This window comes from Macaca nemestrina, chromosome 20 (assembly GCF_043159975.1).
Source record: "Macaca nemestrina isolate mMacNem1 chromosome 20, mMacNem.hap1, whole genome shotgun sequence".
Lineage (NCBI taxonomy): Eukaryota > Metazoa > Chordata > Mammalia > Primates > Cercopithecidae > Macaca > Macaca nemestrina.
This window is the reverse complement of record NC_092144.1, coordinates 46,829,358-46,973,536: the sequence shown is the minus strand read 5'-3', so window position 1 is coordinate 46,973,536 and position 144,179 is coordinate 46,829,358. Positions and strand designations below refer to the sequence as shown.

Genomic DNA, 144,179 nt, shown 5'->3' with positions numbered 1-144,179 from the left:
ATAAACCAGTCCATTCCCAACAGCATCAAAAGTAAGTACATTTCCCAATGTATATTAATACAGCCATTATGGAAAATAATATGGCGATTCATCAGAAACTAAAAATAGAATTACTCTATGTTCCAGCAATCCCACCTGTGGGTGTATAGCTAAAGGAATTGAAATCAGCATGCTGAAGAGAGAACTGCACTACCATATTCACTGCAGCATTATTCTGCATTGGATATGGACGCAACCTAGGTGTCCAGCATGTTATAAATGGATGAAGAGAATGTTACATATTATATATATAATGTCATATACATATATATGTATATATAAAGGAATACTATTCACTTTTTAAAAAGAGGAAAATTGGCCGGGCACAGTGGCTCACACCTGTAAACACAGCACTTTGAGAGGCCAAGGTGAGTGGATCACCTGAGGTCAGGAGTTCGAGACCAGCCAGATCAACATGGTGAAACCCTGTCTCTACTGAAAATACAAAAATTAGCCGATGTAGGGGCGCATGCCTATAATCCCAGATACTTGGGAGGCTGAGACACAAGAATTGCTTGGACTGGGCAGGCAGAGGTTGCAGTGAGCTGAGACTGTGCCACTGCATTCCAGCCCAGGCGACAAGAGTGAAACTCCGTCTCAAGATGGAGTTTTTAAAAAACAAATAAAAGATAGATTTTTAGAAAATAAATGAAAAATAAAAATAAAACGAGGAAAATTCTGTCATCTGTGACAACATGGATAAACCAAGAGGACATTATGCTAAGTGAGAGAAGCCAGGAACAGAAAGACAAATACAAATATCACATAAGTGGTATTTGTGGAATCTAAAAAAGTCTAACTCTTTAGAGGCAGAGAATAGTGTTTACCAGAGACTGAAAAATGGGGGAAGGGAGATATTAATTAAAGGAGTACAAAATTTCAGTTAGTTAGCAGGAACAAACTTTAGTAATCTATTGCACAGAATAGCAACTACATAAATAATGTGTTGTATGTTTCAAAATTGCTCAAAGAGTAGATTTTAAATGTTTTCACCACAAAAAAGTGAGGTGACAGATTTAATTAGCTTGACTTAATCATTTCACATTGTAAACATAGATCAAAACAGCATATTGTACTCTATCAGTATATAAAACATACAATTAATATTTGTCCATTCTTTAAAAGTTACTTTTCTCATACCTTATAACAAGGCTGGACCTCCTCAGGGGACACAGAGCAGAGTCCCCGCCCTCGGGAGCTCATACCCGATCCCCCACGCTCGCCCTCGCGGCCACACCTTGAACCCCCTCCCCGACCGGCTCTACACTCAACCAGCCCGAGGCTTCCGGCAGCTCCGAGTTCGGATTCCCCTTCTCAGCCTTCTGTGGTCACTGAAACCCTCAGGACTCCGAGGACAAGTCGAACATGGCTTCGCCTCAGCTATCTTCGCCAGCGCAGTAAGTCTCTGTGTCTGCGCACTCCGGGTAGAGGGAAGATTAAACCCTCCGGGAGCCAGCGTCCGGCGGTGCCTGCAATCTAACCGGGATTTGGGGTTCCGAGACACTTTTCCCACAAGCCACCGCCGTCATGGATCTTTAGGCTTAAACTACATTTCCCAGAGGGCAACGGGAACACCCAATCTATGGCTTCCCTTCCGTTTTCGCGTGGTTCTTTTGCAAGGTGAGTTGAACTCATTTCAGGATGGGCACAGGGTACTCGCAGGCAGAGCTCTGGGCAATCAAGTTACACTGGAGCCCAACCTAAACCGGCCGGGGTGGTGGAGGAAGCGCTTAAACCGTGGAAGCCTGTAGTTGGATGACCAGTTGTTATCGGAATCTCAGGCCCGTGGGTGCATGAACAGCAGAGGAGGGTATTTGAGTGCGCACGTGAGAGAATGTTGTATATGTCAGATGGAGAATGTTTGAGAGTGTGTGAGAGAGAAACTGTGCGTGTGAGAGGCTGTGATGTGCCTCCTTGACGGTGGGTGCGGTTGTGAGGCTGTGACAGGTGAGTGAGTGGCTGTGCTTGCGTGACGGGGATGTGAGGTGCTTGTCCTTTTCATGTACGTTGATTGCGGTGGCACTGCGGTGTCACTTTGAGTCGTGGCTGTAGGTTCCTGGATGCGTCTTCTCCCCTCTCTCCTCACAGCTGCTTGCGGCTGACACACACACAAAAAATGTCTGCAAGAGGGAAATTGGATACTGAACTCTAAATGAAGTTTTCCAGCAAGAAGGCATTGACTTGCTGTGAGATTGGAAACGCCTGGGAGGTTATTTCTTTGTGAACTCTGAGAGCGAGCTACTTGTCTCAGAACCTCGTCTTTCCCAGAGCTCTGACCCCAGGAACCTGCTGTGAACTCATACCCAGATTCCAGCCTCCCTCCTACCTCCATGTGTTAAAGTGTGTGAACAGGGAATGTGTGGAGGGTATTGTGTTACGAGGCATTCGGTGCTTCAAGGAAGGACCTGGTAACTCATGATTCTTTTCCCCCTCCTTGGTCCTGCTATTACTCAAAAGGACTCTGATGAGGAGGAAAAAAATTCTTTCACGTCTAAAAATCAATGTTTAGGCTAGTTGGCTTTTTTCTTTCCTAAGATTACTGGTTTTAGGGCATGCTTCCCTTTGTCTGAAATGTGTCTGAATGTCCTAATACCAATCTGCTTTTTTCCCAGTAGATTTTGGGAGCCATTGAGCTGAATCTCATTAACGTTCTTATATTCTGCCGAGTGTGGTGGCTCATGCCTGTAATCGCAGCATTTTGGGAGGCCAAGGCGGGCGGATCACTTGAGGTCAGGAATTCGAGACCAGGCTGGCCAACATGACGAAACCCCATCACTACTAAAAATACAAAAATTAGTCTGGCATGATGGTGCACGGTTGTAATCCCAGCTACTCGGGAGGCTGAGGAAGGAGAGCCCAGGAGGCGGAGGTTGCAGTGAGCCGACATCTTGCCACTGCACTCCAGCCTGGGCTACAGAGCAAGACTCTCAAAAAAAAAAAAAAAAAAAATCTCATATTCATTTGGCATATCATTCAGATTCTTCCATGTATTCTCATATGGTAAAGAGAACCTAAAAATTCAGTTTAGCATCAAGGACAGCAATCTTCCTCTCTTTACGATTATTGTTGCTGTTACTGATGTAGTTTGAGACAAAGGGGTAACTTATTCTTTTAAGGTTGTAAGAGTATAATGCTTTTCATTTAGCATATTTATATTGTTGAGGCCTAACTTTCTAACATGCGGTTTCACTGTCAGCCAAGATTTTCTCATTGATAGTCTGAGTAAGAAAAGGAAATGATTAAGAAAATAGAATGGAGCTGGGTGTGGTGGCCACTCCTGTAATCCCAGCACTTTGGGAGGCAGAGGAGGGCAGATCACTTGAGGTCAAGAGTTGGAAACCAGCCTGACCAACATGGTAAACCCCGTCTCTACTAAAAATACAAAAATTAGCCAGGCATGGTGGAGGTGCATGCCTGTAATCCCAGCTACTCAGCAGGCTGAGGCAGGAGAATCACTTGAACCTGGGAGGTGGAGGTTGCAGTGAGCCGAGACTGAACCACTGCACTCCTCGTTCTGGTGACAGAGTGAGATTCCATCTCAATTGAAAAGAAAAAAAAAAAGAAAAGAAACGAAATAGAATGGGAGCTGGGTGCCATGGCTCATACCTGGAATCCCAGCATTTTGGGAGGCTACGGTAGGAGTATCACTTGATTCAGGAATTTGAGACCAGCCTAGGCAACTAAGTAAAACCCTGTCTCTACAAAAACATCAAAAAATTAGCTGGGAGTGATGGTGCACACCTGTAGTCCCAACCACGTGGCAGGCTGAGGCAAGAGGATCCCGTGATCACGCCCAGGAGATTGAGACTGTAGTGAGCTGTGATTGTACCACTGCACTGTAGCCTGGGTGACAGAGCAAGACTCTGTCTCAACCAAGAAAGAAAGAAAGAGAGAAAGAGAGAGAGAGAGAGAGAGAAAGAAAGAAGGAAAGAAAGAAAGGAAAGAAAGAAGGAAGAAGAGAAAGAGAGGGGAAAGAAAGAAAGAAAAGAAAAAGAAAAGAGAAAGGGAGAGAAGGAGAGAGAGAAAGAAAAAAGAAAGAGAAAGAAAGGAGAAACAAAGAGGAAGAAAGGAAGGGAGAGAAAGAAAGGGGAAGAAAGAGGAAGAAAGAAAGAAGAAGGAAGGAAGGAAGAAAATAAATCGAATAGGAATGCTGGGCAGTGTTAATGTCCTGCTTCTGGTTTGTGACTATTTTAATATTAGTCTAATCTGCATATATATCTCTTTGTTTTTTATAGCAACAGGTTCTCTGTTGCACAGGCTGGAGTGAGGTGGCACATCATGGCTCACACATTTTTCTTTGACTATACCAGTTGCATAAGATCAAGCATAGAGTAAAAAAGAGTTAGATTTACCTAAGGTTGTGATACAATGAGCCCTTTGTTTCTGTGGGTTCCACATCTATGGATTCAACCAACCACAGACTGAAAGTGTAATTAGGCTTACCTATGATGGTTGTGTCTGTTCTGAACATGTACAGACTTTTTTCCTTGTCATTATTCCCTAAACACAGGATAACAACTACTTATATACCATTTATATTTTTTAAGGTATTATAGGTAGTCTAGAGATTATTTAAAGTACAGATACTCCTCAACTTCTGCTGGGGTTGCATCCAGATAAACTCCTAACTCCATTGGAAATCCAGGAACATACTGCATGAGTATAACTTTAACACCGTCCTAAAGTCTAAAAATTGTAAGTTAAACCATTGTAAGTCTGGGACCATCTGTATACAGGAAGATGCATGTAGGTTATATGCAAATACTATACTTTTTTTTTTTTGAAACAGAGTCTCGCTCTCGCTGTGTCACTCAGGCTGGAGTGCAGTGGCACAGTCTTGGCTCACTGCAACCTCTGCCTCCCAGGTTCAAGCAATTCTCCTGCCTCAGCCTCCTGAGTAGCTGGGATTACAGATGCGCGCCACCACACCCAGCTAATTTTTGTGTTTTCAGTAGAGACAGGGTTTCACCATGTTGGTCAGGCTGGTCTCAAACTCCTGACCTCAAGTGATCAGCCTGCCTCGGCCTCCCAAAGTGCTGGGATTACAGTCATGAGCCACCACACCCGGTGAATACTATACCATTTTATATAAGGGACTTTTGTATCCATGGATTTTTGGTATCCATGGGAGTCCTGGAACCAGTCCCCCTCAGATACTGAGAGACAACTGTATTTCAGCAAAAATGAAGCAGAGAAGTTCATGGAGGTGAGGATGTAAGCAAAAGAGTGGTTATAATGTGGGATTATGCTGTATAGGCGTATGTTGGTGATATTGTGGGTTTGGTTCCAGACCACAGAGGTAAAGGCAAGTATCAAAATAAAACTTTGGGAGGCTGAAGCGGGCGGATCACGAGGTCAAGAGATCGATACCATCCTGGCCAACATGGTGAAACCCCGTGTCTACTAAAAATACAAAAATTAGCTGGACGTGGTGGTGGGCGCCTGTAGTCCCAGCTACTTGGGAGGCTGAGGCAGGAGAATAGCTTGAACCTGGGTGGTGGAGGTTGCAGTGAGCTGAGATCATGCCACTGCACTCCAGCCTGGTGACAAAGCGAGACTCGTCTCAAAAAAAACATAAAAAAAAAAAAAAAAAAAAGATGAGCCTGTTTGGTCTTGCAGTGCATATAAAAGTTATGTTTAAAGTAGTCAATTAAGTGGGCAACGACATTATATCTAAAAAATCTACATACCTACGTTGGGAGGCCGAGGCAGACAGATCACCTGAGGCTAGGAGTTCAAGACCATCCTGGCTAACATGGTGAAACCCCGTCTCTACTAAAAATACAAAAATTACCCAGGCATGGTGGTACATGCCTATAATCCCAACTACTCGGGAGGCTGAGACTGAGCCATGAAAATTGCTTGAACCTGGGAGGTGGAGGCTCCGGTGAGCTGAGATCGCACCACTGTACTCCAGCCTGGGCAACAGAGTGAGAGCTTGTCTCAAAAAAAAAAAAAAAAAGTGCAACAATGAAGTTTCCTGCATGGATTGACTCTTCCTTTCACAAAATATTTTTCTGTAGCATGCAATGTTGTTTGGTAGCATTTTACCCACAGTAGAACATCTTTCAAAGTTGGAGGCAATCTTCTCAAACCCTGTCGCTGCTTTATCAACTAAGTTAATGTAATATCCAAAATCTTTTGTTGTCATTTCAACAATGTTCAAAGAATCTCCACCGTGAGTAGATTACCATCTCCAGAAACCACTTTTCTTTGCTCAACTATAAGAAGCAACTCCTCATCAGTTCACATATGCTCACCCTCAGGCTCCACTTCTAATTCTCTTGCTATTTCCACCCCATCTGGAGTTCCTTCCTCTGTTGCAGTTTTGAAGCCCTCAAAGTCTTCAAAAAAAAAAGTGAGGGTTGGAATCAACTTCTTCTAAACTCCTGTTAATGTTGACATTTTGACCTCCTCCCATGAATCGCAAATAGTCTTAATGGCATGTAGAGTGGTGAGTTCTTTCCACAAGGTTTTCTATGTACTTTGCCTACATCCATCAGAGGAATCATGATGTATGGCAGCTATAGCCTTATGAAGTGGATTTCTTAAATAATAGACTGAAAATCAAACTTACTGCTTGATCCATGGGCTGCAGAATGGTGGTTGTATTAATAGGCATGAAAAGAACATCAGTGTCCTTGTATATCTCCATCACAGCTCTTGGATGACTTGTGCATTGTCAATGACCAATAATATTAAAAAAGGTATCTTTTTTTCTGAGTAGTAGTAGTGACATGGAAGAAGATGCCATCTGGGACTTTTCATAGCTAGAGAGGAGAAGTCATGGCCATTAAAGAAGGCTGTTTTATTTACATTGAAAAATCTGTTTAGTGTAGCTACCTTTGTCAGTTATGTTAGCTAGATCTTCTGGATGACTTAGAACAGCTGCTACATCAGCTCTTGTTGCTTCACCTTGCACTTTTTTTTTTTTGAGACAGAGTCTCGCTCTGTTGCCCAGGCTGCTGGAGTACAATGACGCGATCTGGGCTCACTGCAACCTTCGCCTCCTGGGTTTAAGCAATTCTCCTGCTTCAGCCTCCCGAGTAGTTGGGATTGCATGTACCTGCCACCACACCAGACTAATTTTTGTATTTTTAGTAGAGATGGGGTTTCACCATGTTGGCCAGACTGGACCTTGGACTTTTATGTTATGGAGATGCCGTCTTTCCTTAAACCTCATGAACCATCCTCCACTAGTCTCAAACTTCTCTTCCACAGTGTCCTCACCTCTCTCAGACTTCACAGAATTGAAGAGAGCTTAGGGCCTTTCTCTGGATTTGGCTTTGGCTTAAGGGAATGATGTGGCTGGTTTGATATTCTATCCAGACCATAACATGTTTTTCATATCAGCAATAAGGCTATTTTATTTTCTTATTCATGTATTCAGTGGAGTAGCACTTTTAATTTGCTTTAAGAACTTTTCCTTTGCATTCACAACTTGGCTACCTGTTTAATTCTAGAGGCCTAGCTTTTGGCCTGTGTTGGCTTTGGACAGAGGACTGATTTAATTTTTTTAAAAATCCAATCATTTAATCAGCAATTTCCATCATCAGCCTTCCCCGAGGGCCAGTGCACCTACCCTACCTCTCCCTACACACAGGCCAGAAACACCAGTCCTTAGCTGACTGTGGGCCTGCACAGTACATTGCCAGCAGGAAATCTCTGAAGTCTTCCAAAAGCCAGTCATTGGAGAGTGGATTGAAAATGCAATGGGAGCAGTTTGAATGTGGGGCTTCCACTGCCACAAAGTTTTCTCTTGAAGACCACATTTTTCAGAGGCTACTGGGGCTAAAATAATCTTGATGTCTCGGGTTTTCCTATGTCCGCATGGTTATTGGGGGCCACATAGTAAGATAGTCATGTCAAAGGGAGAAACCAACACAAGGTAATTTTGGACCTAGATCGATGCCAGACATGAACCTGCAGGGAGAGCAGAGGTTGGGATTTCAGAGCTGCACTAGAGAAGGCCCAGGGCATAGACAGGGTGTTGGTCTTGGCCTCTCATCTGTGCGAGCCTGAGAGGAGAGGGATTGTGTGACTGAGGGTGACCGAGGGTGGAAGTGAGTGTGCAGTATGCATGTCAGTGAGCACGTGTAGTAGGGTAGGGTAGGTGTCCACAACAACCTATGCGGTTGTGACACTGGGAGTGGTGTGTGAATGTGCTCCTGTGACTAGAAAGCCTGGCTTTTATGTGAGTGTGGGTTGTTGGGCTCTGTGTGTGTCACTGAGTTGGTTACCTGCTGGTTCCTCTACCCTCTTAACTTACAGCCATTTGTAGCTTAAAGAAATGGCCCTATCAAAGTCAGATAAAATATTAAGAGAAATCTCTAAAATAAAACATTTTATTTGGGAAAAACAGGATTGCAATTTGGGTGTAAACCTCTGAAGGTTTGCTGCAAGTCAGCTGACAAAAGGCAGATTAATAGGAGAAAAGAAAGACAAATTTATTAACGTGCATGTTAATAACATGCATGACATTCTGGAGGCCCAGACTTGGAACCAGTGTCTGAAGGGTGAGCCAGTCTTGTGGGACTAAGCCCTCAACCTGAGGGATCTGATCCTATCTCCAGGTAGATAGTGTCTGAATTGTATTGGAGGACACCCAGCTGGTTGTCCATTACAGAATTGATTGCTAGCTTGGTGTGTGTGGAAAAACCTCCACGTTTGCTTACGGAAGTCTTCTGTGTTGAGTGTTGTGTAATTGCAGAGGAAAAATCATTTGTGTTTTTTTTCCCACTCAGAGGGCTTTATTAGAAAGAGAAATGTTACCTATTGTTTTGACACAAAACTCATTGGCACTAGTGAAGTTTCGGGGAGCTGGCAATTTCTGGTGAGGAGGGCGGTAGGTAAAACTAGTCTTAGCATTAGGGCAATTATTTGAGCAGCTACTAGGTAAAACTGGTCTTAAGGTTCTAGCAGTCATTTTAATAGCTGATTTGCACGATAATCCCTGGGCAGGTGCTTGCACTATGAATGCTGTGCTTTTCTTCTCCCTAGACTCTGAACTGTGATTTAATTGGGTATGACAATTAAATGACTGTGATTAAATTGGGTATGACAATCCAGTTCATATCATCAATTCTCACAGCCCCAAGAGAGAAGTCACATTTTGAGCTCTAGCATGAAGGTTCCCAGAAATAAAGTACTCATATGAGCTTGGGACGGAAATTTTTAGAGCTGCAGGTACCTCTTAAGCCAAGTTCCTGGGAAGACATCATGGGAAGGCTCCTGGAGTTACACACCCTGGTGGAAGCTCCTCCCTTGGGGCTGTGCAGGGGCAGTATAAGTCTCAGAACCACACCATTCCTACAGCTTTGACCCCAGGAACTGTGAACTCTGTTACAGATTTCAGCCCTCCTCCTATATCCTGTTTTTTTATGTGTTTGTTTGTTTTTGATATAAAATCTCACTCTGTCACCCAGGGTGTAGTACAGTAGTGCAGTCATGGCCCACTGCAGCCTCAACTTCATCAACTTCATGAACTCAGGTATTCCTCCTATCTCAGCCTCCCAAGTAGCTGGGACTATAGGTGTGCCACCACACCCAGCTAATTTTTGTGTTTTTTGTAGAGAACGGGTCTTGTTATATTGCCTAGGCTGGTCTTGAACTCCTGGGCTCAAGTGATCCTCCTGCCTTGACCTCCTGAAGTGCTGGGATTACAAGCATGAGTCACCACACCTGGCCTATATCTTGGTTTTGTATGTGACCAACGTTTGGTTGTGATCCAGTTTTCCTCTGCTCCTGCCATTCTCCAAAAGAAACCCAAGAAGGAGGAAAGAACTGTTGCACTACAAAAATAATGAAGGTTAAGAAATATTGTTGATGGCTAAAAAGCAATATTCATGTTGGTTTCTTTCCTTTTGGTTCACAAAAATTTTTATTTTGATGTAAGAACGTTGGATTTTCTTTGCCTGAAGTGAACTAGGTAGAGAGTATCTTAGGCCTTCCTTCCCCAGGTGATGACAGAGTTCACTGAGACAACTACACAATGGTTCTTAGGTTCTGTCTCTTCTCTAAGTAATATTCACTTATTCAATTGGCAGATCATTCAAACCATGCAGTTGGGCTGTATTTCAGAAGGAGATTAGTGGGTTTATAGGGAATCATACACCAGAGATCTTAGCTATTCTTTCTCCAGAGGACTAAGAGTCAACAATTGCAGAGTCATCTGCTTGGTGGTATTTTTGGAAGCAGAACTATAATTTGGTATTTGAGGATACAGGTCTGTGTCTACAAGTGGAGAATATGTTCAGATGATCTCTAAGAAATAATTGTTAGTACTGGTCAGGGATATTTGTGGGCTGGCAGCCTGAGTTTTTCAGACACATTGTTGTGTGGATTTTGAGAGACAGTGTGGTATGATATTGAAGAGAATGGGCTCTGGGTATCCCAGATTTAGTTTGAATCTCAGCTCTGCCACTTCCTATCCGTATGAGCATAGGCAGTGTGTTCACTCAGGCTCCGAGTTCTACAGCTCTCAGACACATATTATAATAGTACCTACTTCATAGGAGTGTAATGAGAATAAAAATGTAAATCCCATGACAACAGACCCTGGAACATAAGCTAAACAAATATTAAGTCAGGCCAACAGATTGCCTGAACTCAGGAGTTTGAGATCAGCTTGACCAACATGGTGAAACCCTGTCTCTACTAAAAATACAAAAAAGTAGCCAGGCATGGTGGTGTGTGCCTGTAGTCCCAGTTACTTGGGAAGCTGAGATAGGAGGATCACTTGAGTTCGCAAGGTCAAGGCTGCAGTGAGATGTGAGCACCCCACTGCACTGCAGCCTGGATGATGGAAGTGAGACCCCGACTCAAAAAAACAATTTTATTAGGTTCAATCAGACATTTGGCAAGGATTGTATCCAAAATGATATTTGGATTGTATGTTTTGTGAAGGAGATGTCTACATTCACATTTGAGAATCTACTATGTGCAAAACTCTTTTCTGTTTTTTATAATAAAATATAATAAAATAATGCTAATTTCATTTATCTGAATTATGTTCATTCACAGAAAAAAATTTGAATTACACTGATGATACAACTAAAGGCTATCCAAGAAATGGTAGGTGTTACTTATTTCAATCATATTGTTTTTCTATTTCAGGACTAAAGTTCACAGTTTCCTCAATGAGTAGAAAGATTCTCCTTTATAATTTCATTTTAATAAATATCTTAGGTATTATTGGTGCTATGTTTCTAGATAAGAAGTATATCAGCTTTGTGGCAGAAGAATCCAGTAACCTAAAGAATGAAGTAATGAGAAAGTTAAAATTACCCATGCCCTTTCTCCTCCTCCACTTCTACCAGGGTGAATTACTAATTATATTTTGGGGTAGGTTTTTCCAATTTTTATCTGTAAGCATATGTTTTTGGTTTTGTTTTTGCAAAATAAAATCACCTTACTTGATCATATGATTTCCAACCTTAGTTTGAAAAGGAATCCATGGGTTTCATTATCCCTGTGTGCATGTAAGAAGGAGAAGGAGGGCCCGTGGTAACTTATTTTGGCACCTTTGTTGAAAATCAGGTGGATATAAGTGTATGCATTTATTTCTGTGTTCTTTATTCTGCCTTGTCTATGTGTCTGTTTTTGTTCTAGTAACATGCTGTTTTGGTTATTATAGCTTTGCAGTGTATTTTGAAGTCAGATAATATGATGTCACTACCTTTGTTCTTTTTGTTCAAAATGTCTTTGGCTATTCAGGGTCTTTTGTGGTCTCGTATGAATTTTAGAATTGTTTTTTCTATTTCTGTGAAGAATGTCATTGGTAATTTGATAGGGATTGCATTCAATCTGTAGATCACTTTGGGTATCATGGACATTTTAACAATATTAATTCCTCCAATTCCTGAAAATGTGATCTCTTTCCATTTTTTTGTGGCCTCTTCAATTTCTTTCATCAAAGCTTTATAGATTTTATTGTACTGATCTTTCACCTCCTTTGTTATTCCAGGGCATCTTAAAAAAAAACAAAAACAAAAACTTGTGTAACAATTGTGAATGGGATTGCTTTTCTGATTTCTTTTTCAGGTAGTTTATTAATGGCATATAGAAATGATACTGATTTTTTATTATTATTATTTTTTTTTGGTGAGATTTTTGAGACAGAGTTTTGCTTTTGTTGCCCAGGCAAGAGTGCGATGGCACGATCTCAGCTCACTGCAACCTCCACCTCCTGGGTTCTCAGCCTCCTGAGTAACTGGGACGACAGGCACACACCACCATGCCCGGCTAATTTTGTATTTTTAGTAGAGATGGGGTTTCACAATGTTGACCAGGCTGGTCTCAAACTCCTGACCTCAGGTGATCCACCCGCCTCGGCCTCCCAAAGTGTTGGGATTACAGGCATGAGCCACCACGCCTGGCCATGCTACTGATTTTTATATGTTGATTTTGTATCCTGCAGCTTTAGTGTGTTTGTTAGCTGTAACAGTTTTTGGTGGAGTCTTTATGACTTTCTATATGTAAGTTCATGTTGTCTGCAGACAGGGACAGGGACAGTTTGACTTCCTCCATTGCAATTTGGATTTTCTTTCTTTCTTTTTTTTTTTTTTGAGATGGAGTCTCGCTCTGTCGCCCAGGCTGGAGTGCAGTGGCGCGATCTCGGCTCACTGCAAGCTCTGCCTCCCAGGTTCATACCATTCTCCTGCCTCAGCCTCCTGAGTAGCTGGGACTACAGGCGTCCGCCACCATGCCCGGCTAATTTTTTGTAGTTTTTTAGTAGAGATGGGGTTTCACTGTGTTAGCCAGGATGGTCTCCATCTCCTGACCTCGTGATCTGCCCACCTCGGCCTCCCAAAGTGCTGGGACTGCAGGCCCGAGCCACCACGCCCAGCCGTCTTTTATTTCTTTCTCTTGCCTAATTGCTCTGCCTGGGACTTCCAGTACTATGCTGAATAAAAGTGGTGAAAATGGGCATTCTTGTCTTGTTCCAGATCTTAGAGAAAAGCCTTCAGCTTTTTCCCATTCAGTATGATGTTAGCTGTGAGTTTGTCATATATGGATTTTTGTCATATACATGTGTTGAGGTATGTTCTTTCTATATGTAGTTTGTTGAAAAGGGCCCATAATCGTCTCACTTGAAAAACCTAAATATTTTTACCTTTTAGAATCATAGATTTATCAGTTAAAATTAATTACCAGGAAAAGAAATGATCAACTAAAATAGCATTTTGGGATTCAATGTTTAAAAAGAGTTCAGCTGAATATCCCTGATGAACATCGATGCAAAAATCCTCAATAAAATACTGGCAAACCGGATTCAGCAGCACATCAAAAAGCTTATCCACCACGATCAAGTGGGCTTCATCCCTGGGATGCAAGGCTGGTTCAACATTCGCAAATCAATAAACATAATCCAGCATATAAACAGAACCAAAGACAAGAACCACATGATTATCTCAATAGATGCAGAAAGGCTTTTGACCAAATTCAACAGCCCTTCATGCTAAAAACGCTCAATAAATTCGGTGTTGATGGAACGTACCTCAAAATAATAAGAGCTATTTATGACAAACCCACAGCCAATATCATACTGAATGAGCAAAAACTGGAAAAATTCCCTTTGAAAACTGGCACAAGACAGGGATGCCCTCTCTCACCACTCCTATTCAACATAGTGTTGGAAGTTCTGGCTAGGGCAATCAGGCAAGAGAAAGAAATCAAGGGTATTCAGTTAGGAAAAGAAGAAGTCAAATTGTCCCTCTTTGCAGATGACATGATTGTATATTTAGAAAACCCCATTGTCTCAGCCCAAAATCTCCTTAAGCTGATAAGAAACTTCAGCAAAGTCTCAGAATACAAAATTGATGTGCAAAAATCACAAGCATTCTTATACACCAGTAACAGACAAACAGAGAGCCAAATCATGAATGAACTTCCATTCACAATTGCTTCAAAGAGAATAAAATACCTAGGAATCCAACTTACAAGGGATGTAAAGGACCTCTTCAAGGAGAACTACAAACCACTGCTCAGTGAAATAAAAGAGGACACAAACAAATGGAAGAACATACCATGCTCATGGATAGGAAGAATCAATATCATGAAAATGGCCATACTGCCCAAGGTTATTTATAGATTCAATGCCATCCCCATCAAGCTACCAATGAGTTTCTTCACAGAATTGGACAAAACTGCTTTAAAGTTCATATGGAACCAAAAAAGAGCCCGCATCTCCAAGACAATCCTAAGTCAAAAGAACAAAGCTGGAGGCATCACGCTACCTGACTTCAAACTATACTACAAGGCTACAGTAACCAAAACAGCATAGTACTGGTACCAAAACAGAGATATAGACCAATGGAACAGAACAGAGTCCTCAGAAATAATACCACACATCTACAGCCATCTGATCTTTGACAAACCTGAGAGAAACAAGAAATGGGGAAAGGATTCCCTATTTAATAAATGGTGCTGGGAAAACTGGCTAGCCATAAGTAGAAAGCTGAAACTGGATCCTTTCCTTACTCCTTATACGAAAATTAATTCAAGATGGATTAGAGACTTAAATGTTAGACCTAATACCATAAAAACCCTAGAGGAAAACCTAGGTAGTACCATTCAGGACATAGGCATGGGCAAAGACTTCATGTCTAAAACACCAAAAGCAATGGCAGCAAAAGCCAAAATTGACAAATGGGATCTAATTAAACTAAAGAGCTTCTGCACAGCAAAAGAAACTACCATCAGAGTCAACAGGCAACCTACAGAATGGGAGAAAATTTTTGCAATCTACTCATCTGACAAAGGGCTAATATCCAGAACCTACAAATAACTCAAACAAATTTACAAGAAAAAAACAACTCCATCAAAAAGTGGGCAAAGGATATGAACAGACATTTCTCAAAAGAAGACATTCATACAGCCAACAGACACAAGAAAAAATGCTCATCATCACTGGCCATCAGAGAAATGCAAATCAAAACCACAATGAGATACCATCTCACACCAGTTAGAATGGCGATCATTAAAAAGTCAGGAAACAACAGGTGCTGGAGAGGATGTGGAGAAATAGGAACACTTTTACACTGTTGGTGGGATTGTAAACTAGTTCAACCATTATGGAAAACAGTATGGCGATTCCTCAAGGATCTAGAACTAGATGTACCATATGACCCAGCCATCCCATTACTGGGTATATACCCAAAGGATTATAAATCATGCTGCTATGAAGACACATGCACATGTATGTTTATTGCAGCACTGTTCACAATAGCAAAGACTTGGAATCAACCCAAATGTCCATCAGTGACAGACTGGATTAAGAAAATGTGGCACATATACACCATGGAATACTATGCAGCCATAAAAAAGGATGATTTTGTGTCCTTTGTAGGGACATGGATGCAGCTGGAAACCATCATTCTCAGCAAACTGTCACAAGAACAGAAAACCAAACACCGCATGTTCTCACTCATAGGTGGGAACTGAACAATGAGATCACTTGGACCCGGGAAGGGGAACATCACACACCGGGGCCTATCATGGGGAGGGGGAAGGGGGGAGGGATTGCACTGGGAGTTATACCTGATGTAAATGACGAGTTGATGGGTGCTGAAGAGTTGATGGGTGCAGCACACCAACATGGCACAAGTATACATATGTAACAAACCTGCATGTTTTGCACATGTACCCTAGAACTTAAAGTATAATAATAATTTAAAAAAAAAAAAAAAAAAGAGTTCAGCTGGGCTTACGCCTGTCATCTCAGCACTTTGGGAGGCTGAGGCGGGCAGATCACAAGGTCAGGAGTTTGAGACCAACCTGGCCAACATGGTGAAACCCTGTCTCTGCTAAAAATACAAAAAAAAAAAAAAAAAGAAAATTAACCAGGTGTGGTGGCAGGTGCCCGTAATCCCAGCTACTCAGGAGGCTGAGGCAGGAGAATCACTTGAACCAGGAAGGCGGAGGTTGTAGTGAGCTGAGACCACATCTCTGCACTCCAGCCTGGGCGACAGAGTGAGACTCAGTCTCAAAAATAAAATAAAATAAAATAAAAGTTAGATTCAGTTTCATTTCACAGAACAAAAAATAATCTCTGATGTCCAAGTGCCTCCAAGTACCTATTGTATGAAATTTAGATCTATTGTACCTAGTGTATTGGAAACATTGTCTACACAATAGATACTCGGAATAGATACTAGCCGAAACATGAGATAGATAGTAAAAGTTAGGAAGAGTCACAGAAATCACCATGTTGTACTGAAGAACAGAATTTAGGCTGCTGTTAAATTCTTAATTTGGCAGTTTATCAGATCACATTCTCTGAGCAGCTTTAGGTTACTGAAATGTTTTTTCTCTAGCTGCTGGGGGCAAAGGAAGGGCACATTTTCTCCTTAGGTATTTGAGAATCATTTTTGCTAATATTGTTTATTGAGGAGAATTGTATGCTTAAAGCCAGCCTTCAACATTTTTTAGTTAGCCACATAAGAATTCAGGCCAGAGAAACATTAATTTTTTTCACATGAGAAAATGGAATTAGTAGGCCGGGCACGGTGGCTCACGCCTGTAATCCCAACAATTTGGGAGGCCAAGGTGGGCGGATCATCTGAGGTTAGGAGTTCAAGTCTAGCCTAACCAATATGATGAAACCCCATCTCTACTAAAAATATAAAAATTAGCTGGGTGTGGTGGCATGCGCCTGTAATCCCAACTCTTTGGGGGGTTGAGACAGGAGAATTGCTTGAACCCGGAGGCAGAGATTGCAGTGAGCTGAGAGCTATACATCCAACAGAGGACTCCATTGCACTCCAGCCAGGGCAACAAGGCAAAACTCCGTCTCAAAAAAAAAAAAAAAAAAAAAAATGGAATTAGTAGAATTATGTTTCTTTGAAAGCAGTACATTTAGGAAATTTGTAAAGTTCTTCATCTCTGATAATAAAAGCCAACTTACATTAAGCAATTGTTTTATTAAATATTTTATGTGGATTATTCTACTTCATCTTCAGACTATTTTATATGCTAAATGACATTCTCTCCCAATTAACCAATGAGACTTTAAGAAACATTTTATTAAGTATCAGAGCTTAAATCTGAAAATCATATCCCAAAAGACTAACAAAAAGACTTGAAGTTTGTATTAGTTACTTCAAGAGACCATCTCTTAAATATTATTTATTTATTTATTTATTTTTTGAGACAGAAGCTTGCTCTATCGCCAGACTGGAGTGCAGTGGCACAGTCTGGCTCACTGCAACCTCTGCCTCCTGAGTTCAAGCGATTCTCCTCCCTCAGCCTCCTGAGGTCCATTATATCATTCTTATGTCTTTGCATCCTCATAGCTTAGCTCCCACTCATAAATGAGAACATGTAATGTTTGGTTTTCCATTCCTGAGTTACTTCACTTAGAATAATGGTCTCAACTCCATTCAGATTATATCCAATGCCATTATTTCATTCCTTTTTATGGCCAAGTAGTATTCCATAGTGTATATATATGTGTACACACACCACATTTTCTTTATCCACTTGTTGATAGACATTTAGGCTGGTTCCATATTTTTGCAATTGTGAATTGTGCTGCTGTAAACATGTGTGCAAATGTCTTTTTCATATAATTACTTCTGGCTGGGTACAGTGGCTCACACCTGTAATCCCAGCATTTTGGGAGGCTGAGGCCAGCAGATCACTTAAGGCCAGGAGTTTGAGACCAACCTGGCCAACATGGTGAGACCCCTATCTCTATCATTCAAAAAATAATAATAAAAGAATTTTATGTAATGTGTTCTTTTCCTCTGGATAGATACCCATTAGTGGAATTGCTGGATCAAATGGTAGTTCTACTTTTAGTTCTTTAAGGAATCTTCATACTGTTTTTCTTAGTGGTTGTACTAGTTTTTGTTCCCACCAGTGGTGTAGAAGTGTTCTCTCTTCACCACAAACATGGCAATGTCCATTATCTTTTGATTTTTTAAAATTATGGTCATTCTTAGAGGAGTAAGGTGGTATCACATTGTGATTTTTATTGGCATTTTCCTGATAACTGATAATGTTGAGCATTTTTTCATATGTTTGTTGGCCATTTGTATATCTTCTTTTGAGAACTGCCTATTCATGTCCTTAGCCTACTTTTTGATGGGATTATTTGTTTTTTTCTTGCTGATTTGTTTGAGTTCCTTGTAGATTCTGGATGTTAGTCCTCTGTCAGATGTATAGTTTGTGAATACTTTTTCCTACTCTGTGAGTTGTCTGTTTACTCTGCTGATTATTTCTTTTGCTGTGCAGAAGCTTTTTAGTTTAATTAAGTCCCATCTATTTATCTTTGCTTGTGTTGCATTTGGTTTTGGGTTCTTGGTCATGAACTCTTTGCCTAAGCCAATGTCTAGAAGAGTTTTTCCAATGTTATCTTCTAGAATTTTTATGGTTTCAGGTCTTAGATTTAAGTCTTTGATCCATCTTGAGTTGATTTTTGTCTAAGGTGAGAGATGAAGCTCCAGTTTCATTCTTCTATACGTGGCTTGCCAATTATCGCAGCACCATTTGTTGAATAGTGTGTCCTTTCCCCACTTTATGTTTTTGTTTACTTTGTCGAAGATCAGTTGGCTGTAAGTATTTGGCTTTCTTTCTGGGTTCTCTATTCTGTTCCATTGGTCTACATGCCTGTTTTTATACCGCTGCCATGCTGTTTTGGTAATGATTGCCTTGTAGTATAGTTTGAAGTCAGGGACTGTTAAGTCTCCAGATTTGTTCTTTTTGCTTAGTCTTGCTTTGACTATGCAGGCTCTTTTTTTTTGTTCCATATGCATTTTAGGATTGTTTTTTCTAGTTCTGTGAAGAATGATGATGGTATTTTGATGAGAATTGCATTGAATTTATGGATTGCTTTTGACAGTATGGTCATTTTCACAATACTGATTCTACCCATCCATGAGTGTGGGATGTGCTTCCATCTGTTTGTGTCATCTATGATTTCTTTTAGCAGTGTTTTGTAGTGTTCCTTGTAGAGATCTTTCACCTCCTTGATTAGGTATATTCCTAAGTTTTTTGTTTTCTGGATTTTTGTTTTTGCTTTTGTTTTGTTTTTGCAGCTGTTGTAAAAGAGGTTGGGTTCTTGATTTGATTCTCAGCTTAGTCGATGTTGGTATATAGCAATGCTACTGATTTGTGTACATTAATTTTGTATCTTGAAACTTTATGGAATTTATTTATCACATCTAGGGGCTTTTTGGATGAGTCTTTAGGGTTTTCTAGGTATATGATTATATCATCAGCAAACAGCAGGTTTGACTTCCTGTTTACCAATTTGGATGCCCTTTATTTCTTTCTCTTGTCTGATTGCTGTGGCTAGGACTAGTCACTACTTTAAAATGCCAATAATTCAGCAAGGACTATAAGTTGTAAATAGGAACGGGTAAATCAGTGTATAGTGAAGACCACTAGAGAGATTCAGGTGATGTGCCTTGGGAATTCATGTGGAGGTGGCATTGATTAGATTCTGGTCATCATTGTAACTAAGTCCATGGAATATATATGGAAGTTAGTGAATGTATTCTGTAAGCTTTTACTGTCTAATTTTTTCTTCAAGTGATGTTAGATAAAAAGTGAAAGTAGGCCAGGCGTGGTAGCTCATGCCTGTAATCCCAACAGTTTGGGAGGCCTAGGAGTGAGGATCTCTTGAGCCCAGGAGTTTGAGACCAGCCTAGGTAACATAGTAAGACCCTGTCTCTAAAAAAAATGTTTTTAATTAACTAGGCACGGTGGTACACACCTTTAGTCCCAACCAGTCAAGAGACTGAGGCAATAGGATTACTTGAACCCAGAAGCTTGAGTTTGCAGTGAGCTATGATCACACCACTGTACTCTAGCCTGGATGACAGAGCAAGACGCCTTGCCCCTTTAAAAAAAAAAAAAAAGAGAGAGAGAGAGAGTTTAACATTAGTCTGGATGACATTGTGGCTAAGTAACAAAACAAACCCAACTTTTATCACACACATTTGTGTGTGTGTGTGTACACATGTATTTTTTAAGTTAATGCATGAACAATGTTAAAATGATTATGAAATATATTCAAAAAAGAAAATCAAGATAGCAACTAAAAGAAAAGTAATGGTAACATACGATCATGTTGTAATGTAACAGAATAAATAAATTACCAGATTTCTCAATGTATTGATGTCCTATAGCCTGTGTCTCAATGCTTGTCTGTCTTTTTAATGATTCAGTGATATTGCACATTCTGTTTTTTCATCTTAATTTTCTTTTGACAGTATATCTGAAATTTTTTTATTTTATTAAATACATTACTTAACATCTGATAGCTTCTTGGTATTCTATTATGTGTATATTTTGTATTTAGCAAGGCAGTTTGTACTCAACACAGAACCAGGCCTAAGCATTTCCTTCTGTGCTGTGTTCTTTCTCATATTTTGACCAATTTCAACTGATTCTGATGCCCTAGAGGAGGTTCTAGTTTGAGGCCAGGCACGATGGCACATGCCTGTAATCTGATTACTTTGGGAGGCCAAGGCGGGTGAATCACCAAGACCAGCCCCACCAACATAGTGAAACCCTGTCTCTACTAAAAATACAAAAAAAATTAGCTAGGTGTGGTGGTGCGCACCTGTAGTCCCAGCTACTTGGGTGGCTGAGGCAGGAGAATCGCTTGAACCTGGGAGGCAGAGGTTGCAGTGAGCTGAGATCTCACCACTGCACTCCAGCCTGGGCAACAGAGCGAGCCTCCATCTCAGAAAAAAAAAAAAGCTTCTAGTTTGAATGGTGAGCCCTCTCTCAGCCTTGGAAGGTGGGAATGAAGGCAAGTGAATCTTCTCATGGAGAAACTGAGCAGCCAAATCTCAAGTCTAGATCAGCCTTCCCAAATTGGAGGCTTGTCCAGAAAACATCTTGTTATCTTGTCTGGTTCTGGCTTTAATGAGCCAGTGACTTACTCTAAAACTACCTTTGTGTAGCTAGGTTTCCTGGGGTGTGAAGGAGTGCTTAGATTCATTGTCTGTTTTTCCTTAAGTTATGTGTTCAGTTATGAGGGATTAATTTGGAAGGAGAAATAGAGGAGGTGAAAGATTTTATTAAATTAAGTCATATTGGGAACACTAACATCTCTTTTCTTCTCTCAGCTCTGGATTCTCTGGAATTTGAATGTTTCTGGTATTGGAACCCCACCGAGTAGGACTGATCAGGTCTTACAGTTCTAAAACCATGACCTGTGTAAGTTGATTAATTCTGTTTCCTTGCAATATCATGATCATAGGTTATGTGGATTTTTTCATTAACCTAAGGCTTCCTATTTAAGAAGGCCCCCTTCAGTTATCTGTCCCCACTTTCTTCTAATACAGTGCATAGTGATAGCAAATAACTCAGTTTTCTCCCTACAAGTGTTTTCTGTCCACTTTTCTATTTATTGTCAAATGTATTTAATACTCATGTGCTTATTCTTCAACCAAAGTCTATGATAGAGCAGTAAAGGAGTGAAGTCTCAACGGGGAACTATTTGAGCTTCCTTTATAGGTCCTTGGTTTGGTGAATTAGAGATGTTGGTCCTATTTGGGTACCATAGGTAGGTTTTGACATTCTCCACAGACCTGAGTTTTCTAGGCAGATAAGATGGGATTTGGTTATTAATTGGTCTGTCTTAGTATGCCATGAGATCTCATATTCTTTTTTTTTTTTTTTTTTTTTTTTTTTTTTTTTTTTTTGGAGACGGAGTCTCGCTCTGTCGCCCAGGCTGGAGTGCAGTGGCGCGATCTCGGCTCACTGCAAGCTCCGCCTCCCGGGTTCACGCCATTCTCCTGCCTCAGCCTCCCGAGTAGCTGGGACTACAGGCGCCCACAACCGCGCCCGGCTAATTTTTTGTATTTTTAGTAGAGACGGGGTTTCACTGTGTTAGCCAGGATGGTCTCGATCTCCTGACCTCGTGATCCGCCCGCCTCGGCCTCCCAAAGTGCTGGGATTACAGGCGTGAGCCACCGCGCCCGACCAGAGATCTCATATTCTTTAAGAATTTTAGAATTGTTGGAGATATACCATGGATCTTGCCAAGGAATGACTGAGAGACAAGTTTTTATTTTGTGGTTGAACGTGTGCTGCTGAACTTGGGTGACATCTTTTTGATTATGAGTCATCCTATATCAGTATCCATTCTGGAATAAGAAAAGTATTAAATGATGGAAAATGGCGATGAATGAGAATATTATCCTAAGGAGTAAATATGCTGATTTCCAGAACTGGGGAAGATCTTTGAAGTTTTGTCCAACAAAGTATATGAAGGTAGGCTAGCCACGTTGGTTCATACCTGTAATGCCAGCACTTTGGGAGGCCAAGGCGGGAGGCTCGCTTGAGGCCAGGAGTTTGAGACCCCTTGCAAAAAAAGTGAGACCCCCATCTCTACAAAAAAGTACAAAATCAGCTGGGCCTGTAGTCCCAGTTACTTGGGAGGCTATGGTAGGAGGATTGCTTGAGCTTGGGAGGTCAAGGCTGCAGTGAGCTGGGATTGTGTCACTGCACTCCAGCCTGGGCAACAGAGTGCGTCTGTCTCAAAAAAAAAAAAAAAAAAAAAAATTTTTTTTAAATGTACATGAAGGTAAAAGATGGATTAACAATGGAGTAAGTCTGAAATATTCATAATAAAATTGATTGTTGCACAGTCAATAAATGTATTTGTCAAAATAAAGAAAAATGCTTATTACGTGTTCTGACATAATGATGTAACTTGAGGCTTGTGGAAATGTCTAAATGTTCTGCAAAAGCTTTTTTTTTTTTTTTAAAAAAAAAAAAAGGAAATTGGCCAGGTGCAGTGGCTCATACCTGTAATCCCAGCACTTTGGGAGGCTGAGGCAGGCAGATTGCTTGAGCCCAGGAGTTTGAGACCAGCCTGGGCAACATGGTAAAACCAGTCTCTACAAAAAATACAAAAATTAACTGGGCAGGTCTTGCCCACCTGTAGTCCCAGCTACTAGAAAGGCTGAGATGGGAGAATCACCTGGGCCTGGGAGGTCAAGGATGCAATGAGCCTTGTTTGAGTCACTGCACTCCAGCCTAAGCAAGATTAAGACCCCGTCTCAAAAAAAATAAATAAATAGAACAAAACAATAAAATATGGAGATTATTAAATTTGACAAGGACATCTCATTTTTCTAACTTAAAGGAAAAATAGTTTAGAAACTCATGTTTATTGGGAATTTATGCATCACACAACTAGCGGACTATGTAGTTGTGTCTTTAATACTTAATTGAATTTTATTTTATCCATTCCTCAGCAGGTCTGAATTATTGTGGGAGCCTTCCACATGCAGAAAAGTTTGTCTGTGGCAATAGGATCCTTTAGGAATATGTAGACACATTGCTTTAGTCTGCTACCAGTCATTAGCCACATATGCTATATCACTCCTTTTCTCCAGTGTGCTGTTAATATCCTGTCTTTCCATCTTTAAAATGTTTTTAAAATTATGTAATGAATGGGTTTGCAGTTTCAGGAATTAGTGACATTCAGGGATGTGGCCATAGACTTCTCTCAGCAGGAGTGGGAATACCTGGACCCTAATCAGAGGGACTTATACAGGGATGTGATGTTGGAGAACTACAGAAACCTGGTCTCACTGGGTAAGTTTATTTGCCTCAAGTAATTTAAAATGTGATCTGTGATATGTTACCTTTCAATGCAGTGAATTTCAAGGCTGTATTTTATATAGTTGAAGTTCTTCCTGTTCTTAGAGGAAGATTTCAGCTCCGCCTGTTTGACAATGGCTGTGCCACCAAACACCATCATTTTCTTCATCCTTTAGAGATAGTCACATATTCTCCTGCCCCTTATGATTGCCTCCTTTCCTTAATATCCAAGGGGCTGTGTTAAAATTGTATATTATTATTATAAAATTATATATTATTAGTCCATGAATAACCATTGTCCAGGAATCCTGGTTTCCCATTGTGTGTATTTCCAGAATTCCTATAGATATGCTGTGTCATCATCTGATCCACCTGCAGAGACAACAGATGCAGATTCATGATTTACTCTGAGTATAAGAAGAACCCCTGTGACTTACATAGTGCTGGATTAGATGAACAATATTTGTTGAAAACTGAAGAGTCCACATTTCATTTCCTGTAGCCAATTTGTATGATTTATTGTTGAAAGTTATAATTCATGAACTTTGCATTGAGTTTGAATGAAGATTTTATATATCAGTCGGGATGCTTTTTTTTAATCTCATACAGAAATAATAAGATAATCATAATTGGTACAACTGTGGTCATTATGTCCCCAGCCACTCTTCAGAAGGGAGGGGAATATATATATATATAAAATAACTTAATCCTCATATAACTGTGTGTTAGTATTATTGTTATTATCTTATTTATTTATTTATTTACTTATTTATTTTGAGACTGGGTCTTGCTCTGTCGCCCAGGCTGGAGTGCAGTGGTGCAATCATAGCTCACTGTAGCCTTGACCTCCTGGGCTCAAGTGATCCTCCTGCCTCAGCCTCCTGAGTAGCTGGGACTATAGATGCACCACCCTGCCTGACTAATTTTTTGTAGAGATGAGGTCTCGCTGTGTTGCCCAGGTTGGTCTCAAACTCCTCGTCTCAGTGATCCTCCCACCTCAACCTTCCAAAATGCTGGGATTACAGGCATGAACCGCTGCGCCTAGCCAATAGTAGTAGTATTATGCCCAGTTTATTTGCCAAATTGGAATAATGAGTTGAAGTCACATGGCCAAAGTCACAAGGTTGGTAGATTTAAGAGGAATAATTTGTGCCCCAGCCTTCTGGCTCTAGAGAACTTCACAGCTATTTTGGGGTAGTAATATTTGGAAATAGACAATTTATAAGGTCACAGGTAAAACTTTCTCCTAAGAGACCAAGCGTGTATGAGTTTACATTAAAATAAGGTTTTACTGTACCTGCTTCATTTCTTTAATCATCTCTCCCCTCTTTTATTTGAAGTCCTTAGTTCATTGTAAATTTAACCAAAGCTCAAAGGTTTCTGTTACTTTTGTTTTTATTTTTATAACATGTGGCATTTCTTTTCTTATAAGGAGGACATTCCATTTCTAAACCAGTTGTGGTGGACTTACTGGAGCAAGGAAAAGAGCCCTGGATGATTTTGAGGGAAGAAACACAGTTCACAGGTAAGGAAGGCAGGGGACACCATCAGGGCCAGCCACAGCCCATGTGGTAAGAGAAAGGAGACACTTTTGTGTCACTTTGTTTGTGAAGCCCTCCTAGGCACCCAGACTTGTGGAGCAAAGGCCTACAACCTGGTGGGGAATAAAGATCGCAGCATAAGCTATAGAAGAAGCTTCAACTTTACCCCATTTACCAACCACCTTATTTCTTTTCTATTTCAAACCCGTTTTCAGTGATGGGTGCTTTCTTTTTTCTTTTCTTTTCTTTTTTTCCAAGACAGAGTCTTGCTCTGTCACCGAGGCCGGAGTACAGTGGCTTGATCTCCACTCACTGCAACCTCCGCCTCCTGGGTTCAAGCAATTCTCCCACCTCAGCCTCCCGAGTAGCTGGGATTACAGACATGTGCCACCACCCCCGGCTAATTTTTGTATTTTTAGTAGAGACAGGGTTTCACCATGTTGGCCAGGCTGGTCTCGAACTCCTGACCTCGTGATCCGCACGCCTCAGCCTCCCAAAGTGCTGGGATTACAGGTGTGAGCCACTACACCCAGCCTCTTTTCTTGAGTGCAATATTTTACCTGTGTTTTGGACTCAGCTGTTTTTCCGGCTCCACTTTTGCACCCACGCACACACACAACACACATATCAATGTAGTGATCATGAGCAAGACATGTAAGGTCCTTATCCTCATGGAAGTTTACATTGTACTAAAGAACACATAAAAATAAACAGGTAGGCCGGGCGCAGTGGCTCATACCTGTAATCCCAACACTTTGGGAGGCTGAGGCAGGTGGATCATGATGTGTCAGGAGTTCAAGACCAGCCTGACCGATCTTGAATGGTGAAACCCCGTCTCTACCAAAAATACAAAAATTAGCTGGGCATGGTGGCAGGTGCCTGTAATCCCAGCTACTCGGGAGGCTGAGGCAGGAGAATTGCTTGAACCCAGGCGGCAGAGGTTGCAGTGAGCCGAGATCACACCTTTGCACTGCAGCCTGGGTAACAGAGTGAGACTCTGTCTCAAAAATAAAATAAAATAAACAGGCAAACAAATACTGTTAGACAGTGGAATAAGCAATGGTAGAAAGTAAGCAGAGATTAGGCCGTTTTGGATGAGATTGCCTGGGACAGCTTCTTTGGGGCAGTAGTATTTGGAAAGAGACATGGTATAAGGTCACGGGCCATGTGTTTATCTGGGGAAGAATATTCCAAGCTGAATAATGAGCTTGGAAGGCTAAGGAGATGACTGGGGCAGTGAAGGGAAGGAATGTGGAGAGTCAAGGGAGGAGAATGGAGAGAGCTATGTGAGTTTGAGGAGCACCAAAGTAGACCAGAATAGAGATCCTAAGAGGAGAGTGACAAGAAATGAGGTCACACTGTTAGGAGGAGTCAGATCATATGAGGTATTGTTGAATTTGAATTGTTGGGAATACGAAGGATTAGAAACGATGTAATTGTTTTCAAGGCATTTTTGAAAACATCAGACAGATTCAGAGAACAACATATAACAAATGCATAGCTTACTGAGTCTTATAAGTTAAACAATTATGTCACCACAGCTGGGTCAGGAGTTAAAACTTTAAAACATTTTTTTATTTTAATATAATTTTAGAGTTACAGAAAGGTTATAATAATGGCATACAAGATTCTTTTATACACTCCAGGCAGTATTTCTAAACAAGGAGATAGTTTCTAGTTAATTCTGAAGTCCTCCACATGTCTCCAACCAGTCACAATCTTCTTCCTCCTGCTAAGTGTAACCACTGTTCTGATTTTAATGGTAATAAGTTCCTTCCTTTTATTCTTTCTCCAATTTCAAGTCTTTTTAAGTTTTCACAAGTCTCTAAGTTTTGTCTTCATCTTTCTTTGTGTTCCTAACCCCTTATTTGCTGAAGAAAACATCTTCCATTCTAGATTTTGCTGATGCCATCCCTGAGATTTGCTTAAATATGTTCTCTGACCCCTCTATATCCTCTAATTAAGTAGAGGGATCAAGAGGCTTATGTGTCTAGATTTTGCTGATGCCATCCCTGAGATTTGCTTAAATATGTTCTCTGACCCCTCTATATCCTCTAATTAAGTAGAGGGATCAAGAGGCTTATGTGTCTAGATTTTGCTGATGCCATCCCTGAGATTTGCTTAAATATGTTCTCTGACCCCTCTATATCCTCTAATTAAGTAGAGGGATCAAGAGGCTTATGTGTCTGAGTCCAGAGCTCACACTGCTCACTGCACAACAACCAGTAAGTCAAGAGACAAGGTGTTGGGGCGAGGAACTTTATACTTCAGAGAGCCAGCAAACGGAGAAGATGGCAGACTAATGTCCTAAAGAACCATCTTAAAAGGCATGAATCTCATGCCGTTTTTTATGTTGGGCAAAGGGGAACAAGGAGGAGGTTGAGGTCAGGAGGTGACTGGCGACTACAGATATCTTGGCATCAGCAGGGGTCCGAGAAGGCTGCACAACGTTGTCCTCGGTCAGGTCACAATGCTCCTGTAAATCTTTAACATAACGTTGTTACTTGTATGTACACCCTCCCTGTCTCCTTGGGAATTATTAATAGTTTTGGAAAGGGATTATTATCCTTGCTTTAAAGTTATACTATAAACTAAATCCTCCCATTGTTAACTTGGCCAGCGTGCAGGAATGAGCAAACGCTATTAGCTTGTGAGGTTAGAAGTAAGGTGGAGTCAGCTATGCCAGATTTATCTCACTGTTACACTTGGTCGATTTTGATTCAATTTATTTTATTTATTTTTTTGCAAGACAACTTCCTGGGCAGTATTGTATGCATCATATGTTGGCACTTTTCCTGCTCCCCTCACACCAGAGAGAACTGGGCTTACGGTTTACTGTGTTAAAGGAAAACACCACCTCTAAAGAGCTTTATTTAGTGTCTCGGGGGCGGGAGGGCAAGGATGGCTTTTACTGAGAATTAAAAGTGTGGTTTAAGGCTGATCTTCATGCGGGGACTTGATTAGGATTAGGTAAAGATGACAATACCACAGTGGAGAATTAGTGGAAACAGCTAGGTTAGAATTTTGAGGTTAGGAACTGAAAATTTTCTAGAGTACAAACTGTTGATGTTTGCCATTTAGGAGTTAATGGATTGCTGGGCTGGGCGCGGTGGCTCGCGCCTGTAATCCCAGCACTTTAGGAGGCCAAGGCAGGTGGATCACGAGGTCAGGAGATCGAGACCATCCTGGCGAACACTATGAAACCCCATCTCTACTAAAAACACAAAAAAATTAGCCGGGCATGGTGGTGGGCGCCTGTAGTCCCAGCTACTGGGAAAGCTGAGGCAGGAGAATGGTGTGAACCCGGGAGGCGAAGCGTGCAGTGAGGTGAGATCGCGCCACTGCACTCCAGCCTGGGCGACAGAGTGAGACTCCGTCTCACAAAAAAAAAAAAAAGAGTTGGTGGATCTTTCAGGAATTTCCAGTAATGAACAATGAACAATGAAGCCATTTGCCTATGCAAGAAACTTCCAGAACAGTATAATTGTGCTGAGGAAAACAGTGGGATAGTGACATCATGTTTATGTAGACAGTAAGCTACCTGTGGGGGGATTGGTAGGGCCACTTCTGTGTTTTAAGGCTGAGTGTGGGAGTGAATGGTTTAGGTTCTCAGCATAAACTTTCTGGTTGTCTCTCTTTCTGTGATTTTTAGCAAGCATTTATGCTCAGTGCCTGGATGTATTAATTCATCAGACATTCTAAAACAGCCATATTCTAATTCTAACATTTATTTTTTATTATGTACAAATATAAACAATTTCTTACATCACCTACTATTTGGTAACTACTGATACCATTTGTAAAATAAAGACTAGATCAATGTTTGGTCTTTCTCTTTTCTTTTGTTTTTTGTTTTGAGATGGAGTTTCGCTCTTGTTGCCCAGGCTGAAGTGCAATGGCACGATCTTGGCTCACTGCAACCCGCATCTCCTGGGTTCAAGCCATTCTCCTGCTTCAGGCTCCCAAGTAGCTGTGATCACAGGCACGTGCCACCATGCCCAGCTAATTTTTATATCTTTAGTAGAGACGGGGTTTCATCATGTTGTCCAGGCTGGTCTCAAACTCCTGACCTCAGATGATCCACCCGACTCGGCTTCCCAAAGTGTTAGGATTACAGGCATGTGCCACCATGCCTGGCCCCTAGGATCCTTCTTATGTGACTAGATAGTTTTCCTTTTAGTTTTAGGTTTTTTTTTTTTTTTTGAGACGGAGTTTTGCTCTTGTTGCCCAGGCTGGAGTGCAGTGGTGCAATCTCAGCTCACCGTGATCTCAGCCCACCGCAACCTCTGCCTCCCAGGTTCAGGCAATTCTCCTGCCTCAGCCTCCTGAGTAGCTGGGATTACAGGCATGCGCAACCACGCCTGGCTAATTTTGTTTTAGTAGAGACGGGGTTTTACCATGTTGGTCAGGCTGGTCTTGAACTCCCGACCTCAGGTGATCCGCTCACCTCAGCCTCCCAAAGTGCTGGGATCACAGGCATGAACCACTGCACCCAGCCTTAGACAGTTATTTTATTGCCAGTTTTTTCCCATCTGATATGACAAAGTGTTCCAGGCTTATCTTGTACATTTCCTGTACCAAGCTTTTAGCCATAAGTTTGTGAACTGTTGGGTTCTTTTACTGGGAAATGGTATTTCAAGGCCACAGTCTAGCCGCTAGAAGTGCCCATTTTTCTGGGTTGAAGATTGTTATAGGCTTTTTACTAGCTAAAGATAGAAAAATCCGTAAGTGACCGGGCGTGGTGGCTCATGCCTGTAATCCCAGCACTTTGGGAGACCTAGGTGGATGGATCACCGGAGGTCAGGAGTTCAAGACCAGCCTGGCCAACATGGTGAAAAGCCACCTCTACTAAAAATACAAAAATTAGCCAGGCATTGGGGCAGGTGCCTGTAATTCGAGCTACTGGGGAGGCTGAGGCAGGAATATCACTTGAATCTAGGAGGCAGAGGTTGCAGTGAGCAGAGATCATGCCACTGCACTCCAGCCTGGGCGACAAGAGCGAAACTCTGTCTCAAAAAAAAAAAAAAAAAAAAATCTGTAAGTATACATGTATGTGTTACATATTTACATAAAAATAAATTACCAATTACCTAATGAATTTATATGGCAACTTCCTGGCCAAACTTAGAACTAAATGGTGTTTAACTGAAATTTTCTGTCTTTGATCTGTATCTCTTTTGCTCAGTACCAATTCTCCAATACTCCAGTGATGATAAAATTAAAATACCATGCAAGTATTCATTTCCTTTATTCCTTTTTTTTTTTTTTTTTTTTTGAGACAGAGTTTCACTCTGGTTGCCTGGGCTGGAGTGCAGTGGTGCTATCTCGGCTTACTGCAACCTCCACCTCCCAGGTTCAAGCGATTCTCCTGCCTCAGCCTCCAAATAGCCGGGATTACAGGCATGCGCTGCCACACCCAGCTAATTTTGTATTTTTAGTAGAAACAGGGTTTCTCCATGTTGGTCAGGCTGGTCTCGAACTCCCGACTTCAGGTGATCCACCCACCTTGGCCTCCCAAAGTTCTGGGATTACAGGCATGAGCCACCATGCCCAGCCACTTCCTTTATCCTTTATGACATGTGAAACATTCTCAGAACATTAATAACAGCTTTACTACCAAAATGATTACTGAAAACAGTTATGTTTTTTAGTATGTCCAGTCTCCTCCCAATTTTTAGTTTTACTGTAATCATATTTTTAAATATATAGTCATTGCATCATATACTTCCTCTCTTATGACTGATATTTACTCTTTTTTTTGAGACAGTCTCGGCCGGGCGCGGTGGCTCAAGCCTGTAATCCCAGCACTTTGGGAGGCCAAGACGGGTGGATCACGAGGTCAGAAGATCAAGACCATCCTGGCTAACACGGTGAAACCCCGTCTCTACTAAAAAATACAAAAAACTAGCCGGGCGAGGTGGCGGGCGCCTGTAGTCCCAGCTACTCGGGAGGCTGAGGCAGGAGAATGGCGTGAACCCGGGAGGCGGGGCTTGCAGTGAGCTGAGATCTGGCCACTGCACTCCAGCCTGGGCGACAGAGCAAGACTCCGTCTCAAAAAAAAAAAAAAAAGAAAAGAGACAGTCTCACTCTATCGCCCAGGCTGGAGTGCATGGCCCGCTCTTGGCTCACTGCAACCTCCGCCTTCTAGTTTCAAGTGATCTTCCTGCCTCAGCCTCCCAAATAGCTGGGATTACAAGTGTGCGCCACCATGCCTGGCTAATTTTTGTATTTTACAAAATAAAAAGGCTGGTCTCGAACTCCTGACCTCAAGTGATCTGCCTGCCACAGCCTCCCAAAGTCCTCGGATTACAGTTGTGAGCCACAGTGCCTGGCCCTGATATTTACTCTTAACCTAAATACACATCTTTAAGTTTGTAGTTGTTGCTGTATTTAGTGCTCAGCACCGTGTGGTGTGGCTGCAGTGATTCATGCACGTGAGACTCAGCCTTCCAGGAGCTCTCTTTTCCACAGGTGCTAGAGCTCAAGTGCTAGGAGGTAAGATCCACACGGCAAGTGTGGGGCCTCCCCTGACTTAAGAAGACTGGCTTGGTCGGGCGCGGTGACTCACGCCTGTAATCCCAGCACTTTGGGAGGCTGAGGCGGGTGGATTGCTTGAGGTCAGGAGTTCAAGAGCAGCCTGGCCAACATGGTGAAACCCCATCTCTACCAAAAATATAAAAAATTAGCCGGGCCTGTAATCTCAGCTACTCGAGAGGCTGAGGCAGGAGAATCTCTTGAACTAGGGAGTCAGAGGTTGCAGTGAGCTGAGATCGCACCACTGCACTCCGGCCTGGGTGACAGAACGAGATTCTGTCTCAAAAAACAAAAAAAACCTGGCTCCATAGGTTGGTACAATATCTGGTGTGAGGATTCTCTAGGCATAGCTTCCAGGGTCTTTCAAGGACATGAACCCTTTTAAAAAGAAATGTTGTAGTCAAATAAACCCCATATATGGTGTTCTCTTTATCTAGCCCCTAGTCCACAATCTCAGGTGCAACTTGCCTATCAGGGTCATTGTTACCATAAATAATGAAACTTAATTAACATAGTCAACACATTCCGTTTTTAGGGAAGCAGAGTTAGAGAGTTAGCCTAAGAGTACATCCTCATGCAGAATGGGATTCCCATTTTGTTTAATGTTTAATAACAGAACATTAAAAAATGTTTTGTTAACCCTTTGCCCACATTACCCTAGTGATTTCACAATACTCTAAGAATATAATCAAATATACAGTCCACATCCAAATTTCTCCCAACTATCCCAATAATGTCCTTTTATAAATTTTAAAATCTAGGATCAACTCAAAGAACATCTGTCATACTTACTCACCAAATCTATTTATTATCCTTTAATTCAGAGCATCTTCCTTCATGAAATTGACATCTTTGCAAAGTCCAGTCCACTTGATTTCTTTTTAGAATGTCCTACAATCTGCAATGTTTTGTCACTTCCTTATGATTAAATTCAAGCCAAACATATTTTGAAAAATTGCCCCCAGGTGATGTTCTATTCCTCCCATTGTATCACATGAGGAGACTATGATAGTTTGTTCCACTGGCAATGCTAATATGATAATTTGGTGGAATAAGAATTTGTGCCTTAGGCAATGCTAATATGATATAACTTGTTTGAGATGCTTTCCATAATTGTATCTGTCCGGGCCAAGGAAAAACTTCTTTTTCACCCTCTGAAGTTTCACTGAAAATCACTGACAAAAGGCAGATTGAGGAGAAAAGGCATACAAATTAATCTAATCATACTTTTTCATGACACAGGAGCCTTTAGAAAGAAGATCCAAAGATTCAGGGGAAATTACCTATTTTTATGCTTAGATTTAACGAAGTATGGACTGCTATGTAGAAACAGGATTGGACAAAAAGGATGTGATCTAATGCTAATAGTCTGAGTAGGGAAACCCAGCAATGCCTGTTTGTCTAGATTCTTCTTGGCCTCTCAGAACACGTATTCCTTCCTTCTAGAACGGGTGACCCTCTCTGGAATGGGGGTCTTGTGACCAACAGTCAAACAAAGTAAGCCACGTAATTTTTTATGGCCAGTTTTTACCCAAAAAGGTGGGGGAAAGTTAGAGTAATATTTTTAGGTTTTATGAATAGCTTTGGGGACAAGGAGTTTTGGTTTCCATGACTTGCCTTGGAGAAGAGGCTATGGTTAGCCTCGGGAGAGAATGGGACTGAGAGACAGGAGGGCAAGAGAAGGTCCAAGAAAAAACTTTTGCTTCTGAGGATGCTTTTGCAGACTTCATTTTGTGGTATTATTTTGTGAGTCCCAGGAAAACAATATAGATATCCTATTTCTCCTCCAACTTTTACAGTCCCCCATCCCTGCCCCAGATTTTAGCTTCCAACAGTAGATTTTGCTTATACCAGTTCTTTTTTTTTTTTCGAGACAGAGTCTCACTTTGTCACCCAGGCTAGAGTGCAGGTGCAGTGGTGCTATCTTGGCTCACTGCCACCTCCGCCTCTCAGGCTCAGTCTGGGATTACAGGCGCTATAGCTAGGATTACAGGCGTATGCCACCACGTCTAGCTAATTTTTGTATTTTTAGTAGAGATGGGTTTTTACCATGTTGGCCAGGCTGGTCTTGAGCCCCTGACCTCAGGTCATCCACCCGCCTCAGCCTCCCAAAAGTGCTGGGATTACAGGTGTGAGCCACTGTACCCGGCCTGCTTGCACCCATCTTTAATGCAACATTTGCCTACTGATGATTTTGTGTTAACCTCCTACATTTATTAGCTGGAATCTTTTTTTTTTTTTGAGACAGAGTCTCGCTCTGTCGCCCAGGCTGGAGTGCAGTGGTGCGATCTCGGCTCACTGCAACCTCCGCCTCCCAGGCTGACGCCATTCTCCTGCCTCAGCCTCCCGAGCAGCTGGGACTACAGGCGCCCGCCACCACGCCCGGCTAATTTTTTTGTGTTTTTTCTCCTGACCTCGTGATCCGCCTGCCTCGGCCTCTCAAAGTGCTGGGATTACAGGCGTGAGCCACCGCGCCCGGCCTTTTTTTTTTTTTTTTTTTTTGAGATAGAGTCTCACTCTGTTGCCCAGGCTGGAGTGCAGTGGCACGATCTCGGCTCACTGCAACCTCTGCCTCCTGGGTTCAAGTGATTCTCCTGCCTCAGCCTCCTGAGTAGCTGGAATTGCAGGCATGCACCACCACGCCTGGCTAATTTTTGTATTTTTAGTAGAGATGGGGTTTCACCATGTTGGTCAGGCTGATTTCAAACTCCTGACCTCGTGATCTGCCCACCTCAACCTCCAAAAGTGCTGGGATTACAGGCGTGAGCCACCGTGCCTGGCCCATTAGCTGGAATTCTTCTGTAAGAAGGAATACTCCCTTATTCCTCTATTTATTCAATTATTTATATCAATATGGACTCATAGATATTTATTCCATGAGTTATAATCCAGTACTATCCTTAGTTATTTTTCTTCTGCTTTGGCCACTTGGAGCTCTTTCAAGTTGGCTCCTGTGCCTTTTCAACCTACCCCCATCCTTTGGTGAGGATTTCTTATTTTCTGGCACTACAAGCTGTTAATCTAGGATTATCTTATGTTTTATCTGCCATAGCCCTGGAATCAGCCACTTCTGTATGGAGCACCAGTTCCTTTTATTGGGAATGCCATTTAGAAATCCAGATCTAGGCTTAGGTATGCTAATTGCCCCTGGACCCTCTTAGTGCTAGGCCCTCTTAACTCAGAGAAACTGGTAGCTGTGTATGTATGTGTAGCAATGTGGCCAATCACTCTGGAGTATCTTCCTGTTCTTTCAAAGCTGCAACACCAGAACAAGCTTTATACGAATTTGAAAACTCCAAATCACATGTGTGAACAATGTCAGTCTTCATAGTTTGCATTTCTTATCAATGAAGCTGAGAAAAATAATTTTCTCCATTTCATCCTGTCCAAATTTTACATATACTAAAGGAATTGCCACGCTGGCAGTAATGTCTAATCATTTATCCAGTTGTAGTGAAAATGAACAAAGACCAGTGAAGGTTGATATGCCTTATTAAATTAGGATAAAGAAACCAGCAATGTAAGTTTTATATTCTAACTTAAACTATAATTTTTTAAAAGAAATTTGAAAGATGATAGTTTTTAAAAACCCTTAAAACTAAATCTATGATTATAGTTTATTAAGTTTTTCTAAACTTTTCAGTTACAGTTAAATTTCAGGTCAATTAAAATAGAGTTCTTTTACTTGTTGTAAAAGAAATTGTTCTCTGGTGTTGCTATAAATTTCTAATGGTGCTATGTTCTTGTCAGAGATTAAGAACTCGTATAACATATAATTCTATAATATGTAATTGTATACTTCTATATTGTGTGATTCATTATTTTGTTTGTTTGTTTATTAGTAATGGGGGTCTCACTAGTTTGCTCAGCTGGTCTCTAACTCCTGGGCTCAAGCAGTCCTCCTGCCTTGGCTTCCCAAAGAACTGAAAATATAGGTGTGAGCCACCTTGCTCAGCTTGTAATTAGTTATTATTGATATATTAGAAAGCAACTGATTTTTGTCTGAAAATATCAGCCTTCCTGATATATCTTTCATTATTCTGGTACTTTGTATTATTCTGAGTTGGACTTACTTGTTATATGTTTATGTTGTTTCAAAATATTTATTTTTCTACATTTAACAACATTTTTCATAAGTTATTTCCTAGGGTGTCTATATACTGTTGACTTCCAAGAATTACCAGACATTTCTGTTCATCTAGCAAAGCTAAACTTATTAGATTTATTGCAAAAAAGGGAGAACAACCTCTTGAAAGAGTAGCAGTAGTATCTTAAAATAAGAAACCAGGAAAGTTACTTATCAGGTTTTAGAACGAGACTGGGTAACTTTTTTTCCTTTTTTTTTTTTTTTTTTTTGAGACGGAGTCTTGCTCTGTTGCACAGGCTGGAGTGCAGTGGCCAGATCTCAGCTCACTGCAACCTCCGCCTCCCAGGTTCAAGCAATTCTCCTGCCACAGCCTCCCGAGTAGCTGGGATTACAGGCACCCACCACCACGCCTGGCTAATTTTTGTATTTTTAGTAGAGACGCGGTTTCACCACATTGGCCAGGCTGGTGTGGAACACCTTACCTCAGGTGATCCACCTGCCCCTGCCCCTGTCTCCCAAAGTGCTTGGATTATAGGCATGAGCCACCACGCCCAGCCTCTTTGTTTTTTTTTTAAAAACGTGCTCCACCGAAAAGTAGCCACTGGGTTTTTTATATATATATAAAATGTATATTATATTTTATATATATATATATATATATATGTATATTACCCAGCCTGCAACTGGGTAATTTTTAAGGCAGGTTTTGCAAAACAGAGCGAACTAGTTGGGATGGGGCTGAGTTTATGACATCGTAATTTTAGTGTAGGCCGGGCACGGTGGCTCACACCTGTAATCCCAGCACTTTGAGAGGCTGAAGCGGGCGGCTCATGAGGTCAGGAGATCAAGACCACCCTAGCTAACACGGTGAAACCCTGTCTCTACTAAAAATACAAAAAATTTGCCGGGTATGGTGGCCGGCACCTGTAGTCCCAGCTACTCAGGAGGCTGAGGCAGCAGAATGGCGTGAACCCAGGAGGTGGAGCTTGCAGTGAGCCGAGATGGCGCCACTGCATTCCAGCCTGGGCGACAGAGCTAGACTTCATCTCAAAAATAAATAAATAAATAAATAAATAAATAAATAAATAAATAAATAAAATAGATTTATTCCATTGATTCGAGACTGTCATTCTTTACCTCTAATTAGTTACTTTTTATTTTTAGAAATCTTTTCGTTCTTGTTTCAAGATCGATTTGATAGTAGGTGTTATGTTGTGTGGCTGTTCCTAACTTTTAAATTCATTGTTATTTCATTGTTTAATGTTATGGAATGCCATTTGGTCTGTTTTGTAATTTGTGCCCTTAATTCCAAAGTTTTTGATACCAAGATTAAGATACCTTTTTTTAACCTTTGCCTTCTACTCAGGAGGCTGAGATGGGAGGATGACTTGAGCCCTGAAGGTTGAGGCTGCAGTGAGCTATGATCATGCCACCGTACTCCAACCTAGGGAACAGAGCAAAATCCCCATCTCAGAAAAAAAGAGAAAAGAAACCTCATACACCTTGCCAGTCATTCCCTGTCCTCCCACTCTCAGCCTCTGGCAACCATTAATCTCCTCTGATATCTATAGATTTGCCTATTCTGCATATAAAAAAAGAATCAAGCAACATGTGGCCTTTTGTGAATGACTTTATTTCACTTAGCATGTTTTTGAGTTTCATCAATATAATAGGAGGTGTCAATACTCATTCTTTTTTTATGGCTGAATAATATTCTATTCCATTCTATTATTTCTTTTGTTGCTGTGCTTTTGATATTATTATCTAGGAAACTTTTGTAATCCAAGGTTATGATGATTTACTTCTATGTTATCTTCTATTTTAGTAGTTTTAGCTCTTACTTTTAAGTCTTTGATCTACATTGAGTTAATTTTCATATGTGATATAAAGGGTAGATGCCCAGCTTCATTCTTTTGCATGGGAATATCCAGTTGTGCTAGCACTATTGCTAAAGAGACTCCTTTGAATTTTGTTGGCACCCTTTTTGATAATGAATTAATCATAAATTTGAGATATATGTACCTGTGTGTATGTATATATATATATATATGCATATATACACACACTTTCTGTCAGTACTATATACTACTTGATTTACTGTAGCATTATAAAAAGTTTTGAAGTCACAAAGTATGAGTACTGATACTTGATTCTTTTTTTTTTTTTTTTTTTTTTTTTTGAGACGGAGTCTGGCTCTGTCGCCCGGGCTGGAGTGCAGTGGCCGGATCTCAGCTCACTGCAAGCTCCGCCCCCCGGGTTTACGCCATTCTCCTGCCTCAGCCTCTCGAGTAGCTGGGACTACAGGCGCCTGCCGCCTCGCCCGGCTAGTTTTTTGTATTTTTTAGTAGAGACGGGGTTTCACCGTGTTCGCCAGGATGGTCTCGATCTCCTGACCTAGTGATCCGCCCGTCTCGGCCTCCCAAAGTGCTGGGATTACAGGCTTGAGCCACCGCGCCCGGCCGATACTTGATTCTTGTCTTTCAAGATTGTTTTGGCTATTCTGAGTCTTCTGTATTCGCATATGAATTCAGCTTGTCATTTTCCACAAGAAAAAGGCCGTTGACTTTTTTTTTTTTTTGGAGACTGAGTCTTGCTCTGTCACCGGGGGTTGGAGTACAGTAGTGTGATCTTGGCTTACTGCTGTAATTCTCCTGTCTCAGAGTCCCAAAGTGCTGGGATTACAGGCATTAGCCACCGCGCCTGGCTAAGGTATGTTTTTTAAATATATATATAAATACTCTTTCATATGGAGGTGGTTTCCTTTTTTATACAAGTGCTAAAACTCTTCTTAGGAATCATTCTTTCTGCATTTATTGACATAATTCATACGATTTTTTTTCCTCCATTATTCTGTACTGTGTTGAATTCTATTACTCGACTAACCTTGCATGCTGTAATCCAATTTGGTCATCATGTGTTGATATTTTATTTCTTTTCAATTATATCTGAACTTTTAATGTTTTCTTTAGGTTTCATGAATGGGATTGGATTGTAATTTGTTTTTTTTTTTCATTGTCCTTCCTAACGCTGGAATGCTGGGCCCAGTGGCTCATGCCTGTAATCCCAGCACTTTGGGAGGCCGAGGCAGGTGGATCACTTGTGGTCAGAGTTTATGACCAGCCTGGCTAATGTGGAGAAACCCTGTCTCTACTAAAAGTACAAAAATGAGCGATGCATGGTGGCGTGCGCCTGCAACCTCAGCTACTCAGGAGGTTGAGGCAGGAGAACTGCTTGAACCCAGGAGGCAGAGGTTGCGGTGAGCCGAGATCGTACCGTTGCACCCCAGCCTGGGCAACAAAGGGAGACTCTATCTCAAAAAAATAAAAAATAAAAAAAAAATAATGTTGGATGTAAGTGTTTCATTAGCTTCATACATGTGTTGTGTTGAGGGAATGTACCCTTTTACCCCCTCTTAGAGTCCGAAGAAACACTCCAGAAAAAAACATCTGAACCTTCAGTTTCCATTGTGCTTTTTAAAAACTGATGCAAATTACGTAATGCTTATAGAATTGTCCAAGTGTTCTGTGTGTTGATTTTGCAGTGGCTGCTTTTTAGAGTTTTATGCATTTCAAGCAAGTTAGTAACATGTTTTTATCATAATGCCATGTTATTGTGTTTGTGCAGTGTGGAGAGCTATAGCTGAGGTACCTGATAGCACTCCTAGGTTGGATATTGTAGCATTTACTTTTTTCTTCATCAGTGTTGAAAGAATTGCATCAGTAACATTAGTTTGAAATAAAATATTTGCCATTGTGTCTCTTCTGTGGTATTTGTGAACTCTATTTTTTTTTTTAATTACTGGACTTTTGTCTTATTTTTGTTTATTTTATTGCACTTTTTCCAGCTTCTTGTGATGAATATATAGGTCATCAATTTTCAAGTTTTCTTCTTTTCTCATATGTATTTATATCTGCTTTATAAATTGTTTTTCTACTTCTTTCACTCTATCAAATATAAATGGATACAAACATGCTATTATTTAGTTCAAAATAATTTTATATGGGAATTTAGGTAATACCTCCTTAAATTCTGGGTTGCTTTTTCCTTCCTTTCCCCAGCTTTTTATTTTGAAAATCATCAAGCCAAGTGAGAATATTTTTAAAATATGTATTTGTGTATGTCTGTATGTGTATGTGTATAATATATAATATATATACAGTTAATTACCCTTCACGTAAATTCATCTTTGGTTATTAACATTTTGCCTTACTTTTTCTCTGTATATATGCACCTTTCTTCTTGGCTCACTTGATGGTAAGTAGCAGTTATCATTAAATTTCACCTCTTAACTATGTGCATCTTCTAAAAATAAAGACATTCTCCTTCAAAGTCACAATATTATTATAATAGTAATGTAGTCTTATCTACTATAGTCTATTACATTTGTTATACTGTTTCTAAAAATGTCATTTATAAAATCTTTCCAGGATCCATTGTGTATTCATACATTGCATTTAGGTCTTAGCCTTTTTTTTTTTTTTTTTTTTTTTGAGGCCGAGTCTCGCTCTGTTGCCCAGGCTGGAATGCAGTGGTGTGATCTCAGCTCACTGCAACCTCTGCTTCCTGGGTTCAAGTGATTCTCCTGCCTCAGCCTCCGAGTTAGCTGGTGGCACCCACCACCACACCTGGCTAATTTTTGTATTTTTAGTACAGATGGGGTTTCACCATATTGGCCAGGCTGCTCTTGAACTCCTGACCTTGTGATACGCCCGCCTTGGCCTCCCAAAGTGCTGGGATTAAGGCATGAGCCACCACGCCCAGCCAGATCTTAGGCTTTTTATCTTGGTGTTACCCTACTACATTTACCCCTTAGAGTTTGGTTTTTTTGAAGTGTCTACTCCAGTTTTCTTGTGGAATGTCAGGTTTATAGGTTTGATGGTTTCCCCTCATGACTAGAGTAAGGTTAAACATTTTTTGCCAAGAATATTAAAGAAGTAGTGTGTAATGATCATTTTTGTTTGTTCTTTTCTCCACCAACCAAGCAAAGACCACTGGTAATTATCTTTGTTTACAATAACTTTTTAATTGTAGAATAATTTTAGATTTACAAAATTAACAGATTTACAAAGATAATACAGAGATTTCCTGTATACACCTCTCCTACTTTCCACCACCGTTAACATCTTACATGAAGTACATTTGTCAAAACTAGGAAACTGACATGAGACTCTTTATTGGGATTTCCTTCAGTTTTTCCATATAGCTCATATTTCTGTTCCAAGATGCATCCAGTCAGGGGCACCACATTGTATATATTTGTCTTACCTTCCAGTCTCTTCTGTTCTGTGACAGTTTTTTCAGCTTTGCTTTTCATGACTTTGACTGTCTTGACAGACCATGCCAGTAGTGTATCTCCCAGTCCAAGTCTTATTTTTCTTGTAATTTGACTGTCTTGACAGACCATGCCAGTAGTGTATCTCCCAGTCCAAGTCTTATTTTTCTTGTAATTAGGCTGGAAGTAGTAATTTTTAGAAAGACTGTAACAGAGGTGAAGTATGCTTTTCATCACATTACATGGGGGTACATGACATCACTGGTGATATTAACCTTTATCATTTGGCTAAAGTAGTGTCTGCCAGCTTTTTTCACTCCAAATGTACTATTTTTTCCTTTTCCATTCTCTATTCTTTAGAAACAACTTGTTAAGTCTAGCCCACCCTGGGAGTAGGTACACAGGAGTAGAAATTAAGCTTTACATTCCATAGAGTTTAATCTCTAATATCTAGAATTCTTCTATAAGAAATATTTGTTTCTTCTCATTTATACTTCTCATTTATAGACTCATGTATATTTGTTTTATACTTCAAGATATAATCAAATATTACATTATTTCTTTTGCCACCCATACTGTTTCAGCTTCAGACATTGATAGCTCTTTTAGATTGGTACCTGTGTTCATTTAATACCCTGATCCTTCTGTTTTTTGAGGACTTCTTTCCTGGTACTACCTTCAAGTTCATTTTGTTTTCTCCCTCCTGTGGTCCTGGAATCAGCTGTTTCTCCCGGGAGTGTGGTTCCTTTTAGTGGAGAATGGGATTTAAAAACCGAGGTCAGCTGGGCATGGTGGCTCACGCCTGTAATCCCAGCACTTTGGGAGGCCAAGGCGGGCAGATCACGAGGTCAGGAGTTTAAGACGAGCCTGGCCAACATGGTGAAACCCCGTCTCAACTAAAAATACAAAAATTAGCTGGGCATGGAGGCACACGTCTGTAATGCCAGCTACTCAGGAGGCTGAGGCAGGAGAATTGCTTGAACTCGGAGGCAGAGGTTGCAATGAGCCGAGATCACACCACTGCACTCCAGCCTGGGTGACAGAGCAAGACTCCATCCTCCACCCTCCCAAAAAAAACCAACCAACCAACAAACAAACAAACAAAAAACAAGGTCTGGGTAACGGATATATATGCACATTCACCCATGTATGCTTACATATATTAGTAATTGTCTCTCTGTCTATCTGTTTGTATGCATCTGAAGCTAAACATGAGTTCATACTAATGTCTCTGACTCTCATCCAGTACCACAAAATGCATTCTAGTCTTCCTGCCTTGTTTATCTGTAACTTTTTTACCCTGATAGCAAGAAAACTGGCTCTCCCCATCCACCATTTATTTATGTACCTGTTCAACTCCAGTGTACATGTAACACATTTCTGAATTAACCAGTACCCCCATGAGCAACAAGTTTACTCACTTGAGTAGTGTTTGTATATACTTCCTTTAGTGTGTGGCCTTATAATTTTCAGTCAACACATCATTTTCCAAAGTTTGTTATTTTATCATATCACAGTGCACTGTTTGTTCAGTATATTGATTACCTACAAGCAGTATATAATTACCAAATATATGTTGTCTAGTTACCTTTGCAGTATTGATTTCTAGCATAACATTTTTTTGTGGTCAGACTACATACTCTATATGATCTTGATCCTTTGAAATACGTTGAAACTTGCTTTATAGCCCAGTATATGGTCAGTTTTTGGGAACAATCTGTGTGTGACTGGAAAGTAACTGAGCTCTGCAGTATTTGAATTGTATCTATGAAGTTCTGGATCTTTATTGATTAAATGTTCCACTCAGACTTTGGATTGTCTTTGCTTAATCAGACTTTGGATAATTTGCTTTCCTTATTTCATACCATGTTAATAGAGAAATACAGAATTATTTATAACCCTTATAAAGAAATAATTTTAACACTTATTAAGAAATCCTCTATGTATATTGTAGTTCGTTAGAAAATAGAGATGGTTAAAACTGCTTTTGAAACATTAAAATCTTGCCGAGTGTGGTGGCTCACGCCTGTAATCCCAGCACTTTGGGAGGCTGAGGTGGGCAGATCGTTTGAGGTCAGGAGTTCAAGACAAGCCTGTCCAACATGGTGAAACCCTGTCTCTACTAAAAATACAAAAATTAGCCAGGCATAGTGGCAAGTACCTATAATCCCAGCTACTCCAGAGGCTGAGGCAGTAGAATTGCTTGAACCTGGCAGGCGGAGGTTGCAGAGCCGAGATTGCGCCACTGCACTCCAGCCTGGGCCACAGAGCCAGATTCCATCCCACCACCCCCGCCCCCCCCCAAAAAAAATTAAAGTCTTGGCTGGATGCAGTGGCTCATGCCTGTAATCCTAACACTTTGGGAAGCTGAGGCAGACGGAGGCGAATCACTTAGCTCCGAGTTCCGAGACCAGCCTGGCCAACATGGAGAAACCTTATCTCAACTAAAAATACAAACAAATTAGGCAGGCATGGTGGTGGTCACCTGTGGCCCCAGCTACCTGGGAGGCTGAGACACAAGAATTGCTTGAACCCGAGAGGCAAAGGTTGCAGTGAGCCAAGATCACACCACTGCACTCCAGCCTGAGTGACAGAGTATTTTTTTTTCTTAAGGATTTCCTGGCCGGGTGCGGTGGCTCACGCCTGTAATCCCAGCACTTTGGGAGGCCAAGGCGGGCGGATCACGAGGTCAGGAGATCAAGACCATCCTGGCTAACAGGGTGAAACCCCATCTCTAGTAAAAATACAAAAAATTAGCTGGGCGTGGTGGTGGGTGCCTGCTGTCCCAGCCACTCGGGAGACTGAGGCAGGAGAATGGTGTGAACCCAGGAGGCGGAGCTTGCAGTGAGCCAAGATTGCACCACTGCACTCCAGCCTGAGAGACAGAGCGAGACTCCGTCTCAAAAAAAAAAAAAAAAAAAGTGTTTTCTTTTTTTTTTTTGAGACAGGGTCTTGCTCTGTTTCCCGGCCTGAAGTGCAGTGGCATGAACACAGCTCACTGCAGCTTTGGCCGCCTCGGCTCTAGCAATTCTCCCACCTTGCCCTCCCGAATATCTGGGACCACAGGTGCATGCTACCATGCCCAGTCAAGTTTTTAAATTTTTTTTTTTTGTAAAGAAGAGGTCTTATTGTGTTGCCCAGGCTGGTCTTGAACTCCTGGGCTTGAGCAATCCTCCTGCCTCGGCTTCCCAAAGTGCTGGGATTACAGGCATGAGCCGCCACTCCAGTCCCTGACTCTGTTTTTGATGTTTAACTGCTGACGATTCCTCTTTTTTTCCCCTTCTGTTTACTTCTGGGCCAGCTGATAGAAAACCTAGGTGCTCCCTCCTTTACATTCAAACCATGTGAACCCCATCCCATGAGCAGGAACACTCAGCCCAGCACCACGCCCTAACCACCATGCAAACTCCAAGCCAGCCTTTTCCTAATCTCTCAAGTTGTTTTATGACCTGTTTGGGAGCTGCTCTGCTCTCTAGAAAGCCTCATGATGAGAGTTATAAACGTTTTCCTACCTTCTTGGTATATGGGTGTGACATCATTAGTCTTTTTTTTTTTTTTTCCTAAAACAAAAAAATGGGATACATGTGCAGAACATGCACGTTTATTATATAGGTATACATGTGCCATGGTGGTTTGCTGCACCTTTTGACCTGTCCTCTAAGTTCCCTCCCCTCACCTCCCAGCACCCAACAGGCCCTGGTATATGTTATTCCCCTCTCTGTGTCCGTGTGTTCTCATTGTTCAGCTCCCACTTATGAGTGAGAACATGCGGTATTTGGTTTTCTGTTCCTGTGATAGTTTGCTGAGAATGATGGCCTCCAGCTTCATGCATGTCCCTGCAAAGGACATGATCTCATTTCTTTTTATGGCTGCATAGTATTCCATGGTGCATATGTACCACATTTTCTTTATCCAGTTTATCACGGATGGGCATTTGGGTTGGCTCCAAGTCTTTGCTATTGTAAATCCTGCTGCAGGAAACATACATGTACATGTGTCTTTATAGTAGAATAATTTATATTTCTTTGGGTATATACCCAGTAATGGGACTGCTGGGTCAAATGTATTTCTGGTTCTAGATCCTTGAGGAATCGCCATACTGCCTTCCACAGTGGTTGAACTAATTTACATTCCCACCAACAGTGTAAAAGTGTTCCTATTTCTCCACAGCCTCACCAGCATCTATTGTTTTTCCTGACTTTTTAATAATCACCATTCTAACTGGTGTGAGATGGTATCTCATTGTGGTTTTGATTTGCATTTCTCTGATGATCTCTGATAATGATGTTGAGCTTTTCTTCATATGTTTGTTGGCCTTATAAATGTCTTCTTTTTTTTTTTTTTTTTTTTTTTTGAGATGGATTCTCACTCTGTCACCCAGGCTGGAGTGCAGTGGCTTGATCTCGGCTCACTGCAACCTCCACCTCCCGGGTTAAAGTGATTCTCCTGCCTCAGCCTCCCGAGTAGCTGGGATTACAGGCACCTGCCACCATGCCTGGCTAATTTTTTTTGTATTTTTAGTAGAGACAGGGTTTCACCATGTTGGCCAGGCTGGTCTTGAACTCCTGACCTTGTGACCCACTCGCCTTGGCCTCCCAAAGTGCTAGGATTACAGGCGTGAGCCACCACACCCAACCAAATGTCTTCTTTTGAGAAGTGTCTGTTCATATCCCTTGCCCACTTTTTGATGTATTGTTTGGTTCTTGTAAATTTGTTCCATGTAATTTATGGATATTAGACCTTTGTCAGATGAGTAGGTTTCTCCCATTCTGTAGGTTGTCTGTTCACTCTGATGATAGTTTCTTTTCCTGTGCAGAAGCTCTTTAGTTTAATTAGATCCCATTTGTCAATTTTGGCTTTTGTTGCAATGGCTTTTGTCATTTTTGTCATCAAGTCTTTGCCCATGCCTATGTACTGAATGGTATTGCCTAGGTTTTCTTATAGGGTTTTTATGGTTTTGGGTTTTACAGTTAAGTCTTTAATCCATCTTGAGTTGATTGTTGTATAAGGTGTAAGGAAGGGGTCTAGTTTTAGTTTTCTGCATACGGCTACCCAGTTTTCCCAGCACCATTTACTGAATAGGATATCCTTTCTCCATTGCTTGTTTGTGGCAGGTTTGTCGAAGATCAGATGGTTGTAGATGCATGGTGTTATTTCTAAGGTCTCTTTTCTGCTCCATTGGTCTATATGTCTGTTTTGGTACCAGTACCATGCTGTTTTGGTTACTGTAGCCTTGTAGTGTAGTTTGAAGTCAGGTAGCATGATGTCTGCAGCTTTATTCTTTTTGCTTAGGATTGTCTTGGTTGTACGGTGTCTTCTTTGATTCCATATAAAATTTAAAATAGTTTTTTTCTAATTCTGTGCAGAATGTTAATGGTAATTTGATGGGAATAGCATTGAATCTATAATTTACTTTGGGTAGTATGGCCATTTTCACGATATTGATTCTTCCTATCTATGAGGATGGAATGTTTTTCCATTTGTTTGTGTCCTCTCTTATTTCCTTGAGCAGTGGTTTATAGTTCTCCTTGAAGAAGTCCTTCACATTCCTTGTTAATTGTGTTCCTAGGTATTTTATTCTCTTCGTAGCGATTGTGAATGGGAGTTCATTCATGATTTTGCTCTCTGCTTGTCTATTGTTGGTGTAAAGGAATGCTTGTGATTTTTTCACGTTGATTTTGTACCCTGAGACTTTGCTGAAGTTGCTTATCAGTTTAAGGAGTTTTTGGCCTGAGATGATGGGGATTTCCAAATATAAAATCATGTTATCTGCAAACAGAGACAACTTGACTTCCTCTCTTCCTATTTGTATACCTTTATTTATTTCTCTTGCCTGATTGCCCTGGCCAGAACTTCCAGTACTATGTTGAATAGGAGTGGTGAGAGAGGGCATCCTTGTCTTGTACTGGTTTTCAAAGGGAATGCTTCCAGCTTTCACCCATTCAATATGATATCGGCTGTGGGTTTGTCATAAATAGCTCTTATTAGCTCTTATTGTTTTGAGATGTGTTCCTTCAATACCTAGTTTATTGCCAGTTTTAAATTTTAACATGAAGGGATGTTGAATTTTATCAAAGGCCTTTTCTGTAGAGATATGTTCCATCAATACCTAGTTTATTGCCAGTTTTAAGTTTTAACATGAAGGGAAGTTAAATTTTATCAAAGGCCTTTTCTGTATCTATTGAGATAATCATGTGGTTTTTTTGTCTTTGGTTCGGTTTATGTGATGGATTACGTTTATTGATTTGTGTATGTTGAACCAGCCTCGCATCCCAGGGATGAAGCTGACTTGATCATGGTGGATAAGCAATATAGTGAGACCCTGTCTCTACACATAATTTTAAAATGAGCCAGGCGTAGTGTTGTGCATCTGTAGTCCTAATTACTTGAGAGGCTGACGTGGGAAGATCGCTTGAGCTGGAAGAGTACAAGGCTGCAGTGAATTATGATTGGGCTACTGTACTTCTGCCTGAGTGACAGAGCAAGACCCTGTCTTGATGATTGATTGATTGATAGCTAGATGGATGGATAGATAGATAGATAGATAGATAGATAGATAGATAGATAGATAAAGATAGAGAGACAGACAGAGTTAGCAGGTACTGCCTTTCTAAAGAAAGAACATTTACCCTGAAACATAAAGGATGAGAAGGATTCAGCCTGCGAAATGTCTAAGTCCAAGGACTCTTGAGCAGTTAAACAGTCTGTGGACAGCATTAAGTGTTGTGGCAAGTTGTATAGTTGGCCCTTTGTATCCATGACTTCTGCACTCATGGATTCAACCATCTTCAGATCAAACATATATTTTTAAATTGTGAGAGTACTGACCACATACAGACTTTTTTCTTGTCATTATTTTCTCAGTAATACAGTAGGACAGCTATTCACATAGCATTTACATTGTATTAGGTATTGTAAGTAATCCAGAGATGATTGAAAGTATACAGGAAGATGCGTATAGGTTATGTGCAAATACTATGCCATTTTATATCAGGGACTTGGGCATCTGTAGCTGGATTGGGTTTTGGTATCTGCAGGAGGTCCTGGAACTGATCCTCCACAGATACGAAGGGGCAATTGTACTATATTCTTGGTGTTGCAAAGAGGAACTATGATAGAGAATAGGAAGCAAAGAGTTAGTTGTTTTGACATGAGACCTCCTAGGTAAGCAGCAGTCCTTGGAAAGGGATTTGTATTTTATTCTAAGAACAATGAAAAATCACTTGAGGAACTTAAAGGATGTATTCTTAAACACTGACCTGCATCTAAATCAGTGATAGGTTCAAAATAAAGATGTCAAGGTTTTTCTCCTCTCAGTTTTAATTCACTTGGTCTTTGACAGTGCCAAGATGGCAGATTTGGAACAAGCTTGTCAAAAATTCTAGCCCCACCTAAATGTTACATATGTCCTCAATAAGTAATTTCACTATCTTACTTAAACTCGTATACATCTCTGAACTCTTCTTGGCCTTTTTCAAATTTCATAACCATATTTTTGAATTCTGTATGCCATTCACTTATTGTGAGGGTTGGTTTTTCTTTGTTTCATAAAGTTTCTTGTTCTCTGGTATAGAAACAAATTTTTTTTGTTGTCCTTTTTTGTTTCAGATTTGGATTTACAGTGTGAGATAATCAGCTACATAGAAGTACCCACTTATGAAACAGGTATATCCTCTGTACAACTTCAGAGCATATATAAGAGAGAGAAACTCTATGAATGTAAGAAGTGTCAGAAGAAATTCAGTAGTGGTTATCAACTTATTCTACATCACAAGTTTCATATTATTGAGAGACCCTATGAATGCAAAGAGTGTGGGGAGAACTTTCGTAGTGGTTATCAACTTACTCTCCATCAAAGATTTCATACTGGTGAGAAACCCTATGAATGTACAGAATGTGGGAAGGACTTTAAAAGTGGTTATCAGCTGACTGTGCATCAGAGATTTCATACTGGTGAGAAGACCTATGAATGTAGGCAATGTGGGAAGGCCTTTATATATGCCTCACACATTGCTCAACATGAGAGAATTCACACTGGTGGGAAGCCTTATGAATGTCAGGAGTGTGGGAAGGCCTTTAGTCAAGGTGGACACCTTAGAATTCATCAGAGAGTTCATACTGGCGAAAAACCATATAAATGTAAGGAATGTGGGAAGACTTTTAGTAGGCGCTCAAATCTTGTTGAACATGGGCAGATTCATACTGATGAGAAGCCATACGTATGTGAGAAATGTGGAAAAGCCTTTAGAAGATGTCACCAACTTACTGTACATCAGAGTGTTCACACTGGTAAAAAGCCATATGAGTGTAAAGAATGTGGGAAGGGCTATACGACTGCCTCATACTTTCTTCTACATCAGAGAATTCATAAAGGTGGAAAACCCTATGAATGTAAGGAGTGTAAGAAAACCTTTACTTTGTATAGAAATCTTACTCGGCATCAGAATATTCATACTGGTGAGAAACTTTTTGAATGCAAGCAATGTGGGAAGACCTATACTACTGGTTCAAAACTCTTTCAACATCAGAAAACTCATACTGGCGAGAAACCCTATGAATGCAAGGAATGTGGAAAGGCCTTTACCTTGTATGGCTACCTTAAACAACATCAGAAAATTCATACTGGCATGAAACACTTTGAATGTAAGGAGTGTAAGAAAACCTTTACTTTGTATAGAAATCTGACTCGACATCAGAATATTCACACTGGTAAGAAACTTTTTGAATGTCAGGAATGTGGGAAGGCCTATAGTACTGGCTCAAACCTTATTCAACATCAGAAAATTCATACTGGTGAGAAACCCTATGAATGTAAGGAATGTGGAAAGACCTTTAGCTTGCATGGATATCTTAATCAACATCAGAAAATTCATACTGGTGTGAAACCCTATGAATGTAAGGTATGTAGAAAAACCTTTACTTTCTATAGAAATCTTACTCTACATCAAAGTATTCATACTGATGAGAAACCTTTTGAATGTAAGGAATGTGGGAAGACCTTTAGACGTACTTCACACCTTACTGCACATCAGAGCATTCATGCTGATAAAAAACCCTATGAATGTAAAGAATGTGGAAAGGCCTTTAAAATGTATGGCTACCTTACACAACATCAGAAAATTCATACTGGTGGAAAACCTTATGAATGTAAAGAATGTGGGAAGGCCTTCAGTCGTGCTTCAAACCTTGTTCAACATGAGAGAATTCATACTGGTGAGAAACCCTATGTGTGTAAGCAGTGTGGGAAAACCTTCAGATATGGTTCAGCCCTTAAAGCCCATCAGGGAATTCATAGGAGCACAAAAGTCTAAGACTATAAAGAGTACGAGCTCGCCATTCATCATCAGACAGTCCACACTGGTGAGAAATGATGGAATGTTAGTCTTACAGGTATGGCTTTAGCAATTGAGAGAGTTCAAAATGCAGTTCTTGCCACATTAGAAAGCATTCGATGTTGATATTTTAATGGAACATCTGACTGTTCAATGGTAAATTAAGAAAAAAACAAAAACAAACAAAAAAAAAGGAATCCCAGTTTCTTCATGCCTACAACATCCATGGCATGGATTTTTTTATATAAACTTATTAATTAAAAGGATGACCAAAAGCCTTTCATACTAGATTTCAATGGCTGTATTACAAATTACTCCAAGCCTTAATGTCTTACCACAACAGTAAACATCACTCATAGGTTCTGAGGGTCAGAAATTCGGGAAGAGACTTAACTGAGTGCTTTTGGATTGGTTTTTCCTTGAGCTTGTGGTCTTCTGAGGACTTGTTGGGGCTGAAGGATCTGTTTTCCAGGTGACTCGCTCGCACTGGTGGGCTGGCTTAGAGAGTGAGAGTGCCAGGAGAAAGCTGTCCTCATCCACGGTGGGTTCAATTTACATGAGGAAATCCTAGCCTGAGCGTAGTTGATACTACAAATGAATGAGACTTTGGAGTTTTTTTCTTTTTTTTGAAACAGGGTCTTGCTGTGTCACCCAGGCTGGAGTGCAGAGGCATGATCATAGCTCACTGCACCTTTCAACTTCTGGGCTCAAGCAATTTGGGTGGCTTCTTGAGGATATTTTGCATGACGTAGAAATATAAGCAATTTGTATTCAGAGTGCCAGTCATGGTGTTTTAAAAATATGCCCTCAAATTATTTGAAACTCTACCCTTCAAACTTGAAGTCTGGCCGGCCATGGTGACTCATGCCTGTAATTCCAGCACTCTGGGAGACCGAGGCAGGCGAATCACTTGAGGTCAGGAGTTTGAGACAAGCCTGGCTAACATAGTGAAACCCCATCTCTACTAAAAATAAAAAACAAAAACTAGCCAGGCGTGATGGTACATGCCTGTAGTCCCAGCCACTAGGGAGACTGAGGCAGGAGAATCGCTTGAACTTGGGAGGCAGAGGCTGCAGTGGTGAGCTGAGATTGTGCCACTGCACTCCAGCCTGGGCAAAAGAGTGAGACTCCATCTCAAAAACAAAAACAAAAAACAAAAAAAACAGAAGTCCAGTTTGCCTCCCTTTGCATGTGAGGTGAACCTAGTCACTTGCTTCTAATGAACAGAATCTTCAGGATCGCCTTTCCCTAGTGCTCATGCTCACTTGTTCATTCACTCTCATGCAGATCCGGCCTCCTCTACGTTGGGCTTCTGCAGAGGCTGCTGACGGAACCTTTTATAGAAATTTCATTGAGTGATGATTCTCATAATTGTCACATTAGATATTTCTGGGGTCTTAACCAAGGGTTTTTAATAGTCATACTCTATTCTTTGGAGAACAGATAACCTGCTGTGAAGTGCCCCTTCTGCTCCCTCTCTGAAATAATCACTGTGTTAATGTTGAGGCCATGCTTCCCATGGGCTGCCCCCAGCCCCTTTTCTGTAACAGAAGTATTCATACTAGTCAATTCTTATGAAACCCAGACCCTTCAGCTGGGGAACTGTGAATCAGCTTCCCATCAGCCAGGCTTAAACTGTCTTCATAGCCCTGCGTTTTCATAGTTTTTCTACCAATCTTGCTTCATTCCTCTCCTTCAGAGTCATCCGTCTTGAACCGTGACCTGAAGGCTTTCACTGCCTTTCCTGGACCTCTTTTTCATTCATAGCCCCTTCCTTCCTTCTGATCTGACCTTGTTTTTTGCTTTTCAGAGGATCAGTATGAACACATACCCTAAGGTTACCTATATACTATGTTTCCCTAACAGTGCTCTGGATTTTGTCTTTGTCCAGAGACCATTTCTGAAGTTTAGCATCATTTGCTTTCTGGAGAGGTTGGGAGTTTCCAAAAGCAAGTCCTGGTTCACTTCTGTTTAACAATCTTTTTCTAGCTTATCTCACTTCTAGCACTTAAGCAACAAGAGCCAGAAGACACCGTCAGCATTCTGCTTGGAAGTCTCCTAAGCTAAATTACCCACTTTTTTTTGTTGCTGTTGTTTGTTTGTTTTTGTTTCTTAAAGACACAATCTTGCTTTGTCACCCAAGTTGGAGTGCAGTGGTATGATCATAGCTCACTACAACCTTGAACTCCTGGGCTCGAGTGATCCGCCCGTCTCAGCCTTATGAGTAGCTAGGACTACAGGTGTATGCACAACTACACCTAGTTAATTCTTTGTGGTTTTTTTTTTTTTTTTTTTTTTTTTTTTTTTTGGTAGAGATGAGGTCTCTCTATGTTGCCTGAGCTGGTCTCAAACTCTTGACCCTCCTACCTTGACCTCCCAAAGTGCTGGGATTATAGCGCGAGCCTGGCCCAGTTACACAGTTCTGTATGTATTATTTTATACTTTTCACAGTTACCACATGCAGCAATGTTGCTTTCTGCTGTTACATAACGAGAATCCCTTCCCCATAGTCTCCAGTAACATTTTTCAGTTTTCTTTAAAACCTCACTAGGAGCCTCTTCAAAAATATCCAGGTTTCTGCTAATAATATTTTCTAGGCCCTTCCAATTTCCACACAGTTTGTGGTCCCAATGCCCCTCTGACATTTATAGCTTTTTGTTTCAATAGCATCCCTTGTCTAGGTACCAGAATCTGTTATCTCATGCCACATTTCAGAGAACCCGAAGAATTACTGGCTTAAAATGCCAATAAATATGTATTTTTCTCACAGTTTTTGTGACTCAGAAATTTGGGAGCGGCTAAGCTGGGCAGTTCTTACTCCAAGTGTCTCAAGAGGTTGTGCTTATCTAAAGGCTTGACTATAGCTAGAAGATATGCTTTCAAAGGCTTGGTTCTGTGGCTAAGTTTATACTGGAAAGTCGTTTCTTCTCCCATGGGGCCTTGTCCATAAGCTGCTTGAGTGTGCTTGTGACGTGACAATTGGCTTTTCTCAGATGTGATCCTTTTTATAATCTCCCTTTGGAAGTTAGTTCTACCACATTCTATTTGTTACCAGCAAGTCATTAAGTCTGGCTTACATTCAATAAGAGTGGAATTAAGTTTCACTTTTTTTTTTTTTTTTTTTTTGGAGGCAGGATCTTTCACTGTCGCCCAGTGGAGTGCATATGGCTCACTTCAGCCTCAACCTCCTGGGCTTCAGTGATCCTCCTGCTTCAGCTTTCCGAGTAGCTGTGCACCAGGTGTGCGCCAGGTATGCGTCACCATGCCCAGCTAATTTTTAATTTTTTTGTAGAGATGGGGGTCTCACCAACTTGCCCAGGCTCGTCTCAAACTCTTGGGCTCAAGCAGTCCTCCCACAGTGTTCCCAAAGTGCTGAAATTATAGGCGTGAACCACCATGCCTAGCCCACTTTCACCTTTTAAAGAGAGAAATGTCAAAACATTTGCAGACATATTTTTATTTTAAAATCACCACACCTGACACCACTCAATCATTGTTGAGGTCTTGAAAATTAGTACTAATAAACTAACTTGTTAATGTCATGTATGCAGTAGTGCTTTTAGCCACAGCTCATGCCTTACCTGTCATCACTGCCACATAACTCCCTGTGTGTCATTGGCCAAGATATTTATCATCTATGGGAATTATTTGCAAAGTATAATCAAGAGCCTACATGAAACCCAGGCATGGCGGTGCACACATGTACTCTCAGCTACTCAGGAGACTGAGGCGGGAGGATCACTTGAGGCAAGAGTGTGAGGCTACAGTGCTGTATGATGGTGCCTGTGAATAGCCACTGCACACCAGCCTGGCTTTTTTAGGCCCCGTCTAAAAAGAAAAAAGGTACATAAGAGTCCTATTATGCAGATGTGGCCCAAATTATACTTGTCAAAATCTGGGAAGACTGTTTGGCATATAGCCTCATGCTCAATAAATATGAGCTATTGGCCGGGTACAGAGGCTTACGCCTGTAATCTCAGCACTTTGGGAGGCCGAGGTGGGTGGATCACATGTCAGGAGATTGAGACCATCCTGGCTAACATGGTAAAACCCCATCTCTACAAAAAAATACAAAAAATTAGCTGGGTGTGGTGACACCACCTGTAGTCCCAGCTACTCTGAAAGGCTGAGGCGGGAGAATCACTTGAACCTGGGAGGCGGAGGTTGCAGTGAGCCGAGATTGTGCCACTGCACTCCAGCCTGGGAGACAGAGCGAGACTCCATCTCAAAATAAATAAATAAATAAATATGAGCTATTATGGATATCATCATTATTTGTGTTGCTGATAATTAATTTTTATGAAAGATTCTAATAGCATAATTTATTTAGAACAGCTTAAAGCCACTCATCTATTAAATTTTATATAATTTTGGAAATTAAAAATACGATTTTTGTGTGTCTGAAGATTTTGGCCAGGTGCAGTGGCTCACACCTCTAATCCCAGCACTTTAGGAGGCCAAAGCTGGCAGATCACCTGAGGTCAGGAGTTCAAGACCAACCTGGGCAACATGGCAAAACCCCATCTCTCCTAAAAATACAAAAATTAGCTGGGCGTAATGGCACACACCTGTAATCCCAGCTACTCGGAAGGCTGAGACACGAGAATCACTTGAACCCGGGAGGCGGAGGTTGCAGTGAGCCGAGATCACACCACTACACTCCAGCTTGAGTGACAGAGCAAGACTCCGTCTCAAAAAAAAAAAGAGAGACTTTGCATATCTTGTTTTGTTTTGCTTTTGCTTTTTTCATTTTTTGTGGAAATGGGGTCTAACTATGTTGCCTAGGCTGGTCTCAAACCCCTGGCCTCAAGCAGTCCTCCTGCCTTGGCTTCCCAAATTACTGAGATTATAGGCATGAGCCACTGTGCCTGGCCAAGATTTTGATAATAGCCAACAATTCATATTCTCTGTTCACAATTTAAGATAAAATAGGAATTAATAATGGACTATCAAGAAGTAAATTGTTCTCTTTGAGGTTTTCCCTAAATTCGAAATGTACATTTTAATTTAACATACAGAAAAATTGAAATAATTGTTTAGTAACCCACCATATATGTTTACATTCATGTTACTTGCTTTATCTTATTTCAGCTCTTTTTATCTGCTTATGTATGGGTTATTTCTGTATCATTTGAGAGTAAGTTGTAGATATCATGGCACTTTGCCTTTAAATATTTGCAAATTTCCTGGATAACTGTGATACTATAATCATACTGGAAAAACTTAATAATTTCTATAGTGTCTTCAAATATGTGCCCAAAGATTTTTTGTAACTACTTATTTTCTGATCAGTATCCACTCTTGGTTAATTCATTGCATTTGGGATTTTTTAAATTTATTCTTTTTCTCTAGGATAATATCTCCACTTTTTCATGCTTTTGAATTTTTTTTCTTTTTTTTTTGAGACAGAGTTTCACTCTGTCACTAGGCTGGAGTGCAGTGGTGCAATCTCGGCTTACTACAACCTCTGCCTCCCAGGTTCAAGCAATTCTGCCTCAGCCTCCCAAGTAGCTGGGACTACAGGCGCGTGCCACCACACCCAGTTAATTTTTGTATTTTTAGCAGAGACGGGGTTTCACCATGTTGGCCGGGATGGTCTCCATCTCTTGACCTTGTGATCCGCCCACCTTGGCCTCCCAAAGTGCTGGGATTACAGGCGTGAGCTACTGCGCCCAGCCTGAATTTTTCTTTTTTAAGTACCCAGAGAATGTCCCACATTCTTGATTTTTGCTTCACAGTATGATTTAACTTGTTGCTCTGTCCCTCGTGTTTCCTATAAATTGGAAGTTATGTCTAGAAAATTCATTAGGTTGAGATTAGGTTGAGATTTTTGTCAAGAACATCTCATGAATGATGCTGCAGACTTCTGAAAGCATATCAGTTTTTTACATGATTATTTATGCTACATTGTAAAGCTGCTTAAAGAGGCACCTGTCAGCTCTCCATTGAAAAACTCCATTTTGCATTAGTAATTTGATGGGTGCTACATTGATCCATTAATTTGAAAATATAATACCTTTAATTCAGGAAACAAAGATTGAAACAAAAAGATGTTTTTGTATTCATCTCTCTGTATAGTACATATGAACTGCCTGTTAAAGGCTAGACTATAAATCTGTGGATAAAAACTGTTAATATATGAGGCCAGAAGAAAGGAAAACAAATATACCAATATTAAGAAAAAATTAATAAAACTAGATAAAGAGATTAATGATTAGGAAATACAACTAGTTTTTATTCAAATCCTACCCCATCCCATTTTGTGGAACATGAGCTAAATCTCTAGATATAATCAAGAAAAATTTTAAAAGATATAAAGAAAATGTTTTAAATTAAAAGTTAATTTTTGCCAGGCACAGTGGCTCACGCCTATATTCCCAGCGCTTTGGGAGATGGATCATTTGAGGTCAGGAGTTCAAGACCAGCCTGGCCAACATGGTGAAACCTCATCTCTACTAAAAATACAAAAATTAGCTGGGCATGGCGGCATGCGCCTGTAATCCTAGCTACTTGGGAGGCTGAGATGGGAGAATCACATGAACCCGGGAGGCAGAGATTGCAGTGAGCCGAGATCATGCCACTGCACTCCAGGCTGGGCAATAGAGCAAGACCCAGTCTCAAAAGAAAAAGTTAATTTTTGGTGTTTATACCAAAATACTTAGCAATCTCTAATGTATTTTGAGAAGGAATTATATTTGTAAAAGACTATAGTTTTTCATTAAAAAAAAGAATATAGTTTTTCAAACATGACATAGATATTGTAGGAAATCAGAATTTTTAAAAGATGACTGAAAACAAGATGAGTTTCACTCATTAGGGTAAATGGAAAATTTCCGAGTATGATATCAGCAAACTCTAACATTTTTTTAAAATAATTGTGCAATAGTCATTTTTCTGGCAGAGTCAATTCATTCTTCTGGTTCAATATATTCTAGACAAATGAAAGAAAAGGAATGTTGATCTATGTTTATCCTTGTAATTTTCTAAGCTTTATATACAGTTTTGTAAATGGGATGAATTATGTGCACATGATACCATCAATTCTAAAAACTACCTTTTTAAAAACCTTTTGGAAATCAGGATTGCAGTTGATAACTACCTAAACTCACTTCCAGCCCTATAAAAATTACTTTTCCAAACTAAGGAGCATCACACATTATGCATTGTCAGCCAACAGTCTGTAGTGTAAGCATGATCACGCGTTGCGTCTGTAGTGTCAGCGTGATCACGCGTTGCGTCTGTAGTGTCAGCGTGATCACGCGTTGCGTCTGTAGTGTCAGCGTGATCACGCGTTGCGTCTGTAGTGTCAGCGTGATCACGCGTTGCGTCTGTAGTGTCAGCGTGATCATGCGTTGTGTCTGTAGTGTCAGCATGATCATTCGCGTCAGCATGATCATTCGCTGTGATCTGCATACTGATATCCCTTTTGTCCACAAAGGGAATAATTCACTATTAAATACTAACATCATTTGCCCTAATCTATTTTAAGTTTTGATAATGAAATAAAACACAATGCAGAATGATTTTGCTATAGGTTAGATGACCACTGTACTTGATAATTGAAAAATGGTTTGTGTTCTTAGACAAGCCAGTGAAGCACTCTCCTGCTCCTGGAACAAACAAAAGCCACATGATTAGCCTCTCACAAGACTGGCGTGCGCTGTGGTGTAGAAAGTTTGTTTGCCTTTCCATAACCCAGTGTATCTAAGAATTACCTCAGAACTTCCATTTCTATTAATATTACCTACTAACACTTAAGTCTGAGTGTGGTGGCTCATGCCTGTAATCCCAGCACTTCAGGAGGCCGAGGTGGTTGGATCACTTGAGGTCAGGAGTTCAAGACCAGCCTGGCCAACATGGTGAAACCCCATCTCTACTAAAAATACAAAAATTAGCCAGGTGTGGTGGCGCATGCCTGTAATCCCAGCTGCTCTGGAGCCCGAGGCAGGAGAATCACTTGAACCTGGAGGTGTAGGCTGCAGTGAGCCAAGATTGTGCCACTGCATTCCAGCCTGGGTGACAGAGTGAGACTGTTTCAAAAAAAACAAAAAACAAAACAAAAACTGGAACATGAAACCGTAAGCTGAAATGCTGCCAACCAAAAGCTGAATGACCCTCAAACTGGAATTTCAGCATTCTGTCAGGTGATTAATCCTGGGAGAATATAGTCAGCTCACATGATTATAAGCAAATAACCACCTTTTTCTGTACTCATACTACTGTTACTTTTCTACAAAATGAAAAACCTAAATGTGGTTTTTGTTTTGTTTTGTTTTTTGGATTTTTTTTTTTTTTTTTTTTTTTTGAGACGGAGTTTCGCTCTTGTTGCCCAGGCTGGAGTGCAATGGTCCGATCTTGACTCATCGCAACCTCTGCCTCCCAGGTTCAAGCAATTCTCCTGCCTCAGCCTCCTGAGTAGCTGGGATTACAGGCATGCATCACCATGCCTGGCCAATTGTTTTTTGTATTTTTAGTAGAGACGGGGTTTCTCCATGTTGGTCAGGCTGGTCTCGAACTCCCGACCTCAGGTGATCCGCCTGCCTCGGCCTCCCAAAGTGTTGGAATTACAGGCGTGAGCCACCATGCCTGGCCTAAGTGTTTTTAAACTCTCATCCTGATCAGTATTTAGGTTATAGATAAGTTTTTAAAACTCTACTTAGAATATTGTTTCAGAGGAGTCTGTAAATAACAAAACTCTATAATTGCAGTCATAGCTGATGTATATTCTTGGATCTTTTCCAAATGCTCTTCTACTCTTGTAATTTCTAGTCTGGTCAGCTGGAAGTAAAAGTATCCAGTAACTCCACTTGTCCACCTAAAAATATATTTATTTTTTTAACTAACCCATTAAGTATTTTTTATATGTATTTATTGGCCAATCATGTTATTTACTGTGACTTTCCTGTTTGTTTCTTTTGCTCATTTTCTCAACCTGCTGATTTATGAATACACACACATACTCTAGATCTTGATTCTTTCATTATTTTATATATAATATCCTTTTCCTGGACAGTAACTTTTTAAAGTGCATTCATGATTTTTCTGATACTGATAGTTTTCCCGCATACTATCATATTATATTTGGACATTGCCATTATCAGTCTAACCATAAACTGGTAATCTATTTATATTTTTAATAGTATGTGAGATTTCTATGTGTTCAGTCAGATTATCTATGAATGGAAATGAATTTTCTTTTAAAATCATTATTATTTCTTTACTTTTATTAAAATAAATATGATTATGCCAAGTATTGGGGTAATAGCCAGTGTCTTAGTTGTTTAGCCAGTTTAATGGAAATCCGTACAATGTTTTACCATTCAACTAATATTTACTTTGTTGTATGCAAGTATGCTTTATAATTAGGGCTAACTTCTTATTTTTTTTCAAATCCCATCACTTCTTTTGCTTTGTTCATATATCATTCTCCTCTGCTATTTTAATGTTATAATTCATACTGATTTCTTGTTTTAAACCATTTCTGAAATATAATATGCTTAGCTATGGTATATTATTATTTTGATAAGCTGCTTATCTTATGAATATTTTGTTCGGGATTTTTGTACAAATATTCAAAATTGGTATTATTAGCATTCATATATTAATATTCAAAATTAAGAATATTTTTAAACTTTTGTTATTGCCATTATTTGTTTATTAAAGGTTAGATAAAATTTGGCTTTAAACCCCATATGGTCCTGTTTTTCTTTATTTTGTTTTCCTTCTTACAGTTTTAATATTGGATTGTTAAACACTTTTCCAAAATCACCTGATACTCTATTTGAATTTTGCTTTATATGAAAGCTACAGATTAACCGAGCTGAGTACCTGCCCCAGCCACAGTGCCTCTGAGCACTGCACATCATGGTATTACCACTGGGTTCCACATAAAAGAAGCATCCCCACATGAACCCCTCAATAAAAATCAAGCATTATGTGTTCTTGGCAATACGATGCTGGGAGCTCAGAACTCTTTACCAAGAATGTAAGATGTGGACCAGGCACGGTGGCTCACGCCTGTAATCCCAGCACTTTGGGAGGCCAAGGCAGGCGGATCACCTAAGGTCAGGAGTTTGAGAGCAGCCTGGCCAACATGGAGAAACCCCATCTCTACTAATAAAAAAAAAATACAAAATTAGTGGGGCGTGGTGGTGCATGCCTGTAATCCCAGCTACTCGGGAGGCTGAGGCAGGAGAATCTCTTGAGGCTGCAGTTGCGGTGAGCCAAGATCAGGCCATTGCACTCCAGCCTGGGCAACAAGAACAAAACTTCATCTCAAAAAAAAAAAAAAGAATATAAAATGCATTGCTGCTTAGACATGTTTGGATACTTACCAGCAGCCATCATGAGAATGATAGATTCTTTAATGTGTGAAAAGTTGTAATGCAAGGTGAGTAAATATCCATTAATAGTTTTATTTTATTGCCTCATGTTAAAGTTATAATTTGTCACATAATTAGCATTGATTGCATTAAATATTAAGCAGTTGACATTCCTCTAGATCTGCACTGTCAGATAGATACACTAGCCACCAGCTACATGTGGCCATTTTAAATTAATTTAAATTTAATAAGACATAAAATTGAGTTCACACCAGTAGGACTAGTCACAATTAAGTGTTCAATAGCCTTGTGTATTGGACTTTACAGATACAGTAGTCCCCCCTTTATCTCATGTTTCCTTGTTGTTAATCTCTTGCTGTGCCTAATTTATAAATTAAACTTTATCATAAGTACATATGTATAGTAAAAAAATAGGATGGTTTGGTGCCATCCTTGGTTTCAGGCTTCCCCTGGGGGTCTTGGAACATAACCCCTGCAAATAAGAGGGAGACTACTATATACAATGTCTTCATTATTGGAAAACTTTCTGTTGGATAGGAATATTCTGAATACTTACATTCTATTCACATACAAAATAATCATGGATTTAACAAATTAAATGTTGCCAAGCACTTAATTATCATTTGCAAAATTAATTGAGCAATTTTAGGTATATATTAAAAAAATGTAGGCTGGGTGTGGTGGCTCACGCCTTTAATTTCAGCACTTTGGGAGGCTGAAGAGGGAGTCAGGAGTTCAAGAACAGCCCTGGCAACATAGTGAGACCCTGTGTCTACAAAAAAAAAATTTTTTTTAATTAGTCAGGCGTGCTGGTGCATGCCTGTAGTCCCAGCTACTCTGGAGGTCGAGGCAGGGGGATTGCTTGATCCTAGGAGTTTGAGGTTGCAGTGAGCTATGATGGCACCACTGCGCTCCATCTTGGGCAATACAGTGAGGCCCTGTCTCTAAAAAAGAAAAGTCATTAATTTTTATCAGATACTTGAAAGCATCTTGAATATTTTAAAGTGGAAACAATATGCAAAAAAGTTGTAATATTCATTTATATTTTATTCTTACTATTTTTTTTTTTTTTTTTTTGAGATGGAGTCTCACTCTGTCGCCCAGGCTGGAGTGCAGTGGCACGATCTTGGCTCACTGCAACCTCTACCTCCTGGGTTCAAGCATTTCTCTGCCTCAGCCTCCCGAGTAGTTGGGATTACAGGTGCCCACCACCACACGTGGCTAATTTTTTGTATTTTTAGTAGAGACAGGGTTTCACCATCTTGGCCAGGCTGGTCTTGAACTCCTGACCTTGTGATCCACCTGCCTCAGCCTCCCAAAGTGTTGGGGTTACAGGCGTGAGCCACTGCGCCCGGCTGTTCTTACTATTTTTTTGCACTTGTGTTCTTAGTCCTTCCCATTTTTCTCTCTACAGTTAATTGTAATTGAGCAATTTTTAGATACTCCTCTAGTTTCCATGGTCTTCACTGAGACACATGCATGTAAAGATATAATCACAAAAAGTGAAAGCTTTACCATGTGGATTATCAACCACATATTTCTTGATCAGGGCCTTGGTCTTGGTGAGCTTATGGAAGAGGTCATTAAGTGTTTTTCTTTTAGCTTTTTCTTCTTAAATAAGCATTATTGAGATAAAGCAAGATATAATTTTAGGCTGAACACAGTGGCTCACTCCTATAATCCCCACATTTTGGGAAGCCAAGGTGGGAGGATTCTTTGAGCCCAGGAGTTTGAGAGCAGCCTGGGCAACAAAGCAAGACTCATCTCTACAAAAAGTAAAAAAAAATTCACTAGGTATGGTGGCATGCACCTGTAGTCCCAGTTACTCGGGAGGCTGAGGCAAGAGGATCGCTTGAGCCAGGAGTTGGAGGCTGCAGTGAGGGCACCGCTGCATGTTAGCCTGGACTACAAAGCAAGACCCTATCTCAAAAAAAAAAATTAAAGTTTTGTTTACTTTTAAGACATAATAACGGGTAGGATGTACCCTCCCATCTCAATAATTTTTAAAAATAATATAGAATGATAATTTTCAGACACTGAACAACAAGCAGACCATGATCCCCAATTGCAGAAACCACCAAGGTGAACTCTATTATTTCTCCCAACTTAACATCTGGAGTATTTTCAGTCCATTGCTCAGGGAGAGTTAACAGAAGCAGAGCCCGTTGTTCTTCCTGAATTGAGACACAAACTTGGGAGTCTGTGGAAGCCAGGATATGTGGAACAAAGTACTAGACAGGAACAACCTCCACGAAGAGATCTCTGGAGAGCTGCCAGGGAGTTCCCTTGAATCTTCAGCTGAAAGTACTGACCAGTTAGCTCATATGTGAAAACACCTGAAGCTGTGGGAAAACCCACTTGAAATGAATAGAGGGAATAATCCTCATAGCTCAAACAAGTCCAGGAATAGCAGGTGTTACCAATAACCAAAGTGGAAAAACCCTCATAATTCACAAGACCTTGGGTACTCAGACGGGTACTGTCTTAACAGAGAGGAAAAATTAGCTTTGGACTAATTAGTCTTGCTCTGGTCCTGCCTTATCAAAGCTGAAAAAGAACCGATGAAAAAGATCAAACTGTTTTCAAGTACGTGAACTATATTTCAAAACAAAGCTCAAAAATACTTTAAAAATATACCAGAATACCTGGCAAGGTAACATTTCAATGTTTAGCATCCAATCAAAAGTTACAAGACAGGTGGGTGCAGTGGCTCATGCCTGTAATCCCAACACTTTGGGAGGCCGAGGTGGGTGGATCACCTGAGGTCGGGAGTTCCAGATCAGCCTGACCAACATGGAGAAACCCCGTTTCTACTGAAAATACAAAAAATTAGCCAGGTGCGGTGGTGCATGCCTGTAATCCCAGCTACTCGGGAGGCTGAGGCAGGAGAATCGCTTAAACCTGGGAGGTGGAGGTTGCAGTAACCAGAGATCACACTATTGCAATCCAGCCTGGGCAACAAGATCGAGACTCCATCTCAAAAAAAAAAAAAAAAGTTACAAGACATGCAAAGGACCAGGAAAACATGATACAGAAGGAGAAGCAAAATTGATTAATCAAAATTGTCTCACATACTAGAATTGATAGGTTATCAGAACAGTTATAATGATATTTCATATGTTGACAAAAGTAGACCAAAATGTAAGCACTTTTTTTTTTTTTAAGACAGAGTATCACTCTTTGGCCCAGACTGGAGTGCAGTGGCCCAATCATGGCTCACTGCAGCCTTGACCTCTTGAGCTCAGTTGATCTTCCCACCTCAGCCTCCCTAGTAGCTGGGACTGCGGGCATGCACCACCATGCTCGGCTAATTTTTTGTATTTTCTAGTAGAGACAGGGTCTTGCCTTAGCCTCTCACACTGCTGGGATTATATGTGTAAGCCACTGGCCAAAATATAAGCACTTTTAGGAGAATCATGGGAGATTTTTTTTAAACCACATTAAACATCTACAAATGAAAACTACAATGTCTGATATGTAAAATACTCTGGAGAAATGATTAGACATTGCAGGAAAAGGATTAGTAGGCTTAAAAATTTTCCCAGTTGGTGAAAACTGTAGACTTACAAATTGAAGCAACTCAATGAATTCTAATCACAAGAAATGTAGAAATCTAAACAAAGACTGATCATAATCTAATTGCTTTAAAATAGTGATAAAGAATAAGTCAGCAGAGAAAGGAGACTATATAGAGAGGAACAAATGCAAGAATAAAAGTATTTCATGTTGAAACCAACATAACCTAGAAGACAGTTAAGCAAAATTCTTTTTCTTTTTCTTTTTTTTTTTTTTTGAGACGGAGTCTCGCTCTGTCCCCCAGGCTGGAGTGCAGTGGCCGGATCTCAGCTCACTGCAAGCTCCACCTCCCGGGTTCACGCCATTCTCCTGCCTCAGCCTCCCGAGTAGCTGGGACTACAGGCGCCCGCCACCGCTCCCGTCTAATTTTTGTATTTTTTTAGTAGAGACGGGGTTTCACGTGTTAGCCAGGATGGTCTCGATCTCCTGACCTCGTGATCCACCCACCTCGGCCTCCCAAAGTGCTGGGATTACAGGCTTGAGCCACCGCGCCCGGCCCTTTTTCTTTTTTTTGAGAGGGAATCTCGCTCTGTCCCCCAGGCTGGAGTGTGCAGTGGCGCCATCTCGGCTCACTGCAAGCTCCACCTCCCGGGTTCACACCATTCTCCTGCCTCAGCCTCCCGAGTAGCTGGGACTACAGGCGCCTGCCAACACGCCCAGGTGATTTTTTATGTTTCTGGTAGAGACAGGGTTTCACCATGTTAGCCAGGATGGTCTTGATCTCCTGACCTCATGGTCCGCCTGCCTCAGCCTCCCAAAGTGCTTGGATTACAGGCGTGAGCCATGGCGCCTGGCCTCAAAATTCTTATATAGTGCAGAAATGAAAAATATTACCTTGAATTCTGTATAATGTGAAAATACTTTTGTACGAAGGTGAAAATTTGTGGATGTCCGATTTTTTAGGCATCTAAAAGATGAGAGAATAATGCTTTTAAGAAATGTTAAGGTTCTTCAGACAAATGGAAAGTGATATCAGATGGAAATTTGGACCTACATAGGACATGGCTAATATGTGGGTAAATATATCTTATTATTTAAATTGCTTAAAACATGATTGAGCTGGGCGTAGTGGCTCACACCTGTAATCTCAACACTTTGAGAGGCTGAGATGGGAGGATCGCTTGAGCCCCGGAGTTTGAGATCAACCTGGACAATACAGTGAGGCCCTGTCTCTGCAAAAAAAAATTAAAAATTAGCCAGATGTAGTGATGCACACCTATAATCCTAGCTACTCAGGAGGCTGAGGTAGGAGGATCTCTTGAGCCTGGGAGGTCGAGGCTGCTGTGAGCTGTGATTGCACCACTGCACTCCTGCCTGGGCAACAGAGCAAGACCCTGTCTTTTAAAAACAATAAGATAGCCTGGGCTCAGTAGCTCATGCCTGTAATCCCAACACTTTGGGAGGCCAAGGTGGGTGGATCACTTGAAGTCAGGAGTTCAAGACCAGCCTGATCAACATGGTAAAACCCCATCTCTACTAAAAATACAAAATTCGCCGGGCCTGGTGATGCGTGCCTGTAATCCCAGCTACTTAGGAGACTGAGGCAGGAGAATTGCTTGAATCTGGGAGGCAAAGGTTGCAGTGAACTGAGATCATGCCACTGCACTCCACCCTGGGCGACAGAGCGAGACTCTATCTCAAAAAATTAAAAAATAAAATAATAACATTATTACTATCTTTCAGAGAAACTATGAGAAAAAAATGGTTTTGCTTCCATTAACTTTAATTCTGACTCTTCATTTCTTGTTTAGATACAAATTTCTGATTCTGTCCTATTGTTTCTCTCTCAAGAATTTTCTTTAACATTTCTTTTTTTTTTTTTTTTGAGACGGAGTCTCGCTCTGTCGCCCAAGCTGGAGTGCAGTGGCGCTATCCTGGCTCACTGCAAGCTCCGCCTCCCGGGTTCACGCCATTCTCCTGCCTCAGCCTCCCGAGTAGCTGGAACTACAGGCGCCCGCCACCGCGCCCGGCTCATTTTTTGTATTTTTAGTAGAGACGGGGTTTCACCATGGTCTCGATCTCCTGACCTTGTGATCCGCCCGCCTCGGCCTCCCAAAGTGCTGGGATTACAGGCGTGAGCCACCGCGCCCGGCCAACATTTCTTATAAAGAAGATCTGCTAGCAACAAATGCTCTCAGTTTTTACCTGTTGAAAAGTCTGTATTTCTTTTTTATTTCTTTTGGTAACAACTTTGTATATAATTCACATTCCGTCCAATTCACTCATTTAAAGTGTAAAATTCAGTGGTTTTTAATGTAGTCACAATGTTATGAAACCTTCAGCACAGTCAATTTTAGAACATTTTCATCACGCCAGCATGAAAGCCTACAGCCTTTGGCCACCTCCTGCCACCCTTCAATTTAGGAAACAATTTACTTTCAGTCTCTATAAATTAGCCCACATTGGAAATTTTATATGAGAAGAAATGTCACATAGTAGGAATCATAAATACGTGGTCTTTTGTACCAGCTTCATTCACTTGGAATAGTGTTCAAGGTTGATCTATGTTGTAGCTTGTATCAGATCTTCATTTCCTTATATTACCAAATAATAGTCCACTGTGTAGATATGCCACATTTTACTTATCTACTTATGAAATGAAGAACAATTGGGGTTTTTCTTTTCCAGTTTTTGGCTATCATGAATCATGCTGCTGTAAATATTTGCATATAAGCTTTGTGAGAACATATGGTTTTAATTTATCATGAGAATATACCTAGGACTAAAACTGCTATGTTGTATGGTAACTCTGTATTCTTCTGAGGAACTGGCAGACTGTTTATACAATAGCTCTACCATTTTCCAGTGCCACCATCAATATATGTAGGGTTCTATTTCTCCAAATCCTATCCAAAATTTGTTATTGTGTATTTATTTGATTTTAGTCATCCTAAGTAGTATGAGTTGATATTTCATTGGTGTTTTGGGGGTTTTGATTTACATAATCTTTTTTCTTTGTTTCCCAGGCTGGTTTCAAACTCCTAGGCTCAAGCAATCCTCCTGCCTCGACCTCCCAAAGTGCTGAGATTACAGGCATGAGCCACTGCTCCTGACTGATTTGCATATTCTTGATGATTAATATAGAACATGTTTTCAAGTATTTAGTAGCCGTGTGTATACTTTTTTTTTTGAGAAATACTTATTCAGTTACTTTGCCCATTTTTGTTGGGCTTTTTATTATTGAGTTGCAAGACTTCTTTGTATATTCTAGATACAAATTCCTTATTGAATACATAGTTTACAAACAATTTTTCTCATTCTTTGAGTAGCTTCTCACATTCTTGGTGGATTTTGAAGCACAATGTTTTACAATTTATGTTCAATTTCCTTTTTTGATGTTGTTGCTTGTGATTCTGATGTCACAGTTAAGAAACAATTGCTGACTATAGAGTCCAGAAGATCTATGCCTACATTTCCTTCTAAACGTTCTACTGTTTTAAGTCTTACGCTTACACTTAGGTGTTTGATCCATTTTGAGTTGATTTTGTATATGGTGAGAGGCAGGGAACTCAATTCATTATTTTCTGTGTGCATCTCTAGTTCCAGTCTTTGTTGAAAAGACTACTCTTCCCTTCCTTAAATTGCCTTGGTATCCTTGTTAAAAATAACATGTGGAGCCGGACACGGTGGCTCGCGCCTACAATCCCAGCACTTTGGGAGGCCGAGGTGGGAGGATGTCGGGAGTTCAAGACCAGCCTGACCAACATGGTAAAACCCCGTCTCTACTAAAAATACAAAATTAGCCGGGCGTGATGGCACATGACTGTAATTCCAGCTACTCAGGAGGCTGAGGCAGAAGAATCACTTGAACCTGGGAGGTGGAGGTTGCGGTGAGCCAAGATCGCGCCAGAGCAAAACTCCATCTCAAAAAAAAAAGAAAAAAAAAGAAAAAGAAAATAATATGTGGAATCAATTTAATCCATTGATCTATATGTGGTATTTCTGAGGGATTACTCAGGAGATTCAGGAGCAACAAATCCAAGAACTAATTAAGAGAAGAAATAAGTGATCAATAAGTTCTTAGACTGTAACTTTAATAGTTTTTTTTCCTTGACTATTTGTATTTTTGAATGGTGAATTTTTAGTTTTTGTTCCTTTTCCTCTTAGAGTACAGACGAATATTTTTTATTTTTAAATTAATTTTATTTATTCATTTTTTTGAGACAAGGTCTTGCTCTGTTGCTCAGGCTAGAGTGCGGCGGCACTATCATACCTCACTGAAGCCTGAACTCCCAGGCTCAACTGATCCTCCTACCTTTGCCTTTGGAGTAGCTGGGACCACAGGCGTATGCCACCACACCAGGCTAACGTTTGTTTTTGGTAGAGTTTGGGAGGAGAAGAGGGGTGTCTCACTATGTTTCTTAGGCTGGTCTTGAACTTCTGGCCTCAACTGATCCTCCTGCCTTGGCCTCCGAAAATGCTGGGATTAAATGCGTGAGCCACCGTGCCCGGCCTGTATTCATCAATATTTTATTAAGCCAAAGAAACAGGAAATCCGGACTATTATCTATTTGTCTGTTTTAGCTGTTATAAATATTTCCCCAAAATTTACTTACCTAAAATTTTTTCTTATATTCATTTTTTACCATTTGGAAATTTTGGATGCTTAAAAGTAACTATCAAGATTTACAAAGTATTACATGAAGATTCAAAAAAATATTTTTAATTTCTTATTTTACGTTTAAGAAGCCTATCCCAGAACAAAAATAATAAAACTATTTAGCAGTTATTTCTTCAGATGATTTTTTAGTCAAGTTTTTAGTCAAATGTATTCGTGTCCAAAGATGAAGAACATAATAATGTCATGTATTGAAAAATGTGATGGAACTTCAAACCCTCGTATAGGACGTGAGTCCATTTACCTAGCACTTGATGAGACAAGCTGGGCCTGTCGAGTGGTATTAAAAGTCCCGGTCCCAAGTGTTACCAAGGAGGCCGGCGCCATCTCAGGGGCCATGACGGTTTCGGCGCCCCACCCTGAGGAGCTCACACCCATCCAGCAGGTGATCCCTTCCGAGGCTACCTGGATCGCTTTCCACTCAGACTCGCCTCCTTCTGGCCCTGAGAACGCACTAACTCCACCCTAAGCCTCATGTCAGGGGCCCCAGTAGCGGCCGATCTGCGCATGCGCACTCCTAGGCAAGGCGGCCACTCCCAGAAGTCTCCGGGGCTCGGGTGTTGGGAGGGGCGCGCCATCCCAGTGGTCACCGCCGTATTTCTCGTAGGTTTTTAGGACTCTGGACCCCACTTCTCACCCGTGCCTGCAGTCCTGACAGTTCTGGCCTGGACTACATATTCCACAGGCAACGGAGAAAACTCCGACCCTTGGCTCCGGTTCCGGGACCTCTGGCTCTGCGCTGCGCGAGACTTTGTTTCACCTGAAGAAGGCGGCACAGGTCACTGCGGGAGCCTCTGCAGCCCCAGCCCGCCGCCCGCGTGGGACCCTGCGTGGCGGTGAGAGTAGGGCTGCAGGAGGCGCTCAGAGCACGGAGGCCCCAGGCGCGGGCCGGGCGAGTCTCCCGCCTCCTCAGGCCCTAGGGTGCTGGAGATGCGGAGGAGGGGCCCGTCTCTAGGAGACAGGCGGGGAGCGTGAGAGACGGCGCAGCGGCGACAGTGACGCGGGTGCAGTTGTGGGACTGTGAGGGGTGCGTGGTCGACCTTGTGTTACCTGGACATGCCGTGCGTGTCCTTTGCAAAGCGTGCTTCGCAGGGTTCTGTGGGGTCTACTGACTCTTGGCTCCAGGTTCCCTCCTGCTTCCTCTGCCTTCTTCTCAGCCTAGTACGACTACAACAGAGAAATGGTCCCAGTGGGAAATCAGATACTGAGTCTTAGATGAAGATTTCCAGTGAGAAGAAGCAGATAGGATGGGAAGCTTAGAGGAGTAATTGCCCTTAAGACAGGTATGATAGATTCTGTTAAATAAAAAATTATTCGGTGACACTTGTTAAAGCATGCAAAGAAGCCTTTATTCAGGACCATCGTGGTAGGTATTGGGATCCCGGCTGTGGGATTTTGCAGTGGGTAAGAAACATTGGGCTCAACTCCGAATTCAGCATGAACAAGTGGGAATTTATAGCCAAGAAGGTTAGGGATCACTGGATGAGAAATTACTAAGAGGAAATGTCTGGGTTAAGGAAGATTCTGACTAAACGCAGCTAAAAGGATTATTTCTGGAGAGAGAGAGACCTGGGTGATAAGACTTTATCACCTGGGGGACGGTGGAGGATGAAGATACAGAGGCGAAGGGGTCTTGCTAAACTGACTTAGAATAGTTCTTTGCTATAGCCAGATTTTACAGTGAAGTGTACAGATGGACCTAGCTGAAGATGTAATAGCCTGACTAAAGTTTGGCAGAGTTTGTCAGTTTCGAGTGTAGGATTCCCTCCTGAAAAGGGTTGTTACTCCGCCCCCATCTCCCGGTTCTTGGAGTTTCATTTACATGTTTAACAGACACCGCCTTCTTGAATTCTGACCCTAAGAACCTGCAGTGAAGGATGATTGCAGATTCCATCCAACATACTTCCTTCTGGTTATGTGTATGAAATTATGCGCCTGTAGTCTTGGAGGGGGGAAACGTAAGCGCTAAGTATTATGAGGCAATTTTGGATATTCTATTTTGGATTTCTGTAGATCAAAAGCAACAAGAATATGAACTTAACCGTGTTGTGAAGGAAGTGAGCCAGAATTTAAGTTTTCCAAAACAGGAATTCTCAGTTATTGGTGTACTGTCTGTAGACCAGTGCCCTTGTGGGCATAAGGGACATCACAAACCCCCTGAAATTCTATAAAGAATTGCTGCACATGTTTGTTAATATGCATTTTTCGAGGATGTCCATAATCCAGATTATTTAGACTTGAGTTTTAGATCTGGAATCAAGGAGTTTTATACCTTTGAATGGTTTTGCAGAAAACTATTGATCAAGATTATAGGAATGGTTAAGAAAATTATACAACATCCATGGGATTGGATATTATACAGATAATAAGATTTATGTTTGTAAAGAATCTGTCACAGGAAAAATAGCTGTGATCTAATGTTTAAGACTGTTTAGACTTACAGTGATGGATCACAGTTCTCAAAATGTTAAACTATACATGCAGCTCATTTTTTAAAAATGGAATTTTGCAAAATTTTTGCAAGGATTGTATCCAAAATGATTATTTAATTGGTTTTTCAGAGAAGAATGGAAGGGTTGTGGCCACATTTATTGAGCATATAATGTGTGCCCCAAATTACTTGACCTATTCTGTGTACCTGTTCCCATTAAATGTGCAGAAGACATTCCCTGTCCATTTAGGAAAGAATCTTTATAGTGAATTGTTTCTAGTTATGTAGAAGAAACACAGCTAAACGCTGTTCAAGAAGACAAAGTGTTACATGTTTTAGGCGCACTAATTTTTCATTCTGGGCCTAATATTTAGATTTCTTTGATGACACATGTACCCTCTCCCCGTAATGATACTTCTAGGAATAGTTTACTACTTTGAAATATCTTGAAGTTATATTTATGATGATGGAATTAAGGCAGGTTCATCACAAAAATTTCATTCCCTAAGATAGTTTCGAAGAAGAAAGTTAGAATAACCCAAACCTCCCTGCCCAGAGATAATCACTTTAAAAATGTGGGTGTATATGTTTTCAGTTTTCATGCGTGAGCACTTGTGTGTGGTTTTGTCTTTACAGAAGAGAATTAATGAAATAGACAAAGACTCCAATTTTAGTTAGAAAAAGGAATCTATCCCAACCGTGGATATAAAACCAGTATGATGAGACACCATTACTTTGGACTGAGCTCCTGCACTAGGCTCCAACAGACCAGACTAAACCAAAATGAAGTTACTCATACTAAAAGCCACATTACAAAACTGAAACTTTAAGGGAGCGGGTAGAGTGCCAAACAGATCAGTTTTTCCTGAAAACAGGAGATTCCAGCCTACCCGAGTCAGCATAATAAGGAAATGACCTCCGCTTTAACCCTTGCAGAAAAAAGTAAACTGAAGTAGCCTGATGGTCACCAATTTTTTTTTCTATAGTTCTCTTATTTGTTCCCACCTTACAAAATCCACTGTTTCTCCATTGCTCAGTAGGAGCTCTTATGCTGTTTTGTACAATGGAGGCTACCCCTTTCATGAATCACAAAGCCCATTAGATCTGTAAGTCAGTGTGTTGTAACTGAGTCTTTTGACATGGGATTTCATATATCCCTGCATATTAAGAGGAGAGCTAGCTACTAGGGACCTCCTTCAGAGATGAAAAACAATCCAAGTTTTTATACCTTTTAGGTATTAAAAATGCGATTTAAAACTTAACAGGGCACAAATTATGAAGTAAGACATCCTCTCAGAATTAGTAATTTAGAAATGCAAAGTTACTGCAGAAAAAAGCATGGTAATCTATGATTTCCAGATGTCTTGCAAGTATGGTAATATTTCCAAAGATAGTTCAGTAATAATAATAAATAGGTATTGTAATATTTACAAATACTTACATAAATGTTTGTATTTGGCAGGAAAATAAGATTCACTCTCCTTAATATTCTTGACCTAGTACTTTATTAGATCCAGTTCTTTGAATTTATGTGAGGCTGAGTGGTATCTTGTTTTCTGTACCTGCTGGGGAGTAAGGAAAGGGGCATTTTCTCCTTACTTACCTGATCATCTTTTAAAAAAAATTTTTTTTCAGTTGGAGTTTCAGTCTGTGGCCCAGGCTGGAGTGCAATGGCACGATCTCAGCTCACAGCAACCTCCGCCTCCCGGGTTCCGCAATTCTCCTGCCTCAGCCTCCCAAATAGCTGGGACTATAGGTGCCCGCCACCACGCCCGCCTATTTTTTTGTATTTTTAGTAGAGATGGGGTTTCACCATGTTAGCCACGATGGTCTCGGTCTCCTGACCTCGTGATCTGCCCACCTCGGCCTCCCAAAGTGATGGGATTATAGGCGTGAGCCACCGCGCCCGGCCACCCTATCCCTTATTTGCTGATGGGGAAACAGGCACTGAGATGTTAGCATCTCTCATAGGGCACAACTCGGTATCACTTTTGAGAGTGAGAAGACAGCCTGTCTTCCTAATTTTACCAGGATACCAGGTAACTAATTTGTGTATACTTTTTGTTGTTGTTTGCTTTTTGTTTGTTTGTTTTTGAGACAGGGTCTCACTCTGTCACCCAGGCTGGAGTGCAGTAGCATCATCTCGGCTCACTGCAACCTGTGTCTCCTGGTTCAAGTGATTGTCATGCCTCAGCCTCCCAAGTAGCTGGGATTACAGGCGCCCGCCACCATGCCGGGCTATTTTTTTTTTTTTTTTTAAATTTTTAGTAGAGACAGGGTGCATACGTTTTTAAACCTGTCTTATTTAGTAACTCATCCTTGGTACTATTTTCCTTTGATTATATGATTTAAAATCAATCTTACTAATAATGGCATAGGTTGTTACCATATTCGGGAGAATAATATGTTTAAACTACTCCCTACTGTGTTTTAATGTTTGTATTTTTAATTTCGATAGTCAAAAATTATCTTTGGTGAATGTATTGTACATATTGGTTGTATACTTCTATAGTTATTTCCTTTTAGAAATTCCTACGAATGAATTTTGTGGTAAAAAAAAATCTTACTTTTGGGCCGGGCACAGTGGCTGACGCCTGTAATCCTAGCACTTTGGGAGGCTGAGGCGGGCAGATTATGAGGTCAGGAGTTTAAGACAAGCCTGGCCAACATGGTGATAACCCCGTTTCTACTAAAAATACAAAAATTAGTTGGACGTGGTGGTGGGCGCCTGTAATCCCAGCTAGCTACTCTGGAGGCTGAGGCAGGAGAACCACTTGAAACTGGAAGGCAGAGGTTGCAGTGAGTCGAGATCACGCTACTACACTCCAGCCTGGGCAAAAGAGCAAAACTTTGTCTCAAAAAAAAAAAAAATCAGACTTTTATTAAGTGCTTCTAGTATGCCACACTTGAAAATTGTAGTATTTGAAATGGGACAATCACTGAAAAGATAGAGTTGCTTCCTTTGAAATATAATCTATGAAGGCAAATCAAATCTGAATAGGAGGAAGTTTAAGGCAGTATGTGATAGAGTCCATTTGGAGAGATTTAGGTGACCTACGTGGTGATGTCACGTAACAGAGCCATCAGTCTGACTATAGCAACAGTCAGGCTATGAACAAATTATACTGAGTCTATGGGCTGTGTATGGTGATAAACAGGTTTCTGCTATATCTTTTAAACCTTGTAGTTTTCACTGTATTGATATTAGATGGAAAGCAAAATTAATTGCATGAGGAAATTCAGCAGCTATCTGGAAGATATCCTGACCTACCTGCCAGATTTAGGAAAAAAATAAACCCTTCTGTTAAGAAGACCTGAAGTAAATCTGTATTGAGGCCATCATCCATTCACAGAGAAGATTACTCAGGGACAGTTCCCCATGCTGTTGGAGACACAATTCTAACATATCTAAGAACCAGTGATGAAGTGAGTTTAGGTTTGGTGACCCAAAAGAACCCACAGAAGATAAGCCATTCAGTAAAATGATTTTAAATTTAGAGAAAACATAATTTTGTTGAAATTCCCACCTTAACAAATTGGAAACACATACACGTTTCAAGTTAATATGTGCATGCTTACAATAATTACGAAGGAAACATTAATAATGAAAAAATCAAGAGCCACACAATAGTATAAGGAATGCTGTTTATCAAACTCTGATTTTGGGAAGTTGCTAAGCAAAGGTTTATTTACTTTTCCTTTAGCTTTATTTAGTTGTTTCATGTATTGAGCCAAAATGGAATACAAAGTGAGATATAAGCACTATAACTATAAGCACTTTTTTGTTTCTTGGAGACAGAGTCTCGCTCTGTCACCCGGGCTGGAGTTCAGTAGCACAATCATGGTTCACTGCAACCTTGAACTCCTGGGCTCAAGTGATTCTCTCGCCTCAGCCTCCCGGGTAGCTGGGACTACAGGTGCATGCCACTTTGCCTATTTTATGATTATCTGTCTGTCAGCCTTTCTCTCTGTATTGATGGATATGTATTTATATATTTTACAAAAATAAATGTATTGGTCAGTGTGATCTTTCTGTTGACATTGTTTCTGATATTTTTCATGTCCTTGAATTTTTCTCAATTTCACATTTAATGACTACTTTGTATTCTAGGACAGTGATAGTCTGTTATATATTTAACTAGGAAGCTTTGCTAGGCTCAGAACGCTGAACAGTCACTATCTGTCTCCAATATCTTGACCAATTTCACCCAATTTCAAGACTAAAAAGAGGTTCTGATATGGATGATGTGCCCTGTTTTTACCCTTAAAGGAGGGAATGGAAAGAGGTAGGTCTGCTCAAAGCAGGACAGAGCTGCCTAATCTGAGGTCCACATCTGCCTCACCAACATCATACATTGGCCAGAAAATTTCCCACTGAATTATCTGGGTCTGGTTTCCATGACAGTATGTTTCTGATGTATGACTCTGTGTAGGTGAGACCCTTGGGTAGTCGGGGAGGAAATGGGTTTATCCAGAATCTTAATCTTCCCAAATTGTATGTAAGAGGAGGTAGTTTGGAACTTGGAATGGAAGAGGAAAACAGCACTATTACCTTGAGTCCTGTGGGGAACACTGAAGCACAACTGGTCTCAAGGTCTTCTCTTCTTTCAGGTCTTGGTTTTTTGACTTTGCTCTTCTGGTAGAGAAACCCTGAGGACTGATCAACTCTTGCCAGTCTCAAACCATGGCCTGTGTAAGTTGATATTTCTCGCCATGTTGATGTGTGTGTGATTTTTTAGGTCATATACGTCTTTTCATCATGTTTCCTGAAGTTACCTTCGTGAGAGGGTGCTCAGTTAACCTAATCCCCAGTTCTCATTCTTCCTGTAAAATATGTACCACGTCACCCAGCATCCTTGCTAGGTGGGCTACTGCAAATTCACTAGCGTTCGTGTTGTTATTGACCAAATTACTCAATGTCCTCTAGGTGCCCATTCTTCTATTTTGGGCAGTGATACAGAGGAAAGGAGTCAAGTTCTTTGAGTACAGATATACGCATTTCAGGTCGGTTTTGTCATTTGTTGCGATTGAGACAACAGTTCCATTTGACCATCCATGGGAAATCTTTTAAATTTTCCAGACATTTGAGTTTTTCAGCTAGATAAGGTGGAAATTGGCACTGAAGGATCTAAATCTTCAGGTAGGATAAAATATCATGCTTCTTGTGAATTAGTCTATTGGATTGGAACTCGTAAACACAGAAGTTGTGGATCTGGATAAAAAGTCCTGAAAAACAAATACCATAACATAATGATGTCATGATAAAATCCTTTGTCAAAACAAACAAAAATGCTCATGGTAAGATTTGACGTAATGAAGTACTTGATGCTTGAAGAGATTATTAATTTTAAGGAAACCTAGTTTTCTGGAGTCAGACGCGTGAGTCAGATGCACTACTGTTGCACCACGAGGTCACAGGAAACCTAGTTTTCTAAAATTGAGAATCTGTACCATATTTTGCATAAAACATCTCTTAATTAAAAATTTAAGTTCTCTTCCAAGTCAAAATATTCCTCAGTTAACATACACTGATTGAGAATTTATGAGGCAGATACCACCAGGGCGTTATGTGCATAATAATGATTTAGTTTAATAGAAAAACATTATTATTTTGTCATTTTCAAAAGGGTCAGATACCTAAGAAGTGTCCCAGAACAGGCAGAAAGTTTTGTCTGTGTTTCAAGCTTCTTCAAAAATATGCATAAATTCTGCTTCATTCCCTTCCCTGATAGCATATATTTCTGGTCTGTGTGCTGGTTATCTTGCTCTTCTGCTGCAATGCAGTCCTTCATCTCCTCCACTCCATTTTCGTTTTTCTTTTCTTTTTTCTTTTTGAGACGGAGTTTCACTCTTGTTGCCCAGGCTGGAGTGCAATGGCACATTCTCAGCTCACCGCAACCTCCGCCTCCCAGGTTCAAGCGATTCTCCTGCCTCAGCCTCCTGAGTAGCTGGGATTACAGGCATGTTCCACCATGCTGGCTAATTTTGTGTTTTTTTTAGTAGAGACAGGATTTCTCCGTCTTGGTCAGTCTGGTCTTGAACTCCCAACCTCAGGTGATCCACCCACCTCAGCCTCCCAAAGTTCTGGAATTACAGGCGTGAGCCACCACGCCTGGCCATGCACTCCATTTTCTTTTAATTTTTTTGAGACGGAGTCTCGCTCTGTTGCCCAGGCTGGAGTACAGTGGCCTGATCTCGGCTCACTGCAACCTCCACCTCCCAGGTTTAAGTGATTCCCCTATCTCAGCCTCCCGAGTAGTTGGGACTGCAGGCATGCACCACAATGCCTGGCTAATTTTTTGTATTTTAGTAGAGACGGGGTTTCACCATGTTGGCCATGATGGTCTCAATCTCTTGACCTCATGATCCGCCCGCCTCGGCCTCCCAGAGTGCTGGGATTACAGGCGTGAACCACCGCGCCCAGCCCCTCTATTCCATTTTTTAAGTCTTTTCTTTAATTTCCCCAGTAATACGTGGGTTTGCTGTTTCGATTTGCTGTTTCAGGAATCGATAACATTTGGGGATGTGGCCATAGACTTCTCTCATCAGGAGTGGGAATATCTCAACCTGGTTCAGAAGACCTTGTACCAGGAGGTGATGATGGAGAATTACGATAACTTAGTCTCACTGGGTATGTTTATCAACCTGGAATGATTTAGAATAATTTAGAATCATCTGTTCTGTAGAATATATTCTTTTTCTGTTGTGATTTTCAGGGCTGCCTTTTAAGAAACTAAATTTGTTTTCTCTATTTCTATTGAGGTGGTTTCAGCTTTGAGTCAGCAATGGCAGCTCCTTTCAACACTTTCATCTTCTCTATCTTTCGGTGACATTCGCACCTCCCTCTGATACTTCTTTTATTTGTCTCTTTAACCCAGAAAGTGGGTTGAACCAGTGGTTTAGCTTAGAATTTTCTGATGTTCATTGTAGAACCATTGTCAGGGCGTTCAGGTTTCTTATTTATTTTGTGCACAGAATTGCTTTAGTGCTCCATTTTATTATCTGATCCATTTGCAGCGATATTAATTTGACAGAAGGTGCTGAATTGCTATTATTATCAAAAGAGATAGCCTGTTCATATAGTCATAGAGTGGTGGATTGGATAAATTAAACTTACTTAAGACTGAGGAGAAAACAGTCCATTTCCTGAGACAGAATTTATTTGATTTATAGTTGAAACTTACAATCCATGAAAATTACGTGTAAAATGGGATGAATATGCTATAGATATCTCTTCTTGTATACTCTTAGTAAAATAACTGCAGTAGCATAATGTGAACAGCTAGCATTGTGATTTCCACACAGACATTTTTCTAAGTACTTTACTCATATATCAAGTAATTTAATACTCCCAACAGCCTTACTATTTTCCCAATTTTATAAGTGAGAATACTGAGCACAGCAGTGTAAGTAACTTGCCCAAGGTCACACACAGCTGGAAAGTGACAGAGTCAGGAATTGATCCCAGGCTGTTTTTTTTTTTTTTTCTTTCTTTTTTTTTCTTTTTTTTGAGATGGAGTCTTCTGTCACCCAGGCTGGAGTGCAGTGGGGCAATCTTAGCTCACTGCAACCTCCACCTCCTGGGTTAAAGTGATTCTTCTGCCTCACCCTCCCTAGTAGCTGGGATTACAGGCACTACCACCACACCCACAGCTAATTTTTGTATTTTTAGTAGAGACAGTTTTGCCACATTGGCCAGGCTGGTCTCCAACTCCTGACCTCACGTGATCCATCCACATCAGCCTTCCAGAGTGCTGGAGTTATAGGCGTGAGCCACCGCACCCAGCCAATCCCAGGCTTTAGAGTGTGTGTTTTCAACCACTTTATGCTTGCTTACTGCAGTTAGAGGACATATAAGTTTAAATTTCTTTTGAGGCCAGTCATGGTGGCTCATGTCTGTAATCCCAGCGCTTTGGGAGTCCGAGATGGGCAGATCACGAGGTCAGGAGTTCGAGACCAGCCTGGCCAACATGGTGAAACCCCATTTCTACTAAAAATACAAAAATTAGCCAGGCGTGGTGGCGCATGCCTGTAGTCCCAGCTGCTCAGGAGACTGAGGCAGGAGAATCACTTTAACCTGGGAGGCGGAGGTTGCAGTGTGCCAAGATCGCACCATTGCACTCCAGCCTGGGTGACAGAGCGAGATTTTTTGAAAACCAGCAAACAAAAAGATTGACTCTCCCTGGGTGATCTTTTTCTTATTTCTCTCACTCTTCTCTAAAATCTTATTCTGTATCACTTTGACCTTTCATTTATTGCAATTGTAATTTTAAATTTGACCTTCAAATTTGATTTCTGTATTTTGTGGCACTTCTTTTCTTTGTAAGCAGGACATTCCATATCTAAGCCAGATTTAATCACCTTATTGGAGCAAGGAAAAGAGCCATGGATGATTGTGGGGGAAGAAACAAGAGGAGAATGTACAGGTAAGAGCAAGTCAGGCAGGGGCAGCCATTTTTGTATGTAAATAGCCCTCGTGGAAGTGGTCATCTCATTTGGTAAACACATCCTTGAAACATTAGTCATAAAGTTCCCTCCTCAGCGAGGAGGCTTCTGATGTGGAGAAGAAATGGGTATCTCAGCATGAAATAGCCAATGAAGGCCCAGCGCAGCGGCTCACGCTTGTAATCCCAGCACTTTGGGAGGCCGAGGCGGGCAGATCACCTGAGGTGATCCTCCACAGTAGCTGGGACCACAAGTGCATACCACCACATCTGGTAATTTTTTTTTCTTTAGAGATGAGGTCTCCCTACATCGCCCAGGCTGTTCTCAAACTCCTGGGCTCAAGTGTTCTTCCTGCCTTAGACTCCCACAGTGCTGGGATTATAGGTGTGAGCTACCATGCCTGGCCCAGAATTGTTCTATATCCCCTGCCCAACCTTTTTTTTTTTTTTTTTGAGATAAGGTCTCACTCTGTCACCCAGAGCAGGAGTGCAGTGGCACAGTCTTATCCTCTGCAATATCTGGGACCACAGGTGTGTGCCACCACACCCAGCTAATTTTTGTATTTTTGTAGAGACAGGGTCTCACTGTGTTGCCCAGGCTGCTCTGGAATTTCTGGGCTCAAGTGACCCGTCTCAGCCTCCCAAAGTGCCAGTATTACAAGTGCAAGCCACCTCGCCCGGCCTGTTCTATATCCTCACTGTGGTTATGAACAACTATGCATTTTTCAAATCTCATAGAACTGTATATCAAGAAAAGTGAATTTTGGCCAGGCTCTCTGGCTCACACCTATAATCCCAGCACTTTGGTAGGCCAAGGCAGGCAGATCACTTGAAGACAGGAGTTCAAGACCACCCTGGCCAACATGGCAAAACCCTGTCTCTACAAAAAATATGAAAAATTAGCTAGGTGTGGTGGCACTGCCTATAATCCCAGTTACTTGGGAGGCTAAGGTGGAAGGATTACTTGAGCCTTGGAAGCAGAGGCTGCAGTGAGCCGAGATCACAACATCACATTCCAACCTGGATGACAGAGTGGGACCCTGTCTCAAAAAAAAAAAAAAAAATTAAGAAATTCTTGTCAAGGTTACAACCTGAGCCCTCTGGCCACGGTGGGGAAGAGAGTGCTAATCATAAGATTACAGAAAGCGTCCCTCTGCAATACCTTACCTCCTTATCAACAGAGCTACAGAATAAAAATTGTGGATTCCAACTGAGAGACCTGCAAGACAGTCTCCATTTAAGAAAGAATTGCTAGGGAAACCCAAAGACAAAAGAGAAGACATAAATAAAAACTGGAAGAATTGAAACTACAACACAAACAGCTACAGCACACAATGAACACGGCCTAACTCCCAGGCAGACAAACCTCAAACTTTACACTGAAGGTGTATTCACCTCAGTTCCTATTACGGGACACATCGCGGCCAGCGATTTCTTTCTTCTTTCTTTTCTTTTTCCCTCCCCCCTCGCCACTTTTCTTTCCTTTCTCTTTCCTTCCTCTTTCCTTTCCTTTCCCTTTCTCTTTCCCTTTCTCTTTCCCTTTCCTTTCCCTTTCCCTTCACCTTACCCTACCCTTCCCCTTTCCTTCCCCTTCCCTTCCCCATTTCCTTCCACTTCCCTTCCCCTTTCCCTTCCCCTTTCCCCTCCCCTTTCCCCTTCCCTTTCCCCTTCCCTTCCCCTTCCCTTCCCCTTCCCTTCCCTTCCCTTTCTGTCTTTCCAGACGCAGTCTTGCTCTGCCGTCCAGGCTGGAGAAAAGTGGAGGGATTTCGGCTCACTGCAATCTCCACCTCCTGGGTTCAAGCAATTCTCCTGCCTCAGCCTCTCGAGCAGCTGGAATTACAGGCGCCTGCCACCATGCCTGGCTAATTTATATATCATATATATATATATATATATATTTTTTTTTTGTAGAGGTAGGGATTCACCATATTGGTCAAGCTGGTCTCAAACTCCTGACCTCAAGTGATCCGCCCGCCTCAGCCTCCCAAGGTGCTGGGATTACAGGCATGAGCTACCGCACCCGGCCATGTCCAGCTTTTTCTAACAAAAATTACAAGGCATGCTGAAAATAAGTAAACATCATTAAAAAAAAAAAAAAAAAAAAGGATTGAAACCAGACCCAGATAAGGCAGAGATTTTGGAATTACCAAACTGTGAATTAATAAATTAACTTATTTATTTATTTAGAGACAAAGTCTCACTCTGTCGCCCAGGCTGGAGAGCAGTGGCGTGATCGTGGCTTACTGCAACCTCCGCCTCCTGGGTTCAAGCAATTCTCCTGCCTCAGCCTCCCAAGTAGCTGGAACTATGGGTGTGCTGCCCAGCTAATTTTTGTATTTTTAGTAGAGACGGGGTTTCACCATGTTGGCCAGGCTGGTCTCAAATTCCTGACCTCAGGTGATCTGCCCACCTCGGCCCCCTAAAGTGCTGGGATTACAGGCTTGAGCCACCGCACCCGGCCCATTAACCTGTTTTTATACAAAGTGTTTGGGTTATTGATTTAATTACTTTATGAGAACAAAAGGGAGAAAGAGAGAAGGGAGCAGATGTGGGGGAGAGATTTCGAGAAAGAGAGGAAGAGAAAGAAATACAGATTTTTTTTCTTTTTCAGATTTTCAGTTTCTTAACTAAAAATTGGTGGTTTGTATTTTTCTTGGAAGTTGAACATTCATCTAAGTTTTTTTTTTTTTTTGGGGGGGGTGACAGAGTCTTGCTGTCTTGCCCAGGCTAGAGTGCAGTGGTGCAATCTCGGCTCACTGCAACCTCTGCCTCCCAAGTTGAAGTCATTCTCCTGCCTCAGTCTCCTGAGCAGCTGAGACTGTAAGCGCCCGCCACCATGCCCGGCTAATTTTTGTATTTTTAGTAGAGACAGGGTCTCACCATGTTGGCCAGGCTGGTTTCAAACTCCTGACCTCAGATAATCTGCCTGCCTCAGCTTCCCAAAGGGCTGGGGCGTGAGCCACCATGCCCGACCCTGGCAAACTGTTTTCTGAAGGGCCTGACCAGCTTAAATTATTTACTGGATGGTAGTGTTCATCGCTTTATCTACTTCTTAGTCAAGCTTTGGTGGTCTGTGTCTTTCAAGGAATTTGTTCATTTCATCTAAGTTATCAAATTTATTGGCATGGGGTTCATAATACTTTATGATTTATAGTGATAATCCCTTTTTTATTCCTGCAATGGGTCATTTATGCCTTCTCTCCCTTTCTCTCCTTTGGGTGGAGGTTTATCAACTTCATTGATCTTTTCAAAGAATCGGCTTTTGGTTTCATTGATTTTTTTTTTTTATTGATTTTCAATTTTCTATTTTACTTTTTCTGATGATTATTATTTTTATTCTTCTTGCTTTGGGTTTGATTTGCTCATCTCTTTCTATTGAGGTGAAGACTGAGGTGTTTTTTTGTTTGTTTGTTTGTTTGTTTGTTTGTTTGTTTGTTTGTTTTTGAGACAGAGTCTCGCTCTGTCGCCCAGACTGGAGTGCAGTGGCGGGATCTTGGCTCACTGCAAGCTCCACCTCCCGGGTTCACGCCATTTGCCTGCCTCAGCCTCCTGAATAGCTGGGACTACAGGCGCCCGCCACCAGCTAATTTTTTGTATTTTTAGTAGAGACGGGCTTTTACTGTGTTAGCCCAGATGGTCTTGATCTCCTGACCTCGTGATCCGCCCACCTCGGCCTCCCAAAGTGCTGGGATTACATGCTTGAGCCACCGTGCCCGGCCAACTGAAGTCTTTTTTTGTTGTTTTTTTATACTAACATAGATGTTAGTGTTGTAAATTTCCCCTAGGTGGTTCTTTATTAGTTAGTATTCCATAAAATTTGATACATTGTGTTTCCATTTTGATTCAGTTCATATTGCTTTCTGATTTCCTTCTTGATTTCTTCTTTGACCTGTGGTTTATTTAGAAGTGTGTTGGTTTGTTTTCCAAACAGTTAAGGATGTTTCATTGTTGGTTAGTGATTTATAATTAGCACCGTTGTGATCAGAGAACATGCTTTTTATGACTTGAATTATTTTAAATAATAATTGAGATTTGTTTTATGTACTGTATGGGCCCTCTTGGCAAATATTCCACATGTGCTTGAGAATATTGTATATGTTGGTGTTGGGTGGATGTTCTGTCAATATCTCATGTAGTTTCTTGGTTGATACTGTGCAAATCTTATATATCTTTACCATGTTTTTGTGTACTTGTTCTGGGAATTGTTTCTAGAAAAATATTTCCATTTCCAGTTATATTTTTTCTTTTTCTTTCTTTTTTTTTTTTTTTTTTTTTGAGACAGAGCCTCACTCTGTCACCCAGGTTGGAGTGCAATGGTGTGGTCTCAGCTTACTGCAACCTCTGCCTCCGGAGTTCAAGTGATTCTCCTGCTTCTGGGTTCAAGCGATTCTCCTGCTTCTGGGTTCAAGTGATTCTCGTGCTTCAGCCTCTGAGTAGCTGGGACTACAGACGTGCACCACCACACCCAGCTAATTTTTGTATTTTTGTTAGAGACGGGGTTTCACTATTTTGGCCTGGCTGGTCTCGATCTCATGACCTCATGATCCGCCCACCTCGGCCTCCCAAATTGATGGGATTACAGGCGTGAGCCACTGCGCCTGACCAATTTCCAGTTATGTTTTATTGTTACCTATTTTTCATTGCATTTCAATCAGTTTTTGTTTTATATACTTTGAGAGTGTTATCAGGTGCATAAGTGTTTGGGAATTTTATGTTTTCTTGATAGACTGATCCCTTTTATGTTATGACATGCACCTTCTTGAATCTTCCTATTTTCCTTTGTCCTGAAATCTATGTTGTCTGATATTAACATAGCCCACCATTTGTTTGGCTTGTTATATTGATTCTATCCTTTTACTTTTAATATTTTGTGTCTTTAAAGTATGTTCCTTGTAGCCATTACATAGTGCACAAGGGTTCCAATTTCTCTGCATTCTCTTCAACATTAGTTATTTTCTGTTTTGTTTTGTTTTGTTTTTTTGTTTTTTAACCAGTAGCCATCCTGATGGTTTTGAGATGATGGGTCATTCACTATGTTCATCTTTGCCTCTTAAAGTGTTTTGACCCTATACATTTTATGTAATTATTAACATGATTACATTTAGGTCTACTACTTTACTTTTTTTCTCTATTTAGTTTCTCTGTCCATTCCTTTTGTAGTTTTGATTATTTCAATTTTTGTTTGTTTGTTTTTTGCTATTTATTTAAATTTACCTATTGGCTGGGCGCAGTGGCTCACACCTGTAATCCCAGCACTTTGGGAGGCCGAGGCAGGTGGATCACCTGAGGTCAGGAGTTCGAGACCAGCCTCAACATGGAGAAACCCCGTCTATACTAAAAATACAAAATTAGCCTGGCGTGGTGGTGCATGCCTGTAATCCCAGGTACTCGGGATGCTGAGGCAGGAGAATTGCTTGAACCTGGGAGGCGGAGGTTGTGGTGAGCCGAGATCGCTGAGCAACAAGAGTGAAACACCATCTCAAAAAATAATAATAATAAAAAAATTTTTTTAAATAAATAAATTTACCTGTTGACTTTTGGGTTGTATCTCCTTGAGTAATTTATTTTAGTGAGTGTTATAGGGATTATAGTATACAATATACATCATGTTTCACCATCTAGATAGAGTTGTTCCTTCTCAACAAATGTATAAACCTTGTGTTTTTATAGGTTTATATCCATCTTACCCTTCACGTTATAATTTCCATGTATATCACATCTTCATATGTTGTAAACCTCACTAGGCAGTGTTATTAGTTTTGCTTTTGACAGTCATATTAAAGAACTTAAGGAGCAAAAAATGATTTTAGGTATTTACATCATCATTAGTGATGCTTTTCTTATATTCTGAAGATTCAGATTTCTCTTTGGTATTATTTTCTTTGGGCCTAAATAACTTGTTAGCATTTTTTGTATAGTAAGTCTGATGGCAACAAAGTATTTTAATTTGCTTTTATCAGTAAATGTATCTTACTTGGCATTAAATGAGCATCGTAATTCTACAAATTTATTTCTTTCACTAAATTTGAGTTGTTTTCAATCGCTATTTCCTGAGATATTTTTCCTGCCAAAATCTTTGTTTTTTCAGTTTATAATTTCAACCATAGCTTTTGATTTATTCCCACAGCTCTTTACAAATGTTTTCTTCTTCTTCTTCTTCTTTTTTTTTTTAATTTTTTATTTCTGAGACGGAGTTTCACTCTTGTTGCCCAGGCTGGAGTGCAATGGTGCAATCTTGGCTCACTGCAACCTCCGCCTCCCAGGTTCAAGGAATTCTCTGCCTCAGCCTCCCCAGTAGCTGGAATTACAGGTGCCCGCCACCATGCCCAGCTAATTTTTTGTATGTTTAGTAGAGATAGGATTTCACTATGTTGGCCAGGCTGGTCTCAAACTCCTGACATCAGGTGATCCACCTGCCTCAGCCTCCCAAAGTGCTGGGATTACAGGCATGAGCCACCACACCCAGCTAAAATTTTTTAAACCATTTTTCTCTCTCCATTTCAAGTTGAATAATTTCTGTTGATCAATCAAGTTTACTGACCCTTAGTGATTATATGTTTCAGTTGTATAATTTGCATTTTCATCCTTTTCTGTCTCCCCACTCGTGGTTATAGCTCCTATGTTGTCTGTCATTTCCAGTGTGTTTTTCTTTTTTTTTTTTTTTTTTGAGACGGAGTCTCGCTCTGTCGCCCAGGCTGGAGTGCAATGGCCGGATCTCAGCTCACTGCAAGCTCCGCCTCCCGGGTTCGCGCCATTCTCCTGCCTCAGCCTCCCGAGTAGCTGGGACTACAGGCGCCCGCCACCTCGCCCGGCTAATTTTTTTTTGTATTTTAGTAGAGACGGGGTTTCACCGTGTTAGCCAGGATGGTCTCGATCTCCTGACCTAGTGATCTGCCCGTCTCGGCCTCCCAAAGTGCTGGGATTACAGGCTTGAGCTCCAGTGTGTTTTTCTAAGCTTTTTCATAATGTTCTGATGTTGCAATCATATTAGCTAGCATGACAGGCATCAGCCATTGAGCCTGGCTCCAAACCTTTGTATGCTACTGTTATAAATAAAGTTTCAATGCCGCAAAAGAAATAGCACTCAAATATAAAATTTTCTTTTTTTTTAATTCTCGGCAAGGCAAGGTACTTGTATAGAAGGGTGCGCTCTCACCGATGGAGCAATGGTGGGCGCACATTTGGACAAGGGAGGGGAAGGGATTCTTATCCCTGAGGCACATGGCCCCTGCTGCTGTGTCGTTCCCCTATTGGTTAGGGTTAGACCGCACAGGCTAAACTAATTCTGATTGGCTAATTTAAAGAGAATGACGGAGTGAGCGCTTTGGCAGGTATCAGGGCAGAGCCGGTATAGCCCATAACAGGAATGAGTTAGGGTGGAGCAGGTGATCAGAATGATTTAGGGTGGAGTAGGTAATCAAAAAAGGTTGCTTTACGAGGAAGTTAAGTTTAAATGTAGAAGGCAAAGAATTGAACGTACTGATATATTAATGTTTTGAAGAGAAATTTAGAATTCATATTCAACACTACTATTTTTATTGTTTTGTTTACTCACAACTCTAAGTCTTTGAAGACTTCCTTCCTTTTCTTTTGTAATATTTTCAGGTTCATGTTACCTGTTCCTATCCTGAATTGTTTGTTTCTCTGCAATATCTTATGTGCATAATTTTAAAATTTAGATATTGAGAAATTACAAGATAGGTGGTAAAATGTGCTCATTATAACTGTCTTTTTAGCAGCTTTTTGTATTTCATCCATGGCAATTGACTGTTTAGACTTTTCACTTTTAGGGTCACTCTGAGGAATATTCCTACAAAATTATTCATTGTTTTTAATACTTTCAAGATATGTATATATACTCTTATAATTTAAATAAAATCTCTGTTTCTTATTTTCCCTTCTTATTTTTATTTTTATTATTTTTTGGTTGCTTTAGCTCATATTTCACCCAATGATTTTTGTAAACACCATGTCTTTGATTTAGGTGTTGACACTATTCTGTTTCCTAACCCATCACATTCTGCTTTTATCTTTATTTTTCTACTTTCCTGTACCTTGCTCTTAAATTCCTAAATGTTGGGTAGTGATCTTTAACTTATTTCTTTCCTTTTTATTGAGATAAATATTCACTCTTTGAATTCCCTGCCTGCTGATACTGAATGCCCATGATTATGATGTGTACCCATTTTCTCCATCATGATTTGCTTACCCTTTATAATTTCCATGTATATCACATCTACATATGTTGTAAACCTGATCATTCTTCAGTTACAATTTCCCCGAAAGATGGGTGTTCCCACAACTGTAGTTTATTCCTTTCTATGTATGACCATGTATACTTCTTTTCTCTATATATTAAATAAGATACTGAGTTTTTATTTAGTTATCTTACCCTGACTTTTTTTTATTACTTCTGATCCTACAGATGTTCAATCTGCTGGAATTCTTCCATTTTACTCTTCTATTTCCATATCAATATTTGCCTGTCTTCTTAGCATATGATATAAATTTATATAGAGGGGGTGTGGTACAGCTGGTCAGTTCTGTCATTCTAGAGCCAGTTATGCATATATGTTAATAAATCTGCATTAAATTGACAGCTTGAAATTGCCCTCAGTGGGAGTATTTATACCAGAGATCTTGGCAAACACTACAAAACAGGGCTGTGTGTGTGTGTGTGTGTGTGTGTGTGTGTGTCTTTGTGTATGGGTGCATGTATGTGTAAGGTTGCACTCCTCCTGTAGAAACTCATTTTTTGAGCTCTCCTTTCATTTTTTATATTTTATAGCTGTATTTTTGAGTTCTCGGCATCTGTAATAGGTGAGAATTTCTCTTAATTCTACAATACATTGACGTTTTCTCATCCAATAAACAAAATGTTTTTATTATATGTCTTCTAGATTTGGATTCAAGGTATGAAATAATCAGCGATGGGAAAATGCACCTTTATAGGAAACAGTCATCTGTTACTCTCCATCAGAGAATTCATAATGGACAGAAACCATACGAGTGTAAGGAATGTCAGAAGGCCTTTAGTCATCTTACAGAACTCATAGTACATCAAAGAATTCATACTAGTGAGGAACCTGATCAACGTGAAGAGTTTGGGAAGGCATTTAGCCATCTTACAGACCTTAGAGAGCATCAGAAAATTCATGCTCATGAGAAACCTTATGAATGTGAAGAATGTGGGAAAGTCTTCAGTTATCCTGCAAACCTTGCTCAACATGGGAAGGTTCATGTTGAGAAACCCTATGAATGTAAAGAGTGTGGGGAAGCTTTTAGGACTAGCCGTCAACTTACTGTACATCACAGATTTCATTACGGTGAGAAACCCTACGAATGTAAGGAATGTGGCAAAGCCTTTAGTGTGTATGGACGACTTAGTCGACATCAGAGTATTCACACTGGTGAGAAGCCCTTTGAATGTAACAAATGTGGGAAGTCCTTTAGGCTCAAAGCAGGCCTTAAAGTACATCAGAGTATTCATACTGGAGAGAAGCCACATGAATGTAAGGAATGTGGAAAGGCCTTTCGTCAGTTTTCCCACCTTGTAGGTCATAAAAGAATTCATACTGGAGAAAAACCCTATGAATGCAAGGAATGCGGTAAGGGCTTTACATGTAGGTATCAACTTACTATGCATCAGAGAATTTATTCTGGGGAGAAACCTTATGAATGTAAAGAAAATGGGGAGGCTTTTAGTAGTGGCCATCAACTTACTGCACCTCATACATTTGAAAGTGTTGAGAAACCTTATAAGTGTGAGGAATGTGGGAAAGCCTTTAGTGTGTATGGACGACTTACTCGACATCAGGGTATTCATAGTGGTAAGAAACCCTTTGAATGTAACAAATGTGGGAAGTCCTTTAGGCTGAATTCATCCCTTAAAATACATCAAAATATTCATACAGGTGAGAAACCCTACAAATGTAAGGAATGTGGGAAGGCCTTCAGTCAGCGCGCACACCTTGCCCATCATAACAGAATTCATACTGGTTACAAACCCTTTGAATGTAAAGAATGTGGGAAGTCCTTTCGTTGTGCCTCGTATCTTGTCATACACGAGAGAATTCATACAGGAGAGAAACCCTATGTATGTCAAGAGTGTGGGAAGGGTTTTAGTTATAGCCATAAACTCACTATACATCGCAGAGTTCACACTGGTGAGAAACCTTATGAATGTAAGGAATGTGGGAAGGCCTTTAGTGTATCTGGACAGCTTACTCAGCATCTGAGTATTCATAGTGGTAAGAAACCCTTTGAATGCAACAAATGTGGGAAGTCTTTTAGGTTCATTTCTGTACTTAAAGCCCATCAGAATATTCATAGTGCCGAGAAACCCTACGAATGTAAGGAATGTGGCAAGGCCTTTCGTCATGCCACAAGCCTCATATATCATGACCGAACTCATGCTGGTGAAAAGTCCTATGAATGTAAAGAATGTGGGGAAACTTTTAGTCATGCTTCACATCTTATTATTCATGAGAGAATTCATACCAGTGATAAACCCTATGAATGTAAAAGATGTGGGAAGGCATTTCGCTGTGCCTCATATCTTGTTAGACATGAAAGGGTTCATGCTGATGGAAATCCCTATATGTGTGAAGAGTGTGGGAAAGCTTTTAATAGTAGCCATGAACTTAGTATACATCATAGAGTTCATACTGGTGAGAAACCTTTTAAATGTAATAAATGCAGAAGGTCCTTTAGGCTTAGATCCATCCTTGAAGTACATCAGAGAATTCATATTTGATAGAGAAACTGTGGCATATACAGGTAGTAAAGAAAGCACATTCTGTCAATTGATTTATCCCACTGAACAATTTGAAGACAATGTGGAATGGCTTTGAGATACAGTTCAGTTTTTGTTAGGCATCAATTTGTATTGGTGTGAACTTTCCAAAATGTAAATATGCAGTTTCTTTGGTAAGAACTGTGTTAACTCAGATTCAGAGAATTTATTATGTATTTTTTTAATAACATAAAACCTTTTCTGATATTCCTCTAGTTTTGGATTGCCAAAATAATCATAGTAGAGGAAAACTGAGAGAATGCAGGAAACCATTCTTTATACTTCCATGTAAACATCTTGCAGCAACAATCATTTATTGTTAAACCTGGGAAAAGTCATTAAACAGGAAACCTCTGTCTATATAAGCGATGATGGGAAAAGCTATTTAGCCATTCTGCATATTTAATGCTCATGATCGATGTCCACTTCTTATAGCTGGGATGATATGGGGGAAGATACTTATCCCTTCTGGGGATCATATATAAATGGTGATAGTAGTACCTACAGTATAGTGCTGTTAGAATTACATGAGTTAGATGTGAAAGTCAGAGTGGAAGCAGGTGTGAGAGGGTTCCGCAGAAGAAAACATGGCTGCCAAAGTGTTTTGAGTCCATGGGCAAGTTTGGCCTGGCCTTAGCTGTTGCAGGAGGCATGGTGAATTCTGCCTTATATAATGTGGATGCTGGGCACAGAGCTGTCATCTTTGACCAATTCCGTGGAGTACAGAATGTTGTGGTAGGGGAAGGGACTCACTTTCTCATCCCATGGGTACAAAAACCAATTATCTTTGACTGCTGCTCTCAACCACATAATGCGCCATTCATCACTGGTAGCAAAGATTTACAGAATGTCAGCATCACACTGCACATCCTCTTCCAGCCCATCACTAGCCAGCATCCTCTTATCTTCACCAGCCTTGGAGAGGACTATGATGAGCCTGTGCTGCCGTTCATTACCACTGAGCTCCTCAAGTCACTGCTGGCCTGCTTTGATGCTGGAGAACTAATCACCCAGAGAGAGCTGGTCTCCAGCCAGGTGAGCAACGACCTTATGGAGTGAGCAGCCACCTTTGGGCTCATCCTGGACAACATGTCTTTGACATATCTGACCTTCGGGAAGGAGTTAATAGAAGCGGTGGAAGCCAAACAGGTGGCCCAGCAGGAGGCAGAGAGCGCCAGATTTGTGGTGAAGGCTAAGCAGCAGAAAAAGGCGGCCATCATCTCTGCTGAGGGTGACTCCAAAGCAGCTGAGCTGATCACCAACTCACTGGCCACTGCAGGAGATGGCCTGAGCAAGCTGTGCAAGCTGGAAACTGTGGAAGACATTGCATACCAGCTCTCACGCTCTTGGAACATCATCTGCCTGCCAGTGGGGCAGTCCGTGCTCCTCCAGTTGCCCTAGTGAGGGCCCAGCCTACCTGCACCTCCCTGAGGCAACTGGGCCACAGCCCCGATGATTTGTAATACCACCTTCTGCCCTCACCCCAGAAATCACTGAAATTTCATGATTGGCTTAAAGTGAAGGAAATAAAGGTAAAATCACTTCAGCTCTCTAAAAAACAAAAGAAGAATTACATGGGTTAGTACATGAAAAAATTATGGGAAACTACATGGAATATACTGTTATGTTCAATAAACATTAGCTTCTATATATAATAATATCATTACTTGTGTTATTTTTAGTGCATTTTGATGAGATGAAAACCATTAACCATTCAGATTTAATGAATTCAAAATTTTAGGTTTTACGGTTTTTAAATTTGAATTCATTCTGGGTAAACTTAATAAGTAAAAACCATAAGAGGGCTTTCATTCTGATATGTTTAGGTGAATCAGACACTTAATCCTGGAATGAAATTCAGATGTAAGCTGGGCAGTGTGGCTCACGCCTGTAATCCCAGCACTTTGCGTGGCCAAGGCAGGTGGATCACTTGAGGTCAGGAGTTCAACTCCAGCCTGACCAGCATGGTGAAACCCCATCTCTACTAAAAACGCAAAAATTAGCTGGGCATGGTGGCACACTCCTGTAATCCCACCTAGTCAGGAGGCTGAGGCAGGAGAATTGTTTGAACCCGGGAGGCAGAGATTGCTGTGAGCCGAGATCATGCCGCTGCCCTCTAGCCTAGGTGACAGAGCAAGACTCCATCTCAAAAAAAAAATAAAAACCTGCTTGAGAAAGCTCAGTGCTGCTCTGAAAACATACTGTTCCAGCCAAAACCTGAAACTAGTGATAGGTCCTTAAGCCCCCTCTTGAAGCAGTTACTTTAGAAAGGATGCAATTATAAATAATTTCTCTGCCCCTTTGAGATGTAAATCTACCACCAAGAGCTGTCTCCTCAGAGCTGAATTTGAAATGCAAACATTCAGAGAGCCAGCTCTTGCTCCAACCTCTTAGTTCCTATGGGAGTGTAAGGGCCTAACTTTGGTGGCTGTCTTGCTCCAACTTTCACAACTGTCTTAGTCATAAAGATACAAGAAATTTGTTTCTACTCTGGATAAATATCAATTAGTAAAAAAAAAAACCTGATGCCTTAGTCACAGGGACCAAACTCCCCCTTAACACCTTTCAGTGTCTCCTTTAGTACACCCCACCATTTTCAACAACTCCTGATTTTTGTTTCCCAAAGTGGAGCTCAGTTTACACCGTATTCTGTTCTCTAATACAGTAGTTATTGCTGAATAAAATCTGTCTACTCCCTTTTACTATTGTCTCACTTTGTTTCTTTTCTTTTTTTTTTTTTTTTTTCTTTTTTTGAGATGCAGTCTGGCTCTGTGGCCCAGGCTGGAGTACAGTGGCCGTGATCTCGGCTGACTGCAACCTCTGTCTTCTGGGTTCAAGTGATGCTACTGCCTCAGCCTCCCGAGTAGCTGGGATTACAGGCATTGCCACCACACCCGACTAATTTTTGTATTTTTAGTAGAGACGGGGTTTCACTATGTTGGCCAGGCTTGAACTCATAACCTCAGGTAATCCACCCACCTCGGCCTCCCAAAGTGCTGGGATTACAGGTGTGAGACACCATGCCTGGACTCTTTTCTCCTTTCTTTGAGACAGAGTCTCACTCTTGTCGCCCAGGCTGGAGTGCAGTGATGCAATCTTGGCTCTTTGCAACCTCCGCCTCCCAGGTTCAAGCAATTCTCCCGCTCAGCCTCCTGAGTAGCCGGGATTACAGGTGCACACCACCATGCCTGGCTAATTTTTGTATTTTTAGTAGAGACAGGGTTTCACCATGTTGGTCAGGCTGGTCTTGAACTGCTGACCTCAGGCGATCTGTCCACCTTGGCCTCCCAAAGTGCTGGGATTACAGGTGTTAGCCACTGCGTCTGGCCTTTTTCTTTCTTTTTTAAGACAGGGTCTAGCTCTGTGGCCCAGGCTGCAATGTAGTCATGCCATCATAGCTCTTGGGCTCAAGTGATCCTCTGGCCTCAGCCTCCTGAATAGCTGGGATTACAGGTGTAGACCACCAGGCCCAGCTAGTTAAAAAAAAATTTTTTTTTTGTAGGCATGGGGGGGTCTCACTATTTTGCCCCCCCAGGCTGCTTTTAAATTTCTGGCCTCAAGCAATCCAGCTGCCTTAAGCTCCCAAAGCACTGGATTACAGGCATGAGCCTCTGTGCCCGGCCCCACTTTATTTCTCTTTGACAAAACCTAAACATTCTGTTTATTTGAACACCACTTATACTTATGTCAATGTTCTGAGTAAATGTAAATGAATACTGACAAAATAATAGTATAACATCAGAGAGGTGTTTGTTTTTTGAGACAGAGTCTCGCTCTGTCGCCAGGCTGGAATGCAGTGGCACGATCTCAGCTCACTGCAACCTCTGACTCCCTGGTTCAAGCGATTCTCCTACCTCAGCCTGCTGGGTAGCTGGTATTCTACGGATATTAGCTGGGTGTGGAGGCATGTGCCACCACACCCAGCTAATTTTTGTATTTTTAGTAGAGACGGGGTTTCACCATGTTGGCCAGGATGGTCTCCATCTCCTGACCTCGTGATCCGCCTATCTTGGCCTCCCAAAGTGCTGAGATTACAGGCATGAGCCACCACACCCAGCCCAGAGAGGTTGTTTAAACAAAACAAATATGTAACTGATACCTTGTATTTTAAAACTAAGAAGGCATATGAAATTGAATGCATTCTGTGAGGAGAGTCAGACTATTGATAAATTTGGACTTACTAAAATTCCTGGAGTAATGACTAAAAGAACCTACAAACTATTAAAGAGAAAATTGGAATCATAATGCATCAACCCATCATAAAGAAAGGAGAGAAAACGGAAACATGCAACAAAAAGAAATTAAAATGTCAGGAGCTCACGCCTGTAATCCCAGCACTTTGGGAGGCATAGGTGGGAGGATCGTTTGAACCCAGGAGTTCAAGGCCAACCTGGGCAACATAGGGAGACCCTGTCTTTAAAAAGTAGTAAATCGGCCGGGCGCGGTGGCTCAAGCCTGTAATCCCAGCACTTTGGGAGGCCGAGACGGGCGGATCACGAGGTCAGGAGATCGAGACCATCCTGGCTAACACGGTGAAACCCCGTCTCTACTAAAAAATACAAAAAACTAGCCGGGCGAGGTGGCGGGCGCCTGTAGTCCCAGCTACTCGGGAGGCTGAGACAGGAGAATGGCGTAAACCCGGGAGGCGGAGCTTGCAGTGAGCCGAGATCGCGCCACTGCACTCCAGCCTGGGTGACAGAGCCAGACTCCGTCTCGAAAAAAAAAAAAAAAAAAAAAAAGTAGTAAATCCCCGAAGCAGGGAGGGAGGGCAAGATGGTTTACATCTCAAATGCACAAGTGTTGGACAGCTGGAGTCAGTTTCCATGGAGATTATCTTTGATAACAGATTACTTCTGGGGAATAGCTGAGTTTGTGGTTTTGTTTTTCAAAACTGCTTCAGCAAGATTTGAAAAAAAGAAGCAGCTATGGAAACTCATGTGATTCCAGATATGATGGTAATGGAAGAGGGCCACTGGGAAACCCTCCCGGAAGAATGGGTCCAATCAATCATCTGGGTGGCCCCAGTCCTCCAATGGCTGGTGGATGAGGAAGGTAAGCGTCTGCTCTAAGAAGCAACTGGACATGCGCATTCATAGCAGAAGGAAACCATCAAGAAGTGGAGTACTGACCATGCTGGAGCAGTAGATGAAAGTGTCTGTCTAAACAAGGACTGCTCTGTGTCCTCACAGATGAATGAGGTCATGCTGGGAATTCCCTCTGCAGGGAACTGGCCTGACTGACGTGCAGTTCCACAAATGCACGTTTGTCTCATTATCTTTTTAGTACAGTTTATTAAAGTATTAATATAGTTTTGTTGTTGTTGTTGTGGTTTTGAGACAGTCTCACTCTGTCGCCTAGGCGAGTGCAGTGGTGCAATCTCGGCTCATCGCAACCTCTGCCTCCCGGATTCAAGCGATTCTCCTGCCTCAGCCTCCCGAGTAGCTGGGACTACAGGCACACGCCACCACGCCCAGCTAATTTTTTGTATTTTAGTGGAGATGGGGTTTCACCGTGTTGCCCAGGCTGGTCCCGAACTCCTGAGCTCAGGCAATCCGCCCGCCTTGGTCTCCCAAAGTGCTAGGATTACAGGCGTGAGCCATCGCACTCGGCCTCCTCATCTTTAAATTTACAAAAAGATTGAATGCGAAGAAAATAAATAAAAGCCTGTGTATTTAGCAATAAAAATAAATAAAAATGTAATAAAATGGCAGCGTTAAATCTAACAGTGGCTATATTAAATGTAAATAAATTAAATACTCCAGTTAAAAGAGGCAGACGTTCGGGGTGTATTTAAAAGCCACCGTCACAAATGGTCTTCCCACTGCCCTGTTCGCATGCTCAGCCCCTAACAGCACTGACTTTGGGACTACTCACCTCGGGCAGCCCTGAGCCTCCCAGGGCCGAGCACCGCTCTTTGAGCAGCTACCATACTGCGTCCTTCGGCCGCGAAGCGGCTGCGTTCCTGCGCGAAGCATGTCGGCCGCGAACGCCTCTGGGAAATGTATTCCGGGCTACGAGTCCAGAAACATGGCGGAACCGGTTGCGGGAAGGTTGCTTGAATCCTCTCAGCTGTCCCGCTGACCTAGTTGCTGGCACAAGCTGCGCCCGGAGACGTGGGAGCGTTCTCTTGTTTTCCGAGTGCACAGACTCATCGGGTCACAATTTATGCTATTGTGACGCAGTGAGTTCAGCCACTGATTCCTAACGGTTTAGAGTGGGGAGGTTATGCTTGGGCGTCCTGGACGCTGGCCCGCCTGGTGGCTGTAGAGGACGCGACGGATCCCGGGATGGGGCTGGAGGTTTGTAAGAGTCCATCCGAGGGGATTCTGGCTGCGAATGTGACAGAGTATGGGAAAGCCGCATGGAGGATCTGATTGTAGTGCGAGCGAGAGTGAGTGCCCGCAAGGGATCGTCACCTGAGTGGGAGTCTCGGATTCACCGCCTCTTACCTTTCCTTCTTCTGCTGTAAAATGGTGAAAATAAGGGTGCTTCTTCCAGAACGTCAGTTTACTCGAAAATCTGGAAAAGAAAAAGCTAAATAATTGATCTGATAAATATTATAAAACAGGATTTCTGTATAAAATATAAATTTATTATTGTATAGTATACCAAATCAGTGTGACTTTTAAATACAGGAAGAAATATTTTAAAGGATCTTATTTTGTGGGACTGCTGCTTTTCCGTCAGACCCTGAGTAGAGTAGGCATTTATTCTGTTGCTTAGGGAACACAACAGATTTGAGAAGCCTCGGATTAAGGAATAATTTATGAAGGCCTGTTGACTACCCTGGAGAGATCATAGTTTGGGGTTCAAGATTCCAGGGGAGGCGCTATAACTCCACTTTCTGAAGAGCAAACCTTGGCTCAGAGAGGTCCTGGAGCCTTTTAAGGCACATGAATGAAGAAGAATTTTTCTAATTCTTTACATTTGGGAGGCACAAATTTTTTTGTGAGGTCACATCTATGGTTATATCAGGGATTCTAGTCTTTGATTTGAGAACAGTGGAACTAAATCTTTTTAGGTCATGGATGTATACAAAAATGCTCTTATTAGGTAGGATATTTAAGGGCTCAGAGTTATCTCCCAGGAGCCAGTTAAGGGCCAGTTCTTTCTTTGGAACGTACAGGATTTGAGCAGTCCAGGTGTACTGAGTTACCTGTCCACTCACCCAGGCCTTGGCTTAGGCTCTTTTATAGCAAAACTGTCTGAGCATCTGCATTCGATATGACATTTATATGACAGAAACAGCAATAGTATCAGGATGCAGATGGCTATAATTTCAAGGAGCCTGTATGGAGTAGCAGTGGGATTTAAAGAAACAACTAACCTATCTGATAAAGGCATTACATGCATTCTCATATTTTTGTATTAATTTGATTACTCATTTCCCTCCTTGAATCTACTGTTATGTGCCACATGATAAAGTTGTACAGAACTATTGAGCGTAGAAATTAGCTGATGGTTAGCTAAATTCTCCCTCAAGCCAGTCTTTTTCACTGTTACTTCATTAGCCAGGTATGGTGGTATATGTCTCTAGTCCCAGCTACTTGGGAGGCTGAGGTGGGAGAATCTGTGAGCCCAGGAGGTCAAATCCAGCCTGGACAACATATCAAGACCCCATCTCTAAAAATAAATAAATAACATTTTGAGAAAGATTGAAAGGTAAAGTTTCAGTTTCTTGTTTAGGGATCATTCCTGCTTCTGTCACTTGGAGTTACAGTCATGGTCTCAGGACCACTGCATCAGGTAGGAAAAAAGAAAGTTGAGGTTATTTGGAGAAGATCTGTGTAACTGTGCCAGCATTCTGCCACACACCCTCTCCTCCTAATCGCCCAGGACAGTAGAGGAATCTATCTAGTGGAGACTATCCTTGGCTTTCCCCATCTTGAGAGTAAGCACACCCTCATGAAGGAGTGCAAACCAGACCATACTTTACTTTCCCTTACTTTAGCCAACAACTCTATCGCTCTCCTATTCTAATTGTCTACTACTTTGAGGATGATCTGCAGCATGGTATGTCCAATTGATGTGAGAACTCTGGACATTGTTGGACACTGTGGGGTGTAAAGTGTTTCCCTTGGTCTGAAGAAATATAACACAGTAATGCCAATTGGCACGTTTCTATTCAAGGTGTTTTATAGTATTTTGAGCCTTTACATCTACCACAGGTATGCAAAAGCCCAATCCAGGGCTATCCACTGCCAGGGTCCTTTTGTAGGCTCCCAGGGCTACCAGTGGCCCTCGGATAGAGTCTACATGCTATGCTGCCTCTCTGTGTGGGCCTTCCCTGCTGGAAATCAGTCCTAATTTGTTCGTCAGGGTCTGATGTTATCATTATCATCAATGTAGTATATTGTTACACTTAGGACCAGCCTCAAGTCCACGCTTTCCTAATCAAATTGTAATATTAAGCTAGTAAATTCAAATAACCTGTGAGAATACAGTAGATATAAATTGAGATCTTCCTCGCATGAAGGCAAACTATGGTTGTCTCTTTCCCAAGATTGGGATAATGAAAAAGGCATTTGCAAAATCAGTCAGAGTACTGGTGTCCTTTAATTCAGTGGTACTACTTCATTTAAGCCTCGACAATCTATTGTTAGTCTCTCCCTTTGGCACAGATCTAACAGGGCTATTGTATAGAGAATTTGTTGGTACCAGCACTCTAGCTTCTAACATGTTATTAATAAAGTGATAATCTCTTGTATCTACCAGGTATTCTATACAGTTTCAAATTAACAACCTATGTTGGCCGGGTGTGGTGGCTCACGCCTGTAAACCCAGCACTTTGAGAGGCCAAAACGGGTGGATCACCTGAGGTCAGGAGTTCAAGAGCAGCCTGGCCAAGATGGTGAAACCCCATCTCTACTAAAAATACAAAAATTAGCCAGGCGTGGTGGCGCACGTCTGTAATCCCAGCTACTTGGGAGACTGAGGCACAAGAATTGCTGGAACCCGGGAGGCAGAGGTTGCAGTGAACTGAGATTGTACCACTGCACTCCAGCCCGCATGACAAAGCAAGACTCCATCTCAAAAAAAAAAAAAAAAAAAAAAATTAACAACCTGTGTGGGCTTCAGCAATTCTATAGATTCCTGTTTGGCCTGTCTTATAACATTGATTGAAGGACAAACTTACATGCCTTTAGTTTTAAAATACTAGGTAGGGGAAGTGTTCCTCAGTCATACATAATACCTTTCCCCATTACGTATTCAGGCAAGGAGATGCAACCACTTCACGTAAGGTCCATTCAGACCTTCTAGTTTTCATTTAAACTTTCACCTTAATAACAGTCAACCACTGCATCCCCGTATCTTCCCAATCTAACTGTAGTCCCTATTAGGGTGTCACCAACAGATTTTGGAATCACAGTGCATTGGGCTCCATGTCAAGGAGTCCTAGAAATGTTCCTTTTCCACCCCGGTCTTAACTCACACACATGCATATAGCCTTGGTCCCAGCGTGGTTGGTCATCCTGATTAATTTGTCAGGCTGTTGCCTTAGTGATTCAAGATCAGGTTTCTCAGTGTCATCTTTGCATTTCAGCCTTTTAAGTTCCTTCAAATTAGGAGAAATAAAACATATTTGTTTAGAGCCCTTTGGTGTCAGGTGATCAGCAAGGGCTCCCGTTGATCCACCCAACATCTAATAGTGGTGTTAAGACTGTTCTTTTTTTTTTAGATGGAATCTTGTCCTGTCACCCAGGCTGGGGTGCAGTGGCACAATCTCTGCTCTCTGCAACCTTTGCCTTCTGGGCTCAAGTGATTCTCCTGCCTCAGCCTCCCGAGTAGCTGGGATTACAGGTGCCCACCACCATGCCTGGCTAATTTCTGCATCTTTAATATAGACAGGGTTTCACCATGTTGGCCAGGCTGGTTTCGAACTCCTGACCTCAAGTGATCCAACCACCTCTGTCTCCTGAAGTGCTGGGATTATAGGTGTGAGCCACCGTGCCCAGCTGAGATGGAGTCTTGCTCTGTTGCCCAGTCTGGAGTGCAGTGGCTAGATCTTGGCTCACTGCAACCTCCACCTCCTGGGTTCAAGTGATTCTCCTGCCTCAGCCTCCTGAGTAGTTGGGATTACAGGCGCTTACCAGCACGCCTGGCTATTTTTTTTTTTTTTTTGTATTTTATTAGAGACAGGGTTTCACCATATTGGCCAGGCTGATCTCGAACTCCTGACCGCAAGCAATCCACCTGCCTCGGCCTTCCAAAGTGCTGGGATTACAGTCATGAGCCACTGCGCTCAACCAATCCCATTTCTTAAGAACCATTTTAAGGTTTACTCACTACTTATGATGAGAGTCCCTTGATATCTCCTTCATCTTCCCCATTGTCTTGTGAATTACTCTCATTTTCTTAGCTTCTATAATGCCCATAAGGGGGAAGCTGAGACAACAAATCTGATATGGCTTCTTGGACCATTGCTTGATTTTGCAGTAGTAAAGTTGACAGGGAGTGCCCATGCAGAAGGAGTCCCCTTAATCATGGTATTTGCCTCAAACTGGGGTAACTGCACAAACATCTGATCATCATGAAGCCAACTTGATATATCCTGAATATGCAGCATATCAGCTGCTTCATCTGGGGAGCGCCACTTGGCATTTAAAGAAGGACAGTTCTCCATCTCAGGGTAAATTAATGTTATGGTAGGTTTTTTTTGCTTTTGTTTTTGTTTTGAGATGAATCTCACTCTGTCACCCAGACTGGAGTGCAGTGGCTTGATCTTGGCTCTCTGCAACCTCTGCCTCCCAGGTTCAAGCGATTATCATGTACCAGCCTCCCAAGTAGCTGGGATTACAAGTGCCCACCACCACACCTGGCTAACTTTTGTATTTTTAGTAGAGACGGGTTTTTGCCATGTTGGCCAGGCTGGTCTCAAACTCCTGACCTCAAGTGATCCACCTGCCTCAGCCTCCCAAAGTGCTGGGTTACAGGCATGAACCACCGCACCTGGCCGTTATGGCAGCTTTGATCTAGTCGACTAGGATAACTGTCCCCTCAACAACAATCTGCATTGTATCTGCATCATATATAGCCATCTGTGATTGTTCAGTAGTAAGCCATGGGTCTGCCTCAAAGCAAACATACTTCTCCCTTCTGCAGTATTCAAAACTGAGGAAATTGCTCGTAAGTTAGTCAGTCTCACAGTTCACTTTAGTAAAGGTTCTTCAGAAAGCTGATGATACCAGTCTACAAAACGAGACCAGTCTTTCACACTGTACCCCTCGTTTCAATAGTTTCTTGGTTTCACCATCTTCTCTGCCGCCTGCACTACCTTTTAGTGATCAACGGTTGTGGAGTACTGTCTGTTGTTCCAGCACACATGTTCCCTTTGGTAACAGCTGTGACGCTAGAGGCCATAGCTCAGGCCAGCCAATGTCTGACCTTGGTGCAATGCCAGGCCCCACTCTGACTCTCCTTTACTTTAATTTGAGCTATTGCATGTGACACACAAGGGATTCTATTTTCAGCTTGTTTCTCATTATTTTGCCTTATTTTCCTTATGTATCTAATAAGCCAACCCTTTGGAGGTCGGGTCTATCATTTCTAAGTTCCACTGGTGCTGGGCACAGTTGTACATGCCTATAGTCCCAGCTACTCGGGAGGCTGAGGCAGGAAGATCGCTTGAGCCCAGGAGTTTGAGACCAGCCTGAGCAATATAGCGAACCCCTGTCTCCAAACAAACAATAACCAAATAAATCAATTCGATTGATGAATTTTACTTCTAGTAAGTGATTGCAGTGCAGCTGCTGTCTCATACCAAGGGTAACTCCATAACCATCCAAGTATCAAAGGTTCATCAATCCCACTCCCACATAGTTCTTTTTTTTTTTTTTTTTTTTTACCCCAAACAATGTTTTTGCTATGTTTCAGTGAGTCAGGATCTTTCTAGTAAATCCCACTTCGGATCTGAGGGTCTTCAAGACTGCCGTGAGACTCAATGATTCCTTGATTGGACTCACAGGGTTCAGAAAAGCTGTTATACCGACAGTTGGAGTTTATTAAATTAAAAGGATGCAGATGAAAATCATGAAAGGGAAAGGTGCAACAGTTGAGGAGAAACGAGTCATAAAATTCCAGGTGTCCTATCAGAGTAGAGTTGATGGAGATGCCCTTAATTCTTCTAGCCATGGTATGTGACAATATGTGTGAAAGTTTGCCAGCCAGCGAAACGAAACTTACCCAAACCTTGGTGTCCAGGGTTTTTTTGTTTGTTTGTTTGTTTGTTTTTTGAGATGGAGTCTCACTCTGTCACCTAGTCTGGAGTACAATGGCGCGATTTCGGCTCACTGCAACCTCTGCCTCCCAGGTTCAAGTGATTCTCCTGCCTTAGCCTCCCGAGTCGCTGGGATTACAGGTGCCTGCCACCATGCCCAGTTAATTTTTGTATTTTTAGTAGAGACAGGGTTTCACCAGGTTGGCCGGGCTAGTCTTGAACTCCTGACCTCAGGTGATCCACCCACCTCAGCCTCCCAAAGTGCTGGGATTACAGGCATGAGTCACCACACCCAGGTGGTGTCCAGGGTTTTTATTGGAGATACTTAGAGTGTCTACCTGGACAACGTTAGTACTTAGTCTCCAGGTCCCCAGAAGTCAACCTGATAGAGCCCAAGGTCTTAGCACACAAAAACACTCTCATCAGACAGGGTGTTCAAGGACACAGAGATGATTTTCCAGCAGCCCATCAAAGGCCAGTTCTTTTTTTGGAATGTGCAGAGTTTGAACTCAAAGCTTTAAGCCTGCTGAGTTAACCCTTAACTGCACAGAGGCACGTGGTGTTTCATGTATTTGTAGAGCTATTGAGTTTTTTTTTTTTTTTTTTTTAATCTTTTCTATTTTTTGAGATGGAGTTTTGCTCTCGTCACCCAGGCTGGAGTGCAGTGGTGCAATCTCGGCTCACAGCAACCTCTACCTCCCGGGTTCCAGCAATTCTCCTGCCTCAGCCTCCCGAGTAGCTGGGATTACAGGCAAGTGCCACTACGCCCAGCTAATTTTTGTATTTTTAGTAGAGATAGGGTTTCACCATGTTGGCCAGGCTAGTGTGGATCTCTTGGCCTCAGGTGATCTGCCCACTTCGGCCTCCCATGGTGCTGGGATTACAGGCAAGAGCCACTGTGCCCGGCCCAGTTTCAATTTACGTTGTTTACACTGTTTGCTTCTCAACATGTTCTGATTAATAGAAATGTCCCACAGTGGCAGGATGTTGTATCCGCCTCACAGCACAGGACTGCTTACCAATATGTGTGTATTCATTTCCTTATTGCCCCTTCCTGTGTTATAAGTTTCCAATTTCAACCTATTGCTTACTATAGAATGCCTTCCAGAAAAATCCTTTTTTATATCCTTATCATTCACCTAAAATATATTTTCTTTACTATTACATATGTTAAATGGGACTTTTCCTTTAAGGAGTTGGTGACATTCAGGGGTGTGGCTATAGATTTCTCTAAGGGAGAGTGGGAATGCCTGGGCCCTGCTTAGAGAGACTTGTGCAGAGATGTGATGTTGGAGAACTACAGCAACTTTGTGTCACTGGGTAAGGTCACCTGTTCCCTGTAATTCAGAAAATGTTCTCTCCATTGGCAATTCTGGGGCTGCATTAAATATCCAAATTCCGTTCCATGTTCCAAAAATTGGTTTCAGTTTTGTTGTCTTGGAATAGATTGCTTCTGTCAGGCACCTTCATATTTCCTGTTCTTCACTGACCTTCACTCTTTCTCCTTATGTAACTGCCTTTCTTCTTGATTTTTAAGGAGCTAGATGATGGTCAAGGGACATTTATATAACAGCCTTTAGGATTTAAGACATGATGGTTCATCTAAAATTTAGGAAAACACATTCCCTGTCATTTTTATGTTTGAAAGCTACATTCTAGGAATTTGACATTTCACAGGAAGATACATTGATTCTGTCTTGTGCCTGCTTGTTTTTCTTACCCAGGTAAGTAGAGATAGAGCCCATGTAGATTTAAATTTAACTAAGACCTTCCCCCCTCATTTGTCTCTTTGTTGCTTGTGCTCCTTAGGTCAGCTTAATGTGAATGAATTCTGACGTCTTCATCATTCTTTCACCCAAAAGCTTTTCTAGGGCCCATTTTTAAATTTTGTTTTATGTATTATTATATATTTTTTTGAGTCAGGGTCTCTGTTACTCAGGCTAGAGTACAGTGGCATGATCGTGGCTCACTGCAGCCTCAAACTCCTGGGCTCAAGTGATCCCCTCACCTCTGCCTCCCAAGTAGGTGGGACTACAAATGTGCCACTGTGACCAGCTAATTTTTTAAAATTTGTGTAGAGATACGGTCTTGCTATGTTGCCTAGGCTTATTTTGAACTCCTGGCCTCAAGTGATCCTCCTGCCTTCGCCTCCTAAAGTGCTGGGATTACAGGCGTGAGCCAGTATGCCCAGCCAAAACTTTCTTTTCTTTTTTTGAGACAGAGTCTCGTTCTGTTGCCCAGGCTGGAGTGCAGTGGCGCAATCTTACGATTACACTAAAGTTATGTATTTTTGGCAAGAATACTACAGAAGTGATGCCTTTTTCAGTGCATTGCATCAGGACATAAATAATGGCCAATCAAAAACAATATCTTGTTTTGATGCTTGAAATGGTATCCTCTAGGGTTCTGCATAGTAAAGCTACTATTTTTACCTTTGCAATCAGTAAGTAACTTGTAAGGAAATTTGAGATTCTACAAATACCCTCTTGCTCATGACATTTTTATCACTTTAGTTTCATCAATGATTCCTGCAGAGAACAGTTATGGTTATTACTTTTTTGAGACAGGGTGTTGCTCTGTGGCTCAGGCCGGAATGCAGTGGCATGATGATTGCTCACTACAGCCTTGACCTCCTGGGCTCAAGCAGTCTTCCTGCCTCAGACTCCCAAGTAGCTGGGACCACTGGTATGTGCCACCACACCTGGCTCTGACAGCAGTTGTTTACTCTGGTGTTTGCCAGATTATGATTTTCTGTTTCCATCAGTCTTCAGAGGAACTTGAATTTGCTTTAGGTTAAACCATTCTAAAAAGAAACATTTTTTGGTTTATTTATTTTTAATATCCTATTTCTTTGAGCAGGAGTTGCCATTTCTAAGCCATCAGTGATTTCCCTATTGCAACAAGGGAAAGAACCCTGGATGGCTGGGAAAACAGGATGGTATCCAGGTGGGTAAGGGTGTTGGGGTACTCCCAGCAGAAGTACATTTTAGGGAAGCCCAAACTGGTCAGAGTGGTGATGTCTTTTGTTTAAGATATTGTGTGGAAACCTTCCCTCAGAGGCCCAAGGTCTTGGGAGAAAAAGTTTGACAAATGGGAAGTATTTCAAATATTTACAAAGAACTTTTTTTCTTTTTTTTGGTAGCAGATGTATTGAGGCATAATTGACATATAATGAACCAGCTATGCTATAAAGTATATGGTTTGACAAATTTTGATGTGTCAAATGGTATACTTTATATGTATACATGTTTGCTCATGAAACCACCATAATTAAGTTACAAAACCTATTAATCACTCCCATTGCTTCTGATCTAAGGAAAAAAGACTTCAATATTTTATTATTATTATTATTATTATGAAACAGAGTCTCACCCTCTTTATTATTATTATTATTATTATTATTATTATGAAACAGAGTCTCACCCTCTAGTGCAGGCTGGAGTGCCGTGGCATGATCTTCGCTCACTGCAACCTCCACCTCCTGGGTTTAAGTGATTCTCCTGCCTCAGCCTCCCGAGTAGCTGGGATTACAGGCACATACCACCACATCCAGCTAATTTTTATATTTTTAGTAGAGACGGGGTTTTACCATATTGGCCAGGCTGGTCTCAAACTCATGACCTCGTGATCCACCTGCCTCGGCCTCCCAAAGTGCTGGGATTACAGGCATGAGTCACCTCCCTGGCCTACTTTGCTCTTATCTACTGTCTTGCAGTAAAACCTTAGGTTGTTTATTTTATACCTTTTTCTTTTCTAATATAAGCATTTAAAGCTATAGGTTTCACTGTAAATGTTACCTTAGCTATATAACATACATTTTGCTGTGCTATACTTTTATATTGTTAATTTCTAAGTATTTTCTAATTTCCAGGTGTATTGTTTAGTTTTCAAGTATTGGGGGACAGGTTCCAGATATTTTAATAATTTCTTTTTTTTTTTTTTTTTTTTTTTGAGACAGAGTCTCGCTCTGCTGCCCAGGCTGGAGTGCAGTGGCGTGATCTAGGCTCACTGCAAGCTCCGCCTCCCGGGTTCACGCCATTCTCCTGCCTCAGCCTCCCGAGTAGCTGGGACTACAGGCGCCCACCACCTCGCCCGGCTAGTTTTTTTGTATTTTTTAGTAGAGACGGGGTTTCACCGTGTCAGCCAGGATGGTCTCGATCTCCTGACCTCGTGATCTGCCCATCTCGGCCTCCCAAAGTGCTGGGATTACAGGCTTGAGCCACCGCGCCTGGCCAATAATTTCAAACTGAGTTCCATTGTGATCAAAGAAAATACTCTGTGTGACACTGATCCTTTTTAGTGTATTGAGACTTGTTTAGTGGCCCAGCATATGGTCTATTTTGAATGCGTATAGGTATTTGAAGAGAATGTACGTTCTGCAGTTTTTGATATTATGTTTTGTATATATCAGCTAGTTGAAGGTGGTGGACAGTGTTACTTATATCCTCTATTACTTTACTCATTTTCTGGGGGAGGGGGATGTTCCAGTTGTTCCTATCAGTTATTGAGAGATGGTTGCAAAATCTCCAACTATGATTGTAGAATTATCTATTTCCTACTTTACTTTTGTCAATTTTTGCTTCACATATTTTCAGGCTGTGTTATTCTGCACCTACACATTTCTGATTGCCAAGTCTTCCTGATGAGTTATTATAACTCTTTTATCATTATGAGAAAATTATCTTTGATAATATAGAGTAACTGGAAGTCTGTTTTATCTGATATTAATATAGCCATTCCAACAATTTTTTTCTGCAAATTAAATGCCAAGATTTGAAAGTTATCTAAGCCATTTCTTGCTTAAGGGCATTATTATCTGTTTGACTGCTTCTATGAAGTTTTATTTCTCATAAAAGAGGAAAACATGATGTTTATTTTCTTTCAGATATGCTGTCTAGGTATGACACCAAGGAGTTACCTCTTAAGAATGGCACTTTTGAAAAAGAATCGTTAAAATGGAAAATAATAGAAAGAGTCAGAAGTTCTTGCCTCAAGGAATCTTGTTTTGGAAATGATTGGAAATGCAAAGGACTCTTTAAGAGACAACAGGAAACTAAAGAGGAATATTTCAGGCATGTAACTGTGCCATTTGAAAAAATATTATCTGAATTCATCCAGCCTACATCTTTTCTTCTAAATCAAATAATTCATACTGGAAAGAAACTCTATGAACATAAAAAATGTGAAAATCTTACTCAACAGGGAAGAATTTGTATCATTGACAAGCTTGATGAAATGTGTGGCAATGCGTCTGTATTTTACACAAATCATATGAAACATCAAATTTTACTGCAAAGAAATGCAATGTATTTAAAGAATGTGGCAAAGACTGCTTGTAACTTTCAACTAACTCAATATCAAATAAGTCATTGCTAATCAGAAACCCTATGAATGTCAGATATGTGGAAAGCCCATAAGAAAGCGTGCCCACCTTACCCAACATAATCAAATTCACACTGGTGAGAAACCATATGAATGCAAAGAATGTGGGAAAGCGTTTATGTTGTTCAACATTGATTCAACATAAGAGAACTCATACTAATGAGAAACCCTATGAATGTCTGGAATGTAGAAAGATGTTTAGGTGGAATGCACATCTTATGCGACATCAAAGAATTCATACTGGTGAGAGACCTTATACACGTAAGCAATGTTGGAAGGCCTTTGCTTCTGTTTCTGATTTTAATAGACATCAGAAAATTCACACTGGTGAGAGACTTTACAAATGTAAAGAATGTGGGAAGGCATTTAACAATTGCTTAACTTTTATTCAGCATCAGAGAATTCACACTGGTGAGAAGCCCTTTGAATGTAAGGACTGTGGCATTCAATAATTGCTCAACACTTACTCAACGTCAGAGAACTCATACTAATAAGAAATCTTATGAATGTCAGGAATGTAAAAAGGCTTTTAGGCAAAGTGCACATCTTACTCAACATCAAAGAACTCATACTGGTGAGAAACCATATGAGTGTGAGGAACGTGGGAAGGCTTTCACTTGTGCTTCTGACTTTAACAGACATCAGAGAATTCACACTGTTGAAAAACCCTATGAATGTAAAGAATGTGGTAAAGCCTTTAATAATTGCTCAGCTCTTATTCAACACCAGAGAATTCACACTGGTGAGAAGCCTTATGAATGTAAGCAGTGTGGGAAAGCTTTTATATCCTGTTCAACACTTGTTCAACATCAGAGAACACATACTAATGAAAAACCTTATAAATGTCAGGAATGCAAGGCCTTCAAGCAGAGTGCACATCTAATGAGACACCAGAGAATTCAGTGGGGAGAAACCCTATGAATGTAATGAATGTGGGAATGCCTTCATTTGTTTTTCTGATTTTAATAGACATCAGAGAATTCACAAAGGAGAGAAACCCTATCAGTGTAAAGAATGTAGGAAGGTTTTTAATAATTATCTAACTCTTACTTAACATCAAAGAATTCATACCAGTGTGAAGCCCTATGAAGGTAAGGAATGTTGAAAGACCTTTACTTGGCTTTCAAACTTGAATAAACATCAGAGGCCAGGCGCGGTGGCTCACACCTGTAATCCCAGCACTTTGGGAGGTCGAGGTGGGCAGATCACGAGGTCAGGAGATCGAGACCCTCCTGGCTAACATGATGAAAACCACTCTCTACTAAAAATACACAAAATTAGCCGGGCGTGGTGGCAGGTGCCTGTAGTCCCAGCTACCCGGGAGGCTGAGGCAGGAGAATGGCATGAACTCAGGAGGCGGAGCTTGCAGTGAGCTGAGATTGTGCCACTGCACTCCAGCCTGGGCGACAGAGTGAGACTCCATCTCAAAAAAAATTTTAAAAAAATACACATCAGAGAATTCACACTGGTGACAAACCCTTTGAATGTAAAGATTGTAAGAAAGCTTTTCTTTGTTATTCAACATTTATTCAACACTGTAGAACTCATACTAATGAGAAACCCTATGAATGTCAGGAATGCAGCAAGGCCTTTAGGCAGAGAACACATCTTACTCAACATCAAAGAATTCATACTGGTGAAAAACCGTATGAGTGTAAGGAATGTGGGAAGGCCTTTGTTTGTGTTTCCTACTTTAATAGACATCAGAGAATTCACACTGGAGAGAAGCCATACCAGTGTAAAGAATGTATAAAATTCTTTATTGATTGTTCAACTCTTATTCAACACCAGAGAATTCACACTGGTGAGAAACCCTTTGAATGTAGGAATGTAGGAAGGCCTTTAGGCAGAGGGCGCATCTTACTCAACATCAAAGAAGTCATACTGGTGAGAAACCCTATGAATGTAACGAATGTGAGAAGGCCTTTTCTTGTCTTTCACAGCTGAAAAAGCACCAGAGAATACATACATGAAGGGATAAATCTTATGTATTTGAATAGCATCTTTTTATTTAACAATTCTTACCTAACATCACCAAATTCACATTGCGAGAAACTTCAGAAGTATAAGAAATGTGGGAAGCACTTTTACCTGTCCCTCAGCTAGGCTTTTTCATAATGGAATTTGTACTGGTGAGAAGCCTTATGAAAGCCAGATATGTGTAAAGATCTACTCTCACAATATACTCAACATTATATAATATATAGTGTGACTCTATAGGAAACGCTTGATTTTAAAATTATCAATTATGGAATAGCAAACAATCTGTAAGTGAAGAAAATCCAGTGACTGTGTAAAGTTTTTGCCTCATAATTCATAATTTATTAAGCATCAAATTTATATGGGAAAAATGGAGTATCAATTACTAATAAAAACATTACCACTAAAATTATTTTTGACTTATCATAGAGAATAGCATATAAAGAATAATCATGTTGACTTTGTGAATGTAGAAAAGTGTTTATCTATAATATGAATCTTTTTCAGCATCATTATACTTTCACCAGTTTCCACGTCTGTTTTATTACCAAGTAATTTAAACTTTGTATACTTCAGATTACAAATTTCTTACATTGTGATAAGGTTATTGTGAAGATTAAATGAGTTTATCCAAAGACTTCTGGAACAGTTATTGGTAAATAGAAACTAGTCAGTAAATATTGGCTGTCATGATTATCACCTTCATTACTACTCTTAGAATATTTATATAAGAACATTTAATTATGCAGATTTTATTAATATAATGAAATCCACCATCACAATTTCTCTGATTGCAAATCTATGATAATTTATTCTGGAATGAAAATTATTAGAATATAGTGAGTATGAGGAAACATTCATTTAAATTTATTTTAGTTGAATCAGAAAATTCACTCTGGAAACACTGAATGGATGTATTAAGTAAATTTTTTAGATTAAAGTTGATATGAGAAGTGATATATCTGAAGCAAGTTTCAAAAAGTAGTGTACATTTTCTGACAATAACTCAAGACAGGTGGGTGTGGTGGCTCATGCCTCTAATCTTAGCACTTTGGGAGGCTGAGGCAGGTGGATCACTTCAGGTCAGGAGTTTGAGACCAGGCTGGCCAACAAGGCAAAACCCCATCTCTACTAAAAATACAAAAATTAGGCAGGTATGGTGGTGTGCACTTGTAGTCCCAGCTACTCGGGAGGCTGAGGCAGGAGAACTGCTTTAGCCTGGGAGATGGAGGTAGCAGTGAGCCGAGATCTCACCACTGCACTCCAGCCTGGGTGACAGAGTGAGACTTTATCTGAAAAAAACAAATAAGACAAGTAGATACGGAAGACGAATTTTTAAAATTTGCAGTTTATAAACACCACCATATATAGTTCTTGGATTAAGTGAAAAATGCTATCTGAAATAATAGGCTATTTAGATATGAAAGACAGTGTTGCATAATAAAACCTGAGGTATGTGGCTCATTTGAATAAACATTCAAGCAGAAAAGTAACAAACCCAAAATTAACACTGGAAACGTATTACATAAATCAATTTGTTTATTCAATGAATTTGAATGAATTACTTAAAAAGAAAAATTAATGAGCTAAACAGAAAGTGGACTTTATCTAAAAGTGGTTTGAAACAACTTGTAATATAGACTAGATTTGCCAGTTATGATTGAGATAAATAAGAGAAATGACATAAATGCATCAGTGCAATTGGGAACATGGAAATTTTACAGGCATTTTTAATAGTATGAAATGTTTTGTTTAGTATTTCAAGTAAATTTTAAACATCTATGGTAAACTTCATTTTACAGGAATATGTAAATATGTAAATGTTTCTAGTTGGTTCACTGAGGCATAGAAAATTTGAATGAAGCCAAACCTGAAGCTATAGAAAGTCTGAATGAAGCCAAAATGTGAAAACTTTACTCCACAAGGAAGAATCCATGCCAGTGATAAGCTTAATGAAATGTGTGGGAACACCTTTACATTTTGCACAAATCATATGAAACATCAGAGAAATTTCACTGGAAAGAAATGCAGAGAATATAAGGAATGTGGCAGAGACTTTGATCATAACTTTCAGTTAACTCAGTATCAGGTAAGTCATACTAATCAGAAACCCTATGAATGTTAGATATGGGGAAAGACCTTTAGAAAGGCCCTTCAAAAAATTATCCCTTCAAAAACACTGAAAACTTAATCAGAGATAATCACCTTTAAAAACTATTACTTAGGCCATGCATGGTAGCTCACGCCTGTAATCCCAGTGCTTTGGGAGGCCACAGCTGGTGTATTGTTTGAGGGCAGGAGTTTGATACCAGCCTGGGCAAGATAGTGAGACCTCGACTCTATTAAAAAAATTTTTTTGGCCAGGCATAGTGGAGCAGTTCCTCAGTCTTTTTTGTCGTTTATGACGTTGACATTTTTGGAAAATACTGGCCATTTGTTTTATAAAATATCATTCCATTTGAGTTTTTCTAATGTTTCCTATTAGATTCACATTATGTATGCTTTGGCACCCATATACTGTACTACATTATACCATTGTACTATATACACAGTGCTTTTCCATTTTATTTTAGTTTAGTTTTATTTTTCAGATGGAGTTTTGCTCTGTCGCCCAGGCTGGAGTGCAGTGATGCGATCTCGGCTCACTGCAACCTCTGCCTCCCAGTTCAAGCAATGCTCCTGCCCCAGCCTCCAAAGTGGCTGGGACTACAGGTGCACACCACCATGCCCAGCTAATTTTTGTATTTTTAGTAGAGACAGGGTTTCACCATAGTGGCCAGGCTGGTCTCAAACTCCTGACCTCAGGTAATCTGCCTGCCTCGGCTTCCCAAAGTGCTGGGATTACAGGCATGAGCCACCACGCCCCAGCCTTTCCCTTTTTATTAATAGTGCATCATATTAGGGCATCAGTAATCCTAACTTTTATCTCTTGATTAAAGTATTGTTGACCAGGTTTGTCCATTCTAAAATTATATTCCCCTTTTTAATTACTAAGTGTTTTGTGGGAAGATCCTTTTAAGCTATGTAAATTATCAAAACCACTAATTTTTGTATTTTTAGTAGAGCTAGGGTTTCACCATGTTGGCCAGGCTTGTCTCAAACTCCTGACCTCATGATCCGCCCACCTTGTAATCCCAAAGTGCTGGGATTACAGGCATGAGCTACCGCGCTCAGCCCAGATTAGTATCTTCTAATTAAAAACAAGTTTCAACTGTAACAGTCTACTCACTTTTGGAATTACTGGCAAGGTTTATGTCCATCAATGCTTTTATGTAATTTTCATTTAAGTTGCCTATTCAATATTCATTTTTCTTTCCTTGTCTTCTAATTTTAATTGATTACTGGTAATTTTTATAGATAGCTTCACAAAAAGACACAAAAGACATAAAAGTGTATCATAAAATTTTGGGATGCTACCATTGTCCATTTTTGGAAAAGGTAATTTAATCTCATAGAAATAATTGATAAACATTTAATGGTGATTATCTGTTCCTTCCAAATTTGCTTGGTAAACACTATGTCATACTTAATTTTTTTGTTTTGTTTTGTTTTTGAGACGGACTCTTACTCTGTCACCCAGGCTGGAGTGCAGTGGCGCAATCCCAGCTCACTGCAACCTCTGCTCCCCCGGGTTCAAGCAGTTTTCTGCCTCAGCCTCCCCAATAGCTGGGACTACAGGTGCCCACCACCATACCCGGCTAATTTTTGCATTTTTAGTAGAGGCAGGTTTCACCATATTGGCCAGGTTGGTCTCAAACTCCTGACCTTGTGATCTGCCCACCTCAGCCTTGCAAAGTATTGGGATTACAGGTACATGTACATGCAACCATGCCTAATTTTTTTTTTTTTTTTAAGAGACAGAGTCTTGCTGTGTCATCCAGGCTGGAGTGCAGTAGCACAATCTCGGCTCACTGCAACTTCCACCTCCTGGGCTCAAGCAATCCTCCCGCCTCAGCCTCCCAAGTAGCAGAGACCACAGGTGCGTGTCACTATGCCTAGCTGTTTTTGTATTTTTAGTAGAGACAAGGTTTTGCTATGTTGTCCGGGCTCATCTCAAACTTCTGGGCTCAGGCGATCTGCCCACTTCAGCCTCCCAAAGTCGTGGGATTACAGGCATGAGCCACAGGACTAGCCATGCCTGGCTAATTAAAAAAAAAAAAAATTGTAGTGACAGGGTCTAGATATGTTGCCCAGGCTGGTCTCAAACTCCTGGCCTCAAGTTATCATCCTGCTTCAGCTTCCCAAAGCACTGGAATTACAGATATGAGTCCTGTTTCTTGATAGTATTGCTTAATTGTAACAAATGTATCATATTAAGGTAAATGTTACTACTAGGGGAAATTGGGTGTGGGTGTATGAAATTGTCATATCTTTGTATCTTATATAAATCTAAAACCATTGTAAAAACTAGTTCATTTAGAAAAAAAAATCAATGACTTTTTTTTTGGCTTTTGTAACCACAAAATCCAAAGATAAATGGAGCTTCGGGTATGGCATGATCAAGATGTTCACTATGTCATCAGGTTTTAACACTGAACGCTCAGCTCTCCCTTTGCCAGTGTTTTGGCTTTGACTTGAGGCTAATTTCCTCATGACTGCATCAGTTCCAGGCCTCCTATCTGGACATATCCCTTTCAGTACAAGAGGGAGAGCACCTTTGCCTAGCATTCCAAAATAAACCTCTGAGATTCACTTTGACTGGGTCAAGTTAATTGATATGCCCAATCGTAAACTAAGAGCTTCAGCGTGCAAGGAGCCCTCCCTACATGGAGGCACACACAGTCCCACATCTTTTGAGCTCCAGAGGTCAAAGCTCTGAGTGTGACTGGGACCTGCTTCCCTTCTCTCTCATCATCTTGGGTCCAGTTAACCATCACCAACCACCTGGGAAATGGAAAAAATGGGACCTCATGGCCAAAGAGGCTGTTCACTGCTTATGGCACCCCTACAACTGGACCGGAGACTCTTGCCAGGGCTGGCACGTACAAGTACAAGCCACACTTACACTCCATTTATGACTCAATAATGACTTCACTTCGATCTCATAGTGAAATTCCCAACTGCTTCCACAGCACCAAGTCCCCAGCACAGGCAACACCTCCCCTGGAGAAGTCCCAGCCAACAAGCTCTGCCATTCTTCTCCCTGCAATTCTGCCCTGAAAATGTCTGGGCCTCAGTTCTGTGAAATAGGCAGGGCAATTTCTGCCCTACTGTGTAGCCACTTGAGAAATCAAGTCAAAGAATTTACTCACATACTGACATCCTGCAAGGTAAGGCTGTGCCTTTTTTTTTTTTTTTTTTTTTTTTGAGACAGAGGCTTAGTCTGTTGCCAAGGCTGGAGTGCAGTGGCATGATCTTGGCTCACTGCAACCTCCGCCACCTGGGTTCAAACGATTCTCCTGCCTCAGCCTCCTAAGTAGCTGGAATTACAGGCACCTGCCACTATGCCTGGCTAATTTGTGTATTTTTAGTAGAGACGGGTTTCACCATAATGGCCAGGCTAGTCTCAACCTCAGGTGACCTGCCTATTTTGGCCTCCCAAAGTGCTGGGGTTACAGGCGTGAGCTGTAACAAGGTAAGGCTGTACCTTTTATGGGTTGTTAGCAGCTCAATGTCTTGCTATTAAAACAAGAGGTTTACTAGATATATCCAAGCATGAGAAGAGTGGGGCACAGCAACACTCTTGCCCAGACAGCAACACCAGCTGTGTGGGCTCCTTCCCCACAGGGGTCACAGCAGTCCTGGGACGGATCACTGTAGAAGAAACCAGCACTCACAGACCAGGACTCTGTTTATGAGTTCACTCAGAGATCTAACTGCCCCATTTCCTACTCCAAGAGAAGGCTTATCATTGGTCCTGCATCACGTACCTTGCATGGAAATTCTGTCTGTCTTCAAAGGCAACCCTGCAGTAATTGAAGCAAAGCAGATGTCTATTGCATCAGAGTGACCCAGTACCAGGCCACATCCCATTGACTAGCAATGCCCAGCTGACCGTGGGGCTTCTGGAATGGCAAATTCATGGAATAGGACAGTACATCAGATTCCTGTCAAGATCCCTCTCCATATACTTACTAATAATTTTATAGTTGGTGAAAAGGTAAGGCATGTTCATAGTTCTTTTCAAAAGCAAATCAAACTGTTAAAAAGGGTGTCACATTAAAGGTAGGTTTCTCTCCTATTCTGACCAGTCCCTCAGTTCTACCCCAGTCCCAGAAATCCACTTAATCATTTTCTTGCATCTCATTCCAGATATCCCATCCTCACACAAGCACATGTATGCATCTAAGTGTACTTCCTATTTTTGCACTTTTTTTTTTTTACTTAAACAATTGTTATTCAATTCCCGTATTAAACTTTCTTAGAGACTATTTTATTTTTATTTTTCTATTTCCGAGACAGGGTCTCACTCTATTACCCAGTCTGGAGTGCAGTGGCATGACCATAGCTCACTGCAGCCTCAATTTCCTAGGCTCAAGCCATTCTCCCACTTCAGCCTCCTGAGTAGCTGGGACTACAGGTGCATGCCACCATGCCTGGCTAATTTTTAAAATTTTTTGTAGAGATGGGATCTCATGTTACCCAGGCTGGTCTCCAACTCCTGAGCTCAAGCAATCCCCCTGCCTAGGCCTCCCAAAGTGCCAGGATTACAGGTATGAGCCACCACTCGCAGCCTCTTAAGAGACTTTTTTTTTTTTTTTTTTTTTTGAGAATCAGGGTGTCTCTATTACCCAGGCTGGAGTGCAGTGGCGTGATCTCAGCTCACTGGAACCTCTGCCTCCCAGGTTCAAGCAATTCTCCTGCCTCGGCCTCCTAAGTAGCTGGGATTACAGGCGTGTACTACCACATCTGGCTAATTTTTGTGTTTTTAGTAGAGATGGGGTTTCACCATGTTGGCCAGGCTGGTCTCGAACTCCAGACCTCAAGTGATCCACCCAAAGTGTTGGGATTACAAGTGTGAGTCACTGCACCTGGACTCCTTTGACTTTTAAAGGTGTCTCAGTAGGCAATAAATTAAATGGTCAATTAACAGAAGGGTGAGGCTCTGGAGACAACAGCCAGCTATGGAAAGCCATCCAAATAATCTCACCTGCTCTTTTCTCCCTTCCAGTGAGCAGGGAACATCCCAAAGAGGTGAGGGTGAGATAGACTACAGAAGCAGCCCAGACACTATCAGTGAACACCTCCAGTCCCATCTGTCCATCAAGGGGGCAGTGGGCAGCTGTGTCTCTCCTTTAGGAGCCAAGTGGAACAGCGAAGGGTCAGCAGCCAACAGAACCCGGTGGACAATGGGATCTTCTCTATGGTTGCATTCAAGTGCTGGAAACATCATTTCTTTGAAGACATCAAGTGGCCAGACCAATTCTTACATCACCAACCCTGATGAGTCCATCTGGACTTAGTAAGAAAAGACGGATACAGCTGGAGGACCTTGAACTGTGAATCATATACCGAAGTTTCAGCCTCATGCCAGTGGAAATGCTGCAGCCTCAGAGATCTGCAGATCAAAGACTGTGACGCCATCATGCTTATTTAAAGAGGCTGATAAGAGCCTATAAGTTCTCAGGGATAGCCATGCCCAGGCTAACCATGATCTAGATGCCCAGTGGTCCTGTCTCTACTTCGCACTCTCTATCAAGATCATTGTGATGTTTCGGAAGCATAAATATGAACCCAGCCCTCCCGTGTTTAATTCCTGCTCCCCATTACTTACAGAATGAAGTTCAAGTTCCTGTGCTTGGCATTCAGGGTCTTTGAAAATCTAGACTTTGTTTACCCCTGTAGTTCCCCTCCCCACTCCCTAAAGGCACCCCACACTTCAGCCATGCACAGACATTTGCAAGTCCCCAAATGCTGACTGCCAGGTCATACCTCCATGACTCTTGAGTCAACAATCCTTTTTTTTTTTTTTTTTTTTTTTTTGAGATGGAGTCTTGCTCTGTCGCCCAGGTTGGAGTACAGTGTTGCGATCTCGGCTCACTGTAACCTCCACCTCCTGGGTTCAAGCGATTCTCCTGTCTCAGCCTTCTGGGTAGCTGGGATTACAGGCATGTGCCACCATGCCCAGCTAATTTTTGCTTTTTTTTTTTTTTTTGATGGAGTCTCGCTCTGTCGCCAGGCTTAAGTGCAGCGGTGTGATCTCGGCTCACTGCAACCTCTGACTCTCTGGTTGAAGCTATTCTCCTGCCTCAGCCTCCCCAGTAGCTGGGATTACAGACACACGCTACCACGCCCAGCTACTTTTATTTCTAGCAGAGACACGGTTTCACCATGTTGGCCAGGATGGTCTCAGGATCACCTGAGGTCAGGAGTTTGAGACCAGAATGCTTGGAGACATTGAATTTATCCAAGAGTTCATCTAGGAACAAAGGAGAAAAAACAAATCTCATTTGTTAGAATATTCCAAGTCCAGGTATGGAAGAAAATAAAATGCCTCTCCCTCCCGTTTCATGGTGTCCTATTCATTTCAATTTTCTGACATAGTCCTACAAGTGCATCATTTGGAAGTAACAGCAACCTTATTCCTTTCCAATTTTTTTTTCCTGCAATTGTTTTACTTGCCTAACACCACAGTCCTGAGGGTACACAAGGGCCAGATGCAGATAATCAAAATCCCAACACTCAGTTTCGTAGAGACCCACAAACCGTCTCCATGGAAAACCAGAACCAGAAGCGCTGCCCTAGCAAAAGCATTCTGGAAATAACACGGGACGAGGCAGAGCCACAGTCACAGATCCCATCTCAGGTACGTTACAAACGCAGACACAAACCGCACAGATCCCAGAGACCCCTACAGCCGGCGTCAGAGTCGGGCACCACCGCGCAGCTCTCTCTGCGGCACCATCACAATCCCCTGCAGGAGAACGGCACACGCGCACTCATCATCCCCCGTGCCCGGAAACACTACTCCGCCTGCGGCCAGGCACTCGGTCCAGGTGCGCGGGGGCGCGGCGGCCGTCACTCAGCAAACACCATAGGGAGCATGCGCCGCGCCTTGGTCCAGGCTCGCCACACTGGGGTTTCCTCCATCCAGCTCACCGCCAGGGTCACGGCTACAGGCCTAGGTTTGGACACTCCATCCCCATCGGGATCCTGTAGCCAACCTCCACCCACCTCCAAATCTCCCGACCCCTCTGCACGTGCGGCCCCACGCGTCTCCCTTGCTCCCTGAAGAGCCCCCAGGTTCGCCCCGCGCGCTTGCGCACTCCGGGCAGAAGCCGATTTCCAAAGGATCCAGTGAGGCGTCGCTGGGGGCGGGGCGGGGCTCGCAGCTTCCGCCTGGCGCCGAGCTGAGAACCAAATGAAAAATAAAAAGCCGAAATATTGGTTTTTTAAGTTTTGGACCGCAGTGTCCACAGGGGAGCAGGCCCGGATTATCTTTAATGGCACTGGTCAGTCACGGGGCCCCCATTAGAGGTAGAGGCCTGAGGCAAGGGACACTACCGTCCCTCTGGGTGCACCTCCCCCGCCGCACTATCCCAGCCGAGACCCTGCCCCACGCGCCCCTCCCACTCCGGAGCAGCCGCGGGACTTGCCTCCGCCCCCCGCGCGCTTGCGCATTCACGACCGAGACAGGCGCTCTCCCGTATTCTGGCGCCGCTGACTCCACGGCTGGACGATCCTCGGAGTCCGGTGAGGCCGGAGCTGGGAGCCGGGCGCCGCTGTGGCCGCTACTTTTCTGAGGGAAAAGAGCGCGGGGTGGGTTATTTTGCAGGCAGGACTGGAGGTGGAGAAAAGGTTCCTATGAAGCCTCAGGCCGCTGTGCGTTTTTTCCCGGGACTGAGCTTCTGCAGCCCTGAGGCCTGGAGGCCCGGACGGCAGTAATTGTGCCGGGCCCGGTTCGTGGGTGCGGCCTATGGTGCAATTGGAGACCCAGGCTCCGCGCATCTCCTTCCGCTCTTCAGTCGCTTAGGCTCGGCCGTAGCGAAAAGGTCCAAGAGGGAAGTCACAGGTGAACGCCCCAAGATGAAGGTCCCCTGCAAAACGCTGGGACCTAGATTTGGGGCGGGTGTCTGGGGTCTGGGAGGACACCTGGACAGTTCCGAAAAGACACAGTGGGTGGTCCCGGGGCGTGGGCAACTGGGTATGGAACTACAGCGTACCCGGAACTTCGAACCCAGACGCGGGTGATTGCGGATCCTCTGCCCTGTCGTTTCCATTTGTGCATGCAGGTGGCGGTTCGCTGGGGCCAGGGAAGCGTGGAGGGGGCGGGGGTTCCAATCAAGAAAAGCCTGGGGTGTCCTGAACCGTGCCTGCTTCCCCAGCCCTGCCGGTTTCCAGAGGAGGCGCCTGAGAAGGAGAAACGAATCGCTGCTGCTCTTCTAAAAGCCGGTTCCGTGTGAGTTCGTGCTGCTGCTTTGTTTCTGTGAAATGCATTCGACTTCCTTCCGTTTAAAATCCTGCTTGAGAATGATCTATTTATTCATTGATTTGGGCCTTAGGATTTCCCTACCTCGTTAACGACAGGGGACCTAATTAATAGATTTCCCTTTTTTAGTGCCTACTTCATGCTGTTCTATAGTTAGTTACGTGGTTAGTTAACTGTATGTTCAGTTACTCTGTGAGCGCTGTTTTTCTAAGGATTTTGATGATATGGAAATACCCTTGCTTGAGATTAATGTTCATACTTTGTTTTTGTTAAGGAGTTTTCTAGGGTTTAGATATGTTTTAATGATTCCGGGGTAGAAAGATGATGTCTTTTTTTCCAGGAAATTCATGAGTAGAAGTTTTTGGTACCAGCCAGATGTGATTTGAGGTTTGGCAGCATGAGTTTATTTTGGGTATATCTTTGGATCGACTGACAGAGGTGTAGTGTAGTGTAGTGATTAAGTATTTCGAGCCTAGATTAAGTGGATTTGAATCCTGACTGCCACTTAAAGCTAAACGAGTTTAAGCAATCTGTGCTTCAGTTTCCTCATAATTGTAATAGTGTATACTCACGGTGTTGTTTTGAAGATGACATGAATTAATATTTGTGAAGCTCTTAGGAGAGTGCCTGGCACATAGTGAGTCCTTAATTCATCGTAGCCACTGGTATTAAAATGATGATGCTCAGTCATTCCCTGTCAGCTTTGTTTATTCCCAAGAGCAATGCAAATGTGAAGGTAATTATGATGGATGCTTGCAAGCAGGAAAATGAGCCAGACCCTCCAGTGGACCAGAACAGGGATTGGTAACATAAGTCTTTGGACTCTGTTTATGAGCTTTCAGGGCAACAAAGATATTTTAAGATTATATCCAGAATTGTTGTATGTATTTGTAAATGGTTAATTTTTGCAGGGGAGTGAGGAAGCCTGTCATTGCATGGTATTATCGGAGTTATATAAGCTTCAACGACATTGATAATCGCTGTCTAGAAATGACATAACTGGGAGTGACTTTTGGGATATTCTTTTATAAAATTAATATCTAGCAATATGGAAATAGTTAAATCACACTCCATGTGATGGAATGTTATGCAATAATAAGAATTGTGTTTATATTTAGTCATAAGAAAAAAGTATAATGTAATATTGAGAAGTATTGATGTAAATAAGAATCGCCAAGAAATTGTTGTTACATATGAATGTTGAACACAACAATAAAGATTTTTAAGTTATTTTGCAACAATGTAATATTTAAATATTAAATCGCTAGGTATTTAATGATAGTTATTTATTGGAGCTGAGGAGGGGTAAATGCAAGTTATTAAGTAGCTGCTGTGAAATGAGCATTTGTTCTTGTCTGCCATTCTTACTGGCTCTTAATCACTTTGGAAATGACATGAACCAGGATTGTAATCCTTCACAGAACTATTTCAGGGTCTTGATGAGATACAATACTCAGGAACTGGTAGAAATTATTTTTTCAGTCACACTGATTTCCTTGTTGTCACCATTTGTGCAGGGCCTGTTTAATCACAGTTTTCTTTTCTTTTCTTTTCTTTTTTTTTTTTCTGAGACAGAGTTTTCGCTTTTGTTGCCCAGGTTGGAGTGCAATGCTGAAATCTCAGTTCACTGCGACCTCGCTGGGGTTCAAGCGATTCTCCTGCCTCAGACTCCCAAGTAGCTGGGATTACAGGTGCCCACCACCATGACCGGCTAATTTTTTGTATTTAGTAGAGACGAGGTTTCACCATGTTGGTCAGGCTGGTCTTGAACTCCTGACCTCAAGTGATCCACCCACCTCAGCTTCCCAAAGTGCTGGGATTGCAGGCATGAGCCACTGCACCTGGCTCCCAATTTTCTTAATGACTTTAAGGTAGCCTATCTTCCCAGTCATTTAAAATTTTTTGGAATAGCTTTTTAAAATATTTCTGATGATAGAATTAATACAAGCTTGTGAAGTATTAGTAACTATGGAACCTATAAAGAAAATTAAAATGATCAATGGTCCCAATGTCCAGAAATAATCATCGTTAATGTTTTAGAGCATATTTTCCCAAAATATTTCTACAAGCCTGTGTGGTTTTGTGTGTGGTTTTATTTCTTTATTTCTTTTTTTTTTTTTTTTTTTTTTTGAGGTGGAGTTCCGCTCTTATTGCCCAGGCTGGAGTGCAATGGCGCGATCTTGGCCCACTGCAACCTCCGCCTCCCGGGTTCAAGCTATTCTCCTGCCTCAGCCTTCCAAATAGCTGGGATTACGGGCACCTACCACCACGTCCAGCTAATTTTTGTATTTTTAGTAGAGACAGGGTTTCACTATGTTGACCAAGCTGGTCTCAAACTCCTGACCTCAGACAATTCACCCGCCTCAGCTTCACAAAGTGCTGGATTACAGATGTGAGCCACCATACCCAGCTGGTGGTTTTATCTCTGAAGAATAGGCCAAGACTCATAGAAAATTTGAAAGAAACTAAGACCTCTTTTAAACTAAGTTTAAACTAAGTTTAAAAGAGGAATTCACTGCTGTTGTGGATTATAACTCCATGGATGTATGGAGAAAAGTGACATCCCAATGATCCACTTCTGGTTTGACAAACCTTCCAAATATTTAGTTCTTTAGATTATGGAAATTTCAGTTAAGTTGAGATTTAAATCTGATTTTAAAATTAATTTTAAAGTCTCAGAATTGAAATTTTAGGAGTTTTTTTCATCTGTTCAAGTCTGTTTCCCTTTAATGGTCTAAAAAATCTAATCATATATCGTGTTGTAATCTGTTTTTTTTTCTTTTTTTTTCCTTTTTTTTTTTTTTTTGAGACGGAGTCTCGCTCTGTCGCCCAGGCTGGAGTGCAGTGGCCGGATCTCAGCTCACTGCAAGCTCCGCCTCCCGGGTTCGGGCCATTCTCCTGTCTCAGCCTCCTGAGTAGCTGGGACTACAGGCGCCCGCCACCTCGCCCGGCTAGTTTTTTGTATTTTTAGTAGAGACGGGGTTTCACCGTGTTAGCCAGGATGGTCTCGATCTCCTGACCTAGTGATCCGCCCGTCTCGGCCTCCCAAAGTGCTGGGATTACAGGCTTGAGCCACCGCGCCCGGCCTGTTTTTTTTTCTTTCAGTGTATCTTGAATATTTTCCTTTCCTTAACTGTTTTCTAAAATTTGGCATTTAGTGATTACCTTAGTATTCCATTTTATGGATGTTTTGTAAATTATTTAAGAAATCACTTATTGGGCAGGACTATTCAAAACTGCCCAAGCAATTCCTTCAGGAGGGTTTCTGGCTCCTATAACTTGATCAACTTTTCACCTCAGAGTCATGCGAATTTCAGCGATAGGCACATTTAGGAATTGACTTTTGCCAGGTGGGATACAGGTATTTGAAGTATTTGACTGTATTTCTGAAGGATTGATTTTCATTCTCAGAATATAAAATAGACAACTGTGCTATTTTATTTTTTATTTTTTATGTTGAGATGGAGTCTTGCTCTGTCACCCAGGCTGGATGGAGTGCAGTGGTGCGATCTTGGCTCACTGCAACCTCCCCCTTCTGGGTTCAAGCGATTCTCCTGCCTCAGCCTCCCCAGTAGCTGGGACTACAGGCATGTGCTACCATGCTCGGCTAATTTTTTGTATTTTTAGTGGAGACGGGGTTTCACTATTTTAGCCAGGATGATCTTGATCTCCTGACCTCATGATCCACCCGCCTTGGCCTCCCAAAGTGCTGGGATTACAGGCACGAGCCACCGTGCCCGGCCAGCTGTGCTATTTTATACCAGGAGCTTCATCCCTCAATTACATGATTCGGGGAAATGAATTAATGACAATTTCTTTGAAAACTAAACTTACAAAAAACAAGATCATTTTAATCTCAGAAAAAAAAGTCTTATGCAAAGAAGGCAGAATAACCTGAGTATACTACATAGTTCAGTTGGTAACAATGTTTAGTCGCAATAATATAAACTGAATTTAAAAACGGATTTACTCTGAAATAGAATAAAATCATATTGAGGCTGGGTGCAGTGGCTCACACCTATAATCCCAACACTTTGGGAGGCCGAGGCTGGTGGATCACCTGAGCCCAGGAGTTCGACACCAGCCTGGCCAACATGGTGAAACCCCATGTCTACAAAAAACACAAAAATTAGCTGAGCGTGGTGGTGTGCACCTGTAATCCCAGCTACTTGGGAGGGTGGGACAGGCGGAGAATCACTTGAATCCAGGAGGCAGAGGTTGCAGTGAGCTGAGATTCTACAGCCTGGGTGACAGAGTGAAACTCTGTCTCAAAAAAAAAAAAAAAATCATATTGAAAGGACAAAGGGACTGTAACTGTGCATATGTGGGTGGGAGATGAGTAGGTAAAAGATAGCTAAAACTGTGCCTGCCATAGTAGTAAGGGAATATATAATGATTACAACTAAAAATTCAGAAGTAAAAATATTAGCATGGTTTTTAAATGTATGGAGTTTAAATACCAAAAGGAACAGTTAATAGAGGTAAAAATTGTTGCCTCTAGATTTGGAAGATAGGGGCATAGTAGCAGGGATGGAACTGTTGGAGCTTTTTGTGATATTCCTTGCATAGCTGTTTTGAATTATTGTTCAGGTATAAACAATACAAATTTTTAATTAAAAAATTCAGGCCAGGTGCAGTGGCTCAAGCCTGTAATCCTAGCACTTTGAGAGGTGGAGGCAGGTGGATCACTTGAGTCCAGGAGTTTGAGAACAGGCTAGGCAACATACACTGGCAAAAAATACAAAAATTAGCCAGGGTGGTGGCATGTGCCTTTAGTCCCAGCTACTCCAGAGGCTGAGGTAGGAGGATCGCTTGAGCCCTGGAAGTGGAGGCTGCAGTGAGCTGAGATCCGAGATTGCACTTTAGCCTGGGTGACAGAGCAAAATCCTGCCTTAAAAAAATTGTAAAGACTCCAGGGAAGAATAAATAATTATCACCTAGGACTCAAGTAGAGGTAACAATAAAATTTTATTACAATTCACAGATCTTTTTATACACATGCATATACATATATACACATGCATATACATATATGCATATATACACATGCATATACATATAGGCATATGTGCATGTATACGTAGTTTACCTGCCAAAAGACAGTTACATTACAATCATATTTTCTAACCTGTCTTCTTCCCCCAACAATATGTAGTGGCTGTCTTCCCATGACATCAAATATGAATTTTATCTTCATTTTTAATGGGTGTTTATTTTTCTTTTCTTTCTTTTTTTTTTAAAAAACAAAACAAAACAAAACAGGGTATCGCTCTGCTGCCCAGGCTGGAGTTCAGTGGCATGAACAGGGTTCATTGCCGCCTCAACCTCCTGGGCTCAGGCAATCCTCTCACCTTAGCCTCCCAGGGAGCTGGGACCACAGGTTTGCACCACCATGCCTGGCTAATTTTTTGTAGAGATGGAGTTTTGCCATGTTGGCCAGGCTGGTCTTGAACTCCTGGACTTACTAAGCGGTTACCTGCCTTGACCTCCCAGAGTGCTGGGATTACAGGCATGAGCCACTGCACTCGGCTGTTTAATTTTCCATTGTGTGAATGCGTGGTAATTTATTTAACATTGCTGAAGGATATTTAGGTTCTTTCCAGCTTTTTTGGTCCCATTTTAAACACTTTCTATCCACAAATTATTTCATTCTTTCTACATCATATCATTGAGTATCCATTTCCCCAACAGCTTAGTAATTATGAGGTGTCATAACTTTTTCAAATCTGCCAATACAGTTCCTTCAATATGCTCTCTAGTTACTAGTATATTTTAACTGATAAGCTGATAGGTTCTTTCTTTTTCCTTTTCCTATTTTGTTCAAGGTCTTACTCTGTCACCCAGACTGGAGTGCGGTGGAAAGATCATAGCTCACTGCAGCCCTGAACTCCTGGGCTCAAGCAGTTCTCTTGCCTCAGCCTCCCAAGTAGCTAGGGATACAGGCAGGTGCCAACACACCCAGCTAATTAAAAAAAAATTTTTTTTTTTGTCAGAGACAGACTCTTACTATGTTGTCCAGGCTGGTTTTCAATTCCTGGCATCAAACAATCCTCCCATCTGGGCCTCCCAAAGTGCTGGGACTACATGCATGAGCCACTGCACCCAGCCTGTTTCTACCTTCTAGAACATTATCCATGCTCAGGTTTCATAAATTTACTTCTTTAAGTCTGAGTACCAAGAAAGATTGCTTGGTAATTGAGATCATGCAGGCAATATTGATCCTGAATAGGAAAATAAGGAGCAGAGAGCTCTGAGTTAAGCCTTGGGGAAGGGATCCCAATGTGCACCTGTGGTTTTGCCATAATCAAGGCTGCTATATAGCCTTTCTACAGGTGTTTTATACCTGTGGTTCTCAAAGTGTGGCATCTGGACCCGCAGCAGCAGCATCACCTGGAAACTTTTTAGAAATGCAAATTCTCAAGTCCAATCCCAAACCTACTGAATGCCAAACTCTAGCAGTGAGACCTAGCAAGTTGTGTTTTAACAAGCCTTCTGGGTGATTCTGATGCATACTCAAGTTTGACTACCAAACTTTGCTGCCCATTAGAAACACCCATGGGAGGAAGAGGTAATTAAAAAAAATCCTAAATCCCACGTCACACTAATTAAATCAGTGTGTTTAAAGGTGGGAGCCAGGCAACAGTATAGTTTAAAGGTATCCAGGTGATTCCAATTTGAGCAAAGTTTGGGCAGTTCTTGTCTATGCTATGTTCTGTCTTCGTGTTTGGGGAGGCCAGCCAGATTCCTAAGGCCAAGAAGGAGAGTTTTGGTTTAGATGGTGTAACCCCTTTTCAGCTGGGAAGGTGGGGATTGAGGGAGGAGGATCTGTTCAGGACAGGTCTGCGCAACCCATTCTGTGGTCCAAACCAGCCTGCCCTGGGGTCGGAGCTGAGGACCAACTGGCAGCCCTCCTGCTGAAGTGTCTAGACATAGCTTTGATGCTGCAGAGTCTCTGCTCTGCAATTCCTTGTGCAGCTGAGCTGATTTCGCTGTGGTTTTGGGGAGGACATCTTTGTCTGAACTACCTCTTATCAAAACTTGTCTGTATGTTGGGGGTGGGAGTTGCATATAGGAATGGAGTAATAGTATCGGTTTTTTAAATTTGGAAACTCTGAGGCAATTCTGTTCTCATGATTTTACGCGTTCTTTCTCCAGCTCTGGCATCTGTGGACCCTGCTTCTGAAGTAAATGAACCTTGAGGAACATTGACCCGGTTCTTTCAATTCTAAAATCATGGCTCGTGTAAGTTGGAATTTCTCTCTACTTGGAATTCTGTCATTTTTTTCAGGTTATGTGAACATTCTCATTTGTTACTCGGCAACTTTCTAACAGAGCCCCATTCAACAGCTGCTCCCCAGTCTTCCCCATTCCAGCAAGGGGTGGAGCCAGCCAGATTCCTAAGTGCCCCCATCTTCTCCATGCATATCTTTAGTAGTCCGTTTTCACACTGCTGATAAAGACATTCCTGAGACTGGGTAATTTATAAAGAAAAAGAGGTTTAATGGACTCAGTTCCACATAGCTGGGGAGGCCTCACAGTCATGGCGGAAGGCGAAAGGCGTGTCTTACATGGTGACAGGCAAAGAGTGAATGAATGCCAAGAGAAAAGGGAAACCCCTTATAAAATCATTAGATCCTGTGAGACTTACTGCCACGAAAACAGTATAGGGGCAGTGGCCTCCGTGATTCAATTATCTCACACTGGGTCTCTCCCACAACACATGGGAATTATGGGAGCTACAATTCAAGATGAGATTTGGGTGGGGACACAGCCAAATTGTATCAGTATCCATGTGTGCATTGACCAAATCATTCAGCATCTCCTGTGTGCTCCTTATCTGTCTAGAGCAGAGATGGGGCAGAAATGAAGTTCCTAGAAATGGGCATTGTATCTGAAATTCTCAGGATTAAAATAGCACTGTCTAAAATAATTGTAATTCAAGCTACATATGGAATTTAAAATTAGTAGTCAAATTTTGAAAGTATAGAATGGTATGCAAGGCCACGTATTTTAGTAAACATTTTAAATACTTCAGTAGTCACATTAAAAAAAAGGAAAAAGAAACACATGCAATTGATTTTAATGTCTTTTATTTAACCCAATATGGCCAAAATATTATTTCAAAGTGTATTCAATATAAAAGTCATGGTCAGGCCCTGACAGTGGTGGTTCATGTCTGTAATCTCAGCACTTTGGAATTGGAAGGCTGAGGCAGGAGGACTGCTTGAGCCCAGGAGTTTGAGATAAGCCTGAGCAACTTAATGAGATCCTATCTCTAAAAAACAACCACCACCACCAAAAAAAAATTAGCCAGACGTGGTAGCATATGCCTATGGTCTTAGCAATTTGGGAAGCTGAGGTAGGAGAATTGCTCGAACCCAGGAGTTCGAGGCTGCAGTGAGCTGTAATCAATAAATGGGCTGTGATTGTGCCACGCCATTCCAACCTAGGTGACAGAGTGAGACCCTGCCTCAAAACCAAGATAAAATAAAAAATACATACAAATCATCAATATGTTTTACCTTTTTATTTTCCTTCTAAAGTCTTCACTATCTGGTATCTGGTATATGTTTGACATTTACAGCACATGTGGATTTGGACTAGTCCCATTCAAGTGCTCAATATCCACATATTGCTAAACTAGAGTGTTGGACATTGCAGTAACTTTAGAGATTTTTTGTAATGTAAATTCTAAATATAATTTAATATATTTAAAAGTATAGCTATATATAAATATAATCTCTATTAAGTGTAACATATCCATCAGATGGCGTACAGCAGTCCATCCTTACCCAAGGAGGATACATTCCAAGACCCCCAGTGGATGCTGAAAACCTCAGATAGTATGGAACCCTATATATATGATGTTGTTTTGATCTGATAATCAGGTAGTATATACAATGTTGATATGCTGGACAAAGCATATCACATCCAAGGTGGGCAGAGTGGTTAGTGTGAGATTTCATCATGTTACTGAGAATGGCATGGAGTTGAAAACTTAAAAATTGTTTATTTCTGGAATTTTTCCATCTAATATTTTTGGACCGTGGTTGACTGTGGGTAACTGAAATTGAGGAAGGCAAAACCACGAGTAAGGGGGAACTACTGTATCATGTAGTAAACTATAAATATTAAATAAAGCATCTGTTATGATAAAAATGCTAATGATACATTATAATAAAGTTATATCTGGAAGAAATTTTTAAGTTTTATGCAAAATATACTTTTTAAAAATAGAGATTTTACAGTTCATTTTTTGGGGAGAATCCCATCAATAATTATTATTGTTTTAATCTTTAAAGGAAAAGAAGATAGAGTAAATCCCACTTATTGAGAATGTTTTAGGTCCTTTGCAAGTACTGTTCCTATGAACCTATTTCAGTTAATTGAGAAATTCTGATAATTACCTGAATATGTCTGGAAATAAATAAAATTATCTTCTATTCCATAGTACATAGGAAGTTTTGGCCATAGCAGTGGTGGGCAAACTAGATACACTGCAGATTTGGCCCACAAGCTGCAGCTTGTTTCGGAACAGCTTGCAAGCTAATTAAATTTTGAAATAATTGTTACAAAAAAAAAAAAAGAATGTGGAACAGAGACCATATGTGGTATACAGAGCCTAAAATATTGGCCCTTTACAGAAAATGTTGCCAAACCCTGGTCTTTTGTTTATAGAAATCTTCAAGAACATATATTCTGCTTCAGTCACACTCACATCTTTATTGCCACCTTCCCACATCACAGGCTTCCAGCACCAGTCTGTTCATTTGATGTATGAAGTGAACATATATCATCAAAACCCATCAAACCTTTCTTCCACTTTTTTTTTTTTTTTTTTTTTTGTGGAGACGGAGTCTTGCTCTGTTGCTCTGTCACCCAGGCTGAAGTACAGTGGCATGATCTCGGCTCACTGCAAGCTCCATCTCCCAGGTTCACTCCATTCTCCTGCCTCAGCCTCCCGAGTAGCTGGGACTACAGGTGCCCATCACCATGCCTGGCTAATTTTTTGTATTTTTAGTAGAGACGGGGTTTCACCGTGTTAGCCAGGGTGGTCTCGATCTACTGACTTCATGATCCGCCCGCTTCGGCCTCCCAGAGTGCTGGGATTACAGGTGTGAGCCACCGCGCCCAGCCTTTTTTTTAAGAGACAAAGTCTTGGTATGTTGTCTAGGCTGGTCTTGAACTCCTGGCCTCAAGCAATCCTCCTGCTTCAGGCTCCCAAAGCTGGAATTACAGGCGTTGAGCCACTACATCCAGATACCTTCTTCCATCTTCAAAATGTTTTCATTTATCTTACAAATAATACGTGCGTTTATCATTTCAGGATTTGGTGATGTTCAGAGATGTGGCTGTAGACTTTTCTCAGGAAGAGTGGGAATGCCTGAACTCATATCAGAGGAATTTGTACAGAGATGTGATATTAGAGAACTATAGCAACTTGGTGTCACTGGGTAAGCATAGCATATCTGTGTCAAATAATTTAGAAATTCACAGGACTGAATTTCTGGGCTGTCTTTTTTTTTTTTTCTAAGACAGAGTCTCGCTTGGTTACCAGGCTGGAGTGCAGTGGCGCAATCTTGGCTCACTGCAACCTCTATCTCCTGGGTTCCAGCAATTCTCCTGCCTCAGCCTCCCAAGTAGCTGGGACTACAGGCGCGTGCCACCACGCCAAGCTAATTTTTGTATTTTAAGTAGAGACAGGGTTTCACCATGTTGGCTAGGATGGTCTTGATCTCTTGACCTCGTGATCTGCCCGCCTGGGCCTCCCAAAGTGCTGGGATTACAGGCGTGAGCCGCCGCGTCTGGACTGTCTTTCTAAAAACTAGCTGTCTGCTTTGTGGTTTGACAATAGCTACCACTATTAAGCACCTTCATCTTTTCCTATTCATTGACCTTTACATTTTTCTTTGACTTTTCTGTTATTACTGGTCTTTAATGACAGCTGGATATAAATTCTTAGACACTCATGGCAAAACCATTGTTAAAGAAATTGGTTTTTATACTGCTATGGATAGTCCATGTTATTTGTAACTCATTTACAGTGAAAATAGGAAGACAGAGGTGTCTGGCTCTACATAGCTATTAAAACAGCTTTTATAGTGTATGTGATGCTGGGTTGAATTGAGAGTTTGTTAAAACTCAAGTGGACAGTATTCAGTTTCCTACAACAGACATACTTTAACTACTTTCTGATTAAGTTTAAAATACATGAATTTGAATTTAATATTGTATGCATATCCTGGCAAGAAACTTATTTTTCTATTAACAAATTAATATCAAAAAATAGCAAATGTAGTACCTCATGAACATATATAATGGTTAACATGTACCAGGTACTCATCTAAACACTTACATTAAATCAAATCTCACAGCAATGCTATGTATACACATTACTGTTATCTGCTTTTCACATCTGAGAAAACTGAGGTGCAGAGAGATTGAATTAGTTGCTCTACTGACATGGGAAAGAGAGGCAGGATTTGAAACCATTGATTTCAACTATTCTTTTCTCTCGAGACAGAGCCTGTGTAAGTTTAAATTAAGTATATAAGACCAGGTCCCTACTTCTCTGTTCTTGTTTTTCCTTGTGATCCTAAAGTAACTGTGCTATGAATGTTTTTCAATCTTGATAGTCATCTTTGTTTTGAAGTCTTAAATAAATTCTTTATTATATTCTATTATTTATTTTTAAGCAGGATGTTCCATTTCTAAGCCAGATGTGATCACCCTATTGGAACAAGGGAAAGAGCCCTGGATGGTTATGAGGGATGAGAAAAGAAGATGGACTCTAGGTAAGTGCTGATCAGGCAGAGGTCAGCCATTATGGCATGGCCAGACCTGCTGGTTGAGGAGGAGACACACCCCTTAGATGTCAATTGTGAAGAAGAGACCTGAATCTTGGGAAGAATATTTAGATATTCTCAGCATGAGCCACCAAAGAAATTTCATCCATACTTCCACTTATCACTTGTTTCTTTTCTGTCTTGTTTCCCTCCCTTTTCTTATAGGGGAAAGCTTTCTTCCCCCGTGATTCCATTTTACCTGTATTTTGGATCTAATCCCTTTCTAGCTCATCTTTTGTGTTTTGACTTTTATGTATACATTTTTTCATTGCCCTTTGTTCATGGAGTTTAAATTGTAGTGGGGAGTCAGGCAGTAAACAAGTAAATCAGTAAATGGATTACTAAAATATCCTGAAGTAATTAGGTATTATGAAGAAAAGTGAGTAAGGTAAGGATATGGAGAATCATAATGAGTGAATGGAGTAATTTTAGATGGGGTGGTCAGGGAAGAAGAGCCAATTTGAAGAGGCTTCAGTTGTCCAAAGATGGGACTATTTGAATGTCATTACTATAATGACTACAATGTATTGCAATGCATAAAATACACTTAATTTTATAAATTCTTAATGATGCTAACAGCAAATTATTCATCATTGGAAGTTACTAGGCAACTAACATTTAAAAAGCATAAATTTAAAGGAAAAGAAGTATTTATCCTGCCTTTCTTACAACAATTGCACGAATAGGTAGTAGGTGGAGGTATGTTTCTCTTAATGAAAGTATTCAGTGAATAAATGAAGAGGAAATGATAGAATTAGAATATTACCATTTTGGAGCCCATAAGAACTACTGGATTTAGATATTGAACATCAGTGCTGATAGCATCAAAGAAATAGAGACAATCAGACGTCGTTTCTCCTGATGAAAGAGCACAATATCACCTATGAGGTAACTTTGCCAACAAAGGTCCTAAGTCTTGTCAAGCATCTAAAGCCAATTCCCAACTTATGGGAAGAAGATAGAGGACTATGTTCTACACCTTGGGAATGTAGTGAGCAAAATTCAGAATATGGGAAACTACAGGACCAAAAACAGGTTCTTCAACAAATAAATTACAAGGGAAATCAAAAAATGATAGGAAAATCTATACATTAAAAGAGATGTAAAAGACATGTAACAATTGTATTCTGTGAACTTTGGATGAGTTATTCTTTTTAGGTTGTTTAAAATTTTATCAGCCAGGGCTGGGCGTGGTGGCTCAAGCCTGTAATCCCAGCACTTTGGGAGGCCGAGACGGGTGGATCACGAGGTCAGGAGATCGAGACTATCCTGGCTAACATGGTGAAACCCCGTCTCTACTAAAAAAATACGAAAAACTAGCCGGGCGAGGTGGCGGGCACCTGTAGTCCCAGCTACTTGGGAGGCTGAGGCAGGAGAATGGCGTAAACCCGGGAGGCAGAGCGTGCAGTGAGCTGAGATCGTGCCACTGCACTCCAGCCTGGGCAACAGAGCGAAACTCCGTATCAAAAAAAAAAAAAAAAAAAATTTTATCAGCCAGATGGAAGTGTGGGCACTGATGTTTGATGATATTTAATAACTCGTTTTTAAGGTTTGGATAATGGTATTGTGGTTTTGTATAAAAGTGCTTTTTGAGATGCATATTTTGTACACATGAAACAATGTAATATCCAATATTTGCTTCAAATAATAGGAAGGAAGTAGATTGGGGGGTTCATAGGCCAAGATTGGGCATGGGGTTAATGGTTGGTGCTGGATACATGGAGATTATTATGCTGTTCTGTCTACTTTTTGATATGTTAGAAATGCTCTCTTATAAAGGTTTTTCGTTTGTTTGCTTTAGAGTTATTTATTGAGAGACAAAAAGAAAATGGTGGTGAGGCAATGGTGAAAATAAAGTTAAACTATTCTTTGGATGAATTTTGTCATAAAGAGAAGCAGACACACAGAGTACAGGGAATATATTTTATGATGTGAAATTATTATGTGAAATATTTAACATGTTTATAGGCTATGAGAATGATTTCGAAGAGAGGAATATTGATGAAGTAGAGAGAGAGGGTAGTTTTGTAGGCAGTGACCTTCAGTAGATGGGAAGGAGTGGAACCGATTGATGAAGGAAAACCACATATATGGTAAGATTTCAGACATAGATTGATTGGAGAATGTGGTGAAGAGGAGAATACATATTTTTCAGTTGTTTCTGGTTCCTTGGTGAAATGGCAGTAAGATTATCATCTGAACCTGAGGCTTATTCAGTATTTCATTGGAATTCAGTATGGATTATGCAGTATTAGATCAGGATTATGCAGTATTAGATCAGTGTTAATTCAGAAGTACAATTTCATGGTGATAGGGTTTTAACATTTTCAGATCTCTGATGTTAATATAATTAGAACTGTCTTTGTCATAAATATTCTGTGTCCTGTATAATCTTGTATCAGCCAGAAAAAAAGGGATGGGGGAGACATTGTACCTCAGGAAACAGCATACTTCCGGGGATAATTATATGACAAGATAATTTGCTCCCTATATTATTATTTTATTTTACTTTATTTAATTTTTTTTGAGATGGAAAACCATGTTGCCCAGACTAGTCTCAAACTCCTGGGTTCATGCAGTCTTTTTGCTTTGGCCTGCCAAAGTGCTGGTATTACAGTGAGCCACCATGCCCTGCCCCTCTTTTCTTTTTATTTAAAGCTGATGCCCCGCAAATGGAAATACTTCTTTCATTTGATCTAAGATGGACTAATATTTTTTCACATTAGCAGTGTTTACTAGAATAAACTCTTTGATTCAGTGGAATCCAAACTAGTATTTGGCTTATTAATTTTATTAATTAACATTAATTAATATATTAATTGATATAAATTATATATTATATGATTAATAAATAATAATTAATATTAGCATTAAAATATTTTACATACATGTTTTAGGAGGTAGAACATTAAAATTGTCTCTCATAGTCCAATATTTTGATGTTTGGCCCAGCATTTTGTTTCAGTGTAGGTCTAGCCCATTCTGTCTTGATCAAAGTATATATGAAACATAGGCTATTCTTTCCAGTTTCAACTTCTTTGAAGTAGAGCAGGAATGTAAAGATACTTGTGAAGCAATCTGAGGGCAGAATCCTTGAATTTTTATGTTTTCTGTCTTTTATTATGTTTCTCACCCATGCCTACGTTGACAAAAATGCAATGTGCATGTATAGCCAATACTTCCAAAACATCCAACTTAGTTTTCATAGAAATAATTGTCTTTAAACATTAATAATTTTAGTTGCTTGCAGCAGTAAGAACTGGAATAGGCACATTTGGGAACGAACATGGCTGACTCTTTGGTGACATACAGCTCAGCTGTGTATATTATAGAATACCCTCCTAATTGAGAATGTTCAAAATGCCAAGATCTTGATCTGGCTTGTCACTTAAGTAGCCAAGATATTGATCTGGCTTGTCACTTAAGTAGGGAGCCATATATGACAATTTCAAGTTCACTTTATCAACATTGGCAATTTTTTTTTTTTTAATGAAAACCTTCAAATTTTACAGAACAAATTTTACAACCTGTTCTAATTTGGTTATTAGTGAATACAGACATTTTGTCCTAATTTGTTTATGCTTATATTTACTTTGTGCATTGTCTCCTCGCTTCCTGTATTCCATTACTGTTTCCATTGTTTATTGTTTCTTATGCCAATTTGTATGGGCTTAAATTTCTTGTTTTAAATTTTTCGAGATTGGGGTCTCATTACATTGGCCAGGCTGGTCTTGACCTCCTGGCCTCAAATAATCCTTCCACCCCAAGTGATCCCCCACCTGCAGCCTCCCCAAGTAGTTGGGGGTTACAGGCACGAGCCATGGTGCCCAGTTTGTGTGGACTTTAATGCTGTGAACAGTAACACTTTCTCACTTTCTTATGAATGTTTTAGCCTTTAATTTGATTTTTGACTGGCTTTCCTTTTATAGATTACTGGTTTTATTTTTAATTTGCAGGTAAATCCTTTGAAATGAGCATCTTATTTCTTTAACCTTTGTATTACCTTCATAACTACTTATTTACTACCATTATTTAATTATGATGCTTTTATTAATATCACTTATATCTTATTTGTCTCATTGAGGCCATAAATGGACTTTATCCCCAAAATTCTAGACAATTGCCGTAGTTTTGTATTGCTTTTTTTGGGTGGGGAGACAGAGAAAGAGAGAGACAGAGTGAGAGAAACACAGATTATATAACAGTATTTTCTGTTCCATTCATTTACCTGTCCCTGGTCACATTTTACCCACAGTATTTAAATTATTGTTGCCCTTTAGTATCTTTTTAGTGTATACTTTTTTTTTTTTTTTTTTTTTTGAGACGGAGTCTTGCTCTGTAGCCCGGGCTGGAGTGCAGTGGCCGGATCTCAGCTCACTGCAAGCTCCGCCTCCTGGGTTTACGCCATTCTCCTGCCTCAGCCTCTGGAGTAGCTGGGACTACAGGCGCCGCCACCTCGCCCGGCTAGTTTTTTGTATTTTTAGTAGAGACGGGGTTTCACCGTGTTAGCCAGGATGGTCTCGATCTCCTGACCTCGTGATCCGCCCGTCTTGGCCTCCCAAAGTGCTGGGATTACAGGCCTGACCCACCGTGCCCGGCCCTAGTATATACTTTTTTAAAGTAAACTTATTGAAATATAAATACACACAAAAATATACAGATAATTAGTGAATTGGCACAGTGACCACACCCATCTAATTAGTACACAGATTCAGAAACAGAACTTTACTGGGATGCCAGAAGCCCTTCCTGACTTCTTTCAGTCATTCCTCCCCACCAAGGCTAACCACTGTCCTGATACCACTATAGATTATTAATTATCATTTTTAAACTTTACAAAAATGGAATTGTACAGTATATATTGTTCTATGTCTAGTTTTGTTTACTCACCATTATGTTTGTGAGATTAGCCCTTGCTAATCTTGCATGTAGTTGTAGATTGTTAATTCTCGTTGCTGTATGGTATTGTGATGTATTAATATGCCATCATTTATTAGCTGTTCTTCCATTGATGAATACTTGGATTCTTTCCACTTTGGGTAGATTGCAAATAATGTTGCTTTAACCTTAACTCTAATCCTAACCCTAAAGCAACGATATTTAAAATACCTTTTCCTTTTTAAAGAGTATTGAATCCCTGTTGCAAAGATTTTGAGAACGTGCACATTTGCAAAAAACATCTCTTTGCTCAGAATTTTACTAGCCTTTTATCGTAGCATAAACCTGTTGTTACACCTGGAAAATCACTGAAATATTCTCTAGGAAGTACCCAGGTGGCATTATGGGGACTTCTGGTAAGATATGGGGAACCTGTAACATAGATGTGCACATTATGTAAACTCAAGTGAAGATAAATATTTAGAGCCTCTCATTACCTTGGTCGTGAATGGGGGCAAAGCTCACCTATGACTATGCAAAGTAGGAGTTGAACTGCAGTGGAGATACCTGCAAGTGTACATGAAGAGGCAAATTGGAAGATGATCAAGTGTAAAGAAATCACTATTTTCCATTTATATACTTACTGAGATAGCTTAGATGTGCTTGTTTCCCATCTCTGTAGGAAGCGATAAAAAGAATGTTTAATCAGTGTAGTAAGGTTTAAGATTGGAGGCAGGATATCATATGCCATAATTGCTGACTAATTATGAGAATTTAATTCATAGTTAACATGTACTGTGGATTTGTTATTCACTGGTGAGTGAAAAATTGTTTCTGCCCTTGGGGAAGTTTAAGGTAAGAAAATAAAGATAATAATAAGTGGGGAAATTAATGAATAACAACACAATTGAGAAAAGTGTTAAGAAATAAGTAGCCAGGCATGGTGGCTCACACCTGTAATCCCAGCACTTTGGGAAGCTGAGGCTGGCAGATCACTTGAGGACAGGAGTTTGAGATCAGCCTGGCCAAATTGTGAAACTCAGTCTCCACTAAAAATACAAAAATTAGCCAGGCGTGGTGGCGGGTGCTCGTAATCCCAGTTACTTGGGAGGCTGAGACACAAGAATTGCTTGAACCCTGGGGCAGAGATTGCACTGAACCGAGATCATGCCCCACTGCACTTCAGCTTGGGCGACACAGTGAGACTCTCTCAAAAAAAAAAAAAAAAAGGAAAGAAGTAAGCTGGGCGCGGTGGCTGACGCTTATAATCCCGGCACTTTGGGAGGCTGAGGCAGGCGGATCACGATGTCAGGAGTTCAAGACCAGCCTGGCCAAGATGGTGAAACCCCATCTCTACTAAAATACAGTGGTGGCAGGCGCCTGTAATCCTACCTACTTGGGAGGCTGAGGCAGGAGAATCACTTGAACCTGGGAGGCGGAGGTTGCAGTGAGCCGAGATTGCGCCATTGCACTCCAGCCTGGGAAACAACAGCGAAACTCTGTCTTAAAAAAAAAAAAAAAAGAAAAAGAAAAAAGAGGCCGGGCACGGTGGCTCGTGCCTGTAATCCCAGCACTTTGGGAGGCCGAGGCGAGTGGATCACGAGGTCAGGAGATCGAGACCATCCTGGCTAACACAGTGAAACCCCATCTATACTAAAATACAAAAAATTAGCCGGGCATGGTGGCAGGCATCTGTAGTCCCAGCTACTCGGGAGACTGAGGCAGGAGAATGGCGTGAACCCGGGAGGCGGAGATTGCAGTGAGCTGAGATCGCACCACTGCACTCCAGCCTGGGTGACAGAGCGAGACTCCGTCTCAAAAAAAAAAAGAAAGAAGAAAAGAAGAAGTGACTGGTATAGAAAACAAAGGATATATATTACATGAAGTTAGCAGGGATCGTTTTTCTGATTTTTAAAATGAAATCTGATGTATGAAAGAAACCCAGCCATGCAAACCCAAGTCAGGATTCCTGGGAGATTTAATAGCCAGTGAAAAGCTCCAAGAAGTGGAAAGATTGGGCCGGATGCGGTGGCTCATGCCTGTTATCCCAACACTTTGGGAGACCGAGGCAGGCGGGTCACTTGAGGTCAGGAGTTCGAGACCAGCCTGGCCAGCATGGTGAAACCCCGTCTCTACTGAAAATACAAAAGTTAGCTAAGCGTGGTGGCGCACTCCTGTAATTCCGGCTATTAGGGAGGCTAAGGCAGGAGAACTGCTTGAACCCGGGAGTCAGCGGTTACAGTGAGCCGACATCATGCTGCTGCACTCCAACCGGAGCAACAGAGACTCTGTCAAAAATAAAAAAGAAAGATTGCGACACATTCTAGGAGCAGAAAGGAGGCAAGTGTGATAGGGACATGGACAACAAAGGGGTCAGTGGCTTGAGTTGATACCTTGTGGTTAACAGAGTCCATGTTACTCCTGATAAAGTATTTGCTCTTTATTCTAATTGAAAAGAGAAATTTAAAAAATTTAATTGCAGAGTCTCAAACTTTGATCTGCACCCAAATAATCTGGTCTTAACTCATCATTTTCATATTTCCTTTTAGCTTTTTTAAAGTTACCTGTTTTAGAGATTTTGAGCCCATTTACTTCAATTGGGCTTTCTTTTCTTTTTTGTGGGTGTCATTGATTTCTATCATAAAGTTTTTTATTTTGTGTAGAACAGGAAAATATGTTTTGGTCTTGTTTTCTTTCAGATTTGGAATCCAGATATGACACTAAAAAGTTATTTCAAGAAAAGGATATTTATGAAATGAACTTATCTCAGTGGAAGGTAATGGAAAGAATTAAAAGCTGTGGACTTGAAGGACAAGAAAGTCCTCATGAAGTGTGTTTCAGGCAAGTGACAAAAACCACTTCTGGAAAAACGCCTACCTACAGAAAACTCACATCTCTTCCTCTGTATCAGAAGAGTCATAACAGAGAGAAACCCTATGAATGTGGGGAATGTGGGAAGGCTTTTAGAGTACGACAACAACTTACTTTCCATCAAAGAATTCATACTGGTGAGAAACCCTATGAATGTAAAGAATGTGGAAAAGCCTTTAGACAGTGTGCCCACCTCAGTCGACATCAGAGAATTCATACTTCTGACAAACTCTATGAATGTAAAAAATGTGGAAAGATCTTCACATGTGGCTCAGACCTTCGAGTACATCAGAGAATTCATATTGGTGAGAAACCGTATGAATGTAAAGAATGTGGGAAAGGCTTTAGAGTTAGAGGACAACTTAATCTCCATCAAAGGATTCACACGGGTGAGAAGCCCTATGAATGTAAGGAATGTGGGAAGGCCTTTAGGCAGTATGCACACCTTACTCGACATCAGAGACTTAACATTGCTGAGAAGTGCTATGAGTGTAAGGAATGTGGTCAGGCCTTTCTGTGTAGTACAGGCCTCCGAATACATCACAAACTTCATACTGGAGAAAAACCCTATGAATGTAAGGAGTGTGGAAAGGCCTTTAGAGTGCGGCAACAACTTACTCTCCATCAGAGAATTCACACTGGTGAGAAGCCTTACGATTGTAAGGAATGTGGGAAGACTTTTAGTCGTGGCTATCATCTAACTCTCCATCAGAGAATACATACTGGTGAGAAGCCCTATGAATGTAAGGAATGTCAGAAGTTCTTTCGTCGTTACTCAGAACTTATTTCACATCAAGGTATTCACATTGGAGAGAAACCTTATGAATGTAAGGAATGTGGGAAGGCATTTAGACTGTTCTCACAGCTTACTCAACATCAGAGTATTCATTTTGGTGAGAAACCCTATAAGTGTAAGGAATGTGAGAAGACTTTTAGACTGCTTTCACAACTTACTCAACATCAAAGTATTCATACTGGTGAAAAGCCCTATGACTGTAAGGAATGTGGAAAGGCCTTTAGACTTCATTCATCACTAATTCAACATCAGAGAATTCATTCTGGTGAGAAACCTTACAAATGTAAGGAATGTAAAAAGGCATTTAGACAACATTCACATCTTACTTACCATCAGCGAATTCATAATGTAACTTAGTAGTTATTAGAACTCTTCCGTTGTGAATTTTATGTTGCGCATAGGAAGTACATTCTAGAGGAAAGGTTTTTGAACGTGGGAATCCCTTTTGCTTCATGCTCACAACTAAGGAAGTTTTATTTAAAGGAAAGAATACGTTAATGAACATATGGAAGCCTTTCATCACCTTTGAAACCATGTTATAGGAAATTCATCCTAGAAAGAAACTTTATTAAAGTACTGAATGTGGAAAAGCTTTTGATCTTACCTATTATTATCTCCATATTCTTCCATCTGTGTAGTATACACAAGGAGGTTGCCAGGGAACCACCTCATTCTGAAAATGTGCAAATGAAAGGAAAGTCATTTAGTCTGCATTTCCTGTGTAAACTGTATTTCAAGGCAACCAGAAGTTAATGAGGTAAAGTTCTTCTTTATTAGAAAATTCCAGGCTAATGAATGCAGAAAGAATAATAGAAAATTGTATTAGAAAAACTATTGTGTTGGCCGGGCGCGGTGGCTCAAGCCTGTAATCCCAGCACTTTGGGAGGCCGAGGCGGGTGGATCACAAGGTCAGGAGATCGAGACCATCCTGGCTAACACGGTGAAACCCCGTCTCTACTAAAAAATACAAAAAACTAGCCGGGCGAGGTGGCGGGCGCCTGTAGTCCCAGCTACTCGGGAGGCTGAGGCAGGAGAATGGCGTGAACCCGGGAGGCGGAGGCTGCAGTGAGCTGAGATCCGGCCACTGCACTCCAGCCTGGGTGACAGAGCGAGACTCCGTCTCAAAAAAAAAAAAAAAAAAAAAAAAAAAAAAAAAAAAAAAAAGAAAAACTATTGTGTAACACATAATGAAATAATGGATTTAGGCATGATTCTCTGTAGAGGTTGAGACTATTCAGTGAAAGGTTGTGAACTTTACAATGAATAGATGAGACTGACAACATCTGAACCCACTGATCATCTTAACTTCACAAAAAGCAAGACAGTAAAAATTATGTGCCTCCTAATGTGATACAGTAAGATAAACACATCTTGCCAAAAATACTGAACCTGAATTTAAGCCTCAAGAACTAACTCCCAGTTTATAGAAAATTCAAGGAATGGAAAAGTAAATTACATGACATGAAAAGGAACAATTAAATATAAAATAAGGGTAATTCTACAAGAGGAATCACCTGGTTTCCCAACCAATAAAATGGCATTTTAAGAAATAAGGTGGAACCCTTAGGTATTGACAGACTTGAGACAACATCAATCACATGCAATGAAAGAGTGGTTTTTACTTAGATCATGAGTTGAACAAACGTAAAAGAAGACATACTTACAATAATTGGGAGAATGGGAATATTGACAAATTAGATAATATTAAACTTTTTGTTATGTGTGATAATAGCATTGTGGTTATGTAAAAGTATTAGAGATAATTTCTGAAGTTTATACACAGGAGATGATATTCTGGAATGTCATTTTGTTCATGCAAAAGAAAAATGAGGATGAATAACAAGTTTGGCAAAATGATGGTAACCTAAGTCTTGGATACATGGTTTTTATTTGTTTTTGCTATTCTCTCTACTTCTGGGTTTTTAAAATTTTCCATGATGTTCTTTTAAAGATCAAATTATCCATGAAATTATAACCAGTTTAAAATGAATTATTAAAAAAAATTTCTGGCTAGATGTGGTGGCTCATGCCTGTAATCCCAGCACTTTGGGAGGCCAAGGTGGGCAGATCATGAGGTCAGGAGTTTGAGACCAGCCTGACCATCCTGGCAAAACCTCATCTCCACTAAAAATACAAAAATTAGCCGAGCATGGTGGCATGCACCTGTAATACCAGCTACTCGTGAGACTGAGACGGGAGAATCACTTGAACCCAGGAGGCAGAGGTTGCAGTGAGCCGAGATCATGCCATTGCACGCCAGCCTGGGCAACAAGAGCAAAACTCCATCTCAAAAAAAAAAAAAAAAAAATTTGTACATATTAAAACTTGTGGATGTTGCCAAAGCTGTACACATTGGGATTGGAATATTAATTACACTATAATAACGATAAATGTATTCAGGAAGTTAAAATGTGGGTCCACATTTTATTTAGTTCACCTCTCTATCTCTGTATTATAGTACCCATGGTATGCACCTTTTTTTTTTTTTTTTTTTTTTTTTTAGACGGAGTCTCTATCGCCCAGACTGGCGTGCAGTGCTACAATCACAATCTCGGCTCACTGCAAGCTCTGTCTTCCGGGTTCAAGCCATTCTCCTCCCCCAGCCTTCCGAGTAGCTGGGATTACAGGCGCCTGCCACCATGCCAGGCTGATTTTTGTATTTTTAGTAAACATGGGGTTTCACCATGTTGGCCAGGCTGGTCTCAACTCGTGACCTCAGGTGATCCACCTGCCTCAGCCTCCCAAAGTGCTGTGATTACAGGCGTGAGCCACCGCGCCCGGCCAGTACTTCATATGTTTAAAGAATGAGTAAAAAAAAGCAATTACTACTGCTAAATGTGGGAAATAATGGACTAGACCTGTACTGTCTAATATATGGTAGTCACTAGCAACCTGTTGAGCACTTGAAATTGAGTTATTGAGCACTGAAATGTGGCTAGTCCAAATTCAAATGGTGGTAAATGTGAAACACAAGATTCTAAAGACTTAGTTGTTTTTAAAAAGTTAAGTATCTCAGTTTTTCAATTGAGTACATATTGAAATAATATTTTAGATATATTGGTTCAAATAAAATACATTAAAATGAGGCCGGGCGCGGTGGCTCAAGCCTGTAATCCCAGCACTTTGGGAGGCCGAGGCGGGTGGATCACGAGGTCAGGAGATCGAGACTATCCTGGCTAACACGGTGAAACCCCGTCTCTACTAAAAATACAAAAAACTAGCCGGGCGTGGTGGCGGGCACCTGTAGTCTCAGCTAC

At 41.1% G+C, this 144,179-nt stretch overlaps 4 protein-coding genes and 1 pseudogene across 24 annotated transcripts; all 5 read left to right on the top strand.

Moving 5' to 3' along the window:
- Nucleotides 1-1,517: 1,517 nt before the first annotated feature.
- Nucleotides 1,518-56,579, top strand: LOC105495424 (zinc finger protein 573). Of its 4 annotated transcripts, XM_071087667.1 has the most exons (7): nt 1,543-1,659; nt 11,062-11,112; nt 21,123-21,213; nt 22,228-22,272; nt 23,472-23,604; nt 25,043-25,135; nt 48,653-56,579. In XM_071087667.1, the coding sequence occupies exons 3-7, from the start codon at nt 21,145-21,147 to the stop codon at nt 50,353-50,355; spliced, it is 2,043 nt and encodes a 680-aa protein (XP_070943768.1). In that variant the 5' UTR covers nt 1,543-1,659; nt 11,062-11,112; nt 21,123-21,144; the 3' UTR covers nt 50,356-56,579. The 4 variants fall into 4 exon arrangements, with proteins under 4 accessions (XP_011763245.1, XP_070943768.1, XP_011763244.1 ...); XM_011764942.3 differs by lacking the exon at nt 22,228-22,272; XM_011764943.2 differs by lacking the exons at nt 21,123-21,213; nt 22,228-22,272 and having other exon boundaries at nt 1,518-1,659.
- Nucleotides 56,580-69,914: 13,335 nt separating this feature from the next.
- LOC105495423 (zinc finger protein 607) lies at nt 69,915-91,249 on the top strand. Of its 6 annotated transcripts, XM_071087666.1 has the most exons (6): nt 69,915-70,196; nt 72,980-73,383; nt 75,956-76,037; nt 77,849-77,975; nt 79,672-79,770; nt 88,689-91,249. In XM_071087666.1, the coding sequence occupies exons 3-6, from the start codon at nt 76,029-76,031 to the stop codon at nt 90,542-90,544; spliced, it is 2,091 nt and encodes a 696-aa protein (XP_070943767.1). In that variant the 5' UTR covers nt 69,915-70,196; nt 72,980-73,383; nt 75,956-76,028; the 3' UTR covers nt 90,545-91,249. The 6 variants fall into 6 exon arrangements, with proteins under 6 accessions (XP_070943767.1, XP_011763241.2, XP_011763238.2 ...); XM_011764939.3 differs by lacking the exon at nt 72,980-73,383 and having other exon boundaries at nt 79,675-79,770; XM_011764936.3 differs by lacking the exon at nt 72,980-73,383.
- Nucleotides 91,250-91,347: 98 nt separating this feature from the next.
- Nucleotides 91,348-93,285, top strand: LOC105495638 (prohibitin 1 pseudogene; annotated as a pseudogene).
- Nucleotides 93,286-95,323: 2,038 nt separating this feature from the next.
- On the top strand, nt 95,324-117,842 carry LOC105495422 (selenoprotein K). The gene is given in 9 exon segments (XM_071087683.1): nt 95,324-95,475; nt 95,477-96,882; nt 107,686-109,273; nt 111,965-112,251; nt 114,018-114,141; nt 114,635-115,432; nt 115,890-116,262; nt 116,726-116,815; nt 117,274-117,842. Coding segments are annotated over 2 exon segments (282 nt in total). The 5' UTR covers nt 95,324-95,356; the 3' UTR covers nt 95,640-96,882; nt 107,686-109,273; nt 111,965-112,251; nt 114,018-114,141; nt 114,635-115,432; nt 115,890-116,262; nt 116,726-116,815; nt 117,274-117,842.
- A 1,116-nt stretch (nt 117,843-118,958) lies between these two features.
- LOC105495420 (ZFP30 zinc finger protein) lies at nt 118,959-141,756 on the top strand. Of its 13 annotated transcripts, none has more exons than XM_071087676.1 (6): nt 118,974-119,098; nt 120,335-120,501; nt 127,687-127,773; nt 130,859-130,985; nt 132,228-132,326; nt 139,955-141,756. In XM_071087676.1, exons 3-6 carry the CDS (start codon nt 127,765-127,767, stop codon nt 141,277-141,279), a joined length of 1,560 nt encoding a protein of 519 aa, XP_070943777.1. In that variant the 5' UTR covers nt 118,974-119,098; nt 120,335-120,501; nt 127,687-127,764; the 3' UTR covers nt 141,280-141,756. The 13 variants fall into 13 exon arrangements, with proteins under 13 accessions (XP_070943780.1, XP_070943777.1, XP_070943779.1 ...); XM_071087678.1 differs by having other exon boundaries at nt 119,017-119,098; nt 120,428-120,501; XM_071087677.1 differs by having other exon boundaries at nt 119,087-119,227; nt 120,428-120,501.
- The last annotated feature ends 2,423 nt before the right edge of the window (nt 141,757-144,179 follow it).

Bases quoted from the DNA above. Each gene is read 5' to 3' on its own strand.
- LOC105495423 (XM_011764936.3), top strand. The intron at 77,976-79,671 runs GTATGTTTATCA...TTTCTTTGTAAG, and splicing joins CGATAACTTAGTCTCACTGG to CAGGACATTCCATATCTAAG. The intron at 79,771-88,688 runs GTAAGAGCAAGT...TATGTCTTCTAG, and splicing joins AACAAGAGGAGAATGTACAG to ATTTGGATTCAAGGTATGAA.
- LOC105495420 (XM_071087679.1), top strand. The intron at 130,986-132,227 runs GTAAGCATAGCA...TTTATTTTTAAG, and splicing joins TAGCAACTTGGTGTCACTGG to CAGGATGTTCCATTTCTAAG. The intron at 132,327-139,954 runs GTAAGTGCTGAT...GTTTTCTTTCAG, and splicing joins GAAAAGAAGATGGACTCTAG to ATTTGGAATCCAGATATGAC.
- LOC105495424 (XM_071087667.1), top strand. From the start codon at position 21,145: ATGTTTCTGGTATTGGAACCCCACCGAGTAGGACTGATCAGGTCTTAC. The intron at 21,214-22,227 runs GTAAGTTGATTA...GCTGATTTCCAG, and splicing joins GTTCTAAAACCATGACCTGT to AACTGGGGAAGATCTTTGAA. The intron at 25,136-48,652 runs GTAAGGAAGGCA...TTTTTGTTTCAG, and splicing joins GGAAGAAACACAGTTCACAG to ATTTGGATTTACAGTGTGAG.